The 125,116-nt window shown below is 46.4% G+C and overlaps 5 protein-coding genes across 6 annotated transcripts; 2 read left to right on the forward strand and 3 right to left on the reverse strand.

Annotated features, from left to right (window-relative positions):
* Positions 1–4,978: 4,978 nt before the first annotated feature.
* NPPA (natriuretic peptide A) lies at positions 4,979–6,560 on the forward strand. The gene is made up of 3 exons (XM_031957295.1): positions 4,979–5,173; positions 5,304–5,621; positions 6,281–6,560. Exons 1-3 carry the CDS (start codon positions 5,063–5,065, stop codon positions 6,284–6,286), a joined length of 435 nt encoding a protein of 144 aa, XP_031813155.1. The 5' UTR covers positions 4,979–5,062; the 3' UTR covers positions 6,287–6,560.
* A 1,999-nt stretch (positions 6,561–8,559) lies between these two features.
* Positions 8,560–41,583, reverse strand: CLCN6 (chloride voltage-gated channel 6). 2 transcript variants are annotated; one of them, XM_031962853.1, is made up of 24 exons: positions 41,405–41,583; positions 39,630–39,689; positions 35,685–35,750; positions 35,291–35,356; positions 34,694–34,760; positions 33,572–33,678; positions 32,208–32,334; positions 31,711–31,778; positions 28,381–28,439; positions 27,362–27,494; positions 26,532–26,645; positions 21,251–21,417; positions 20,536–20,662; positions 18,726–18,852; positions 18,314–18,467; positions 18,040–18,199; positions 17,849–17,955; positions 16,274–16,460; positions 15,704–15,861; positions 15,338–15,494; positions 14,207–14,314; positions 13,786–13,911; positions 11,676–11,805; positions 8,560–9,066 (listed from the first exon to the last, which is right to left on the reverse strand). In XM_031962853.1, exons 1-23 carry the CDS (start codon positions 41,489–41,491, stop codon positions 11,725–11,727), a joined length of 2,613 nt encoding a protein of 870 aa, XP_031818713.1. In that variant the 5' UTR covers positions 41,492–41,583; the 3' UTR covers positions 8,560–9,066; positions 11,676–11,724. The 2 variants fall into 2 exon arrangements, with proteins under 2 accessions (XP_031818713.1, XP_031818712.1); XM_031962852.1 differs by having other exon boundaries at positions 8,560–11,805.
* Positions 41,584–41,618: 35 nt separating this feature from the next.
* On the forward strand, positions 41,619–57,166 carry MTHFR (methylenetetrahydrofolate reductase). Its single transcript, XM_031961551.1, has 7 exons — positions 41,619–41,874; positions 46,300–46,536; positions 47,514–47,752; positions 48,573–48,683; positions 50,126–50,414; positions 51,654–51,804; positions 55,184–57,166. Exons 1-7 carry the CDS (start codon positions 41,834–41,836, stop codon positions 55,379–55,381), a joined length of 1,266 nt encoding a protein of 421 aa, XP_031817411.1. The 5' UTR covers positions 41,619–41,833; the 3' UTR covers positions 55,382–57,166.
* Positions 57,167–57,261: 95 nt separating this feature from the next.
* On the reverse strand, positions 57,262–107,709 carry C3H1orf167 (chromosome 3 C1orf167 homolog). The gene is given in 26 exon segments (XM_031961552.1): positions 57,262–57,377; positions 57,969–58,073; positions 58,498–58,633; positions 59,360–59,540; positions 61,703–61,796; positions 63,398–63,671; positions 63,844–63,927; positions 64,208–64,214; positions 66,518–66,949; positions 69,279–69,352; positions 69,354–69,574; positions 70,747–70,860; positions 71,124–71,232; positions 71,743–71,867; positions 72,434–72,641; positions 73,825–73,966; positions 78,824–78,908; positions 78,910–78,935; positions 80,537–80,664; positions 84,164–84,270; positions 85,363–85,561; positions 89,525–89,565; positions 91,094–91,545; positions 91,885–93,423; positions 101,616–101,705; positions 107,520–107,709. Coding segments are annotated over 26 exon segments (5,256 nt in total). The 3' UTR covers positions 57,262–57,284.
* Positions 107,710–107,850: 141 nt separating this feature from the next.
* On the reverse strand, positions 107,851–121,381 carry AGTRAP (angiotensin II receptor associated protein). The gene is made up of 5 exons (XM_031962854.1): positions 121,257–121,381; positions 112,635–112,669; positions 110,953–111,058; positions 109,401–109,599; positions 107,851–108,503 (listed from the first exon to the last, which is right to left on the reverse strand). The coding sequence occupies exons 1-5, from the start codon at positions 121,281–121,283 to the stop codon at positions 108,385–108,387; spliced, it is 486 nt and encodes a 161-aa protein (XP_031818714.1). The 5' UTR covers positions 121,284–121,381; the 3' UTR covers positions 107,851–108,384.
* Between the last annotated feature and the right edge of the window lie 3,735 nt (positions 121,382–125,116).

Here is a 125,116-nt window from a genome sequence, read left to right on the forward strand (position 1 = left end):
TTTAACTTATATCTGGCTGCTTGCTGTCTAGGGGAAGGGGAAGTGGGGAGAGGGAGAAAAAATTGAAATACAAGATTTTGCAAGGGTGAATGTTGGAAACTATCTTTGCATGTAATAGGAAAAATAAAATGCGATTAAAAAAAAGGTATTGTTTTGACCAAGTGTTCACTGAGGGATTTGTAATTTTCATATTAATTAATAATTTTTTAGATTGTTGGAGCTCCCCTGTTTCCCAGGAGATTCTGACATGAGAGCTTCTCCTGTTTTTTCCCTTATGATTTGATTTTTCTTGTGCGGCATGTCAAATATGGAAATATGTTTAGAAAAATTGCACAGATTTAACACGTATCTGGAGAGGGGGATGGAGGGAGAAAAATTTGGAACACAAGATTTTGCAAGGGTGAATGTTGAAAACTATCTTTGAATATATTGGGGAAAATAAAATACTATTTCAAAAAAAAGTATTGTTTTGACCAGATGTTCACTGATTTGTAATTTTCATATTAACTAATAATTATTTAGATTTGTTGGAACTCCCATATTTCCCAGGAGATTTTGACATGAGAGCTTCTGGGGTTTTTTTCCCTTTTGATTTGATTTTTCTTGTGCAGCATGTCAAATATGGAAATATGTTTAGAAGAATTGTACATGTTTAAACTATATGTGGTTGCTTGCTGTCTAGGGGAAGGAGAGGGGGAGAGAGGAAGAAAAATTTGGAACACAAGATTTTGCAAGGATGAATGTTGAAAATTATCTTTGAATATATTTGGAAAAACAAAATATTATTTCAAAGTGTTGTTTTGACCAGGTGTTCACTGAGGGATTCGTAATTTTCATATTAATAAAAAATTATTTAGATTTGTTGGAGCTCCCCTATTTCCCAAGAGATTCTGACACGAGAGCTGGAGCTACAGCTGATGCACTGCAGTAGAAAGTGATCAATCACCTCTCCTGACATTTCTTGTCAATTCTTGTGCTCGTGTTTCCTGAGAGCCTCTGAGATTGCTTCCAGCCCTAAATCTACCATTGCTACAACATTGCCGAGAACATGCCCGAGCTTTTGGTCAAAGATCTCTAAGGAGGTAAAGTTCATCACTTCCTAAGACAGCCCATTCCCCTTTTGTGACAGTTCTGGTTATTCTTCTAACAAGCCAGTTCTCTTCTCTGCAGCTTTCATTCCTGGTTCTTCCCCTGAGACCATATGTTATGAGCCAGATACTGTTCTAAGTATTTTACAAATATTATCTCATTTGATCTTTACAATAAGATAAGTGCCATTTAAGGTGCCATTATTATATAATTGAAGAAGTGACTTGCCCAAGATCTGCCAGCACTGATCTCTAAGGATTATTGTGAAAACTAAAGGAGAGAACATATTTATGTCTATATGTGTATATATGCATATGTATATAATATATAAACTATATTATAAAAATATAACTAAATAAGCTTTAAGCACTATTAACTAAATGTTAGTTCTTTTGGAGAGCATGGGAGAATTTGGTAGGCACTTAAAAGAGGTACAAAGTCCTCTGAAAGAGCCAAGGATCTTTCTGACCTGAGGTCAGGAAAAGAAGAAAGGCTTTAGGGAGGTTGTTTGGAAGGATCTTTGAAAATTCTTCCAGCCCCAGGGAAGAATGAGAGTAACAGCAGAGAAGGAAGTCCAGTAAGCCCAGTGTTGCTAGGGTGTTTTATGGTGTGAGAAGGGGATTGTATATGGATTTTGATTTATCTGTGCTCCTTCCCCCTATGCTGACAATCAACAGCTGGACTGTAAATAAAATGTTTAGTAACAATGCAGGGTTGTCGTGTCTTTATGACTCAGTTTCCCTATCTATAAAATTTGGGATCTATTTCAGTTCTTGATCCAAAAATCCCATGAAAACTCAATGTCTTTCCATATACTAGCTCTGAGAGTGGAAAGAAGGCACGAAAAAGACGCTAGCTAGATTCTTCCTTTTCCTCTGGAACCTTGGACAGTGACATCTGCTTGTACCCAAGATAGCTTGCCAAAGTGTCGGGGGCGGGGGGGTTGGGTAAAGCTTGGAGGGAGGGAAGAGGAGACTGCCCTAGGAATGCCATTTCTGGTATGCCATTTACTAAGATACCACCCACATCAGAGGGTTGTCTCAGAAAGGCAAGGACAGGGCAGGGTGACATGCTTAGAAAGAATTACTTCTCGGAAACACAGCTTCTTGTCAGACTAGCCTCACTAAAAATAACCTGACATGCACTTATGACTTGAGTCATGCAGCATCATCAGGAGAATGTTGCCTTTTGTATACCAAATTCCAACTCAAAATGGTTCACTATCGCATTTTTCATCAATGGGAGTTTAGGTGGCTTGAGTGTTGGACTTAGAATCGGGAAGATCTGAGTTCAAATTCTGCCTCAGGCTTTTATTAACTGTGGGACACTGAGCAAGCCATTTCACTGTTTCTGCTTCAGATTCCTCTTCTGTGAAATGGATAAAATAATAGCACTAAATACTTGGGGTTGTTGTGGATCAAATAACATTTTGCAAACTTTAAAGTATCAAGTAAATACTAATCATTATCTTTCTCTTCCTCCTCATCTCCCAAAGCCCTGAAATCTAAAGATCAAGGAACGTTTCTGATGGTTATACTATAGATTCAATCATTATTAGAAAAACATTTTAAAAAAAACATTAAATTCCACTAAAGGACTTTGGATATTTAGCCCGGAGATGACAATAAAGCTCAGGAAGACATGGCAATTATCTTCTGGTATCTGAGGGATTAGTCTTGCTTCAGAGAGCAGAACCAGAAGGAATGGCTAAGAGTTGCAGTGAGGTAGATTTAGGTTTGATAACAGGAAAATCTTTTTAACAATTAGAGTTGTCTGAATATGGAACAGACTGACTCAGGTCTTCAACTAGAATCTAGAGGATGGCTTTTTAGAGTTCATATAAATGGAGACTTCTTTTATTCAAGTATGGTTAAATTAGCTGGTCTCTGAGGCCCCTTACACATTTCAGATTTTGTGGCTCTGCGATGCAAACAAGCTCAGTGTACCTAACTGAACCTGGTCATTGTGTTCCCTGAGAAACAGAGATAGGGCAGGATGAGTCCAAAGCTCGTTATGACCAGGATTAAGAAAAGTCAAACAATTAAATATTTAGATAATCTATAGAGCATGTAACAATATGCTAGTATGTGTGTACGTAATGACTACATGGTACCTCCTCTCAGGAGACTTTACAGTTTAAAAGGTAGGAAAGTCCACACGAAGGTAGGCAGCCATTCCAAGATTGTATTGAGTGATGGAAAGACCTTGAATGGTTAATTTTGGATCATGGCTCATAGCAATCAAGGAGAGCTTCCTGAAAGAGGGGCGTTATAAAAGGAATTTTGGTTCATCTGTAGGTTAGAATAAATGGTTTCTGAGGTACCTTCCAAATCTGAGATTTTGTGATTTGGGTTGCTGTGTGAAAGGTTCTAGCTTTCCAAATTCCAAGCAACTGCTCCTTTTTTTTTTTTAAGTTTTTTTTTCTATTTTCAAAACATATGCATAGTTTTCAACATTCACCCTTGCAAAACTTTGTGTTCCAATCAAGTGTTTTAACCACATCTCTGGTTAATTATCTTTCTCAATTTGTATTCCACCTTAAATAGACAGTGCTTTGCATACAGGAGGTGATTAATAAGTGCCTACTGAATTAAAGAGGCATTGTGAAATGGTGGACTTGGAGTCAGGAAAACCTGGGTTCAGATTTCACCTCAAACACTCACTAGCTGTGTGACCCTGTTCAAGTCACTTTATCTGTCTGCTTCAGTTTCCTGATGTATAAAATGAACATATTGGACTCACTGGATTCTCTATTTCACTCTAAATCTATAAGATTAGGAAACGCTAGTGTCTAGTACAGTGTCCGACAGTTTTATGTTGATTTTACCTTGTTAGTCTTTGACGAGAAATGGGGGTCCTAAGTTCTGTTGCTTGCCTGCAGCAGCTGAAGTAAGGTAGAGAAGCATCTAGGAGACAATATGTACCACAAAGCCCTCTCCACAATAGCCCACCCCATTGACTCTTTTTTTCTGGCAAGGCTAGAGTTGTGTACAAACTCCAGACTTCTGACTACCACATGGCAGTGGAATGATGATGCTGACCTTCTCTAAGTTAATAATCATCCCCATCAGCACCTTACACGAGGGAAAGGTGATGGAAAAATAAGACTATGGACTGATGAGTGGGAGATAGCAACTTCAGGAACATATTCTCCGGTGTTGATATGTGGGGGCAGAATGCTTGGGATGTTTTTCTCATGGGGTGTATCTCACATTCTATCCTTGGTCCTGATTTCATAGTCTAGGGGAAAAAACAACTCCCAAACCCCCTTCTCTGCTTTACCCAACTGCTTGGAAGTAGGGCCACAGTTGAGAGTCCACCTTCAGGAGGAGGAATCTGCATTGAGTGAGAAAGGGTATAAAACTGCCCCCAAGCAACCATGCTAGTTTGTGTCAGCTGGAACTCTTTCTCTTGATCGAAGGTTGCCTGCAATTTCCTTCTTTCCTGTCCTTATTTGGACCTCACTAGCATCTGAGCAGCAAGCTTGGGGAGAGATGAGTACTGGCTAGCCATCCTGTTTTCCTAAATTGTTTCCACGACGAGGAAGCAAAGAATCCCTAGGCATCTTTGTGAGATAATCAAGGATTTTTTTGGGTTCCTCTCACACCTTCAAAGTGTGAAACCTCTCGAGTCCAATCAACAAGAATGTGACTCTTGCAGCCTAGGGTTCCTGAGGCTGTGACAACCGTTGAAGTGCAGAAGCCACCTCTACAATGGGGTTGTGACAGTCTGCACCGGACTGATAACTTTAAAAGGACATCTTCTGTTGGCTCCTCGCTCCGGTTCTTTATCACTACAAGTGACAGAATGGGGAGGGGTACGTCCCTTGGGCGGTCTCAGGGTGCCAGAGTGGGATATAAAAAGGCAAAGAGGCAGACTGGGAGGCATAAGAGAACAGGGCCAGAAGACCAAGAGCAGAGAGGAGAGAGAAGAGACAGCGTTTGGCTGACTGAGACTGACGACCAATCACAGCATGGGCTCCTTCACTACCATCTCCATCAGCATCCTCCTCCTTTTGACTTTGCAGCTTCAAGGTCGAACCAAAGCCAATCCTGTGTCCAATAATGACCTAGTGGATTTAAAGGTAGGACCAGAGATTTGGCAGGGACAATAGCAACCAGGGGAGGTAATTTGGTACGATGCCGATTTTTTGGTCACTTTCCCTCAATGTAAAGAACTCAAACTCCTTCTCTCTTTGTCCTTTTTATTTGTAGAATTTGTTGGACCGCCTGGAGGACAAGATACCTTTAGAAGATGAGGTCATGCCCTCACAAGGACTTAATGAGCAGAATGAGGAGGCTGGGGAAGCACTTAACCCCGTCTCTTCCTGGAGTGGGGAAGTCAGCCCAGCCCAGCGGGAGGGAGTCTTCAACCGGGGCACTTGGGAGCAATCTGACAGATCTGCCCTCCTGAAGAATAAGCTTCGGGCACTCTTGACTTCCCCTCGTAGTCTGAGGAGATCCTCCAGCTGCTTTGGGGGCCGGATTGACAGAATAGGAGCCCAAAGTGGACTTGGCTGCAACAGTTTTAGGGTAAGGAGCTGTGCGAATGGGATAGGAAGAAGAAAGACATATGGCTATTTTAAAATTCAAGCTGAGATAGAGGGGCTCCCTACTAAGTGAAATTCTCATAGATGCAGGAACTAGGTTCTTTTTCCCTTTGAAATATATGATTTTTGCCTTTGGGACTATCTGTAGCTACAGTATGTTAAGGAAGGTGTAAAATCATCCTTGATTCTCCAAGGAGATAAGTATCACCAGTGATACTAAAGAATCAAAACTTTCATAGGAGCAAATTGTTCTGTAATATGAATGGACGTAAATTTATTTTCTTTTATAGAGCTATGTGACTGAAGGGTCAAATAGAATGGGTTGTTGTCGGTGGTGGTCCTTCGTTTTTTAAAAGGATTAATGACATTGTGATGTTGGGGTTAAAATAGTGGATGAAGGGTGATGTCTTAACTTGCTTGTGAATTGGATTTAAATGAGGTGGAGTTGCCCATAAAATAGATGAGAATTTATTTAATGGCCCTTTATAGTTTCAACTGTCTCAGAAAGCCCAGCCAGGGGATCAAGGACAGTCTTTGTTCTTTGTCCATTTTGTACCTGCCATCAGTTCCAACTTCATGCTACCTTCTCTGAGTCAATCTAGCTGAAATACTGCTAACGAAACATCTGTCTTCTCTTTGTAGTTCTGAAGATAATGTACAAAGAGGAAAACGTGCTGGACCCAGTCAGAGCCACAGAAGCTTCAAATCCTTTGGGACTTTGCTTTATTTTGTCCATTTGTTGTCAGCCAACTGGACTTTGAATGTGCTCCTGGTTCAAACTACAGCTTTCTTTTGCCATTTCACAAATATAATTTTGAATGTAGACAAAATGCTGTAATGGTGGCTTTTGCCTCTATATTAAATCTGAGTTTAAATCCTAAGCAGTTCAAAGATGAATAAACTTCAGCACCATGGACAGAAACAGTCACTGGCTGGTGTGGTTTTTTCTTTCCCCGGGGGAAAGCGTGGGGAATTCAGGTCTATTCCAACTAGTCTTGTTTAGATAGCAAAATCTTCTCTTTCTTAAAATAAGTAAACAATTAAGCCAAAGGGTCTTCCCTCATCATATCTACAAAAGCAAAGAAAAATATGGCCATTTGTTTAGACTGATTAAAAAGCAGTTTTTCTCCTGTTGTGGCTAATGTTGATCTTCGTATGGTTTTCCCCTTTCTGTGTAATTCTTCTTTTTCCATTTTTATTATTTCCCTTTACATAGAAGTGTCATAAGCTCCTAATGAGGCAATGACGGGAGCTAAATAAACATCAGGCATACTTCGTGGACTCTGGGGCTGGTCTAGCTTGGCACTATTTTCAGTTAGTGGGTAGAACTAGAATTGAGGGCAGAATCAAAAACGTGTTTCATTTGGGTGCTCTGATCAAGTGCAAAATGAGAAAGGCTTACTAACTTCTTGGCTGGAGACCAGGGTTGGCTCCCTTGTACTTAAATATGGAAATTTGGAGAGAGAAAAAAGACAAAGAATACTGCAATCATTGGTCTCAGTGCTGGAAGGAAGTGAAAAGGGATAGTGAGCTATCCTACCCACTTCATCAGAGACAGCAGGTGGAAGATGATGAGCACTTAGGACTAAGAGAGCCAGGAGCAGAGGTTGCTGTTAGGAACGCGGCCCTTTCTTTCAACTCATTATTGACCTTGTCTAGGAATAGCTGGAAGCTTGATGATACCCAAAAGGGAAAAGCCCCACCACATCTCTTTGGCACAAAGTAGAAAAAGGTTTGCCCTGTAAGTAAGGGAGGCAGTAAAGGGGACAAAGCCCTTGGATAGCGTTCCAGAGACGGAGGGATTTCCATCCTTGTCGTGGATGATGTGGGCAAGCACATACCTTAGAAGTCACCCGGGTAACTGCTTTCCTGACCTTAGGGAAGGGGCAAAGCGTCCCCTATGAAATGAGGTGGTGAGGCACCACGGTCCCTAATGTCCTTTCCAGCACTCTATTCTCCGACTGTTTCCTAATGTCTCTTGCTGTTCTGATTTTTCATCTTAGGTAACAGACTGTTAGTTCGGAAGGCTGTAACCTTCCTCATGATCGTTTGTCCAGTTTTCCAAAAGCCAATGAGATGGCAGACCAATATGCTCATCTTCAAATGCACAAAGGCACTTTCATCAATGGGTCTGCCAGGACGAATCCTCCTAGGGACTAAAGAAATACAACATGCCCACTCCACTCCTACTTTCCTGTCTATAGGAATACATAGGGGAAATTCCTGAGTCCTTCTTGCAACATTCTTCAGGGATCCTGACACAGAAAGTAATAGATAAGAGGGGCTGACCAAGAGGGACACATGCAAATACATTGCAGGATATTTTCTGTAACTGTGGGACAGTATCTTAGTATTTTTTTCTGACGTTGTTAACATGTCCCACACTTCATTGTCCCCATGGTAAGAAACTGGAAGTGACCAGAAGCTACAAAACATCAGAATGCTGGGGACTAAATGGGTGGCTTTTAAATGAACACAAATTGATCCTCAAATATAATCTACCCTGGAGAGCTCAGGGACAGAAATCATCTGTCTGGCAGAGCATCGAGTCTAGATAATCCCACTTTATTTCACTGATTCTTTTGAGAAGGCAAATATGGGTATCGCCTCCAACAAACTGAGACCTGGGGAAGAGATTAAAAAGGCCAGACTCTCCCACTATCCCAGGGGCCATCACTAGTCATCCTGACCGAGGTCTTGCCATTGGACCCAGGTGACTGGAGAAGAGAGAGGCTGGTGACTTTGCACAGCTCTTGTTCACTTAAATCCAATTCACTTGCAAGTCCAGATATCTTCTTGATATCACTGGTTCTCTCAGAGAACCAAGGATGAAAAACAAACAAACAAAAAAACCCCCTAGATTCATAAGTTTTATGTATTGACTACAAAGAAAAAAAGATAATTAAAAAGCATCACGGGAATTAGAGTGAAGGACACAGACAATTTTATTCTCAGACATGTTATGGTTACAATGAAGATTTCCAAGTGCCAAAAGTTCAAATAAAAATATTTTTGTACAAATTAAAAAAAATACTATATATACACAATGGAATTAGCTTACATTATTTTATAAACAGTGCAAACAGAAAAAAAAATGTTCCCATTGAAATGACTGTTGCAAGGCAATACTAATACTGCACATGAACACTGCACAGGTTCTTAGGAGGGGCCCCAGAAACCCTTTCCTTAGGACCGTCCCATCACTGGGTGCACATCGTTGCTCGGGTCTGCATCAGAACAGCATCAGAGAGCAATATCCGCAAACACAATTTCATCTAGCTATCAGCTCTACACCAGAAACTGTTAGTTAAAATAAACAAGTGATCTGATTACCTAATCAGCTGATGACCTCATCAGCCAGGGAGTGTGGCTTCTTCATTTGTCCTCCTTCCACATTCAGGGAGAGAAAACCTTGGCTGTGGGGAATCCTGGCATCACGTTGTCAGGGAGAAAAGCCAAAAAAAAAAAAAAAAAAAAAAAAATCATCTTACACTGTGGTGCTTAAGGTGCCAGCCCAGGAGGTTGTCTTGAGAATGTAAAACGCTGGTTTCTTCCACAGATGCTTGAGGGTGACTCAAAGCCTGAGATTCACATTCTCTCTTTTGTAGATGGAGAAGCTATTGCCTTCAGGCTTTCCAGAAGGGGGTGATACACAGACAGAGTGAGGAAAAGGAGCATAGGGCCCCAGGGAGCTTGGGGCCCTCACGAAGAACGATCTGGGATGCTCCAGTCTTGGTCAGCTCAGACGCCACTGGGTTTGCCTTGTAGGCCACAGTGACAGCAGAAAAACCTTTCCTGGGGGTGTCATCCCCTAATCTGAGAGGCTGTGCACTGGGGTGGAAAATGCCAGCATTGCTGCCCTGAAGTAGCCTCGGGGCAAGGCCAGATGGATTTGCTGTGCAGATGAGAAGGCAGACCACAAAGGGGAACCTGTTGCTTTCAGTGTGAGAGGTAGACGGGAAGGAAAAACACGAGGGCTTAGATCCCTGTTCAATGGAGAATAATTCTCCTGGTCTGTGCAGTCTTTGTAGTGCAATAGATTTTCAAAACTCTTGGTCAATCGTAATGAGATTTTTTAAAAAGGAAAAAAAGGAAAAAAGGAAATGAAAACTAGCATCTGGACTCTTTCACAAGTTAAAATGTTGGTCACCACAGCAGTTAATCGATTTCACAATCAGACACAGATACCCAATTCAAAGGGATCTGGCATTTTGGTCTTAGAAATTTCCTGGATAATGGGGAATTTTTTCTCCATCCAGAAAAACTAAGTAATTTAGAAACAAGTTACAGTAATTTTGGTCAAAGTGATAAAGAACCTTGGGCAAACTGAATCCAAGTCAGATCCGCAAGATTCACAAGAGCACCTTGCTCTTTAGGGAAATTCACTTTCAGATGTGCTGATTTTAAGAAACGAACTACCAGCCGGGACTGATGCCACTTCCCAAATCGGAGCCGTGTCTGACCATCTGGACATCAGGCCAGGCCTTTGCAGCAGTGATAGAGGGAAACAGGAGCCCAAGCAAGTGCCCAGATCACTTTCAAGGGAGGAGGAAAAAACTAAAAGCGCATAGGATGCCATTCATGATATCTTGGGTCAAAGGGGATGTAAGCATCACGTGGGCGGCCAGCTCAGAGGAGACAGCTGGAAGGAGCAGTGGAAGGACCGGGAGGCCCCATCCACCAACGCCTGACCAGCTGGTGTCCTGCTTGGAGAAGAAGCTGCTCCAGCAGAAGTGGAGTGAGTGACTAACGGCTACCAGAGATGAGGTGAGGCTACCTGCTGTGTGCGGTGCTTTTAATCCAAAGCCTGGAGGAGAAGCTACAGACTGTGCGCTATCAGGGAGGGAGAGAAGTCCAGGGGACTCCTAGCTACCTGTGCTGCTGGCAGAACAACTCGGGGCAACGTGAGGAGCACAAAGCCTTCGTGAGCACATCAGCCCCGGGGTCAAAGGAGGAAGGGGAGGGCCCCTCGCCATAGCTCAGATCTCATCTTTTCCCCTCACTCAGCACAAGCCCAGCAGGGTCAGCAGCTTAAGCCCTCGTCCATCGAGTTTCTGCCATCATGTAAAAATCCTACACAATTTCAGACCCACGGGTGCCCTGCTCTCCTGGACAACTTTGAATGATGTGAAATGCCTTTGGGCTGCTTCCCCCAGAAACTGGATGGAGCTAAAGATGCTTTTGCTTAGTTATCTTCGGAGAAGAAAAGGGGCTGGGAGCATCCTATCTACTCACTTCACATCGGCAGGGCAAGTCTAAGCTGTAAGGGGCCCAAAGGCAACTGGAAACATGGAGAGTGGAGGGGAGCTGGGAGACAGATGCACAGGGAGCAGCTCTGCCCGATGGGGACTCCCTGCGGGGGTGTGCATCTGTGACATCCTCACCGAGACTCCTTTCGTAACGCCAGGACTCCTGTTCTAATTCCTGCCTTTCTGGAACGTCCTAGCAGCACACACAAGGCCAGGGGCCACTGTCAGAGTACTCCCTGGCTCCAAGAAAGCATGAAAGTGGTCTCACAAACGAAAGAGCAGAAGACTAAGCTAAGAATCACACACTAAGAAGGAATCTCCATCAGGTTCTCGCTTCCTCACAGCAGTAATTCGCTTCATTTTACAGTTGGCAGTGCTGCCGAAGCCAAAATCCCCTTTCCTCAACTAAGGCATCAGCTGCAGCAGGAAAGCAGCGATGGAGGAGGAGCGCCCGGGATAAAATGCTGAGCTTCCTCTGTAGTGGGGAGGACAGCGCTCAGGAGGGAGCACTTTAAACCTCTGGTCCCCAGGGAGAGCTGAAGAGCCCGGGGCCAGTGCCAACATCTGATGACAAGGAGGAGAGTGAGAGGGGAAGGAGATAGCAGCCAGGGAAGTCTCTCTGCCAGGCAGCATTTCTGCTGTGAACTAAAACCCCTCACCTCTCTGACCAGTGAAATGACTGACAAGCCCAGCTTTGTGTGTACATGGGTAAAACCAACTGGTGAATCCTCCATGCTGGGAGAGCTGAGGTCCAAGGCAAAATGTAAATGAGTCACCCTGAGGCTCACCCCAGGGGAGGATGGGCTGCCTTGTAACTGGAGTTCGAGTTGGTGGAGGTCAGATGGTCTGATAGTGCTGTCTTAGTCTTCCTTGGAGAAATTCATACGTCAAGTTGTGCCTTGTAATAATCCCAACAATCTGGGTGGGAACAAAAAAAAGCCCAAGAGTTATTTGAGGAATTCACAGATAAGATGGATAAAAATGACAAGAATTCGCTCTGCGGAGTAACCTGGGGAACAGAAAGCTGCTGCTGCTGCTGCTGCTGCTAATAATATTACTACTAATGATAGCCCGAATACTTGTTTTGCATTTCACAGCCTCCAAATAGCATCATCTCATTTGATCCCCAACCCCCTGAGATAACTCATTGCTTGTTTATGATAATGATACCAGTCTGAAGAAATACTCATTTCATGTTGATCAAGACTGCACCTATATCCAAACCATCTGGGGGCTGATGGGGGAGGAGGCAGAAAATTTGGAACTCAAAACAATTTTTAAAAACTGTTTTAATTCATAAATAAATAAATAGTTAAATAATTAAAAACAAAAACAAAACATCACAGGGATAGCTAGGCGGTACAGTGGATACAGCACCAACCCTGCAGTCAGGAGGACCTGAGTTCAAATCTGGCCTCAGGCATGTAAAACTTTTTAGCTGTGTGACTCTGGGCAAGTCACTTAATCACCTCAGCAAAAAACAAACAAACAAACAAACAAAACAAAACAAAAACCCAAAACAAAAACAAACCCATCACAAAAAAAGAATAATTTAATTCAGAAAATACCCAGTTTCTAGAAAAGAAATAAAAAATAAGCCTGTAATCTCTTGGTCACTCCAGTAGATGCTTAATCAGCATTTATTTATTGAGTGAGGAGATTTCCAAGAGCTCAACTGGCAGCTAGGACCGACATGCCTCCATGGGACACCGGCCTCACTCACGCCAGTCTTTATCCCTGCAGTTCTGGGGCCAGCTTGATCTTCCTCTTCCTAGCACCTCACCCATGCAAGACCAGCTGTCAGACAGCCAGCAACAAGGACAGGACGGTGCATCTCTAAGAAACCCGAGAGCATGTAGAGGAAATCCTCCCACTCACATGGACAAGCAGGCAGGGGACAGGCTTGGGACAAGGAGAAGACTAAGTGACAAGCCGAGGCTGAAAGAAGCAGCAATAGAGGCCCAGAGCGGCCCTGGAGAGCCGAGGCTCGGGGAGCGGCTGCTGCTGGTGGGGAGCTGGGGACGCCTGCTGGCCGGCCCGGGAAGGCTGACTGAAGCGCCCCCAGCCCAGACAGACAGAGCTTTGCCCCCATCACTGACCTGGCCCGGCAGTCTTCAGTGGCTCCAGCGCCCACTGCCTGCCAAGGGAGGTTCCCACACCCGGGCCCCGCCCGTGTCGGTGTCCCTCCGCTCACTGCCCAACCACGCTGCCCTCGGGCTCGGGGAGATGCAGTGCTCTCCTATCAGTCCTGGGGCAAAACCAGGGGCCGCCTGCACTCACTGCTCTAAATGCTGTTTCAGTCGGTTTGTATCCCCTGTGTCCAGCAAAAGGCCCCGCCTGGGGTAAAACCTCCAGAAACACATGCTGACCTCTCAATGCACCAGGGCCCTGCTCCTGCCCCGGCCCTGCCTTCTTTGCCTTAGGGATTATGACTCCCAGACCAGACCCTGCAAGAGAGTCAGCAGTGACTTCCGAACAAGCCTGTGTCGGACCATTGGCGATGTCGCTGCTGTCACCCCGAGAGCGGCTCAGGGGGCCCACCATGGCCCGGAGGAAGCCCCCCCAACCACGACCCCTGGGATCTGTCGCTGACTCGGTCCTGCTTGTACACGAGGTAATGAGTGCACATGTGCAAGCTCTGGGCCAGCCCTCAGGTCTCCGTCCAGGGCACAGGCCAGAGGCAGAGCCCACAGCTGACTCACATCCCTCGGTCTCTGCCGACTTCCCCCTCCGCTCTGTCATGCACTCCCAGTGCTCTCATCATGGCCTGCTGTCACAGACCAGGATCGTTTCTGGGGCACGTCCTCCCTCCACAGAGACAGGGCCCGCTGCTTGCTGTGTCTCCCCCACACGGGCACAGGGCCCCGGCGCACGGCTCAGAACCAAGCCCCGACTCACCTCCCCCACCGCGTTCACCACCGGCAGGTGCCGGAGGCCCATCGTCCGGAACAGATTGAAGACTTGTGAGACGTGCGTGTTGGGCGAGACCGTGAATGGAGACGGGTTCATGTAAGGGGTGACGTCCTGAGGAAGAAAGCATAACGATTACCTCGGACGTCAGAGAGAGGCCTGGTAGGAGAGGAGACCAAGGGGGGCAGACCTGGCGCCCCGAGCCCTGAGCCAGAGCCCAACCTCTGTACGTGCGAGTTCTGCCGTCCCTTCACTCCTTAGCCCCCCTCCCCACCAAGGCCTTGGGGTTAAGCTGATGTGCATCGAGGAAGGGGAAGACTCAGATCGCCCCCTCCCCCGCCCACCAGATGCCAATCACACCCATGCATCGAGCGGCACTGCCCGAGTCCTGCAGAGACACCCTTCTTACCACAATCATCCGGGGGTTCAGCAGGGTCAAGTCCAGGTCGTGGATGTCGGGGTAGCGAGGATAGTCCTCGGCCATCTCGGCATAGGAGAGCCGGGGCTGGCTGGCGCTCTGCGATTCAAACAGGACGGGGCCCCGTGAGGCGGTGCCAGGCAGAGGCTGCCCCCAGCAGGCGGGCGTGCCCCCCCCACAGCAGAGGTCCCCTCAGCCGTGGCTGCTCTCCCTTCAGGCCTGCCTTTCCCAGACCCACCATGGAGAACTCCATGGCTCCCTTCTATGAGAACAATCCCCACATGACCTCAAGGCCCGGAGGAAGTAGCAGGGGTCTGTTTCCTCAACTACCCAACAGCAGTGAGAAGGGGGAGGGAGGGGAAAGCGGAGACCCTCCCAGCACTTCTGTTCCCCTCCCACTTCCCCACAACTCCTTCCTCAGACATGCTGCAGCTGCTGCTCATCCTGAGATACAAACTAGGAACCTCATCTGGCACATTAGTATCTGCCCCCACCCTAACTCTGTACCTCCAAGGGCTGAGAATAAAACACTGGGGGGCCCACGAGCCGGAATCCAAATGCCAGGAACTCGGGAGTTAAAGCTCTTGGAGGCCTGGATCTAAATTCATAAAGCTCGCTGCCCAAGGTTTCTGTCAATACTTAATAGCTGGGCTACGTGCAGAAGACCATTCTGGGGGAGGAAAATTAGCAAAGTATAAAAAGTGATTTTTAAAACTTTTAAGAATCACTTAAAAGTGAAGGAGTTACACTGACTGGGCAAAAGAGTCCATGAACAAGAGCAGGTTGATAAACCTACTGGGGGAAAAGCTCTCTACCAGAATTCATGTGATTCTCTTTGAAAAAGCGAATGTAAGGAAATTCCTTTATACTGGACATCCAAGTACAGATACTGTCTTTAAAAAGAAAAAACCCAACAGTGTAAGAACAGAGACCACCAAGAAGACCCAAAGACCACACCTGACACAGAAAGCACTGGCCACCAAGACCACTTCCACAGAAGGAACAATGACAGAACCACAGTCACTGATGACCCATTTCTCCTCTCCCCAGGGAGCACTTGCATCTCCTCTCCTGCCTATTCAGCCACCAGAATCCCAGAGCCCATTATGAAGTAAGACTCACCGACTGACTTTCAGAATAACAGACACCTCGGACCAGCAACGTGACCAGCTGAGATCGAAGAATCAGGCCATGAAAGGTCAAAGGGCGGAAGCGTTCTTCCATGGTCCAGTCTTCACTGGGGGACTGGTCTGGATACAGGTTGGGGTAGGGTGTGTATCTGTTACAAAACCAAATTAGAAACGCTTTAGGTCCACCCTAAGCCTCCACTCATTTCACAGCATCTGTATCTCAATGTCCCCAAAGACAATTTGTTGCTTCATTTACAGAAGTAACAGAGAAGAACCATCAGAAGAATAAGAGAGACGAGCTGTAACACAGGCAGGGAAGGCTATCCTGCTCTCCTGCCTCCCCTCCCGGGAGTCTCACCTCCTCTCCAGCATCTGCTGGAGGAGATCCTCCTTCTCAGCCGGCTCCTCTGTGGCAATGTGCTCGTCACACATGTTACGGAGCTCGCTCGAGGGATAGGACTTCATGGACTGGCTCCTTTTACGCTGCTCACCAGCCCGGGTGAGAATGCTAGATTTCTAGGAAAAAGAGAAGAGGCTTAAGTGGACTAAAATCCAAACGAGTGCAAGGGGAGGCTCACAGACCGTCTCTTTGGGCCAAAGTGCTAGTGCTGCCAACATCCACAGCACTAAACTTTAGATGAGAAACAGCCCTCTGGTATCACAAGACTCTCCTAGCGGGGTTCCTGGTACATAATTAAAAGCTTGGAAAATCAGCCCTGCAGATATAGAGAGCTGCTCATAGTAGGTAGCAGTTTAGGTTAGGAGGAGTAATAAAGATCGGCTTTATTTATTTTCTTATGTGTATATGATTTAAGGGGCAAAGATATTCAGATCCAACTTTGGGGAAGAAATACCAATATAAGCAGTTTGAGGGACATGTAACCCCATTTTTCTTTTCCCTCTCCCAATACAAATCTATTTTCCTTACCTTGAATTTTATGTTGTTACTGATCAACTGGTTTCCTTTCATGAATTCCTTCTCATTGCCGCGATTCTCTGTCACCACAGGGAAGGCATGGTGGACTGTGGTTCGTAGAATGCTGACCAGAGACTGGATGCGAGTGTGTGGGTAGACGTAAGTCAGGTTGGGCTCCATGATGTCACTAGCTCTCAGCCTGGGAGGATGCAAACATCCAACCCCATCAGAGAGGTGGTATTTCCAAAAGGAGACTAAGCCTTAACAGGGCACTGAACTACTTCCCAGAGACATTTTCCTTTTAATATTCAACAGAATCATGTGGTAGATGACAAAGAGCTGTGACTCCCCTTATGTTAAAAATCTCACTGATTTGTCATCTCTCTCAGCTCTACTGTTGGGGAAGTCCTAAAACAAAGTTTATCTAGGCTAGATTACCAATGTGTTACACAGTACAATCAGCTTGCTAGTAATGCAGCATTTTAATGGACGTACAGAGAAATTCTGTAAAATGTATTGGTGCACACCATGTAATCAAAATTAAAAACATGTTGCCCTCCTAGACAAACAGTCCCCAAATAATGTTTCATAAATGGTTTTCCTAAACTTTCCAAAGTATATTGATAGACTTTTTCATGACCAATAACAAATCCAACAAGCTAGTAACTAATTTTTGTAGCTGAAATACTTTTTGTGCTTAGAAACTAGTTTGACTGTATTAAATTTGATTCTTTCTGTCAATAACATCTTGAGGCTAAAATTGTAGTAGTAGGATCTCTCAAAGAAGATGAAGTTTTGTATTTTTCCTTCTTACTACATTATTTTCCTCCAAAAAACACAACAATTCACGGCTCCACCAGCAGTCTAGCAGTATTTTTTAATTCTCCACAGGTTCAGAAATACACAATTTTTATTATTCTTAGCTCTCTGCCAACTTAATGGGCAAAAAAAAAAAATATGATCATTCAAACTTGTCTTAATTTTTTTTCTCTGATTATAAGAAAGTTTGAACAATTTTTCAGGTTGCCGACTTTCCTCTTTTAAGAGCTGCCAATTGATATAATTTGATCACTTATCCACTGAGGAAGGGATATTATAAACTTGTGTCAATTCTTCATTGGTTTTAAATGTTTTTATCTACACATATTTAAGGCAAGATATCTTCCCAATAACTTTCTTTCTCTTTTATTTTAGAAACATTGCTTTTAGTTGGGCATAAATTTCATTACTTTGTTTCTCGTACCTTCTTTTATTTCTACAATTGGTATAGACAAAAATCATTCCATCTTATAATTGATTTTTTTGTTGCGTCCAAAAAAGCCACCATTTTAAACTATGGACAGTCAATTTTGAAAAATCATGGCTGGCAAATTTTTAATGCTGCTGCTAAGCAGGTTGGCTATCAAAATTGTCTTTGAAATTTGACTTTTTTTTTTTTTAAACAACTCATTTTCTTAGTCCACTTTTAGTGTTTTCTAAACCCAGATGTTTTTTCTCATGTTTCCATATGTTACTCTGTCCCAAGCTCTTTGACTTAAGATTTTTTCTACTCAGTAATTTTGGAATAAGATGGAACCATTGCCTCACTTGTCCATTTCCACTTCTGTCTCCCACTCCAGAAGCGGCACCCCTCGCAGTCCCACATGGATGTCATAAATGCCTTTGTTGAATAAGTCCCCGGTCCATTTGGCCACCTGCAACACAAAACAAGGATCTGAGAGAATCCAGACAGAAGGTAAAGTAACCCGTTAACTGGAGAAGGGAGAGGAGGTATTTACCATCAAGGTGATCATAATGGGAAGCCCATAAGTGATCTCGTTGGTGGACTCTATCAGGATGACTGTAAGACTGATGGTCATTCGGACCACACCACCCAAGAAAGCTGCGGCACCAATCAAGGCAAAGGTCCCTGAATAGATGTGGCCCAATCCAATGTAGCTAGTTAGGAATGAGGTCAGACATATGAATCAGGATTGCAAGGTTGCTGGGGTGGGGAGCAGGGGAAGAAATGCATTCGGCACCACATGCATGCACACAATACACACAGAACACCTTTTCAGAATGTTGGCAACTAAGCGTCCAAAGGCAGCTCCACAGAGCAGGGAGGGCACGAAGAGGCCGCTCGGAACCGACATGCCATAGGTCCAACACGAGAGTAAGAAGTAGAGGGTAAAGAACAAAGCCAAGGTGATGGGGCTGAAAGTACCTGTAAGACCAAAGAGCAGCTCAAGTCACACAGGCAAGCACCGAAACAACTCCCTCCATTCATCTCATCTCACCCCCCTCACCCACCCACCCAGAACCTTATTTTGGTGAGTTCCCAAGTCCTGCCTCTGCTCAGAATTCCTAGGGAAGGTCCCCTGGGGAGTAGCCCAGCTTGAGGCTTCCCAGGCAAAAGGCCCAAGCTGGCCCTGGACACAGTGAGGCTGGTGGGGCCAGCAAAGATCCAGCTTTTGAAACTCACCATCTTGGTGAAAAAGCTGCAGGATGGCAGATTCCTGGGGATTGAAGAACAGCGTTGCCATATCATTGTAGGTCTCATTGGGGCAAAAAAATGTTTTGATGCTTGCATTCACGTCTTCTGAGATAACCTGAGGATTGGGAACCAAACAGCTGTTAGATGGCCAGACTCCCGGGCCACACTTTTGGTCTTCTCTCCGGGTGCTGTTTGTAGAGAAAGTCAGGCCTGGAAGCTCTCACCAGAGATGAGGTGGGCAGCAAAATATGAAGTCAGGTACCATAAACAAGCAATTCCAATGGTGAAGCCATCTTCCTTACAGGAAATGCTTATGAAAATGAGAAAAGCAAGCAAGAAAAATAAACCATGCTATTCTCTATACCAAGATGCCCACATGGAGTGCACTGGCTGAAATATGCAGTTGCTTTGGGGAGTTAATTTTTTGGAGGTCCACAATCAGCCCTTGTATTAAGGGCCTGTGCAATTATGAAAGAAGGATAGGACAAAGGAGAGACAAAGGGAACTTTGGGAACTATATGGGAAAACTTAAATATGCAAATGAAACTGGAGCACATTTTGACTCAAAGGAGCTACTTTAGTTCCAGGGGAAAAGATTCTGCCCTATTGCTACTAGAAATACCATGTTTCTTGATTTTCCTGCCTATGCTTCCATCTTTTGTTTATGTCTCCTGAAAACGCCGAATTGATAGGTTCCCATTGCATTCACATCATTTCTTTAAGCAGCTCCCCTTTCCTCCTCATTGGGATAGTTCTCTGCCTTCAAAATTTCATGATTGAGAGCTCTCCTTCTCCCTTCTCTCCTCCCTCCATCTCCCAATCCTCCTTCTCTCTCCCTCAACTTTCCTGGGTTGACTTCCCTTCTACAAAACTTTAGCCAATGGAAACTAGACAAGGAAGTCTTTGAAATCTCTCTCGGGTCATGTTTTCTTTCCCTTGTCCCAAGAATTTCTATTTACTTCCACCCCAACACCCAGTTCCTCCCCAATAATGTTCTAGTGCATTAGTTGCTTTCTGGGGATGGAGATAATCACAAAGCAACACTGAAGGGAATGACAGGTGTCCTGAAGGACCCATGTGACCTTCCAATCAGTTCCAGGGGCTATATGAATAAAGTGGGAAAGACAGAAAAGCAGATTCATGATGATAGACCTAAGACTCTTCATTATTTTCCATTAAGAAGGACATGACCATATGGCTACTGACCAAAGATTTGGTTGTTAAATCAGGTTGAGAGAAGATTAAAAACAAAATGTAAGGGAATCAATCTCCTCAGGACTAAGTCCTAGACTTCATGTGGTATCAAGGACACCAGAAAGATGCAACTGGGCTGAACCATGATGAGATAATTTCATTACAGGAAGGATTGGGAATCAGTCTTTCAGAGGGAGAGGGAAAGTTCCTCTGAGGTACAAACGTTAAAAAAATGTAGAGGGGAACTTTTGAGAAGAGCCAAGAAAATGATAAAAGCTCTGGGACCTTTGACTACAGAGCTGAACAAGCTAAGCTGGGCCTCAAGGGAGACACAGAAGAGAGCTCCTTACTTGGCCATTCCTTGTTTTGGGCTCAAAGGATAAGAATAAAAAGAGGACTTCACTGTTTCGTTCTCTTCACCAGAATAAGAAAGCAGACTAGAATTCCGGTGTGTGTTCTCTAACAAGGGCCGTGCCCGATTGAGGCTTGCTGTAAGGACTCTCTATGGAGGACTGAGGCCCTGTTCTTCGCAAAGGCATGGGACAGGTTTGCAAAATTTGCCCCAAGTATTTATGGGACATTGGGCTCGAGGAACAGAGCGTACCTGCGGCTGGAAGGAGTCGTTACCACTCTGACTTGCAGAGGATATTTGCCGGCACTCTCCCAAAATCATGGAAGCAACAAATACCACAACAGTGGTCATCAGGGATACCAACAGGCTTTCCAAGACTCTATGAATAAAACACAAATCAGATCTCGTTTTTACAAAGAATTCTAAAAAAAACAAACAAAACAAAAAACCCCAAAAAACCCAAGACTTGTCTGTCAGAAAATCCTTCTCTATTAAAACTCCTCCCATTCCACCCTACCCTGTGCCCCTTTAAACAGCATTTACAAAAGCCTCCTCTTAAGGCAATATGTTTCCTGTGTTCTGATGGGGGTGATGGTCAGTGGGCAGCTGCCCATCAGCCACACACCCCAATGTAGTCTGATGCTCAGAACTTAGGGATGAAGGGACAGAGAGAGCCCTTTTGGGCAAGACCCAAAATTCACACTGATCAAGCTTCCAAATAACAAGTCCAGAGCTACAGTTACTGAAAGAACAGAAACTCTGATTTGTAAACTCTCAAAGTTGGGCTTTATTCTGCTGTTGGACATGCCAGGGTGGCTGGCTCTTTGCCTAACACTCCCTAGATTGGATTTTAAATCTGAGGCATCGAGGGCACATTTCCAGGAGCTCCCATCCCTCTCCATTTTTGGCTCCTACAAAGTTAAACAAGACACAATAGACAGGGAGGAGGAGGCAGCGGCGCAGATACCTGACAAGCTTAGGTTTCGGGTGCACGTTTCGCATACGGTACTTTGCAAGCCTCTTGTTCAGACAGTTGAATGTGGCTCCGAGGAGGCCCCCAATGACCCCCATCACGATGAAGAAACCCAAATCCACAGCTGTCCAGAGGTGACATTTTTTATCAGAGTCAGAGCACTGAGAGAAGAAGAGAGAGAGAGAGAAAGGAGGGAGAAAAAACCAGCGTGCAGTGAGCACACAGAAGAGTGGAAGAGAGGAAGATGGCCAAGAACAGATGCAAGCACACACCCTTCCTACGGAGCCACCGAGATGTGAGGAAGTGATGGCCAGGAGCAGCTGCCCAGCCTGCCCTCCGCACAGGAGGCGCTTAGCCACCACCGCTTGGGCCTGCCCCCAGGGCTTGTGCAGATGCTGCCAGACAACAGGACCACAGCTCCTCCTCCTCCCCTGCCTGCCGGACACTTGTCTCCTGCGTCTCCTTCCCCGGGCTGCTCCATTTCTCTGTCACTGCTACTATTCTGCCTGGCGTGGCTGCTCAATGAAGGCTTCTCCCACCTGACACACTCTGCTCCTCACCCCCAAGGGGGTGCCCTTCCCTGCCCCCAAAGAGGTGGCCCTTCCGGTCAAGACAAACTCGAGATGGATAAGGGGTCACCACCTCTTCCAGCAGACTGCCCCCTCTCCTCCCCACTCTGACTTCTCTTCACTCTCTCCCTGGCTTCGGGTATATCCCTGCTGCCTACAAGCATCGCTGTGCCTCCCCCATCCCTGAACATCCTGGCCAGATCCAACAGCCTCAGAGCTATTATTCGTCCTTCTCCCCCATTGTTCTCTCTTTCTCCCCCACCATCATCCCATCCTTCTCCTCCCCCTGGTGTTCCACCTTTTTCTCCTCCCCCATCATTCCTCTTTCTCCTCCCCCATCATCCTGTCATTCTCTTCCCCTATCATTCCCTTTCTTTCTTCTCCCTCATGTGGCTCTCCTCCTTGAGAAGACGTATCTCTTGTTAACTCTCTCCAGTCTGGCTTCTGACCCGAGCATGTAACAGAAACCTCTCTCTCCAAAGTTACCAGAGATCTCTCTCCTCAGACCCCTCTCCCCCCCCATGCCCTTTCTGCAGCCAGTGTCAGGGGTCAAGCTTTCCTCCTTGATGTTCTTTCCTCTCTATCATATCCTAGACTACTTCCCAGTCTCTGTGCTGGCTCTTCCTCAAGTCATGGGAGTCCCTCAGAACTTCGTCTGGGCTGCCTTCCCTTCTCCTCCTATCCTATTTCACTTGGTCTTCTCATCAGTTCCCATGGATTTAATGATCATTTATGTTTATGCTGATGATTCTCCAATCTACTTATTTGGCCCCAACCTCTCTACTGACCTCCAGTCTCTCATCCACCAACTGCCTACTACTACCCATCTTGAAGTGGGTATCCCATATGATCAATATGTCCAAAACTGAACTCATGACCTTTCTCCTGTGACTGTGGAAGGCCCCACCATCTTCCCAGTCACTTAGGCTCATAACCAGGGGTCATCTTTTAACTCCTCACTCTTTCTCATACCCCACATTCAATCTGTTGTCCAATGCTTAAAAAAAAAAACAAAAAACAAAAAACAAAACATTTTTGTCATTTGTACAAGAAAAATCTGACCCAAGAGGAAAAAAATCACAAGAAAGAAAAACAAACAAAAAAAAGGTGACAATACTATGCTTCAATTCACATTCGATCTCCATAGTTCTCTCTCTGTGTACAGATGGCACTTTCCATCCCAAGTCTATTGGAATTGACCTGAATCATCTCATTGTTGAAAAAAAGCCACGTCCATCAGGATTGATGCTCATATAGTCTTGTTGTTGCCAGGTATAATGATCTCTTGGTTCTATCATCTATCATCAGTTCACATAAGTCTCTGCAGGCCTCTCTGAAATCCTCCTGCTGGTCATTTCTTACAGAACAATAATAGTCCATATCATTCATATACCATAATTTATTCAGCCATTCTCCAACTGATGGGCATCCACTCAGTTTCTAGTTTCTGGCCACTACAAAGAAGGCTGCCACAAACATTCTTACACATATAGATCCCTTTCCCTCCTTTAAGATCTCTTTGGGCTATAAGCCCAGTAGTAGCACTGCTGATTAAAAGATACGCACAGTTTGATAGCCCAATGGGCTTAGTTCCAGATTGCTCTCCAAAATGGTTGGATCAGTTCACAACTCCACCAACAATGCAATAGTTTGACTTTATCTTTGTAACATCTTTCCCCTATGGCCCAAACTCGTGTTTGTCATCATTTTGACCAAGGCCTCATCACCTCACACTTGGACTCTTAGCAGTTCGCTGGCTGTTTTGCCAAAAATCCCTCTCCATTCCAATCCATCCAAGTGCAGGTCTGACCATGTCACCTGCCATCCCACCCCTGCCAATCCAATCTGCTGCAATGGCTCCCTGTCCTCCAGGATAAAATAGAAAATCTGGTTTGGTGTCCAAGGCCCATTTCTAATCTGCTGCCTCTCTCCTTCCCCTTCCCTGATTCCTTACGCCCCATCCTCTCTGGGCTATTGGTTTCCTTGCTATTCCTCACTCAAGACTTTCCATCATTAAACTCAGGTCTTCCCCGGCTGTCCCCTGTGTTTGGAAGACACTCCTCAGATTCCCTTCTACAGGAAGTCTTTTCAGATCTTTCATCCTCTCTGTCTCTCCTCTGTTGATTATTTACAATTTATCTTGTATGCAGCTTGTTGTACACAGTTGTTTGCATGTTGAATCCTCTACAGGCTGTGAGCTCCTTGAGGGCAGGGACCATCTTTCTCCTTTCTCTGTATCCCCAGCACTTAGCACAGTTCCTAGTATATAGTAGGTGCCGAATAAATGTTTAATGACTGCCTGCCTGGGGAGATGGAAGGCTTCTTTTTCCCCAATGCCACTTCTCTACCACTACCATGACCCTGACAAACCTTCCTATATGGAAGTTGGTACAATCAAGAATTATCACCCAATCCAGATACTGGTGACCTTTACCTCTGACATCAGAAGTTTTTTTTTTGTTTTTTTGTTTTTTTTTAATGCCCATTGAATCTTGTGTATAACTTCATCTCTCAACTCTTGCCTTCATATCATGGGAGTTCAACATACATGCTGATGTTCCCTCAATGACCCAAGTTTCCCAGTTCCTCAGTCTCCTCAGTCCTCCATTCAACTTTAAACAAGAAAACCTTGATGTTACCATCATCCCCCAGCATCCTACATCCATGTTCTTGAACCTCCCCTTTTTTTCCATCTGATCACAATCTTTTAGGAATCTACCTTTCCCACTGTCTTACAAGTCCTAACTCAGTTCTTACTATTCATGTGTGACTTCTAATCCCTCCAGCCCGCCATTCTTTCTCAGCTACCCTCTGCTCCTTCTCAGTCTCAATCCATTGATGAAACACTCTAGACTCTACTGTCCACCCTTGAATCGCTTACCGCTGTCTTACTGCTGATCGTGCCTTGCCAGTTCCCAAGCCTGGACTCTTCCTCACATCAGCTTTCTTTATACCTAGTCAAAGATGCTGATGAACAGAGCCACGGAAGTCACAAATGCTGGGCTGATTAGTTCCACTATAAACTGCTACTGGTCTCAAATCAGCCCTTACTGTGGCAAGACAATCCATTTATTTCTCCCTAATCGATATCTACCCACTCTCTATTCTAAACTTTCTCTTCTTTGAGCCTCCCACAATCTATTCCCTTCACAATCCTCTAAGCTAAGTACTTGGAAGCTGTATCTCACCAAAGAACTAGGCCATTCGCTAAGAGCTCTCCTTCCTGCCATTTCATATTATTCAGATATTTTCCTTCCTTCTAATCCCTGATGAAGACACATCCTTACTTGCTATAGCCAACCTTTCTATGCCCACCCTCACTCCTCTCCACTCCCCGGCCACCTGGACTAGGTGCCTCCACCTGCTTTTAAAGCCTCTGAGATACAACTTCTGATCTCACTATACAACTAAACCTGCCTCTCCCAACTGCACAGTGATCTCTTGATTGCCAAATGTAAGGGCTTCCCCAGTTCTCCTTGAATCTCTGTCTTTTTCACTGAGACACCCTTTCCTCTCTCTGCTTTCAGGACTCTGCACTCTCCTGGTTCTCCTCCTCCCCTCCTCTCCCCTCCTCCCTCCTCCCTCTCCTCTTCAGTTTCTTCTCCCAAATCTTCATCAATGTCACTCCCAATAACTATGGGTGTTCCCCAAGGGCTCTCTCTTCACATTATCCCACTGGGTGATCTCACTAGCTCCCAAGAGTTCAATTATGATCTCTAGGGAGATGAATCCTAGAATTTTCTATCTGGCTCGAGTCTCTCCCCTAAGCTTCAGACTTACAAGACTAAGGGACAAGTGGATGTCCTGCAGGCATCTCAAACTCAACATTTCCAAAACAAAACTTGTTACCTTTTCCCCTAAACTCTCTGCTCCTCTGAAATACCCCCATTAAAGTCTCAGTCACCCAGGCTCACACTGTGTCATCCTTGATAACTCAGTCTCACTCACCCTACATTTCCGTTTATTTGCTAAACCTTGGTTTTCTGCCCTCACCGAGCCTCTTCTCAGCTCCCCCAGCTCAGGCCCTCATCACCTCTCACCTGCACCCCTACTTCATCTGCTCATCTCCACTTTCTTTCCCCTCCAATCCATTCTCTATTCAGCTCAGCCCCTGCTTAATCAAGTCCCATAGCTCCCAACTAGCTTCAGTATCAACTACAGTCCTCCATTTAGTAAATAAAGCTCTTTGTCAGCTGACTTCTTCCTATCGTGCAGTCTTCTGGCATTCACTCCCTTCCAAACTCTACGGCTCTAGTCACAGGGACCTACTTGTCACTCTTCACCATAACATCGGCCCCTCTCCTCTTGTGTGCCCCCCCCAACGCCCCACAGTCCAGACTGTCCACTTTCCTCACCTCCACACCCAGAATCCCCACCTGTTTTCAGACTCTGCTCAAATCCCAGCTTTCCTAGGTCTTTCCTGGTGGTAAAACTTTCTCCTCAAGTTCTTTACAAGTTGTCATCTCCATTAGAATAGAAACTCTACAAGGGCAGGGCCCATGTCTGCCCTTCTTTGTACAACCCATGTTTAGCATAGAGTAGATACTTAATAAATCATACTGAGTGGCTAGGAAGAAATAAAACTTGTATTCTCGGATCCAAAGGGCAGTTTTTTGATTGTCTTTCTGACTGCTGCTCTTTGGCACATTCATCAAAATTGATTTCAGGGAACAAGTATGATGTACTGTAGTTGGGACGATACTAACCTTAAACTCTCCAAAATTCAGCAACCCAGGGAGTTGGAAAGAACCCCAACTTCCAAACTGGATTCCAGAGCGAAAGAAGTTCAGAGTGAATGTGGCAGACATGGAACAAAAGAGCTAAAGAGGAGAGAAAGAAGAAACAAGAACTGAGAAGTGACGAGCTTGCCTTTCCATTTGACATTCCTCCCATTAGTCAAGTGAGGAAGGAGAAAAAAAATCTGTACTACATGCTTCATAAAGCACAGTCAGGTCACACCTGAGAACCCCAAAATCAGGGGCTAGGAACAGGAGCATGCTAACAGAAAAAAGCCCTGGGTTCTAGCTGGGCAGAAATGAGGGCTCACTGGGTACCCAGTAGGGGGGATTCAGACCCAGGGAGTCCCTGAAGTCCCTTCCAGGCCTGAGTCTGTGGTCCTGGCCAGGAGACAAGCTTAACTGTGATGCAGTAGCCACATTTATGAAGGTCTAGTGCTTTCCCAGCTCACAGGGTTATTGGGAAGACATGAGAAGGGATTTTTGTAAAGGGTTTTGATTTTCCAAGTGGCATTTATTCCTTCCAGGCCAATGCCTGAGGCTGGGTCCCCACGCCCAGGACAGAAGCTTGTCCCTGACCCCCTCTCATTCATCTCCCTTAATCTCCCTGGAGTTCAAGTGGTAAGTGAAAAACAAAAAGTGGTGAATTCAATTCTCGGTAACGACCATATTCCCTCCAGGAGAGGCTTTCTGTTCTAAAGTCAAAACTAGGAGCTCAAGTAAGCGTTCTCTTGGCTGGTGAGGCCTCCAGACTTGAAGTCAGCTCACACACTATCCCACATTTCAAAGCCTCTTCTTACCACTTTCCAAGTGAGCCCCTGGTTCCAGAAGGACGAGCCTTCTTCTAAGCTGAAGAGGGTGCCCCCAATGGGGGCCCCAAAAGCCGCGGCAACCCCTGCTGCTGCACCTGCCGACACAAAATCTCGCTTGTCTCTAAGTTGGAGAGAAAAGGAAAAAATGTGACACCTTGAGATCACTTGGGACACAAAAGCCAACATTACAATACATTTCCTTTTACTAACATCTCACCCTTGAATAGGCAGTTAGGGATTCTGAAATGGGGATTCCCTTGCATGAAATACTGCCTGAAGGTAAGAAGGGCTCCTGGTACACAGGAGACTTTTTACTCATAAAGATGGGCTCTCTAGCACAGCAAAGTCATCCTACAAATTTACATGTTCAAATCATTTCTCATCAACTGACACCTCGAGAGACAGATTAAAGATGTTCTGTAATCAAAAACCCAACCACTTTCTCACCACATCTCCTTCCCCCAAACCTCTGCATCAATCTTCACTAATGCAGATGTCAAAGCCCTGGCTATTTCCAGAGAAAGAGCTGAATGAAGGCTAAGGAGGCAGAGAACAAAGAACACGTCTATGGATCAGCATAAAGAGGGTGTGTGTGTGTGTGTGTGTGTGTGTAACAAAGTAAGAAAGAGAGAGAGAATTATGAATAGCAGAAATATCTATCAAACATGTTGAGCCTGCAACAAGAATTCAATGAAAACATAATTTGGAAATATTTAACAAATAAAACATATCCAAAAAATTGAATAAAACAAAATAAACAGGTAATAAAGAAATTTTTACAAATCACTTATTGACGGTCTGCAGGCATTCTACTGTGCAGTCTTGTAGCCCCTAGTCTCACCCTTTCCCCTGCATCTATAGCATAGCTTAAATTCTGAATCATTTCTGTCTCAACTGCCCTCCATGCTTTTCAGCTTGATATTTTGTCATTCACTTGTCATGTCAGGAAGCATTCTCTTCCTGCCTCCAGAGAGCTATTTAGAAGGTAATTTCCATTCTCTCCATACCTGTCACTTCGAAAATAGGGGAAGTTAAACTGGATTTTCCGCAAAGAGATGCTCTGAAACTGAAAACAGGAGAAAACAAATTCAGCACAGGGAATTTCAGGGCCTGAAAATACACACTGTAGCCAAGTGCCATAGGGATCACCCTCACACTCAATCTCTTTTCCTCTGTACAAGATGTAGTAAAAATAAATTGTGAGTAACCTCCTAAAGCATTTGTTTTAGGAGGCTCAAGAGGCAGCACCTTAACTTCTAGGGCCATCTACCCTGGCTGATCAGGGACCACTCTGCATTCATTTTTGTATTTCTCTTTCCTAGTGGCTCAATTCATAGATTAATTAATGAACAGATTAATTTTCCTTCTAGCAGGGACACGGGAGATTTATAACTAGACCATCAAACAATCAACTCCACTGTGCTGTGGGGAAGAGTTCAAAACAGCTGCCTTAAGATAGAATCAGCTCCTCTTGGGGGATCTTGCTGGCAGAAGACCATATTTTTCATTGTTCATCAAACTGTGATGCTGTCCTCCGATCCCTTTTAGTTCACTAATAGGATGTTTCTGCCTGGTGGTTGCTCTTTCCTGAGTAGCTAAGAGGGCAGTTTAGCAAGGAATGAACTTTAAGAGAAGGAAATTCTCGACTTCCCACTGTCATCGAGGAGTCATCAATATTTGATGACTAGAAATTATGGCTTAAAAGAATTGGAAGTTTTTCAAAATGGGCTAACTTCAAGAGAACCCTCACCTCCCAAGCTCCCTAATCAATAATTCCCATCGGCTATACAATCCTAGCTCCAGCATTGAGTTCTATTAGGTTCCATGAAATGAAGTAAAACTAAAATCACAAACCCACAAGGTGCCTAGAGCACCATTCAAGGGAATGCTGAATTCAAACCCATCTAAGGGGACTCTGAATTTCACATGCTCCATATTCTCAGGTTTTGAAACTTATTAGCAAGACTTCTTAGTCCAAGTTCTGAGAGAGAGAGTAAAACTTGTGATTTTAGTATCTTTCAACCTTCTTTAATGTTTTGGAACAAGAAACCCATCTCACAACCTAAACTGATGCCAGGAAATTCAAATTCTGTGGGAAAGTCTCCACAAATTTTCCAATCCTATCAGAGATGATGAATTTCTCTTCCTTTTGTGAAGTACAAGGTCAATATACATATCTGGAGTCCTTGACATCAGTCCCTCCATTCTCTCTTCTATTCTGTCTCTCACAAACAGAGAGCCCTCATCACCGAGGACAACCCCTCTGTGTCCTCTTCTCGGATCTTCTGGGACTTTGCCCCTTTTATCATCTCTGCTCCTAATCTTCAATCTCTTGCTCCCTTCTAGCTACCTTCCAAGACACCCACATTTACCTCTTACAACCTTGCTGCTCCACAGATACCAATCTCTTCAATGTTACATGGACCTTTATTAGAGCTGTATCTTAGCCCTCGTTCTGGCTGACTTCTCTGCAGCCACTGACACTGCCCCTACCTCTTAAGATACTCTTCCCCCATGAGCTTCTGAGACTTTCTCCTGAGTCTCCTCCCCATCTGGCCACTCTTCAGTCTCCCTTGAAAGAGCATCACCCTGCCTGCTGACCATGAGTGCCCATCATTGATGCCCGCCATCTTTTCTTTCTACAACTTATGTCCAATAATGTCCTCAATTCCACTTACTGGCTTGTCCCTGTGGAGAGAGCTTTCTGATCTAAATATCCAGATCCATCCTATCCTCCATCCCAACGCCTCCTGGGCAGTGCCAGCAACTGTCCTAAGGAAAGCTTCCCTTCTGCAGCCACGACCCCTTCCCCAGAGAGGCTGCCCACGGACTACGTCTGCTTGATTCTTCGCCCCTAACATCCATCAGATGCTCACCCAGTTAATTGCAGGAGCCTCCTAACTGATGGGGCAGGATCCTGCCTCTCTCCCCTCTCTAATCCATTCTTCAAATGCTGCCTATAGAGCAAGGCTGTCCTGTCACTTCTTGTTCAGAACTTATCTCTACAACCAGAACCTGAAGCTGGCTTCAGGAGGCTTCAAGGTATTCACTGTCACACCGAGGTGGAGAGGAGCCAGGCTCAGTCTTCCATTTCTCAACTCCCCACCCATGCAGCATTTTGCCTCTAGCCCCAAGCTAGAACACCTTAGACTTCCTGCCACCTTCCTGGATTAGTTCCTTTGCCACCTTCCTTTCCTGATCCCCTGATTTTTACTGTTATCTCTCTGTCCTTCTCTTTCCCTCATCCTCTTCATCTTCCTCCTCCTTTCTCTCTTTTCTTCTCTCTCCTCTCCCTTCTCCCCCATTCCTCTTCTTCTCTTTTTTTCTTTTTCTTTCCTCTCTCCCCTCCAAGGGCCCCTAGATAATTTTATCTTTACAAGCTGTACCTCCTTAAAAGAATGTAAACTCTTTTCCAGGGCTAGAGATGGTTTTTAGTTTTGTACCTGTCCTGAATAATAATGATAATATTATATCCTAATATCCTTATATATAATAGCCTTAATATCCTAACAAATTATTGTTCAAATGAATTAAGGCTTGATTGATTTCAAAAGACTCCCTCACGAATCTTTACAAAGTGTTAAGTCATTAGAGCTGATTGAGACAATAATTATCTAATTTAACATGGCTCAGCATGATTGATCTGATCTTAGAGGGAGATGTTATGGGCCAGAAGAAACAAGGTACTAAGTAGAACTGATAGACAATAATGCTTATGTTCACACCTTTAGAGAGCTCATATAAGCAAGAAGTATTTAAGTACTCATTGGAATTCACAAGTTTGGGAGATTCACAAAGTTAACTGTGTAACTTTGTGAATTCACACCTCCCTTGAAGCTCTTAGGGTCAGAGAGCACTCTGGGAGGAAACCCATAATCCCAACTCTCTCATATCCCACAATCCCACTCTTAGAAAAGGAACATAAACAGAGCTTCAGGGAGCCAGTGAAAAGAGTTACTTCGGAACATTCCCAGGAGTCGTAGAGGAGCACTCTGGGAGGAAGCCCACAAGCCCTCTCTCAGAGACAAGAGAGATTCATTCCATCTTGGTGCTGGCTGGACGTTGAAGGAAGCAGAGGCAGAAGCAAAGGACAAAGCTGCAAGAACTCTTGGAACCAAGCAGAGAGATAGGCCTCTGAGCTAACTGGGCTATAATGGAGACAATAAAAGATCTGAACTTTTAGCACCTGGCTGCATTTGGGGTGATTATTACTTTTAACTGAAACTAAGGCTGCCTCCAGAAAATCTCCCCAAGAAACTTGCTCCTAGAGAGAACCATTATTATATTTAAAAGAAAAAGAACACCACAAAAGAAATCTTGGGGAAATCATTACTTACTTGAGGGAGTCCAGCACCTACAACTGCACCACTGTGGATCATGGGGCCCTCCTTCCCTACAAAGAGTCCTAAGAACAAGTTTAAAAAGGAAAATTAAGAATCTGAAGAAAGTGGTAGAAGAAGAAACAGTTAGCACTGACCATTCTAAAACTTTATAAAGGGAACTGTGAAATGATTCACAAAAAGTGCTCCTTAAAGTCATGTTGTGAAGCTTTGGAGGAAATCTCCATTATGCTACAAATAGCTGAAGCTGTCCTGAAAGTGAGTGCCACCAAACAGAGGACAGTCAGCTACTTAAAATACTGATGGGACATTCAAGAATTTTCAATACGGTTTATCTACAATAACATCATACCACCAGGATCAATCATATTGAAATTTGTGGATTTGCATCAGTGACACTGTCTTGCCCTAAGCCCAATACAACATACATGTTGAACAATTACCATTGTTCTGATACCTCAAGGACAAAACAAAAACAGTAAGACATTCCTCACCTCCGGCCACGCTGAAGAGCACTCCCAGAACCTTGCATGCCAGGGTCCGGAGGCGGACAATGCCTGGCACTTTCACACCATTCAAGTAGCATTTGATCTCTGGAATCCCAGAACCGGCTGCCACTGGCTGCCAAGACAATGCAAGCAACCATTATGCACTTAAAATCTATTTTCCATTAAGCTGTGGGGTATGAGGATGACATAGCAAAAAGAACAATCACAGCAGAGCACGTTTGTGTAGAAGCTTCAGGTTAGCAAAGCTATAGGATCCGGGAAGCTTGCAAAGGAGAAATGATTTCTAGGTCATTAGGCCACCCCTCCTCCCTCTGCAGGCTCCGCTCCTGCCTCTCTGCCCCTCTTCTCCCGGGCCACAGATGCTTCTCATCCTCAAAGTTCATGCTAGCTCTGAATTTCTGAAAACGCCCTTAGCCCCTGCAGTCCCTTCCCTGATTCCACTTGGAATCTCCATTTTAAGGTTAAAAAAAAAAAAAAACAAATGCGCCCAGACGAGTCAAGTCTTCACTTCTCCTGGGATTCTATCTTGACTCCCCAGATTTCCCCTGCTCCTCTCCTTTGTCTCCTCCCAGTCAGCTTCCTTCCATGTGCTGCCCTTCCCCATCACAAGCTAAGCTCCTGGACTTTCCTTCAGCCAATCAGGGTGATCCTAGCACTTGGCCCAGCACCAGGCACACCGGAAGAACTAAATAACTGCTTTCAGGCTTTTAAACAAAGGCTCACTCACTTCCAAGTGAATTCATCATAACTGCTGGGGAAATGTAGAGGGTGGAACCCTGGAAAAGTGTACTTGAAAAAAGGTGTTAACTCAATAGAATTGATGAGACATTAGTTCTCTAGTTCACATATACTTAGTACTTAGCATGGTGATTTGATGGTTCTCTAGTTCACACATAATCAGTCTGCTGTAATGATGTAATTGTAACAGGGTATGTAAGAACAGGAGACAGGCAGTCAGACAGAAGGCAGACTTGTCAGACTGCTGGAGGAGACTGGGCCAGACGATGACAGACACAGACTGTAAAGGAGACAATGATGACTCTGGACTCTATTTTTGTCCATTCTCGTGGCATCTATCCTGCTGAGACCAAGGCCCTTCCGGAGGACCTCCAGAAAGCTAGCTCGGACATTACAGGAAAATGTCCTCTCGGGACACTTGGGTGTCCTCTCGGGGCCCCTCTCCAAGTTCCTCAGGTGTGCAGTCTTCTCCATTAGGTAGTAAGCATCCTGAGGGCAGACACTGTCTTTCTTATCTGTACCCACTTCTCTCAGGTGTTAAATAAATGTTCACTAAACTAAGATGAGAAATCCCCAAGCTGAAAGCTTCCTTGAGCAAAAAGCCCTCTTACCTCGATCAAGACGAGCAGGCTGGCTAGGAAGACAAAAGTCAAGTTAAAGCCCAGGAGCTCCAGCAGGGAGAGGGCAAGGCATCCCTTCTCACTGCACTCCTCGACCGCTTTTGACCCGTGTTAAGGAAGACATGGCTGCTGCCCTGCTGACACCCTGTGCCTGGCGAGCTCCCCCTCGAGCCCCGCCCTCCACCCAGAGGTGGCTCCTGGTGGCCTGCTGACCCAGGGGGTGTTTCAGGGGTGGATAAGAACACTAAGACTAAGCCAACACCAATCCACACTTTCCCAGGCCACTGCTCATTTACAAAGGTGACTTTGCAATCCAATTGCAACTGACAACAAAGAGGTTTTATTTTTTAAAAGGGGCAGGGAAAGCTCTCTAAGGAGATGAGAACCCAACAAAGAAACAATTCAGAAAGGTCTCACAGCTACCTGATAGAGAGGAAAGATAGAGGAGGGGAATCTCTTATCTGAACAAAGCCCCAAACACAGGTCTTTCAGCCTGAGGTGACAGACTTCCTTAGGAATAAAAGCTGATTAAATGCATCTCAGATCATCCATCACCACAAACTCTATTCTCCTGTGGCTATGTTACAGGAAAGTTCAGTTATTTTTTAAGACACTCGCTTTTCCAATTCCAAGATGAAAAATGCTCTTCCTCTCCAGAAAAAGTACTAATGAACTCAAAGTGTAGGTGGAAGAATATTTATTTCATTTCTTTTATTTTTCATGTGTGTGTGTGTGTGTGTGTGTGTGTGTTGCAAAATGACTTCATATGTATAATTGATGTCATACTGCTTGCCTTTCCAATGGGAGGGACAGGAAGAAGGGAGAGAATTTGGAACTCAAAATTTTTTTTAAATTAATGTTAAAAAATTTTGAAAATGCAACTGGGAAGTATTTAACAACATTAAAAAATATATCTATGAAGAAACTTATTCTTCCTTTCAAAGCTTTAAATGCCCAGATAATCATCAAGCATCACTTTGCTCTTACTGATGTTCCCCTCATCCTGGGAAACCTGCTGAAAGATTAATTTGGGGTACACCTCTAAAAACCAAATGCTAATAAATAGCACCATGAAAGAAAGGTCAATAAAATTAGAAATCACAGAAAGGATACAAGTCTGTACAACATGGAACTTGAGCTGGGTGAAAAGTCGTACAAAGAAGTCCACAAAGAGGCCCACCTGTGAATAACAAGGGAAGCATTCAATCATCTCCTTTCTCTCATGGTTGAGTGGGAAAAGTTCTAGATTTGAAGGGAAAAGTTCTAGACTTGAGTTCAAACTACCTGTTGTTTACTACCTGTGTGATTCTGGGTGAGTCAACTGGTGTCTCTAGGCCTAGGTTATATCATATTAGTATGTGAGACAACCCCCTTCAGGGTTAATGAAGATAAATCATCTGTTACAATGGCAGTTATGCGTGATTCCAGTTTGGATGAGGTCTTAGATGAGTCCCAGCCCCAATAACCAATCACTTTCTCCCTCTCTCAGGGAATTCAATAAAACAAAAGAGCCTGGGAGAGCAGGGCAGATCTCTGAGTTATATAGCACTTCATGCAGATAATCCCATCCATTTCATAAGCACAAGGACAACCAAAAAATCCACAAGTGGGGACAGGCTATCTTGGTCCTACATCAACCCAATTCATTAGCTCACTGATTTGAGGCTAACTTCCCCATCTTAATCTTGTTGCCGTGATTAACTGTCTTACCAGGCCAGTGGAGACTCCGATAGCAAACACCATTATCCATTTCACCACCTCATACCTTCGACCTTTCTGTGTAGAGAAAAAAAATGCCTCATTTTAAAAAAACATAATTATACTGACAAAAAGGTGAGAGACACAAATATCCAAGCCCCAATGACTTTCAGACAAATTTCCAAGTATGGCAAGAAAAGATGTACTGCAGTTGCTTATTAAAAAGCTCTGAACCAGGTAACTACGAATGTGAGGGGATTAGCAACATGAGGACGGGGTATAAGATCTGCAATACCTCAAGATGGGTTTGGGGGAACAGAGCAAAGCAAAGGAGAATACTTACAACAGGAAGAAGAAGTGCCCAAAGGTCTTTAAATCCCTGACAAATCAAGGAATCCCACCCTACCTTATTATCCATACTTTCCAACACTTCCAGGTAGGGGTCATTGATACAACGATCATAGTCCAAACTCTAAAAGAATGATACATAAGAAGAATATTACAACCAGGTCTAAACATGACAGGAAGAGGTCACAGAGCCCAAAAAGGAACTTCTAGGGAATTTGGGGCTAGCATTACACAATTCAGAAGAAAATTTAAACTGGCTTTTAAACACTTTTGCAAAATCTTGAAACTCTCCTCTCTTCTTTGTGGGGATGGAGACATTGAACAATGCAAATAGTGTCATCTTCAGTTAACATTTTGGCTAGTCTTGCTGAATTCTTCTCTCTTTTCCTTTTTACTTTTATTACAAGAGATTACTCACTGGGTAAAAAAGGAGGATGAGATTTATTTGTAAATGAAGGTAACTAAAAGAAAAAAATGTCAACTAAAAAAAAAAAAAAAAAAAAAAAAGAAAGAATTTGTGCTCTCATTTAACCAGAGTTTTCTTCTGTAGTCAGATTTTAGGGGGGAAAGTAAATAGGAAGATGATAGCCAAGTCAGTCAACCAGTAAGTGATTATATGTGTACAAGGCAGCAAAGGGGCTGGAGGCCCATCTGGCCTCAGACTCCTACTAGCTGGGCAGGTCATGGAACCTCTGTTCCTTTGTTTGCATTAAACCACTAGAGAAGCAAATGGCAAACCACTCCAGCATCTTTGCCAAGAAAACTCCCTGGTAGCACCGGAGCGCTTCAGTCTGTGGGGTTAGAAAGGGTCAGTCTTGACTGAAGAGGGAATGACAACAACCATGTGTCAGGCACTGTGCTAGCAAGTGTCGGGAAACAGAGAAAAGACAAATTCTAATCCCAGGTCACCTCCTACTTGGGGGAGAAAACACACAAATTATTATACACTAAGTACTAAATAAATACCTGGCAAATGCCTAGGGAAGGCATAATGGAGACTGGGAGGCTGGAAAGGCTTCAGGGGAAAGTGGCAAACTCAGATCAAGAATTTGTTTTGTAAAATAAACAAAAATAAAATAAGGAGGGCACTTTGTCGGAGGAGGCCTGATCCAATCCAATTTCCAACACTCTCTATAGATGAGAAACAAGGCTGAGAATAGTAGCTCTGAGGTCCTAAGAGATCCTAAGCCAGAAAAAGGGACCACACATTTTAGAAATGTTTTCAATAAAACAATAAAAAATTCTGCTTGATCCTTAACAGAATTTTAAAAAAAACAAAAAAACCTTCAGGTAACTGAATAAAACTGAATTCAATAGAAAGCTAGAAACTAAAAAGTGACAGAAAACAATGACAGATACTAAAAATACACAAATGGACACATACAGCCCATATAAATTAAAGTTAAGGGCAATGTCCATGCTAGGAGTGGGACGATGCACACTCCAGCACTCTGGCAAGAAGGAGGCCGAGGTGAGCCTGCATCTCCTGAGCTGCACAAATCTGCTGCAGAGGATGGTAGGAGCCAAAAGGAGAGCTGTGTCCCTTTGGTGTGTCCCACTCAAGTTTTCCAACTTGAATGCAAACTTTAATAATGAAAAAAATTTAGGCAACATGCTAACAAATCAAATGGGCCAGAGTGGAAAGGTGACCACTCTGACACTGTGAGGGTCACGCTGAAGAATCGGAGGATGGCCTCCCCAGGCCATCTTGGGCAAGTTACATGCCCTCTGGGTGACCCAGGGTTACAAGTGTACCTGTAAATGTGGGGGTCAGTGACCAAGAAAGCAGAGAGCCTGATGCAGGGTGCGGGGGGGGAAGCCATAGAAGCTCTTCTTTAAAAACCAGTTCTGAGAGCTATCACCTAGTAAAAATCAGTGTGACTGGAGTAGACTGTGGAAATGATACAGAAACCACTGTGGGCCAGTCAGTCTCAGCTGTCCCTTCCCCAACCATCACCACCCCACAGTGACTGCCCCAAGCCTCTTCCCTCCCCTCCCAGGGTGGCCCAGCCCCCTAACTCCAGGTACCCCCAAGGCTTGGTTCTGCTCTTCTTCTCTACGAGGGCACCCCGGGGCTGCTGCAGAACAACCCTGACGTTTCTAAGCCCGGTAAGAGCAGGCAGGGCCTGGGCTGTCATTTTAACTATCACCTCCATGCAGCCTCGGTCTCAAGTTCTATCCCACGTCAGTACTATCTCAAACCAGATTCTGGTTGTTGCTTTTTGGTCGTTTTTCAGTCATGTCCAACTTGCTGTGACCCTTTTGGGGTTGTTGTTTTTTTGGCGGAGATGCAGCAGTGGTTGGCCGCTTCCCTCTCCAGCTCATTTTACAGATGAGGAAATTGAGGCAAACAAGTGAAATGACTCGCTCAGGGCCACCCAACTGGGAAGTATCTGAGGCCGGATTTGAACTCAGGCCTGATGTCAGGCCTGTCACTCTGCACACCCGGTTATTCCTGGATGTCTGGGGAGGCTGTTGAGAACAGCACATCCCAAACAAACCATTACCTTCCTCTGCTTCCCCCAAAGCGGCCCTGTCTCTACTGAAGGCATCACCACCCTCTCAGCCAAGACCTCACTGTCAGCCTACCAGTAAGCTGCTTGCCCAATCCTGACATTTCTTTTCCAGATTTCCTCTCTGATGTCTCCTACATTTAACTCTCAGGCCCCATCACTTTGCAGACAATTATTACAATAGCTTCCTACTTGGTCTCCCAGCCTCATCTCTGCTCATTCCAATCGAGTTTCCACTCAGCTACCAAAGTGATTCCCCAAAGCATCACCCAGGGATTCCGCTAAGGTCCAGTGACTTAAAAAACAAACAGGCAAATGGCAGCTCCTGTTCTCAAGGAGTCTACAATCTAATGGGAGGACACACATCTATAAAGCACTCTACATACAGGATGTACAGGCAGTAATGAACACTAGACTTAAGAGTGGCCAAGGAAGCCTCCGTCGGAGCACAAAGCCGACCAAATCCCCCTTCCTACACCTCTTATCCCCACCTCCCTAGGACCTTCTGCATCCAAATCCTCTGGTCTGTTCACAACAAGCCCCTTCGGACCCCTCCTGCCTTTTCATACTTTACTCCCCTGCGCCCTGCAGTCACACAGGTCTGCTCCCCGTGCACAAACACCTCCCATCTCTGGGCCTTCTCCGGCCCAACTTGGACTCTGGAATCCTTGGCTTCCTTTGATTTTCCACAAGTATTGCCTTCTCCAGGGAGTTTTCTAGCATCTCCTCCCAGGTGATTTCCCAGCTCCTTGGGACTTATATGTTCCAATAGACATATGCTGTCTCTGCCCTTAAAATGCAAGCTTCTGGGGAGGGCAGGTCCCTAGGGAAGTGCCTGGCACATGGTAATTGCTTATACAATGGCTAGCTGAAGGACTTTATAAATCAATATTTTGAGGCTCTCTTGTTTGGCTGACACTGTTACTCCCTTGACAGAAGCAAGTTAGAACTCTTCTACACTTCAGAAATTTTCACAGTTGCTATGTAAAAAAAAAATAATCATCCTGACGTTTCCCTGGTACAGAAACCCACATTTAGCTGGACAATCCTCGGTAACAGAAACAGTTCCTGGTGCTGTTTGAAGCTGTTTAGCTTAGCAGGACTTGGGAGAGCTTCTGCCCCACTGGCACAGCCTTCATATTGACATAAAGCAAGCTATATTCAGGACATATAGGAAAGAATGAACAGAGGCCACCCAGAGTCCTCTCCACCCCCTGACAATAACAATAACCAGCACAACTCACAATGATACAGCACTTTAGCATCTACCAATTCTTTCCTTCACAGCAACCCCGGACAACAATTCCTATCAAAATATATTTCCCAATTCACAGCTTAACAAATTAAAAGTAAGAGAAGTGATTTTTTTCAAGGTCCTGTAACTAGCGACAAGAGTCTGAATCCAAGTCTCACTGACTCTAAAATATTTCTAGCACAATTTACTGGGTGTTTGTGGGTGTTACTCACCAATGACCATTTTAGAGCCTCACCTCATAGTCCTTTCGGGGAAGGATTTCATCATCTTCCTCCTGTGTTTCTCCAAGGATAGTCTACAAAAACAAACCCAGAAGAAGAAGAAAGTTTTAAGCAAAATGAAAGTGGAAACTGCCGCTTCTTTGGAGATGGCCTTATCTCTAAAATATCTAGGCCATTACCTGGTGAAATAACCTGTTCAAGAATGAAAACTGACAAAACGCCATTCATGAAAGATTAAGATCTGTCCAGGAGGAGGAGGACGCCATCCCTGACCCCCTCCTCATCAGATCCTTCACTCCAACTCCACTCAATGTTTGCCTCCATGATCCCCCCATCCCCTGTGCTTAAATACTTTCTTTGTTTCTAATTACTTTGTACTTATACATTTGTGTGAGTGCTCCATTTCCCCTGGCTCCACGAATTTATATACTTTTTGCCCTTATTTCAATTAAAATGAATTATGAACGCAGAGACCCAAAATTCCCAGAAAGTCATGTTATGCACAGAAAAACCAAGGGTCACCCTGTTCTGAGTAATGGATAAAACACCGCTGGGTTCCTAGCTGTCAATGAGACTTACACTGACTCAACGTGGCGTGAGAAGGAACTCACGTTCCCGGGAACAGAGGGGCAACAACAATAACCAGCACAACTCTCGGGTTATGGCACTTCAACATTCGCCACTTCTTCCCCTCCCAAGAAGTGGAGGTAGCTTAAATTTTAACCTCCACTCCTTTGCTTTGCAATAAAAATGCAACGTTGTAAATATCTGTTAAGGGCAAAGCCCTGTCTAGACCACGAAGGGAAACAAAGTAACAGTTTAATGATACCCGGGCTGTCCCACCCAGGACAGCTCACAGCCTCCCGCGGGCTGGGGGGGCTGAGTGGGGACAGAGCTCGGTTTGGAGGCGGGGAAGCCCCATTTTGGCCATGGAACCTCGTTTTGGGGAAGCCCCACGGTCCTTTCCAGGACCGAGTCCCGGGGTAGGAAGGTCAGGATAGGTGGAAAAGGGAGTGTTTGAGCTGAATTCAACAGGTGAAAAAGCAAAAAGGGATCCCAGAGCCCTGCGCGGAGGCTAGAGCGGCTAGGGCTGCGGAGAGGGCGGTTACACCTGGGAGTCCGGCACAAGCCCGACAAGCCGCCCTTGCGACTATGGTTTCTACGACGGGAAGCCGGCGTTCGGGAGGGGCCGCGCTTGCCTCTGCAGGGCGGAGAGCTCGCGGCCCAGGAGGCAGGGGGGAGTTCCCGCGTCTCCAGGCGGCCCCCCGGGGGGATCCGTGCGTGCCGAGGGCAGCTGGGCCGGCAGGGGCCTCAGAGCGCCCGCACAAGGGCTCCCTGGGGGCAGGGGCTGGAGCCTTCCCTCCCCGCGAGGTCCGGGCGTGACACGCGGAACAGGGAGGCGCGGGGAGGAACAATCGCGAGCCCGGGGGACCGCGCCGGGTGCCGCAGAGGGGAGACTGAGGCCCGGGGGGAGGCAGCAACTCGTCCAAGGTCAACCAGTCGGGCCGCACGCGGGCCTCGCGCTGTCCGGTTCACCACGGCTTGGGAGGGGAGAGAAGGAGAAGGCGGGAGGTGGGAGATTCCGCCCGGGGCACAGGCCCGGGGAAGGGGGAAAGGATGGGGAGGGGCTGCCCCGTCCTAGGCTACGCCCCCTCCCGCCGCCTCTCCCTAGCAACCGCCGGGCCCTTAGCGACGCCCCAGGCCCGGCCCCATCCCCTCCCCTCCCCTCCCGGCCCGGCCCGGCCCGGCCCGGCCCGGCCCGGCCCGGCCCCGCCGCTCGGCCCCGTACCAGCTCTTCCGGGGTGCGGCTCTCGCGCTCTCCGCAGCAGCAGCACCAGCGGCAGCAGCAGCACAGGAGCCCCCTGCACCCCGCCATCTTCGGCCGCCGCCTCCGCTCCTGCCCCCTCCAGACACCCAGAGTCCCTTCCCCCAGCCCCGCTCGAGGAGCTCCCGAGCGAGCGAGAGCCTCACGTGACTGGACCGGCCCTAGTCACGTGGCCTCGGCCTGGAAGCGGGAGGGGCCGCCGGCCCGCGTCACGTGACGGGGGACCCGCCACGCTTACGGCGCCGCCATGTTATCGGCGAAAGGGCGGGGCTTGAGCCGAAGTGGGAGGAGAAAGGGAAAACAGGGCGGTGCTCCTGGGGGAGGGGGCGGGCTCCTTCTTCCTCCCCGCCCCGACCTGCGGGCTCTTTAGCCTCCCTCCCACCTCCCACGGTCATGGCTACAGTGGCGGCGCGAGACTGCGGACTGCGAGAGAGGTGAGGCCCGTCCGGCAGGGAGGAGGCAGCGGGGCAGGGGGATGGGGAGGATGCCCTACCCGGCCCCGTCCTCGCCGGATCCCACTCCACCCCCACTCGGGGCTTGCCCCCCACGATCCCCTCCAGCCTCTCCCCGTGCCCGTCTCCCCGCGATCCCTAACCTCGCCCCTGTACCTTTCTCCCCACGATCCCCCCTCATCCCCATACTTTTCTCCCCACGATCCTCTCCAGCCTCTCCCCGTGCCCGTCTCCCCGCGATCCCTAAGCTCGCCCCCGTGCCCGTCTCCCCGCGATCCCTAACCTCGCCCCTGTGCTTGTCTCCCTCCGATCCCCTCCAGCTGCTCCCTAGTGTTTATCTTCCCACGATCCTCCCTCTCCCCCATTTTTCCCCGATCCCCCCAGTATCTCGTTTGGTCTCCGGATTCCTAACCCCGCCCCTTCGTCTCCCTCGATCCTCCAGTGTCCCTAGGATCTTCCCGATCCTCCTTCCCCACTTTCCCCCGATCCCCCAGTCCCCGTCCCTCTCCCCGGATCCCAAGTGCCCGTGCCCGTCTCCCCGGATCCCTAACCTGCCCCTGGCTTTTTCCGATCCTCCGTGTCCCTGGATCTTCCCCGATCCTTTCCCCTCCCCAGATCCCCCGCCCTATCCTCGTCCCTCTTGATTTTGCCCCTGTCTTTCCCTCGTCCCTCCCAGTGTCCCTAGGTTTTCCCAGTCCTCCCTTCCCCCAATTTTTCCCCAGATCCCCCCAGTTTTCGGGGTCTCCCCCGATTCTTAACTCCCCCTGTGTTTCTCCTGATCCCCTTCAGTCTCCCTAGGGTTTGTCTTCCCACGATCCTCCCTCATCCCCATACTTTTCTCCCCAAAACTTCTCAGCCTCATCCTCCAGTTCCCTGTGGCCCCCGGATCCCTTTGCCCTTTTTTTTCCCTCCGTTCCCCAGGCCCTAGGGTTTTGGTTTTCCCTATCCTCCTCATCCCCATATTTTTCCCTCCGTCCCCCAGCCTCTCCCTGGCCTCACCTCCCTGTCTTTCCCCAGGTTGTTTCGGGATCCTCCCCCACCCGGCTTGTCTCCCCATGGTCCCCCAGCGTAGCCTCTGGGGCTTGGCCCCTCTACCGGGCACCCCACTCCTTCCTACCCTTGCCTGTCCTCCCCCTTGGTGTCCCCCCCGATCCCCCCCCCCCTTTTTCCAGAGCCAGCCCCCCCGCCACCCCCCCCAGGCTGCTCCTCCCCCCCACCCCCCAGTGCGTCTGGGGGGCCATCTCTCTCCTTCCATCGGCTCCCCCCACGGTGCCCCTGCCCATACAGACCCTTCACAGGGACCTGGGGGTTCTGACTGGCCCTCCTGCTCCCGCACTCTTGGGCTCCCGGAGCCGCTCCTGGGCTGCCCCTCCTTCCCAGCCCCCTCTCCTCGTGCTAGTGTTTTCTGCTAACTGCCTGATCGATTTATCTACTGACAAAAGACTGTGGCTTAGACTGTGCTCCCAGAGAACAGAGACTCTTTTGGCCCTTTTTTATCCTCTGCACTTAGTGCTGTGCGTAGGGCCTCCTTGGCTCTTAATAAATACTTGTTGACTGATTTGGGAAAAGGATGAGCATTGGTGTGATACACACTAGGTGCCAAGCTCCATGCCGAGTATCCTGAGCCTGATCTCTTCTGATCCCCCTCCCACAACCTTGAGACCGGGCTGTTCTTGCTGAGGTGAGCAGATTTCAGTGACTTGCCTAGGGTCACGACAGCTGTCTGAGTGTTGAGGCTAGATCTGAATTCAGCTCTCTCTGCCCGGTACCCAGTGGCTCTGTCTGAACCGTGCAGCTAGGTTTTCTGTGTTATCCATTATCAACTGCCCTGAAAAGCCTGGAACACGGCCCACTCCACCGGGGTTTGTGAGAGCCCCGCTCTGCCTTGTCCCAGTGCCCCCGTGTTCCTCCTCTCAGTCCCAAGCAAGGCAGCTGGCATTGGCTTCTCATTTTTGTGGAGCCGGAGAGCGTGGGGATGTGTACATTTACCCCCACGTGACCGTGCTCTCACCCTTATCTTCGCATTGCTCTTGGCACCCAAAAGTTATTAAAACCTGCTGGGTTTGTGGTCTCATAAGCCAGGTTCCTCTCCTGGCACCTGGCAGTGGGCTTTAGCTCTCTGCTGTAAGTCCCCAGCTACCTGGCTCATCCCGCATGAGGAGAGGTGCCCATAGAAATTCAAATTACACACGTGGGGGTGTGTGCTAGAGCCAGCTCATCACCTCAGAGCCAATTGTTAAAGGGAAATACTACCAATTAGGGCTTGAATTACTGCTTTATTGACTTCTAGATTCAAGAAAGTGATGAAGAAAATGCTGAAATGTAAAAGTATGTTGTGGATGCATTTTTTAAAAGAGCTGGTTGTTAAACATTTACCAGCACAACCCTGTACATAGTGCTATTTTGGGACATGGCTTTGGTACCATTCATGATGCAACTTTGCACATTTCCCAAGGGAATACTTGCACATAAGCCTTTATGCAAAGCTGGGTGAGCCGAGGTAATGTCTAGTTGGGAGGGAGGGAAGCTCTTTCTACTTTGTATCATCGTTTATTGAGAGGTACCAAATATGGGAGTTAAGTCAACAAGCATTTATTTATTAAGTACCTACTATGTGCCAGGTGTTAGACTTACAAGGAGAGGCAAATCTGATTCCAGAGAAGTTTTTTTTTTCCCCCATTTGGAAAAGCTGATTATGAGTCTGTGGGGAGATAATTCAAAGGGTTCAGTCAGTGTTAGATGAAAGCTGACTCCTGGAAAGCCCTGTTTGCAATAGTGCACATTTGTAAAACATGATAAGGATTGGTGCTTTCCTAACAACAGTCTTGTAAGGTTGGATTGAAGGATGGGAGCAGAGGCAGGTGCAAAACTCAGCACTTCCCTAAGCACTCCCTGAGACTCCTTCCCACTGTGAAAACAGCAACTAGTTAGGTGATCCCCTCCTGGGGTGATCACCCCATCTCTGCTTCGAATTTTTCCCTCAGCTCTCAGTCAGTCTGACTGAGAGCCTTAGCTTTCCACACCCATCTTCAGCTATGAGTTCTTAGGGCCTGCACCCTGTCCATGTTGCCTTTTTCAGGTGTGTAAGTCTAGTATCTCCAATTAAATTGACCACAGGGATCTTATTTGTGGTTGCTGTGATGCTTCAGGAGGGCTTTATACATAGTTGATATTCAACCCCTGTAAATAAGTCACAGATTCTTGAGTCTGGAAAGTTTTCTGGCTTATCTATTCTCAATGCCCTCCCCATTATTCCCAACAAATTCTGGCTTAGTTTTCTGAGAAACTCACTCCCTGTTCTACTTCTACTGCTCGAATTAGGAAGGTTTTCCTCAGGTCTGGCTGAAATCTGTCTGCAGTCCCTGACTTGTGGCCACACTTAGGCAAAAATCCTGGATCTCAGGCGCAGTGTGCCAACATTTACTGAGCACTGGTTAAATCAACAAATCAGCAGGCGGCTATTAGTCCGTTACTGTGGGCCAGGTACTGTGGCTTGCGCTCGGGTACCGGGACAGTCCCAAAGTGCCCTAAACCAAGACTCTGGTGGCTCCACGAAGGCCTGTGGCTGGGCGCCTTGTCTCCGATTCTATCCCCCCTCCCCACCCCCCATCATTCCAAGAAATGGCAAATGTTTCTTGGAAACGAGAAGGGCCAACCCGGCTGCTTCCTCCTCCACGGATGGAGCGGCTGCCCCCGGCCTTAAGGAGCCTTCTCTCGGGCTCGGCAGCCCGCGGGGCCCCACCACATGCCTTTCCCCCGGAGGTTTCTCCTCTTCCTCGCCCCTCCCCCTCCTCTCCTGGCTTCAGCCCCGCCCCTCCCCTCCTGCCCCCTCCCCCTCGGGCTTGGCTCTAGCTTGGAGCTCTTCCTTTGTCACTGCTCCGCCCCGGCCGGCCCAGCTCAGCTGGAAGGACTGTCTCCCCGCTCCTTGCCCATCGCTGTCCCGGCTGAGCTGCCATACATGTCACATCCCAGAGCCAGGGTCCCGCCGCACGGGCACGGCTGTTGGTCCCCGGGAAGGGGGTCCCGGCGGACCGGCAGCGTGCGCCTCTCCGTTCCCCCTTCCATCAGGTAGCTGGACTGTGCAGCCTGAGCCTCGGTCCGCGGGCTTTCGCGGACTGCGGAGTAATGGTCTGGGGGGTAGTTTTTTTCCGGGGGGTGTCTGAGGGGAGGATAAGAAAGGGCGCGCGGGTGATGGAGCCGGGGGAGCAGCACCGAGCGGGGGGCACGGAGACAGGGTCGGACACGGCTCCAGCTTCGGAGGACAGTGTCAGCGCCTCCCTCCCATCCCCTGTCTCCTGAAGGGAAAATTCAGTGCCCTCCTTGGCTGACCTCGCTTCCTCTCGGGTGTCAGGGGTCCTTCCCGGCCCTCGGTGACCTCCACGTGCTCCGTCTCCTTCCCGTCTCCAGCTGCAGGAATCCGGCCATGGTGAGCGAAGGCAGGGCGAGCGGCTTCTCGGAGGGCAGCAGCAGCGGCAGCGAAGGCTCCCTAGACGGCTCCCGCTGTCCCACCCCCGTGCTGGACGCTGAGCGACACGAGCGCCTGCGGGAGAAGATGCACCGGAGGATGGAATCGGGCGACAAGTGGTTCTCCCTGGAGTTCTTCCCTCCGCGGACTGCGCAGGGAGCCGTCAACCTCATCTCTAGGTGAGCTGAGGCCTTAGGGGCTGCACTGGCCCGGCCTCTTCTAGTCTGCCCCGTAGCCATGAGGGAGGAAGGCAGGTGAGCTGAGGCGTATCCTCCCTGTTTGCAAGCTAAGAGCTTTCGTTGACTTGCTCCGGCCACAATCTCAGGAGGAACTTGGAATTTTCATTGAGCTAATTCGTGACTTGGAAGATGTTTTCAATGAACTAGAAAATCACATTGACTTCTGTATCTATCATAAATGATGTCTGTCAAATCTTGAAATTTCTACTCTTTAAAAAAACGTTAGGGGCAGCTAGGTGGCGCAGTGATAGAGCACCAGCCCTGAGGAGGACCTGATGAGGATTCAAATTTAACCTCAGACACCTAACACTTCCTAGCTGTGTGACCCTGGGCAAGTCACTTAACCCCAATTGCCTCAGGGAAAACAAAAACAAAACTTTATAAATTGTACTTCTGTGTGCCATATACATTTTGCCTTTCTAACAGATAATATTCCAAGTTATTAAAGTTTAAAGGCACAAAGAATTCATTAAGATTTATAAAAAGTTTTCCTTGTTATTTAGCTCAGGAACTTTGGGGTGCCAGTTCAGTGGTATCTTTAGATCTAGGCAATCCGGGCTTGGGAGGGGCAATGGATTGGGTAAGGGGAGTAGCATATTGTGATTGCAGCACTGCTTCTGTGCACAAGGGGACTTCTAATTCATTCTGGCTGAGCTGGATGAATTCTCTTTTTCCCTCCCTGGGATGGTCTCTGGGATCTCATTCCTGCTCTAGGGAGTCCCCTCCCTTTGCCCTAAGCTAGTATGGAATCTATGTGAGAACTCAAAAGGTCTGTGCAAATACAAGGTGACAGCGGTATCATCATCCTTGCTATTACCATCCCAAATCCCGTGTAGACAGTGCCTGTGGGAAAATGATGGGTCGATGCATGAAGGGCTACTTCCAGGGACCTTCTCCCCCAAAAAATACCCCCACAGGTTTGACCGCATGGGGGCAGGTGGCCCCCTCTTTGTGGACGTAACCTGGCACCCGGCAGGGGATCCTGGCTCAGACAAGGAGACTTCATCCATGATTATCGCCAACACAGCTGTAGACTACTGTGGCCTGGAGACGGTCCTGCACATGACCTGCTGTCACCAGACCCAGGAAGAGATTACCGGCCACCTGCACAAGGCCAAGAGGCTGGGCCTAAAGAATATCTTGGCATTGCGAGGAGGTAAGAAGCCAGCTCCATCTGCCCTGGCTCTCTGGGACACGAGTGGAACTAGAGTTCTCAGCCCAAGTCTTCCTCTTCTCCCCGTCAGGGTTATTTATCATACCCTGAAAGTCCAGAGCATCTGAGGCCCGTACAGAGCATGCTCAGGTGCTGTCCCTGCTAGTAGCATTGCCAGGGCAGTACTGACGGTGAGGTATACGAGGCATGTATAGACATAGAGCAGGGGTCAATGTTCAGAGCATCGGGACAGACCAGGAGGTACCTGGTATTCCTTCGTCCTAGCAACTACCCACCTCAATGCCCAATTCCCCACTGATCCTGATTCTTCACCATCAGGAGGTGAATTCTGGTACTTTGACCCAAATAAGAGAATAGCAAGTGTGCCCTGGGTGCTTTTTCTTTGAGAAAGAACTCAAGTCTTTATGCTTTCTCTACCACCCTGGAGTAGAAGGTCCTGTTCCAAATTTGCTAGAGTGTGAGAACTTGTAAGTTGGGTTACACATCAGGGAAAGGATTTATTTTTGAAAAAAGACAGCTTGTAGTTAAAAAAAAAAAAAAGGCAAAAAGCATAGGATTTGGGTCAAGCTTGAGTCTTGGCTGTCTTCCTACTGCCTGGGTGACTGTGCCCAAGAACCAAGAGAGTTGGAGCTGATGACAGGTGGAAGGTCAGGGGAGGGTTAGGAAGAAAAGGCCCAGGTTCTTTAGAACTGAATCAGTGCTGAGGGCATGGGGTCTGGTCACCTAAGAAGTCAGAAGGCTGCTAGAACAGAATGCCTTTAGCTGAAGCTCAGTGGTAACAGCTTCTCTACCAACCTTGCAGATCCCATTGGTGATGAGTGGGAGGAAGAAGAAAATGGCTTCAGCCATGCCGTGGACCTGGTGAAACACATCCGCAGTGAGTTTGGTGACTACTTTGACATCTGTGTAGCAGGTGAGTCCATGGCCCCTAGGACAGATGGGGGAGACAGGGGGAACTTACTGAGCAGAGCCCTGACCTGGCTCTGACATGGAGGGCCTGGGAACGGGCATGGGGGCAAGTTGTGGTGCTGTCATTCTGCTATCTCTTCTTCCCCAGGGGTGTTTTTATTTCCTCCTCTTTCACACTCACTGTCCCTGGAACTTCCTGGTCCATCCTCTGCGGCCATGAGCTCCCGGAAGCTTTTGGCTTTCAATCAAACCTTCTGCTACTTCCAGACTCTTCCCATTTGAAGGGCCCATCTCTGAACCATATGCAGTCTGAGGTGCACAGCTTATAATGTCAGTCATTTCCCATCATTGTTATCCTGCCTCGGTATCACTGAGGCTCCTCAGGTGATCAGAAAGCTGTGCAGAAAAGTTCTGTCTCCTGATGGGCCAGGTTTGCTAGCATCTTGGATGAGTAAGGAAGCTTAGAGGCCATTCAGTCCAGCCTACTCTAGTAGCCTCTCTCCCCGCCTTATGATCAGACCATCGGCCCCTCCACTGGAACATTTGCCAGCCCTGATGGGCACTGCGGCTTTGGAGGCAACCCTCCATTTTGAGGCAGCTCAGTTGTACTTGGAAGTTCTTGTGTTGACCTGAAATAGAAAGAAAGGGATGGATGGGAGAAAGTAGAATGGATAGAATTCTTGAACTGGAGATGGAAGGAATCCCCAAAGCACGGAGTCTAATCCCTCCTTTATAGTTGAGGAAGCTAAAGGTCAGAGGGGCTAAGTGACTTTTCCATGTTTAGTATCTGCATGAGGCAGGATTGTATTCTCCGGCTCTATATCCCATCGCCTCTCTGAAGTTAGGGAGGAAACATCAAGGATGGGAGCCTCAGTGACTTAGAAGGGGGGTAGTGAAGTCTGGAGAAAAGCTGGTTTTAGGGGGGATCGAATTCAGGTTGAATTTGAGATCCCTTGGTCCCACCTCCCTAGAGCTCTTCAGATACAGGTTGAGGGGTCGTAGCTGAGACTGCTGTCAGACATGGTGAGACCAGATGGCTCTGAGCTCCCTGCCCATGCTGGGATGCTAGATTCTAGGGCAGGAGGCTAAAATCTGCCTTTTGGAAAAACAAAGTAAGTCCCAGCATCTAGCACTGCCCCTGGTACGTAGAACACATCCAGTAAAAGTGCATCATATTTGCATGTACCTAATAAAGAAATCAGAAAACATCAAAATGACAAACCTTTAAACACTAGGAAAAACTAAACTTATTTCCTTCAAATAGTTTTCTCACAAATTCTTCTCTGTTACCTTCTTCAATCCCCTCATGGTGATCTGGAAATGATCCTTTGTGTGGGAAACTCTAGCCTGGATTCTAGGTGGGACTAAGTGATTTCTGAGGACTGATGATGCTGTGGCTCCCCTGATTGGGGGAGAGCACCTCCTCATTAGCTTCCCCACTGGTAGGTTACCCCAAGGGTCACCCAGAAGCGGCAAGCTTTGAGGAGGACCTTCAGCACCTGAAGGAGAAGGTGTCTGCGGGAGCCGACTTCATCATCACGCAGCTCTTCTTCCAGGCGGACACCTTTTTAAATTTCACCAAAGCCTGTGCAGCCATAGGCATCACGTGCCCCATCCTCCCAGGAATCTTCCCCATCCAGGTGAGTGCCCACAGGGCCTTCGGTGCCAGCCGGACACACAGGGCTGGGGGGGCTTTGTTCCTTTATTGCTGTTGTGAGAGGCAGTCGGGGTTAGGGTGACATGCCCAGGGTCACATAGCTAGTGAGTATTGGTGTCTGAGGCTGGATTTGAACTCAGGTCCTGTCTCCAGGGCCCCACCTGGCTGCCCAAGACAAGGACTCTTTGATGGCCAAAACATTTGCTTTGTCCCATACCTTGGCCCCTTCATCTACAGGCAGAGGGATGGCTCAGTGGGGAGAGCGCTGGGCCTGGGGACTGGAAGCTGGCCTCTGACACTGACTAGCTGTGGGACCCCGGCCATGTGCCTCTGCTTCCTCAGGCCTTGTTGGCCTGCTTCCCAGGACTTGTTGTAAGAATCAGATGAATCATGTTTAGGGAAAAACAGCAGCAGCAACAAAGAAGAACCTAGTGCCTGGCACACAGAAGGTGCTTAATAAATGCTCATTTCCTTCCTTCTTTCCTTCCTTCCTCCTCCCTTCCTTCCTCCCTTCCTTTCCTCCTTCCTCCCTCCCTCCCTTCCTCCCTCCCTTTCCTCTTTCCTCCCTACCTTCCTCCCTCCTTCCCTCCCTCCCTCCCTCCCTGCCCTGCCTCCCTCCCTCCCTCCCTCCCTCCTCCCCTTTCCTCCCTTCCTTTCCTTCCTTCCTTCCTTCCTTTCCTTCCTTCCTTCCCTCCCTCACCTTCCCCTCCTCCTTTACCTCCCCTCCTTCCTTCCCTTCCCCTTCCTTCCCTCCTTCCCTCCTTCCTTTTCCTTCACTTCCTTCCTTCCTTCCCTTCCTTCTTCCTTCCCTTCCTTCTTCCCTCTTCCTTCCTTCCCCTCCTTCCCTTCCTTCCCTCCTTCCCTCCTTCCCCTCCTTCCCCACTCCCTTCCCCTCATATCATATAGAACAAGAAAGCCCAACCTACAGAAAACTGAAACCCCATAAACAACAAAAGTACCCCTACCAACACATGAAAGATACCTCTATTTCCTAAACAACAACTTTAAAATGTAACTCTACATGCAAAGAAACCTCCACCGTCATTATAAATACAGCACAAATATTATCAACCATACTGCAACCAAATAAAACAAACTAATATCCCAACTGAATCTCCCAACTCTAAAATACTGCAAAACACAGAACACACTTCTTAACCAACAGCCAAAATACGCCAAAACACAAAAACAATTGCCATACACCAAACTTCTCCCAACTCCCTCAAAATAAAACAAAAGTAAAACTGCAGAAAACATTCACAACCCCTACTCCCACTCCCTAACTGGCCAAACTCTCTCTCACTTTAAATACACGAGAATCAAAAACATGTCAAACCCACTCAAGAACAACGATACACGCCATCACCACTCCCAGCATAATCACTTGTCGCCATATACCACCGAAAACTACTGGCAATGCTCCAATCCCAACACTCACTACTACCCTCAACTTGGGAAATTGCTTACCGTAAGTACTGGGCTGAAACATGGAAACGAAATCCGTGAAAAGGAACAAAAGTAAGAACAAGGAACAAAAGAAAGCAAGAAAGATAAAAGTAAAACACTCACTGCATTCATTACTCTCCTAAACTGAAATGGCAAAAAATAAACCACCAAAACAACCTAAACAATTAAACTAAATCTTATACCTTAATGGCGCACATCACATAGAAACTGCAAGGCACTAACAACCCCAACCCCTGTTAATCTCTCACTCCCTTCCAAGCATCCCTCTACACCATGACATCACACCACCACCCCAAACACTCCGTCCCGAGATAACCCCATCTTAAACACCAAACCCAAAACCATCTACAACATGCAAAACCTAGAACCATTCCCAACACTAATGCATTAAGCTCAGAAAAAACACTAAGTCTTACACCCCACCCAAACCTTTCAAAATTCAAGAAAAAAAACACAAGTATTTCTCACTTTAAAAATTCCCTGAAACAAAAACTAAGTGAAAACACCCTCTGACAAGAAATTACCCCAAACACACTACCAACTCCAAGTATTCCAAAATAACACTCCATACTCAAAACACACCACCACTTTGAAACACTACACTGAAAAACACCACACAAAAAATATAAAAGCAACCAATAACATCTTCATATTCACCCACCCTACCTGTCTGAAACCAGCAAAACAAAAGCCGTAAAAACCACCCACTCCCCACACCCCTGCCACCATCAACTCCAAGCATCAAAACTCTTTCACAACACTACTCTCTGCATCCAACACACTCTCCCACAAGCAAAATAATCCAAAACACCGCAGAAAAACTGCAAAACACTCCCTACTGGCTACTCACCCCAGAAAAACCCCTAAAACAGCATACCCCTCCCCCCTAACTTAAACCCCTACTGCTTACTATAACCACTATACTAATACCACATCTCTACTCCAGAAACTCCCAATCTACAAACACTCCCTTACAAACACAGCCACATAACACTTTAAGGTAACCTCTCCCTGTAGCAAATGCCTTTCGCTTATGCCCAAAACCAAAACACTTTAGAAAAAACAATCCCAATTTTAGACATAGCAAAACTTTAACTTTACCTAGAACATCTAATTTTAAAACTTCAAGCCAGAAAACTATAATAAAACTCAAAATCCCCAAAGAATAAAAGTAAACCCGCAAGAAAAACCCCACAGAATACGTAGAACCTAAACTGCAAAACACAAGAAAAAGAATAATCAAACAAGCCAAACCAAAAGAAGGAAAGAAAGAAAGGAAAATCTAAAACAAACCAAATACGAAAACCATCCAATATCCACTGTCTACAGCAAAACCAATACTAAACACTTAAAAAAAAACCACTAGATCCCCAACAACAAAAAATGCTAACAACCTAGAAAATTTCAAGTAAAATGAAAAAACAAGACCAGAAAAATAGTAAAACTTCCTAGAGAATAGAACACAAAAGCACTACCAAAAGCAAAAGGCAAATATACTAAAACATGCAGAAAAAGTGAAAACACACAAACACTAAAAGTAAGTAAAATCCCAAAATACAAACTTAGTACCACTTCCATCCCTACCCTAAGCACCCCATCACCTACCCAACTACCGTAACCTACCTTAGAAACAGCAGCCCTCTAACACCAAAACAACCTAATGAAAAAGAAAACACAGAAAAGTAAAACCAGAAAACATCCCTCACATAACTCAACAACATCACCCAGAAAACATCCACAACCCCACCATGGCTTTAAAACCCCCCAGCAGCAACTCATCTCTTCAAGCCCAAAAACCCTGGCCAACTCCAAACTCCAATACTAAACACTACAACAGAAAACATAACATTTCCCTAAACTTTCTTCCCTCCCCTTAATCCCTTGCTCCAGAAACAAAACAATGCTTAGAAAAATACACACAAAATAACACTGAATACCAAATCCAAATTCCCCTAACTAATATTTACTCGCCCACATAACCACTTGGTCCACACACAAACCTCAATTTCCCTCCCCTCTGCTTATAGTAAAACATCTTCCTATCACCTATAACTCACATTCTTGCCGAGAACAAGTACTCACAATATTGAAGATACGGTGAAACCCCACCTCCCCAAACATATTGAGAATAAAAAAACAGAGAACTTAAAAGTAAACTAAAAGTAACTATCACAAAACCTCACTAAAATTGTCTGCTCTGTCCCCTAAGCACTAATCGCTTTCCTCCCTTATTCCCAAACTCTTCAATCCCATTTTCTTCCCTAGTACCCCTCCCCAACTAAAACCATCCACGTACTCCCAACCCTCAGCTCCCCCCTTCACTTGCTTCTCCCTGCAGTAGCAACTTCCATACCTCTGGTAATTTCAAGTATTTGGCCCCAAACACCAAAATTTCCAAAACCATGTAACCCCAACCTCCTCCCCACCCTATCTAAAATTCTCCACCTCCAATGGCAATACGCCCTTCTTACTCCAAATGCCAATACAACTCCAATCCAATACCACATTGCTCCAACATCCAAAATACCGTGCTTGCCCTACCCATACCCACAAACGAAAAATCCCCTCATTTCTCCCCCAATCCCTACCACATCCTTTTTACTTCTTCCCACGAAAGCCCAGAAACATCACCGCCCCAACCTCAACAATACAACCTAAAGCATCTTCCCTGGCAGAAATCATCAACCACAATGTTGAATCCTACTCGCTTCATAAAACCCTCAGTAATCCCCACCCCACACCCATCTCACCGTTTTAACTCTTTTGCACTCACAATCGCTGGCCGCCCTCTGCAAAACTGGCAGACCGGACATCCGAGGTGAGGAGCTCTGACTCCGCTTGGGGAGAGGGTGACCTGAGAAGCTGGGAAAACTTGTCTGCAGTCACTTTAAACTGACCTACCTTCCCAGCCAGTCCGGTTCCTGTTTTTTTTTTTTTTTTTGGTTTTTTTTTTTTTTGTTTTGTTTTGTTTTGTTTTGTTTTGTTTTTAAACAATGGCTTTTTATTTTCCCAAATACATGCAAGGCAAAGATAGTTTTCAACACCCATCCACCCTTGCAAAATCTTGTGTTCCAAATGTTTCTCCCTCCCTCCCCGGCTCCCCCTATCCCAGACATCATGTTAAACGTGCAATTCTTCTAGCCATATTTCCACATTTATCGCCACGTTCCTTGGGCTGCCAGGGCCTCCCTTTCTGCTCAAGTGGCATTTTGAGAAGGGGAGTTTACTCCTTAGCTGAGGCTCTCTGGGCTCTCAGCCATCTTGCCAAGTGGGGGATGGGAGGGAAGGGGCAATGAAGAAGAGGAGGGATGTCGGGCTCCGGCCCTGCCCCTTGTCCAGCCCCAGCCCGGCTCCCACTGACCTTGCCTCTGTGTGTCTAGGATGAGGCCTTTGCCCTGTGGATTGAGCAATGGGGGAAACTGTATGAAGAGGAATCCCCCTCGCGGATGATCATCCAGTATATCCACGACAACTATCACCTGGTCAACCTAGTGGATAACGAGTTCCCCTTGGACAACTGTTTGTGGCAGGTCCTAGAAGACACCTTTGAGCTCCTCAGCCGGCCTGACCCTCAGTGAGAGACGGGGAAGCTCAGGGAATCGTCCCCATTGCCCTCCTCAGCCTGACTCCTGAGCTCCCCAGGCTCCTCTCCCCCCACTCCCCTCCTTCGAGGATTCTCCAGTGTTCTCTTCTCCATCCCATCCCATCACCCTCGCCCTGGCTCCCATCACTCCCCCAGGGGGGGCAGCTGACTGGTCACCCCTCTGTGCTTGGATTTGCCCTGAGTCTGTTCCGCACTATCAAGGCCTGTGGGATTTCCCCCACACTCTACGTATACTATTTCCCCCTTTTGTTGGGGAGTGACTCCGTCCTGCAACATCCCTGCTCCAGGCCGTGGAGAGCCAGTGGCTCAGTTCTCCTGGGGAGGGGAAGTGAGCCTGAACACAGGGCTGGAGTGCTGGCCTTCCAAAGAACTGGCCACAAGCAGGGTCAGTCCCAGACGTGCCTGGAAATGCCCCGCCTCCTCCCAGGGATGCTGGGCTTTGCCTCGGTTTCCCCATCTGTGAAAGCAGAGCTCAGCAGGAACTCTTCTGCCTCCCATGGAGCAATGCTTCCCTTCCCCTGGAGCCTTGTTCGAGGCTGCCATATTTACTGGCATTTTTACTTTCTGGACTGGCCGGAAACTCCCAAGGTGGACTCTCCCTCTCGCCTTCTGGATTCCAGGACTGGCTCTCTGCACTACACTAACCTCATAAGCTGCTTTGTTTCCAGACTCCCCTTCTGAAACAAAACGCCTTATGGGGTTTCAAGCTACTCCAAAGCATTTATAGGGGCCCTTTTTCCTCTTCAGGGGTCTTAGAAGGTAGAGGAGGAGAAGAGCTATGACCCTGGAGGGCAAAGGGGTCAGTGCTAGACCAAAAGGAGCCGGTCACGTGGCTGGGAAGCTTTGGGGCCCCTCATTTCCTTCCCTGCTGGGCCCGCCAGCATTCTCTCAGGGGGCCTTTTGACCGACCCTGGCTGATATCTGCTGCTTTTTTTATACCTCTTTATCTACTATGCTCAGGTCTGACCCGCTCCTTCCTCTCCTCGTTTGTCTCGTGTGTGAATGAATATCAGCAACTAGCACTTTCCATGACACTTGGGTCAATCGTGCAATCTGGCAGCTACAGGGTTAAGGGCCTCTCTCCATCCTCCCCACTCCCATTCCACCCCCTCCCCTTCTAGAGCTGAGATCAGCTGTCTTAGAGCCTGTGCTAGGTCAGCAGAAAGAAACCCTAGCTAGGGAGGAAAGGGGGGTGGACAGAAGGAAACTTGCAGCAAAGCAGAACCTGGGAAGGGTGACCCCCCAGTTCCAGCCAGCACCGACCCTGGAGGTGGGAGCTCCCCAGATCACAGCGGGGGGACTTTGGTGGTCGTTTTAGACCAATGGCCTACACAGGATCCCCTTAGAGCATCCCAAGTTCTGCTTACAAGCCCAGGCCACTTGGAAGCCTCTGTCTCGGCTGCAGTCGCCCAGCCTTTGGGGCGAGTTTAAATCTGCCTGGAGCCAGCTCTTCTCTCCTCTCCCCCCCTCTGAGGCGCATTCCTTCTCTCCATAAAAGCATTTGAAGGTAGTTATGTTCTGGATCCCCAAGTTTTGGGTTTTTTCTATCACATGGCAAGTTTCTGGTCCCCTCCGGTTAAAGGTCACACCTATAAACTGAAATATATTGCTCCAAATCTGGCCCAGAGTAGGCTGGGCCCTCCAATGCAGGGCACAGATTCAACCTAGAAGAAGACTGGGAAAGGAATAGTACTTTATTGTCTGTCAAAGGCAGGGTTTCTGCCCCGAGGCTATTTTTCATTAAAACTTTATCAGATGAGTTTGCTGGACTTTCTTTGTCGGCCCTGGTGGGTAGAATGGGATGGGGGCAGGGCTGGACTTCTTCCCCTGACAGAGACGGCTGAGCAGGTCCTGCCCCCCACTCCTACGGGCTGTGACTAATGGGATACGACGCTGGCCCCTGATCCCTGGCCCGTGCTCCCTTTCCCGGGCACCCGGGCTGCCCAGCGCTGGTACCATCTTCCAAAGGCCTGAAACCAAGGGCAGAAGGGTAATGGGGAATGAAATCCTATCTTTAGATAGTTCTGTCCCTGGCTCCCTGCCCAGCCTCAGGGTCAGACTGTCCATGCTAAGAGGAGGCAACAGCTGTCCTTGAGTTCTAGCCCTTCCCCCTTAGGAAATCTAAATAAAATGCCCCTCCACCCTTGAGAAGGCAGCGGGCCAAGGCAGAATGCATTAACCCAGAATATCTGGGGAAACATGGAGGAAAACTGCTCAGGATGGCATGGGCCCGGGAAGGGGGGCGCCGGCTCCCACTAGCCAGACAGCTGGAATGGGGATGGGGAGAAGGGCTGGGAGGACCTGCAGAACTTTTCTGGACAAGGGCAATCTTGGGTGACGTCTGAGGAGAGAAGTTGGGGCTTGAAATTCAAAAGTTTCTTCTGAACTCCTTTAACAAACGCAACAGAAGCGAACGTCCCTCTGGGACGCGTTGGGATGGGGCAAAGGGCAGCAGGTCTGCAGGGGAACAGTCCCGGGAGAGGAGAAGCTAGGGTCCCACCGCAGGCCTAGAAGCACCTGCGTCCTTGGTCCGAGGGTCATCACCTGGTTGTCATGGGTACCTGAGAGAGGACTCTGTGGTCTTCTCGCAAACACAGAGCCGCCTGAAGCTGCAGCCACCGCCTGCGCCACATCCTCCAGCCCCATTCCAGCCGCCGCTGCCTAACCTGTACGAGGGCAACATGAGGTCAGGAGGAAGGCTCACCTGGGGGAGTCACCTGGGCGAATCCTGATCTAGCAGTTCTAGGGAGCACGGGCAGGGATGAGAGGAGTCCCAGCAGGTGCAAAAGGCCTGTGGCATCCCAACAGAACCTATTTGGTACCTTTAAAGACTAGAAGTAGAAAGGGGAATACGTTTTTGCCCGCCTGCACGTGGATTATCCATTTCAAATTGGGGAGGGAAGAGGGAAAGAATTTGGCACTCATAATTTTAAAATAAATATAAATATTGTTTTTACATGCAATTGGGGGAAATAAAATTAAAAACACACAAAAAACTGGAATTGGAGCTGGCCGGCCTAAAATAAATGATGCTGGGTCCCTTCTGATTTATGATGCTATAATTCAATGATCCTTTCCACCAAGGCTCACCAATGTCCGAGCCAGCTGCTCTGATCCCTGAGCTCCTATCCAGCATTGCCAGACTTCCGCCAGCCTCCTCCTCCTTTGCTGGCCATGGAACCTTTGAAGCAATACCTTGTGTCTCCACCTCTGGAGGTACTTTCTCCTGGCAAGAAAGTCTCTTGTCAAGGCCCCATGCCTACGTCCAAATGTTGGCTTCCATGAATTGTTTTTTATTTTGAAGAAAGGCCTCCTGGAGAGGAGTATCTCCACTAAGGAAATTCAAAATAAAAACAAAAGGCAGCAAGAAACCTTTCCAAAATAAAAAAACAAACTTAAAACAAGGGGTTGATGTCTAAGATTTCCTTTAGTTTTAAATTGATCAGTTTGTGGACAGGGTTCTACTCTTGGTCTTGCCATATCCTCCATTTTAATAAGCAAGTTGCCTTGTCTAAGGCTCTAATTTCCCCAGGATAGTGAAGGACCTTGAGTTTATGCCATAGGAAGAAGTGTTAGAAGATTTGGGGATGTTTAGCATTGAGAGGAACGGGAAAAAGCTAGGAACACTTTCCTGACAATGAGATCTACCCAAAAAGGAAAGTTAATTCTAGAGCCAGTAGAGGCCATCCAGTCCAGCTTCCTCATGCTACAGATGAAAAAAATTGAGCCTGGCCCAGAGTCTCACAGGTTAAGAACCAAAGGTAGAATTTGAACCCAGCTTCTCGGAACACAGAACCCGTCTGCTTTCCACTGTTTCATAAGGAGTGAGCTCTCCCTCATTGTTTGGCCTTTAAATAAAGACTTAGGGAATGGCTTTGTTGTAAAGAGGATCCTTGATTGAACTAGATGGTTTCCAAGTAAAATTCTGGGGTTCTAGGGGACATGCTCTTACTCTAGCCATGTTTCCTCCAGCACCACTGCTCTCGGGCGTCCTCTGCTCCTGGGGATCCGGACCGACCGGGCGCTGCCTGCTGGTTCTCTAGGAGCCTTCCCCAGCTTCTCCTGGCTGGTCCGTCTACAGTGGAGAGGCAAACACGGGAAAGAAGGCAGCAGAAAGTTCTGCTTTGGGCCACCTGGGAAGAGAAGGTAAGCAGGGGAAGGAATCAGGGGCAGAGCGCCAGTGACCAACTCCTACTTTGGCTCCAACTACAGAACAAAGATTGCCACCGACTTTCAGCAAATAGGGTTTATTTAATTGAACAACAGAGATAACAGAAATCATGGTAAGACTGGATGAAGAAACTGAGGGACATTTTGCCCAGTGAGGAGCAGACCCGAGGTGCTCGGTAATTTCCTCAATTATTTGAATTATCCCTTTTCTGCTGGTCCCCAGAGGGTGGGACTATGAACTGTGGTTGAAGTTTGCAAAAAAATAAGAAGAAGAAGAAGAAAGCAACCAAAGCAATTAAAACTTGAAATATTCTGGGATAGAACCAAGACCTTTGGGATTGGAGTGAGAGAATATGGGTTTAAATCCTGGATCTTCCATTTTGAGCAAGCTACTTCCCTGTCCTGGGCCTCAGTTTCCTCATCTGTAACATGGAGGGACTGGACCAGATGACCTCCAAGGACCCTTTTGGCTCTAAGTCTATGAACCTGGGGAGATAACTTGGCTACTGCAGGGTTTCTTCTTGTCCTGGGCCAGGAAGGCCCTTGTCCAGTAGTTGCTGGCCTGAGAGAAATCAGAAAGGGAAGGGGAAACCTTATCTGAGGGGACCTTGAGCACAGGCCAGGGAGCGGATCACTGGACATAGCTGGGCAGGGATGTCACAGAGAAGGCCTCTGAGGTCCTGTCCACCTCTGGGGGTCTACACAAACCTCTCTGGATAATTCATAAAGTGGGGAAGGTCTTCCTGGCTGCTTAGAGGCAGCTGGTACAGTGAAGAGTGCTGGGTCTGGAGTCAGAAGAACCTGAGTTCAGATCCAGTTTTAGCTGCTAGTTGTGTGACCATGGAAATGACATTTAACCACTGCTTCCTTCGGTTTCCCTACCTGTAAAATGGGACAATAGCTCTTTTTCCCAATACTCCTCATTGTAAGGAGGATCATATGAGATGATAATTGTAACATGCTCAGCACAGTGCCTGGTATGTTACCAAAAAGACATCACTATGTTAGAATTGAGTTCCAGTATGTCCAACTGTGGCTGATCAGACCCAAATGAGCTTGGAACGCTCTGCCACAGGTCGGACACAAGTAGTCCCTATGAACATCTGGGGAGCTTCTCTAACTTTGCACATCTCTCATTTCTTCTAAGCTAACTCCATTCTGTTTTATACACACAGCCCCTTCTCTGCTGAGGGTACGTCGTGCTGGACAGTCCTGTGCCAGTATCTCCCATGACATATAATCAATTCTTTTTTTTCCCCCCTGAGGAAATTGGGGTTAAGTGACTTGCCCAGGGTCACACAGCTAGGAAGTGTGAAGTGTCTGAGTCCAGATTTGAACTTAGATCCTCTTGACTTTGGGGCTGGTGCTCCTATCTACTGCACCACCCAGCTGCCTCAATCAATTCTAAAGTTCTTAAGTGAGACTATGAGAGTATCCTTGTATACTTTAGCTGACCACCTCATAGTACTTGCTGTCCATAGAATAATCATTTTGGCAAGCATACATTTGACATTCAAACAATAGGACCAATAGGAGTTGTGGGCTCTGCAGAGTTGGAGTACTTGGTCACTTAATTTGAGAAAGGGTCTCCATGTCTGATACCTTCTCCTGCTAGGACTCAAGTTATGTCAGAATTGGGTTGCCCAGAAGTTAATCAGTGAAGTCCATCAGTTTCACACTGGCTGGCTTGTCCTGAGTCTGGACGATGGACCTGGGAAACCTGGGCAGTGTTCCAGCGCCATGCCAGGAAACTGAACCACTTTCTGGTCTGTAGTAAATGCTACATAAACTTTAGCTATTATTAGCTAAATCACATAGTGATTCTATGTCATTGGTCAGCTGTCTGCCTCAGTTTCCATAGCTGTAAGATAGCTATTATTACTCTGTGTCATTTTCTGCCTCGGTTTCCATAACTGAAAGAGAGCTATTATTATTGATTCTGTGTCATTTGTCTGCTGTCTGCCTCGGTTTCCACAACTGTAAAATAAAGATAACTGCCCACCTTCCAGAGCTATTGTGAAGATCACTTAGCACAGTGCCTGGTATATAGCAGCTACTTAATAAATGCTTCTTCCTTTCCTCTTCCAGAGAGAATCAAAACCTAAGCCAGAGCAGCCCTCCTTACCCAGAATTGCTAACATCTTCCTCTGTCCAATGTGGCTGTGGGATTTCCTCTTGTCTGGAGCCAAGGCTGTGGCCCTCGTCCAGTAGTTGCCGGCCTGAGAGAAAGCAGAGAGGGAGGGGAAACCTTAACTGAGGGAACCTCTGAGCCCAGGCCAGGGAGCAGCATCAACTGGACTTATGCCAGCCTGACCAGACTGAACTCACCGAGGAGCAAGGGAGTGACAGAGTCAGGTGTAGGACCTCAGACGTTTATTGAACATCTGCTCTAGGACTCAGTTTCCCCATCTGTTAAATGAGGGAATTCCTTGCTCTTGGGGGTCAGAGCAAACCAGTTCGGGTGTTTCCCTCTTGCCCCCAATAGCAGGGCCCCAAAGTTTACATAGTGGGGATGGTTCAAGTTCCATAATCCAGACCTGTGTCTCTCTGGGACACTAAGGGAAGCCTGGCAGGGAGCCAGCGGATGATCTGAGGCAATCTCCTTTCATCTCCTCTCTAGCCAGAGTGTGAGGTTTCTAAATCCCAGGGGCTTCCATTTTTTCTCTCTGGGGGGTGGGGTGGAACCTGCTAGTGTGCTTTGCTAGTGTCAGGGTATAAGAGGAAATGGCCTGGAGCCAGGAAGGAGAAACCCTGATTCTAGACCTTAATTCTAACTGAAATAATGTTTAAATATTTTAATTTTTAATTTTTAAAACTGAATAAGTATTTTAAAATATTTATTGACTTAATATTAACGGAGGATAATAAAGTGCTTAGCATAGTGCCTGGCACATAGTAGGTGCTACATAAATGCTGGCTAACCGTGGTGACTTCAAGTCATTGAATAGGATTCAATATGGTGGTGCAGTAAAAAGAGATCTAGATTTGGCGTTAAGATCACCTGGATTCAAATCCCTGCCTCTGCCATTTCCTACCTGTGTGACCTTCCATCTCAAAATCTAGGATCTCATAATCCCCTAGAGCCTCAGTTTCCCTACCTGTAAAATGGACACAGTAAAACCCAAAGCTTTCTCTCTCCTTATTTGTAGAGAAGGGAAACTATGGGTATGGAACACTGATTATACCTGCAAGGCTCTGTCAATGTGTTGCTTAGTTTGGCAGAGTTATTATTCCTCATTTTTTAAAAATCTTACTTAAAAGGAGAGTTCTCTGGTTTGAAGGGTGGGGGAGAGTCAGAAATTAAGATGATGTAAAGGCAAGCTATTTTAATAAAAACAAAAAAAAGTAACAAAAAAGCTGCTTTGTAAACAGAACAAATACAGATGAAATGGAGCAAAACCCACTGGTGATATCCAATTTTTCCAGCCGCTCATGTGTAAATTTTCCAAATTAATCATGTCACCTTTTCAAATGTCTGGCTTTCTTTTAACCCTTTTGAATAGAAACCTTTCTAAAGATATTTCACGTTACTAAACCTTCCACACATTTCAGAGTTGGAGAGGAACTCAGGTATGATCTAGTCTAGTTTTTCATTTGACAGATGAGGAAACCGAGTCACAAGGAGGGTTATATGTGTATCTAAGATTATGTAAAAAGTGGCCAAGGTGGGATTAAAACTCAGATCTTTTGCTTCCCAATCTAGCACCTTTCCCACTTTGTCAATCTTCTGTGGTGTCAAAGGTTAAGGCATACAGGTCAATGGAACTATAATTCAGCTAGCCATACCCCTACAATCCAAGATGTTCCTTCCCAGCCTCACCTGCTGGCGTTGAGTGTCGGGATCTGCACCCAGGACGTGGTTTCCTCTGAAGGCCAGTCTCTGGGGGTGCAGGACACTGGGTCTGGTGCCCACAAAGGTGCCCTCCTTGTCCTTGGTCAGCTGATGCCTCGGCATCCCTGTGGGCAGTGCTGCATCCTGGTGGGCCCAGGGAGAGCTCAGGAGACCCTGCTGCCTGGAGCGGGGGATCTGATTCCCAGCTGTCCTCCAGTCCTGTCCCTGAGGGTCGGTCAACTCAACTGGGTCAGTGAGGATCCTGGGAAAGAGGGTACCCCGAGAAGGAATCATTCCCCTTTCTGTCTGTATCCCCTCCAAAGCAGGACCTAAGATGGTAGTGGAAGGCTGTCCACTAGTCCTTGAGGGTCCACTGGCAGCCCTGCCCCGTCCCTGGGTGGCAGTGAGGAACAAAGGCTGCCCTCAGCTCCTACCTCCTCTGGATGGCTCAAAGGGTCCATAACCTGACCCAGAAGTTTAGAGTGGTCAATACTAAATGACGCCAGGCTTGGAAATGGCTAGAAAACAAGGGCAAGAATTTGTCTGAAAAAGAGCTGGAGTTTTCAGTGAACTACAAGCTCAGGACAACTCAATAGTCAGTCTGACATGGCTGTCCATAGACAATAATCATAAGCCACCGGGCTTGATGGCCAGGGAGGTGAGTAAAGGGAGTAGACCAGTGGGCATGAGGTCACAGCCAACACACGGATGGTCCAGAGTAGGTCCTTGTGCCACTGTGGGGCCTGATGATGATAAATCCTGTTCTCCAGGTGGAGGAAACTGGGGCGTATTGATCACATTTCCCCTTTTCTTTTACCTTCACAACTCTATGGGAGGCTCCTGCCCCAGGCTTCTTTAAGTTCCCTCTCCCACCTCCCGCGGCCTGATTTCCAGCACAAGTTAGAAAGGTGTGTGTTCTGCCCTGCCAAGACTATGGGGGAAGCGCTTCAGACACCGAATGGCAGAATGTGGGAGCTGGAAGGAGCCTGGGAGCCCACCCGGACCGGGACAGCAGTCCCAGCAAACAGTCATCCAACCCCAAAGCTTGATGACCTCTCGAGAAGGGGAACTCCCAACCTTCCCATTTTGTCCCATTTGGGGACAGTTTTGACAGTTAGAAAGTTGCTCCTTGTATTGAGCTAAAAACCTCAGCAACTTCCACCAAACTTTAAAAAAAATTAATGTCAAAATAAAGAAAATATTTTAAAAAATACAAATAACACAGTAAAATACCCATTCTACAACTGACTCCAGTCCCACAGATGTGGGCTGGGTACCAATATCTCCCTGGAGCTTCAGTCCCACAACACTAACCTAGGGGACCTAAGGGACATTTCCAGCTGAGTTTCCCATTGGCATCTCAAACTCGAATATAAAACAGAATCATTATCTTTCCCTCAAAGCCAGCAAATATTTACTAAGCACCTCCCTATTGTATGTCCTTGCTTAATATGTCTACTTCTGTTCAGGGTCCCACCATCCTCCTAGTGACTCCAGGTCTCAGCCTTGGAGTAACTCCCCCTTCCCATTCAGAGCATAACCAATCAGTCGCCAAGTCAGGTCAGTTCCCATCTCACATCCATCGTTTTCTATTCACTCAACTACAACCACCAGGAAGCTCCAGGGCTAGTAGCTTCAAGGACCTCTAGGATTAAATACAAAGCCTTCAGTCAATTAAAGCCCCTCATGATCCGGCTCCAGCCTATCTTTCCTGCTTTATTCCCAAATATCTTCCCTTCAGGGTAGTAAGATGGTGCAGCGGTTAGAACAGGAAGTAGTTCAAATTCTGTTGGTGATCCTGGGCAGATGATTTCATGTCTTGGAATGCCTCAGTTTCCTCAACTGTAAAAAGGATACTAATAGCACGTACATCACGAGGATTGAGTGAGATAATTGTAAAGCACTTAGCACAGACCTGGCACATGGTAGGCACTTATTAAATGCTTGTTTCCTTCTTTTCCTTAGCCCATTTTATGATGCATTACTTACTTTCCTCTTGTTTCCCTTAAAGCTCCACTCAAGGTTTGCTTTTCACAGGATATCTTTCCTGATCCACCCAGTGTCCAGTAAACCTCCAATTTCCTCATTTTTTCTTATCTCTTAATTGCAGTTAACTGCATTTAGACTCTTGTTTCTATCTTTCTATCCCCAATGCTTAGTAAATTTAAAAAAAAAAACCTAGACCTGTGATCTTTGACCCAGATACTGGCCTCTTGGCCGATCCCCATACAAGGCACTCCATCTCCAGACTCCAGACATTCTCCCCTTAATCCCCCATGCTTGGAAGTCTCTCTCTTTATCCCCACCTTCAGCTTCCCAGGCTTCCCTCAGGTCCCAGGACCTTTAACTCTAGTGCCTTCCCTCTGATTTAGTTCCATCCAGTGAATCCTGACTGTAGATTGTACAGAGCTGTTTGCAGGGGACTTCCTCCATTAGACTGGAATCTCTTTGAGGGTAAGAAATGTCTTTTGTCTTTCTTTCTATTCCCAGAATTTAGGGTAGTATCTGTCATAAAACTGGTGCTTAATAAATGCTGACTGACTATAGGGAGCTCCCAGGGAGGCAGATCCTCACCTGCTGTGGTCATTGGTCCCACAGTTGGTGATGGCTGTATCAGCAAGAAGGCAATGGGCTTACCCAGGATCTCACAGCCAGGAGTTGTCAGAGGAGGGACTCAGGACCTGATTCTCCATTTTAAGACCTGCTTTCTCTTCACTGTGCCATGTGGGTATGCAACAGGTATCTAATAAGTGGATGTTGATTGAATGACCAGGGCAGAAACCTAGACACCATGCTAATCTTACTGTGGCCTAAGATTCCATTCGCTTTTGGTAGGCTACAGAACAAAAACATCCCCCAATAAGCTTTGCAAAGGGCTTTACATGTACTCACTCATTTGATCCTGCTGTTATTATCCCCATTTTACAGATCAGGAAAACTGAGTCTGAGAGAAATTCATTAACCTGTCCAGGCTAATAAGTAGGTGAGGCAGGATTTGAATTCAGGGATTTAGGTCCATCCACTGGATTGAGCCGCCTCTTAAGTCACATACATGAAACTTTTTTGTTTAAGCCAAACGTATCGCTGCCCAGGATACCCAAACCTAGCGGCAGGAGATGGCCCTTGTCTGCCTGGACGCCTGGAGAGGCCATCCCCCAGATGCCGTCCTCTGTAGGATGTGGGTCTTATGTTGAACCCACTGGGGACCCAGCTCCTGTAGGGACTGCTGACCCGGAGGAAAGAATCCTCCATGTGGGAGGGCAGGAATCCTGCCCAGGACTCCCTCCAGGAATAAGCGAGACCTGGATTTCCTGGAATGGGAGACCCCGGGGTCATGGTATCTTGTTCCCGGGGTCCAGTGACCCTCACTTGAAGGCAGGAGCCGAAGGAATTCTGAGAGGGGGGCTGGCTTCAAAGTGGGGGAAGCTTTGCTCTTCTGTTTGTCTGAGGATCTCCCAAGTCCCATTCCACCCCTACCCATCACCCACTTTTTTGCAGACTCCTTGGAGAAGTCAAAGCTCTCCTCACGGGGCCCAAGGGCTCAGAGCTCAGAGCTGCCACCATTTCTTCTTTCTTAAAAATGAAGATTCAGGCCTAGAGACTTACCCATGGTCACGCAGGGAAAAAACTGCAAAATCGGCATTTCAAACAGGTCTTGGCGCGGATTCCACTCTACTTTCTACAGTATCTTAAAGCCTTCCATTCCCACCTACCACTACACACTCCTCATCTCTTTCTGCTATTCTTTATCATCCCTTTATCTCAGTCTGTCCCCAAGCCTCCTTCTCCACCCTTCTCTGACAGGCCCCACGGGGCTCACACGTATCTATTCTTTTCCTCCAAACCCTCCAGTGTTTCTGTTTTAGTGTTGTCATCATTATTTTGCTATATTCACCTTCTTGTATATTAAACTACTATATACTACATCATATTACTATATATTATAGCATATTGCTGTACACTAAATCATAATGCTATATACTACAGTATATTACTATATACATCATGCTACTATATACTATATCATCTTACTATATACTAGTCTATTACTATATATATTATTATATATATCATGCTACTATATAGCCCCTTATGTTACTATATACTATAGTATGTTACATATACTACATCATATTACTATATGCTATAGTGTATTACTATATGTTACCTTGTATTACTATATGCTACTTCATGTTACTATATAGTATAGTACTGCATACTACCTTATATTACCATAGACTACATCATATTACTATATGCTACAGTGTATATGTCACCTTGTATTGCTATATGTTATCTTGTATTACTCTATGCTACTTCAAGTTACTATATAGTATAGTATATTACTGTATACTACCTTATATTAATATAGACTACATCATATTACTATATGTTACCTTGTATTACTATATGTTATCTTGTATTACCATATGCTACTTCATGTTACTATACAGTATAGTATAGTATATTACTGCATACTACCTTATATTACTATAGACTACATCATATATATTATATCATATATATATTATATCATGTTACTATATCCTATACTATATTACTATAGACTATATCATATTACTATATATCTCAAATTACTATATACTACTTCATATTACTATATCCTATATTACTATAAATTACAGCTGATTAAATTACAGCTGATAAATTATTACTGATCCAGTATATTACTATAGACTGCATGATTTTACTATATTCTATATCATATCACTATATATATCATGTTATTATACACTCCCTCATATTACTATATACTATAATATATTACTATATACATCATACTACTATATACTACAGTATATTCTAATATACTATATCATAATACTATATATACATCATGTTACTACATAATATATCATTTAAAGTACAATATATTATTATATATCATATTATATCATTATAGTATACTATTTGTTATATCATTTTACTATAAACTATAGTCTATTTCTATATACTACCTCATATTATTATATACTCATTGTATTACTACACACTATATCAGAGCTTCTTAAACTTTTTTCATTCACAACCCTTGGGTGATAAACCAAGAGATTTTTATGCAACCCTGGCTATAGAGGTATATAAAATAGATATATAAATCAAACATTTACTTATAATAAACCATAAAGAAGTTTATTTAAAACAATTCTTTGTTATACATATGTTACCATTTATTAAAGATGAAAGCTAATTTGCATATTAATGAAATGGATGTGCTTGTTTATTTTTATGTAAAAAATTAAATCTTGGCAGACTATTGGATAATTTTTGGCAGAAAATTTAATAATTTAATATTTGATAATTTCACGACCCCCTACATTTAGGTATGTGTCCCCATATGAAATTACGGCCCACAACTTAAAAAGCTTTGTACTATATTACTCTATGTTATAATATTATATGTCATATTACTATATATTTTGTTACTATATACTATATTCTTTAAGTGCATGATGGGGGATTCTGCCTATCTCATCTTTCTTTTAGAATTCCTAAGGACAGGGATTACGTCTCCCATCTTGGAACCAGAATTCCCTAGAAACAAGAGCTCTCAGACTAGCTCCCTGAGGAGAGGAATCTTGTTTTCCCCCTCAGACTGGGGAGCACCTTGATCCCGGGATTGTATTTCTGCTGAGAGGGGCCCCCCAAAGAGTAGACTGTTTCTCTCCTCAAAGTGGAGGTTCTCTGAGCTTATAAAGTGTGTCCCCCATCTCCCAGACTCCCCTACCAATTCTCTCTCTTGTCCGAATGGTCACTCCTCATGAACCTCCCTCCAGGGCCAGTCTTGGGCTCTGTAGACTGAAGGGCTCTTGGACACTGGACAGCTGCACAGACCTCCTCAGGGTACCTAAGCCCAGGCTCACTCTGGTGGGAGGTTTGGCCGGTACCCACACTTACTGCTGGCAGACCAGCTCCCACCAGGGCTGCTGCCTGTAGGTTCCAGCTGCTGATCGCAGCCCAGGGCAAGGCAGCAGCAAGCTGCCCCCCAGCAAGGCAACAATGTGGCCCCAAGTCCTGACCGAAGCCAGTAGCAAGGCCCTGAGCTGCAGCAAGCCAGCGAGCTGGGCAGGCCTTGGGGACAACTGAATCGTCAGCAGTGACTTCCAGGGACCTCAGCCCACAGCCTCTAAGGGGCTGGACAACAGATCAGAAGGAGATTACTAAAGGAGACACTGGGCTGACACTGGATGTGGGACAACAGGGACCTGGGTCACAGAACCGGAGGAGGAGCACTAGCACACTAGAGCAAGACCGTAGGCCAGAAAAACAGGGACCATATCTCTTTAGCTCATACCACCGTGGAAGACCTGAAAACTTAGAGGTCCCAGAATTAGCTCTGGACACAGCAACATGCAAAGCTGAAGCTTAGGACAGGGCCCTCTCCATCCTGAGAGCAGGATCCACTGTAGCATGAAGTGAAAAGTCAAGAAATAGACTGAAAAAATGAGCAAAAAAACATAAAAAGAGCCTGGTCATAGAAAGTTTAGCCATGGTGCAGGGAAATCCAAACACAAACTCAGAAGGCAACAGCAGCAAAATGGGTGCATTTGAAGCCTCACAGAAAAATGTAAATTGATGTCAAGTAGAGAAAGACAAGAGAGAGGAAACAGGAAGACCAAGAAAGACAGAAAGATAAGGAGAGAGAAAAAGAGAAAGGGAGAGAAAAAGACAAAGAGGAAATGTGTGGGGGCAGCGAGGTGGTGCAGTGGATAGAGCACCAGCCCTGAAGTCAGAAGGACCTGGGTTCAAATTTGATCTCAGAAACTTAACACTTCTTGACTGTGTGACCCCGGGCAAGTCACTTATAACCCCAAATGCCTCAGCCAAAATAAATAAATAAAAAATAAAGACAAACAAAAAAACAAAAAAAGAGAAAATGTGTGCGTGTACATTTGCAACTAGCTAAAGTTACCTTCTCTTTGCTAGCAATGTGGGCTGTTGGAAAGAGCCCAGGGTTTGGAATCAGAAGCCCTAAATTCAATCTTGCCCCCACAATTTAGTGGCAGTGATGAGTCACTGTATGTGCTTGGGAAGCCTTTTGGAGGAGAAGGCCTCTGACTTCTCTAAGTTCGGATGGCTATGGACAAGGGAGAGGAGCAGAGATGGGACCTTCTCTGTCCTAAAATGTCCAGGAAGGTTGAGATGAAGTAGACAGCAGCTCAGGGAGACATGGGGGACAGGGAAGGTGGTTTGAAGAACTGGGTTTTTGTCCGTGGTCCTCTCCAAAGCGGCTGTTTTCCAGCTGGTGGTTTAAGCATGGGAGGGGGTGTCCTATAGCTGGGCACAGAGATTCAAAGGGATCAGAATCCCCCCTACCAGATCTGGAGTGTGACCTGCCAATGCGGCTTGGGTTCTGGGGCTTCTTGAGCCCCCTGCTGCCACCTTATCTCTTGCTGGGGGGCATCCAAGTGGCTGGGGTCTCTGGGAACCTAAGACACAGAAAGAGTACTTAGTTCCCTGGAGCCCTCTCCTGACAGTTCCCCATCCCCATCTGCACCTCTGTCTCCCACATGAAGAAAGCTAAATTAAGGAAATTGTGCTGAGTGGTACCCCCGGAACTACTCGGTGCTGAGGGATGGAGGGAGAATATCCAGGTGTCTGTCCCCGGGTCAGCCAGGGGCCTTCGTGCCCTTTCACAGCCTTTTCCCTCTGGTAGCTCCAGGACTCCTGGCACTGCCTAGGACCTCCCTACCTGAACAGCTTTTCCCAGGGGGCCCGTTTCTTCTCCTGGAGGAAGGCGGGCCAACAGCTGTCTCCTGGGTCCAGGATCCTGCTGGTTACAGAGCTGGGGCCACATTTGCCTAGGAAAGAGTAAGGCAGCAAAGCTACCCAGCCACTGGCTGCCCAGGGGCAAGGATGGGGGACCGCCCTGACAGCGAGCAAAAGAGTGAAGAGCCCCCTTCCTTGGGGATGATGGAAACCCATTCTGGGAGGTAGCCAGGGTTTGTTTTTAAATTGAATTCCTGCCACCATTTTTCAGAGGAAGGAAGGCTTTGCCCATGGGCAGCCCACCTGAGCAGGGGGTGGGGGTGGGGTCCCTCGGCTACTCCCTGATCCGTCTCTCAATGGTCACCCAGAGGACCAGGCAAAGGAGGGGCTCACAGGAGCTTGAGTGGGGGGTAGGAGGCAGGTAGAGAACAAAATTACCTCCACCCTTCGCACCTGCAAACTGAGAGGTACCAGCACCCTAAGGCCAAGTCATGACATGATTAAAGCACTTATTAAGCACCTACTGAATGCCGGGCACTGTGCTAAGGGCTGGGGATGAGACCAGGACAAAAATTGGCTCAGATGTCGGTCTCAGCGCTCACTCAAGAGGGAAGGAGATCCTCCAGGAGTCCGGGGCCTCCAAAGAAAGTGACCTCAAGCGCAGGGGCAGCACCTCATCCCCTGCTGGGCTCAGGAAGGAGCTGCTGCAATCAGTCGGGCTGTGGACCTGAGGACAGAGGCTGAGGGTCAGAGAACCTCCTGTGTAATAAGAATTATGATCAGGATTTGGATCCTACTACATCCCCAAATTGACCGCTGGCTCAGGGGTTTGGAGGGGCACCAGAAGCAGCAAATAATCCCCTGCCTGCCCTCCCAAGAGGCACCAAAGTCTACTCAGAACTCTTTGTGCCCTAGTAATAGTAATCATTTATGCTTCCATAGCAAAGGAAGGCAGGGAAAGGCCTTGACATGATCTTGTTTGGTCTGAACAACAACCTCTACAGGTTGCCTTTCGATTGCACGGACGGTCAATGGTTAAGGGTCATGTCCAAGGTCACAGAGCTAGTGAGTTTCTAAGGTAGGATTTGAACTCAGCTCCGTCCATGACACCAACATGTACCCTTCCCCTTGTGGGATGCTGGGGGGCCAGTCCCTCCCCCCTCACCATACTCTTCTCCCAGCAGCTGAGCTCTATTTGAAGAGTTCCATCCTGGTTCTTCCCCCAGCCCAGAGGGCCCTCATTCTGGTCACCCCCAGGCCCAATCCAGCACACACTCATCCCCCAAGCCTTACCCCCTCTGATGAGCTTCTGGGGGCACTTGGAGCACTGCCGGAGCATCCTGAGGAGGGGGGCTGCTCCTCCGAGTCCTGAGAGCCAGCAAAGGGCTCCAGGGGGCAGTCAGTGGAGCTGGCAGGGCATGACCCTGCTGCCTGGGCCTTCCACCGCCACTGCTGCAGGGCGTTCTGAAGAATCCGCAGCCTCCTTTTCTGGGAGAAAGAGCTGGAGAGACAAGATTTTTGCTGGTAAACGGATCAACTTCATCCATTCCATCCATCCCCAGAACATTTCCTGAGATAAAAGGCAAGAAATAAGCATTTATTAAGCACCTATTATATGCCAGGCATTGTGCTAAGTGCTTTTCAACTATAATTTCATATATATATCCTTTATAATTATAATATATAATAATATTTATTATTATATAATATATTTTATATTATATATTGAGTGTAATATATAAAATAATAATAAATAATATAATGTACACAATAATATGCTACATATATAATATAATAAATAATAAAAATTCTATATAACATATATTTAGTTGCTCTGCAACTAAATGTGTGAGGCTGAATTTGAACTCGGGTCTTCTGGCTTCAGAATCATTGTTCTTTCCACTCTCCACTCCAGGCAGTTAGGCAATGCTATAGTGCACAGAGTGCTGGAGCTAGTTGGGAAACCTCGAAAACAAACCGTCTCTCAGATACTTTCTGTCTGCCTCAGTTTCATTATCTGTAAAATAAGGAGATTAATAGTACTTTCCTCCAGAGTAATTGTAAGGATCAATTAAGATAATATTTATAAAGCCTTTCGCAGAACAGTGCCTGGTACATAGTAGGTGTTTTACACATGTGTAGCTAATATCCCCGTGTTTTTTGTGAGCCTTTCTTTGTCTCCCCAGTGCTGTGGGCCTGAGGACAGAGGCTGAGGGTGAGAGAACCTCTATGTAGTAAGAATTACAAACAGGATTTGGATCCTACTACATCTCCAGATTGACCGTTGGCTCGGGGGTTTGCAGGGGCACCAGAAGCAGCAATTAATCCCCTCTCCATCCTCCCAAGTGGGCACCAAAGTCCACTCAGAACTCTCTGTGCCCTAGTAATAATAATTTACACTTCCACAGCACAGGAAGGCAGGGAAAGGCCTTGACATGATCTCATTAGGTCTGAACAACAACCTCTACAGGTTGCCTTTCAATTGCAGACAGTCGGTGATTAGGGATGCCTGCACATAGTTGGTGCTTAATAAATGCTTGTTAGCTGGCTGACTGAATGCCTAACCTCCCCCCCCAGGATCTCCTTGGGTCCCATTCTCAGACTGCCTGTGTGTCTTGGCTGGTGGAGTTGTGAGCGGGTTCTGAGACCGGGGGCTGGGCAGGGCCACTTCCGGGGAGACATACTCTGCCTGCCGGTGCTGGGCCAGCCTCCGGGACCACAGCAGGACCACCCGGTGCAGCTTCAGTTTCTGGCAGGCCTCTTCGGCCCTGGCCCCGGACGACGGGCAGGGGGTTTGGGACAGTTTTCTGACCCAGGGCCCAGACACTGGAAATAAGGAAGTGCCAGGAGGGAGAGAAGGAGCTGGAGGCTTTACCCCGACCAGGGAAGCCGACCCTCCCGGGGGGGGGAGAACAGGGTGGGGTTTCAGCCCGGTTGGCTGTGCTAAAATTGCCAGCTAGGCCAGGAACCAACTGGGTTTCAAGGAGGCCCCCAAGCAGTACCCCAGTCCCCCCCTGGCCTGCCCTCTTGGGGCTGCCCCCCCCAAAGCCCGCTGGCAAGGAACGAACTCTCCTTCCCCAGGGCCACCGCCAACCATTTTCCCTCCAGGTAAACCAAGGCCTCAACGCAGTGCCCAGGAGGCAATGGTGTCCATGGCCCTCCAGCCTCGGGCCCGGGAAGGGCTTGGACCAGCCACCCCTCCCAAGGGGCTCAAGGCAAACTGGCCCAGAGAGGGGGTTTGGGGAAAGCAAAAGGCTTAAGAGAATTTCTCCCTCATTTGGGTGGGAAGGGGTCTCCCTGAACCAGCCGCCGCCTGGAGCAGGAGGCTCGGCAAATCTAACCTGGGGTTTACCCACCCAGCAGGCATCCTTTCCCATTAATCCTCCCTAGCCCATCGGTTTGGAACCCTCCCTTGCCACTGGTCCTCCTCTCCCTGGCATTTCCCCTCCTTTGGGGCACCTCCCTTTCCCCTAAAAACCCCGCCAGGGTTTGACTTCCTGGCCCGGGCCCAATTCCCTTGCCTGTGGGTTGACCTCTTCCCTTTTTAATGCAACTGCAAAAAACCAAGGGCTGTTAGCATCCAGGGCCTTTTCCCATTTGGTCCTCAATGATAGGTCCTAGGCAGCTTCCTTTGGTTGAAGAGGTTTCCCCCTGGGCCCTGAGGTGGTGTGCGGTTGGGGTTTACTTGGGGCCCTTTTGGGGTTTTGCCCAGGCCTGGCCCGGAGCTTCCTTTTCCCAGTCGGTGGGCCTGGGTTCTGGAGCTGGGTTGGTGGGTTTTGTGTTTGGTTTTGGGGAGGTGGGGGGGTTGGGGGGGGGGGGGGGGGGAGGAGGGGGGGGCCCCCCGGGGGAGGGTCAGGGTGTGTGGGGGTGAGGGGCCCGGCGGGGGGGTTGGGAATGGGGGGGAAGGCCCTGTTGTTTAAGGGGATTTTTTGTTTTTCTTTGGTGAGGGAGTCAAGATTTGGGGTGAGGATTTGGGGTTTTTGGGGAAAGGGAGAAAGAGGGAAATGGTGAACAAAGGTGGAATGATTGTGTAGAGGGGAAAGTTTAAGGAAAGCTGCCAAATCAAATTTCCTTCCTTACCTTTTAGGTTTTAAATGTATTTTTCCTTGAAGTGGTGTAGGTGTGTAGTGAAGGAGATTTTCTTTTGGATGGGGAACTGGAGGAGTGTGATATAGTAGGAAAAGCCCAAATGAGATGGTGTTAGAAGTGTAGTTTGGAATTTTGCCATTAAAACTATGGACATGAGGGTAATGCTGATTTCCTGTGCTTTTCCTTTTAGAATGATAGATGGGATTGTTTTTGGAGGTTTACCATGTTTTGGAGTTTGGGGTTTTCGGTAGGATAACAAGACAGGAATAGAAACTTATTAGTGATTTCAATGGGACAATGGAGTGTTTTCATTCAATTTTTGATTGTTTTGTTGGATCATTCCTTTAGACTTGGAGTTTTGATTTTTTCGTTTTCTTTCAGATGTTCTTTTTCTTTTTGTTGTGTTTTTTAGGACAATTCTTAAGGTGTTGGTTTCTTGCTATTTTTCTTTTTTTGTTTTTCATTTTTCCCATGTTTAGTTTTTATAGATGATTACATTTATTTTATTGTTTGTTTATTTCATTCCATTCATTGTTTTTTATTGTTAATTTTATGTATTTATGGTATTGTTATTGTTTATTTTTTATTATTTTTCATTTGGTTTCAGGTTTTGTTTTGCTGATGTTTGTTTAGTTGTTTGCTGATATGGTGGGGTTTTTGAATTTTTGTTTAATATTGTTATGGCTTTTTTTTTTGCTTTTTGGTGTTGAGTACTACATTGGATAAGGTTTGTTAGTTTATTGAATATTACTTTGTTCAAAATAAGTTTTTGATTGAGCTGTTTTCCTTGTTTTGTTCCTTTCTTCATAGTGGTTTGTTCTTTCTTTTCTTGGCTGTTTTTGGAAAAGATAAAAGCATAATTGTTTGTTTTTAATTGCTAATCAAATTTATTATTTCAAATTGAAAATTGTTTTTCTTTCTTTTTAAATTTGTGTTTTATGAATTTTCCTTTTTGTGGTATTGTATGTTTTCTTCTTTCTTAAATAATTGTTTAATTTTTTCATGGATTTTGCTATTCTTTTGGTTTTTTGGTATTTCACGTATCTTGAGGTTTTGTAGGGAGTGGATTTGGATCGGGGATCATTTTGTGTAAATATAATTTTGGTGTATGGCTTTTTAAAGTTTCGACAGTTGTGTTTGTATCGGTGGTTTTTTCCTTTTCTAGGTTTGTCTTGTTTGGGTTATGGCATGATATTACTTATGGTTTTATTGGTTGCCTTGGATGAAGATTTTCATTTCCTTTTTTTTTTCCAAAATTAGGTTTTAAGTTTTCTGATCCATTTAATACTAAATACCACTACAGGTTTTATAAATTTTTGGATTATTTTAGGCAGTAATTTTTGTATTTACTTAAACTGAATCCTTTGCTACTTGCAAGATTGTGAGCCTTTCTGTTTTTGTATTCCTAATTAGAGGGATTTCAAATTTTGTGAATGAATGAATAAAGACTAGTGACATAGTCAACTTTTATTCTTTTTAAAACATTTTACATGGCACTTTGAGGTCGAAAAAGGTTTTTCAAACTTCTAAGGTAATAGTCACAGAGTCACAACTCACGGAAACTGGATGAAGAAGGAGCCAATATCTGCCAGAATTCTCTGCCCATAACAAATTGGGTTCCAGGTTTCTGGAACAAACAGGAAGTTTTTCTAACTATTTCAGGTTTCCATTCTCATTCCTACCAATATCTTGAATAACAGAAAAGGGTTCCAACTTTTACTAAAAGTTTTAAGGCCCTGGAAAGAACTATTCGATCTCCCTTTTGACTTCAGGGCTAAACCCAGGTCCCTTCCTCAGTCCTTCTATCCGCGCCAAAGTTTTCACCATCCTATTATCCTCTTAAAATGAGGTGCCTGGAACTTAATCAGGGACTCAGATCTTGAGGTGTAATCTTAAAAATGTAGTCCTAAAGTAGGTAAGTGAAGAACACTGGAAATTTGGAGAAAAGACCGGGAAACCATTTTGGGTCTGTTACCCTTGAGATTTGGCAATTAGTTTTACCCAAAAGAGGGAATGCCCTAAGGTCCTTTTTTGGCTATAATTTGATGCTCCAGCCTGACTGGGCTATATTTAAAACTTGAAGCAGCCTGTTCGTAGTCTTCTATCTAGTCTTCAGTATCTCAACTTGCCTAATCATATAATACTCACAAGTGAATATTTATGAAAACACCAGTATTTTAAGCCATCAGTAAGGAACAGGGAGAAAAATTCTGGAAAGTTTTTAAAAAAAAAAACAGCCTCCTGGGAAAAAAATCTAAAAATCTAGGTACTTGGGGCCTCACCCTTACACCTCTTTGGGCCAGGGAATTTTAAACTTAATCAAGAAACCTGCTCGGATGGGGTGGGTTTTAACCAGGGAGCCCAATTTATAAAATCTCAAACCGGGAAAGAACTAAAACAAACAAACAAAAACCCTTTGATTAAGATCCCACCCACAATAAAGCCACATGCACTGTGTGTGCTAAAGTTTTATGGAGGCTATTATCCTCCAGAAGGAGGAACTAGAACGCAAGATTGCTATTATTATGAACCATCACTGTTTTTGTCGGCCAGAAGGGTCAGAGAGAATTCTCACCTGCTGTGTTTTCCATCTTTCTGAAAACAGGAATTGAAAACACAGAAACTTAGCCATGGAATGAATGCCTCCCATCTCTGCCCCTGTCTGAGTCCCTAGGATCTCTTTTCCAACTTCCCAAATTTCAGTAAGTACTAGTGAGATCTCATTTAAGGATCTGTCATTCATCAGTGAGGATATTTCTTTAAAGGAAGATTCAATCATTCATTCATTCAAAAGCACCTGTTCTTGTTGCTGGGGATGGAAAGACCAATTTCCATCCCACAGCCTTCAAAAAACAAACAGACCAGTCCGCACTCTCAAGGAGCTTACATTCTACTGGGGGAATCCAACAGATATACAGCTTATATACATAAGCAAATACAAAGAGAAGTAAAATACAAAATATAGGAAGCAAATTCAAAATAATTTCAGGCAGGTTGGGTAGAGAGCACCAAAAATCCTGGGAACCAGGACAGGCCTCCTGTAACAGGTGCCACCTGAATTGAACCCTTTATTTTTTATTTCTTCTTCTTTTTTATTGCTTTCTTTTTTCTGCTTATATATGTACATTAATTTTTAATACACATTTCTTTATGAATCATGTTGGGAGAGGAAAATCAAAACAAAAGGGAAAAACCATGAAAAAAAAATAAGAAAAAGAAAAAAAGTATGTTGATTTACATTCAGTCTCCAGAACTGAACTCTTAGAAAGGCAGGGATTCTAAGAAGTGGAGGGGGTGTGCAGAAAAGCATCCCGAAGCTTGGGGAAATTACTTGTGCAAAGACACTGAGGTGGGAGATGGAATACTGTATGCAGAAAGTGACAAATAGTCAGAGGGAAACTATTCTAACTGTCCATGCAAACGGCAGCAACAGTAATATCTGCTTACTTAATATCTGCTAACTCAACTGAAAGGTTAAAATTCAACCCCCAAATTCTCCTAAGTAGCTATTCCATCCCCATAATCCGTGTAACGTTCCTTTGCCTGATACCATTAAAGGGGAGTCTGCTTATCACATTTCCACAAAGACTCAACGGCAATATTTCAAATTAAGAACAGATATGGGACCTGTCCCAGCAGAGAGAAAGAACACTAATTGACCACCCAGAAGACCACCTGTTTTCTCTTCCAGCTTTTAAATTCATTCCTAAGATCACAAACTATCTGAGTCACATTGGGCAACAGAAAATCTTAAACCTTCTGCATCATTGCTATTCCAAAAGTGATCACTGCTATTTAAAATAATAATAATAATAGCTTTTTATTTTTCAAAATACATGCAAAGACAGTTTTCAACATTCACCCTTGCAAAAGTTTGTGTTCTAAATTTTTCTTCTGTTCCTCCCTACCTTCTGCCTCCTCTAGACAGCAAGTAATTCAACAGGTTAAACATGTCACTGCTAATTTAATCTAGTTAATCTAATCTATCAGATACATCTTTTTAAAAAAAATCCAGATTGTTCCTGGTGTGCAGATTTCCTCCACTAAGATAACTCAACGATAATTTTTCCTTTTAATTTTATTTATTTTAGGTGAGGCAATCCGAGTTAAGTGACTTGCCCAGGATCACACAACTAGTGGTAAATATCTGAGGATGGTTTTTAACTCAGATATTCTGGCTTCAGGACCCATATTCTATCCACTGTGCCATCTAGCTTCCCCTGCCAGAGAGTTTAGGACAAGAAACAGACTATGGACACCACAGACCTCCAACTGGAAAGGACAAACACAGAAGGGCCAGCATTTATCTCTTCTTACAGATGAGAAGACTGAGGCTTTGTGCAGTGAGTGACCTACTTTTCCTCAGCTAGGAAGTATCAGAAGCAGGGTTTGAATCCAGATCTCCTGAATCCAAACTCAGGGTTCTATTCACCACACCATGGAAAAAATTGAGGTGAACTGTCTTGGCCAAGGTTTAGACCCGGAGTGAATCTGGGGTCTAGTTTTTTGGTCAGATTCTCTTCCCAATAAATGTTTTTCACTGGGACCTGTGTGGGGTCCTGCTGTATAGGACAGTCATTTATACTAGCTTAAATTTATAAATGGCAGCATCTGAAAATATCATCCTAGACTGCTATGAAATAGCCCAATTTCTGTAAAACTATACCCGGAGGTCCAAGAGTTCTCGGCTCACATGGACCATAATCCACCCTGAGGGCCTGACTTCCCAAACCAGAAACTACAGGGATTCACTCGTTCTAATTTTTTTTATTTGTTTTTCTTTTCTTTTTTAATTTTTTTCACTCATTCTAATTTGTTGATGGGTACCACTGCCCATGCAAAGCAGAATAATTTAGGGCCAACAAAGTTTTGGAACTGCCACACAATGGGGAAACAGTGCTCTTGTTCATGGAGGTGTCCCATCTGGTGTCAGGCTGTCGAAACCACCTTTATGGAGACTTTGACACCCTCCCTTAAACTCTTGCTCTTAGGGGCTGTCACGGTGCAGTGGTTCTCAAAGTTTTGCTCTCCAAACCTTTTTATACCATTAAATTATTGAGGATCTTTCAAAGAGTTTTGGTTTATATGGGTTATATTTATCCATATTTACAGTATTAGAAATTAAAATATCTTAGTATTATGGAAATAATTTTGACTTTGTGAACCCCCTGAAAAAGTCTTGGGGACCCTTATGGAGGGAAGTCTGGGCCCTGATTTGCAAAAAGGCTAAAGGTATAGCTTCGCTGACCCCAGCTTCTGTGGTCCCCTCCTTTCCCTGAATATCCTCCTTTCCTAACATCCACTCACCAGCCAGCCACTGGAGGTCTGGAGTGGCCGGAGCCCTGGGGTCCTGGCTGCCTGTTTTCCACCTGGGATGGAGCTGATTCTTTGGTGCTCCCTCATTTCCACAAACCATCCCTAGAGTGACAAAGGATCTGCCCAAAGAGAAACATGTCATCAGTTGCTTGGGTACGTGGAAGTTCCTGCCCCACCTTTCCCCCCGGAGGTCCCATTCTTAAGCATTTGAAAGGCTGCCAACAAAATGTTCAGACCAACTATCTCAAGCCAACTTGCTAACAATCCCAGGAAACAGAATCATGGGATCATGGATTTAGAGCTGATAGGGACCTCAGGAACCATTTAGTCCAAACCTCTCACTTTATGGGTAAGGAAACTGAGGCTCAAATATTCTGACTCCAAATCCAAAATTCTTTCCACTGGCTCATCTGAGCCCTGGATTTCTCATCCATCCCGGATCCTCTTCCTCTGATTGGCTGGATCCTCGTAGAAATTCCTTTTTAAAGGATCCAGCCAAACCAGTTCATTCTTCCTTCAGGACCTACTTCTAACATTCTCCACCAGATCTCTCTGTTGGATGCATCCCATTCTCCCTTCTCTCTCTCCCTATCCCCAGCTCCCTTTTATGTATTATTTCCCCCGTTAGAATGTAAGGTCCTCGAGGACACCGGCTTTCTTTCTGCTTGTATTTGTAAATTTTGATTACTGAAACCCAAGCTATCTCAGGGTTTATGGGATAGATTTCTTTCTTTAAGACATGCCTTAAACCCAAATCACGCTGGCTCTCGTTGATTGACCAACAATAGGTTCCAGACCAAGCCCCACTTGGTCATTGTTTGGACTCAGTGTCTCAGAGTGAGTATAAATAGCAATTGTTTCTGCTCTGGCCAGAAATCCTAAAGATCTTTCTCCCAGATTGATTTTTTTTTGTTATATAAAAAGGCTTTTCTTTGTCTCATTTCTTACTCAGCATCACTGAATGAGTGCAACCTCAAAAAAACTTAAAAAGGCATGCAAAGCCATCTCCAGTCCTCCTGATCTATATCTGTCCCAGATGGCTCTGGAGGGGAAAGAGAGGCTGATGATTTTGCACAGCCCTCCCTGGCTTAAATCCAGTTCACTTGCAAATCATAATGTCACGGTCCTCTTCTAGAACAAAGAACAAACAACATTTCTAATCCCAGCACAATGCTTGAAATATAGAAAGAGCTTAATAAATGTCAAGTTAAATGACTGCCGCCTATCAGGTAATACAAATATTTTAATTCCCATTGTGCAATGAGGAAACTGAGGTTGAGAAAGCTCAAGAGATGACACAAAGCTGGGAGGAGCAGGACACATTGAAGGATGAGCTCATGAAACCATCATGACAGAGAAGAACACTAGACCAAATCTAATAAGATGAAACTGACCTCGTGTTCTGGTTCAGTGGGATAGAAAAGTGTTTTGTTTTTTTTTTCTGAAAGGCTCTCAGGGTTTAGTGGAAGGCAAAGTTCCACTAAAGAGTTAGATATGTCAGATTAAAATGTTAGGGGGATCCCAGCTAAAAGGCATCCAGGAAAAAGGAGGTGATGGTCCCCCATCCTAGTTCGATCCCATCTGAAATACTCAGTTTAGTTCTGTGGGGAAAGGATATTGATTAGCAGAGAATGTCCAGAGAAAGATGACCAGGAGGGTGAAGGGTCTCAATTAAGCAACAAGCATTTATTAAGTGCCTATTGTGTGCCAGCCAAAAAAAAGAAGTGAGACAGTCCCTGCCCTCAGCCCTGTGAGTTTATATATTGAGGGACACATCATGTGCCTATGAAAGGGTACACAAAATCTATACAAGCTGGGAAACTTGAGAAAGGCTAATGTAGGAGGGGCACCAGGGCTGGGCGTTGAAGCTGTGTGAAAGAAGGATAGGATGCAGGGAAACCAGCTAGGAAGCTACTGCAATAGAAGTTTAAGAGGAACTGAAGGCTTGAACCTGGATAGAGGCTGTATAAATGGAGAGCAGACAGATGGGAAAGATAGGCCCTGCTTTCAAAGAACTCCCATCCTAGTTGAAAGAGACAACATAAACAAAGAAAGCATAGAGCAAAGGTCTGAACACCCAAAGGGAGAAACATTGAGGCAGATGGCAAGGCCCTGGGATCTGCAGGTTACTTCTGCAGGCTAGAAAATAATATTGGGCATTATATTACAGAGAAAATTGTTTTATAGGTATGAGTTAGAGTAGTAAATGAATGTGATATGGGTGATATTTTCACCAGATGATGGCAGGTACCGAAAGTCGAGGTTCGGTCATGTGAAGAATTCCCAATGGCCATTCTCTCTGGCAAAAGATAGATTTATTTAGGGGAAGAGACAAAATGAAGGGATGGTAAATATGAAATAAAGTCGGGAGAGCATATGAAAGATAAGTTCCTCAGTGGAACTCACAAATAGCCAGTAGAAAGCTTCCAGAGTAAATATAGCAATAATCAATCCTAAGGTCCCCTGAGTGCTATAGTTCTAACAATGTGTAGGTCAGTAATAAAAAAGTTTCTGAGATAATAATGAAGTGCACAGCAAACCACTCCTCAATTCTACATCTAAGCCATAAAATCAGCATATCAGTGACATGAAGTGCCTGATCTCTCTTTCCTATAAATTTGTCTCCTTATTCCTGGTCCTTTGCTAAATCCTTTTGGAACTTAGCCTGTTTCAATTAGTGTTGCAATTACAATAAACTTTGCCCCATGACTTGGAAATGGGTTCAAGCCTGAAAATTCTTTTGAGACATTTTGGACACGGGTCTGTGATCCCAACCTCTCGGGGTCTCCTTTTGAACCTCAACAAGGGGAGATACTAGATGGCATGGGGGAGGGTCAAGGAGAACAGCGGCAATAGGAGGCAGAGTGCCCCATGAACTGCCCCAAAGGAAGGCAGCAGTCATAGGATGGCTTTTAAGTAGATTTTGTAGGGAAAATTTAACCTCAGGGAAATGATTGGGATTTCTGACGGGACATGGCAAGGTGAGACTGCTCAAGATCTCTACAGAGGGCAGGTTTCAGGAGTTTGAGAGTCCTCAGACTTGAAGGATGTCCCTTAAGAGTGAGACCGTGGAGCTAAATTGATCTCTGTCAAAGTCTTCTCTAGCCTCCCTCAGGGGGTTATTTTTATCAATTTCTCTGCTAATCACCCCTAATATAGAAGACCTCATCCAGTCCATCAAACTAGACAATCTCTAAACTCTCTCTCCAATTTAAATGTTATGATCCTATGAAAAGAAGACTTTGCCCTTAATTCATCTTAATTCTCTCCCCTTCCCCCCCCCCCCATTTCCCTCCCTATGTCCCTGCTTTGACCTCTGAGTTCCTTTCAACTCAAAAATTCTGGGATTCTGTGGTTTGTCCACCGTTGCCCAGTTGGCTCTTGGAGGAGCCTGGGATGGGGACCAAGTATATCCCCATCCACTATGCAGCGTAAGAGCTGTCCCGAGTCACCCACATTCCCCCATGTAGTCTGGGAGTCCGAAGGGCTCTTCAGACCGTGGAAGCAGGATGGTTGGCTCAATTTGTCTTTCCCTGCTGTAGGGCCAGCTGGAGCCAGGATGGAACAAACGTGTCTTCCTAAGAAGCCCCAGGAGCATCAGAAGTCTATTTTTCTTACCTTTCCCGTGGGCTTTCCAAGAAGAGGAGAAAGTCTTTCTCAGGAGTAGCTGTCCTGCACTGAGTCAGCAGCTTCCTTTTTCTCCTGTTCATATACAGGTCTTTCCACTAGATCAGAAAAAACAGGAGGAGGGAGACCTGGCTGCAGCCTGAGTCTCTGCCCAGCCAAAGGTGGGGTCCGGGACTGAGACCACGGGACTCAGGCTTGGAAAAAGAGGCCAGGTCTGGAGGGATCAGGGCAGATATTTAGGGAGGGAAAAGGGGCAGGAGGGTGAGGAAGGCAGAGTCCTCATCTCACAGGATCATAACATTTTAATTTGAAAGGGAAATTAGAGATCATCCAGTCTGACACCCCACTCCCCATCTGTTGTTTTATAAGGCAGAAAACTGAGGAGTGGAGAAGTGATGAGACATAAACAAGGGAAGTAAACACAGGCAATAAATAGTAGTCCAGATTTGAATCCAGATCCTGGGACTCTAGATACTCCATGTTAATTCTTTTCTCCTCTACCTGCCATTGAAAGATTCCTTTCTTTTTGTTATTACTCCATCTAATCTCCACGTTCCTTTATATACCTGGTACAACAATCTATCTTCGTCTTAGCTCTACATTATTTTTCATATTTTTAATTTTGTTAAATATTTCCCAATTTTGTTTAAATGTTTTTCAACATTTATTTTCCAAAACATTCAAATGCTCTCCCTTAATCCCCCATCCTCACCCCTTGCTAAGGCAAAGAAGATGATATTAGAGCTATATTCTTAAAACTAATGTACTCAGTGAGGAAGTCACTTCTCTAGATCTAAGCGTTTCCTTTATGCTCAGTAGAATCATTCAATCAACTAAAAGGAACGTAATAAGTTTCAGGAACTGCTAAGCTACAAAGACAAAGAAATGAGAGTATTTGATCTTGGAAGTAAAAGAGAACTTCTGGGGTTTATTGAGAAGAGGAGCAATATCAGTAGAGAGACTTTTATTATAGATTATCCTTTTTTGCTTAAGTAATTGACAGGTATTTATTCAATAAATAATTCAAATGGGGAAACATAGAGAATGGGAGTAATAGATCAAGGTGATCACGGCAGTTGTTTGGAGGATGGATTAGGATCCACATAGATGTGTGGCCCATTAGGGACCCATTAGGGCAGGTCCACCTTGGGCAGGGGACGGCCTCCTTTCCCTCCCTGTGGGTCCCATACCTTTCGGAAGCTCCCGGCCAGCACAGTCCGCCTCCGCTTCCTCTTCATGAACTCCATCTGGGCTTCCCGGAGCCATAAGGCCCAGCGCATGGCGCGGAGGCCCTTCCGCAGCAGATGTCTCCTCCTCAGCGCCCTGGCCGCAGCCCGCTGTCTCAGCAGGTGGCAGTGCCAGGCTTTGAAGCAGCAGCTGAGCAGGGCCCTGCAAGGACAGGTCAGACTGGCTGCTGTCCAGCCTCTCCCCCGGCCTCCAGAGTTCTCCATGCTTTTCTGCCACATTGTTATTATTCTTGTATGTCCTTCATTCTCAAAGACTGACATCAGGGAGGTGATGCTATAACATGTGAGTAAGATTTAAGCGAGGGAAGGCTGTGCAAGGTCACCTGCCTTATTTTCTCTTCCAGAACCATCTGGGCCCAGGGATCAGGGTCACTGGAGATGGCCCTGGAACCAGTGGGAGACCTTGGCAGTCTTAAGTTAAGGTCTTCAGTTTTGACTAAAGTAACACCCATTCAGTGATTAAGGCTAGGTAAGAAATGAGAGAGAATGATCTCTTATACCCAGTTTTTTTTTTTTTTAATTAAAGCTTTTCATTTTCAAAACAAAAGCATGGAAAATTTTCTCCCTCCCTTCCCCCCTTTTCCTTCCTCTAGTAATCCAATATATGTTAAACATGTGCAATTCTCCTATACATATTTCCACAATTATGTTGCCCAAGAAAAATCAGATCAAAAAAGGAAAAAAATGGGAAAGAAAAACTAAAATACAGGCAAACAATAACAGAGTGAAAACACTATTTGTGATCCATGCTCAGTTCCCACAGTCCTTTCTTTGTTATTCCTAGTTTTTAAAGTGTTAATCTGTCAGGTTTCTGGTCATTCTCAGCCTGAAGGAAGAAGCCCCCAGCCTCCTCCAAAGGAGAGTAGGAAAGACACGGAGTGAATTTCCCAGGAATAGTTTGCAGGGATGGACAAATACTGCACCAGGGATTAGTGTAATCTTAAAGATGCCTTCCCTGGCTGCTTTCCCTCCTTGCCTCTCTCCCAGGAGATGACTCCAACCTGGAGTCGTTCCTCCTCACAAGTGATACCCTAGCCCACATCTATGCTCACTCCCTGAGTGACTCCCCACCTGTCTGGACTCTACCTCCCTTCTACCCTCCCAATTCCAACCCCTTTATGTGTGACCTTCCCCTATTAGAAGGTAAAATCCTTGAAGGAAAGGACTATCTTCCTTGTTTACATTGTATTCTCAGAGCTTAATGCAGTGCCTGACACAAAAAGTAAGTCCTGAAAAAAGTAATGCTCTCCATGTATGAATTATAACAAACTGTCTTCCCAGGAAGAAGGGACAGGGGGGGAAAGGAGAGATTTAGAGCTCAAAATATAAAGAAAAAAAATTGTTTTTTACATATAAGGAGGAATAATATTAAATTTTAAAAATGCTCTCAAACATAACCTATTTCAATTTTTTTGTCTTTTTAATATGGAAGTAGGGAAGAGAGGAGACAATTGGGAGCTAAATTTGAAAAGAAGAATGTTAAAATTGTTTTTACATGTAATTGGGAGAAAAATAAAATATTAAATTAAAAAATGTTCTTCAAGTATAACCTACATCAAATTGTTTGTCTTTTTGATACAGGAGTGGAGGAAGGGAGGATATAATTGGGAGCCAAATTTGAAAAGAAGAATATTAAAATTGTTGTTATATATAATTGAGGGAAAATAAAATTTTAAATTTTAAAAAATGCTCTTCTGTATAATCTATATTAAATTACTTGTCTTGAGGGAAGGGAGAGAAGGAAAGAGTTAAAGCTCAAAATTTGAAAAAAAATTAAAATTGTTTTTATAAATAATTAGGGGGAAAATAAAATATTAAATTTTTAAAAATAATTTCCATTAGGAGGAAGGAATTTATGACCAAAGAAGAACTAGAGATCATTATTGATCACAAAATAGAAATTTTAATTATATTAAGTTAAAAAGCTTTTGTACAAATAAAGCTAATGTGGACAAGATTAGAAGGGAAGCAATAAACTGGGAAAACATTTTTTACAGCTAAAGATTCTGATAAAGGCCTCATCTCCAAAATATAGAGAGAATTGACTCTAATTTATAAGAAATCAAGCCATTCTCCAATTGATAAAGGGTCAAAGGATATGAACAATTTTCAAATGAAGAAACTGAAACTATTTCTACTCATATGATAAGGTGCTCCAAGTCATTATTGATCAGAGAAATGCAAATTAAGAAAACTCTGAGATACCACTACACACCGGTCAGACTGGCTAAAATGACAGCAAAAAATTATCAAACTGTGCATATCCTTTGATCCATCAGTGTTACTACTGGGTTTATATCCCAAAGAGATCTTAAAGGAGGGAAAGGGAACTGTATGTGCAAGAATGTTTGTAGCAGCCCTCTTTGTAGTGACAAGAAACTGGAAATTGAATGTATGCCCATTAATTGGAGAATGGCTGAATACATTATGGTATGTGAATATTATGGAATATTATTGTTCTGTAAAAAATAACCAGCAGGATGATTTCAGAGTGGCCTGAAGAGACTTACACAAACTGATGCTGAGTGATCCTGGCAGAACCAGGAGATCATTATATACTTCAACAACAAAACTATATGAGGATCATTTCTGATGGAAGTGGCTATCTTTGGCAATGAGAGGATCCAAATCAATTCCATTTGATCAGTGATGAACAGAACCAGCTACACCCAGAGAAAGAACACTGGGAAATGAGTGTGGGCCCATAGCATTTGCACTCTTTCTGTTACTGTTTGCTTACGTTTTTGTTTTTTTCTTCTCAGGCTATTTTTATCTTATTTCTAAATCCAATCTTTCCTGTACAACAAGATAACTGTATAAATATGTATCCATATATTATATTTAACATATATTTTAACATATTTAACATGTATGGGACTACTTGCCATCCAAGGGAGTGGGTGGAGGAAGAAGGGAATAAGTTGGAACAGAAGGTTTTGCAAGGGTCAGTGTTGAAAAATTACCCATGCATATGCTTTGTATACAAAAAGCTACAATAAAAAATAATAAAAAACAAAACAAAAAATGTTCTCCATTTATAGCTTATATTGAATTGTTTTTCATTTTAGTAAGGAAGGGAAAAAGGAGGAGAGAATTTGGAGCTCAAAATTTGAAGAAAAAATGTTAGAATTGTTTTTACATATGTTGGGGAAAATAAAATATTTTTTGAAAAATGTTCTCCATGTATAATCGATATCAAATTGTCTTCTTAATGAGGGCGAGAGGGGAGGAGAGATTTTGGAGCTCAATATTTTTAAAAAGTGTTAAGATTGTTTTTACATGTAATTGGGGGGGAAATAAAATATTAAATTTAAAAAAATGATGCTCTCCACCTTTTGCATTTTTGACTTCTGACCTCATCACTTAATCAAAAGTGCCCTCTCTACAGTTAGCAGTGATCCCTTAATTGTCACATCTGGTAGAAAGCCTTTTCTTGGGCCTCCTATTTCTTGGCCTCCCTGTTGAAGCTCTTTCACTGTCTTCTCACTGGGTTTTCATACAGCCAATCTCTCCTGACTCTCTTCCTACCTCTGGCTCTTTGGCTAGTTTATCATCCTTATCATACCCCTTCACTGTGGGTATCTCCAAGGTAAGGCCCTGAGCCATTTTTCTCCATATCTTCTCTCTGAGTAACCTTGTCAGTTCCCGTGAATTTAACTACCAGCCCTGTAGCAATATATAATTGGGATATTTCCAGAAGTTCCAGTTTGAGAGCTAGTAGTTCCAGGCTTTCCCGGAGGCATCAACAAATGCCTACTGCACATTTAAACTCCTGAGATTTTGCAAAATCAAAATGTCCCAGATGGAACTCATCATCTTTCCCCTAAAACTTCTAGCTTCCCACCCCCATGCTTTTGCACAGGCTGTTCTTCATGCCTGGAATGCCTTCCCTTCTTACCTCCACCTTCACAGGCCTTTGTGACCCATCTTCTGAACAACCCTTTCCTTATCCCTTCAGCTGCCTTCATTCACTCTCCTAAACTATTTTATGTCCTTGTTTCACCCATTTAAGGTCTTTGTGAGGAGCCAGGTGCTCAGGGAACAGGAATGAGGAGGAAAGGTCTACCTTACCACAGAGCCTTGAAGGGCCCCCCAAGAGCCTCACCTTGATTCCCTGGTCTCCGAGAGTAAAGATATGGATGACTTCTGGAAAAGAGAAGAGGACAGGATAATCAGTCTTCAAATAATTAATAGGCCATCATATGGAAGAGAGGTTGGGTGTATTTAACTGAGAGTGGAATGGGGAACAGATGGGGAGAAGCTGCAGATTCAGGCTTCATGGGATGCGCAACTTCCTAATAACAAGAGCAAGCTACTCAGGAAGAAGTCAATTGTCCATCACGGGAGGTCTTCAAGGAGAAGCTGGATAACCATTGATTCAACTACTGATTAAACTCATGTAACGTTCCTTATGGATTTAAGAGCCCCGACTAAGATCGAGGATTCTGTGAGTCTCCTAGGAAGAACGTAAGGGAAAGTGATGTGTAAAAAAGGTGGAGAGGGAAGGAGCCTGGTGTCAAGCAGGCAGGTGAATTTATTTTTGATCTTAGACTGCAAAAGCCACCTCCAGCTGTCCTGATCCATATCTGGTCACTGGATCCAGAAGGGTCTGGAGGGAAAAGGGAGGCAGGTCCTTTTCCAGAACAAAAGCAAATAACTACAGCTCATCTATATACATATGAGGGTGTGGTCCTGGGATACCCAGCTGTGGATATGCGCTCACAAACTGTCTTCTGTCCTCCCTCTCCCTCCTCCCTAATAATCTTGTCTTCAGTTGCTGTCTTGGGAAAGTCCATTGGTCAAGTTATTTATCTGACATGGGTCTCAGTTTCCACATCTGTACTCTAACAGACTGCTAAGGTATGGTCTTCCCCATCAGCCCCTTCACTCCAATATTTGTGGGGAAATGGGGTGACTTTACTCTTGGGGAATGATGGGAAATCATAACCCCCATCCCATAGGAGGCAGAGCAACGCAATGAAGGCAAACTTTGAAGCCCAGGGGCCTGGATTCAGGTCTTGATGTTGCCATTTACTACCCATGGTCATGAGAAAGCTGTTTAAGAGGATCCTCTGGGCCAGTTTTCCCATCTCTTAAATGGGGATAGGGACAGTTAGCTGGCTCAGAGGATGGCCCTGGAGTCAGAAGGACCTGCCTCAGAAATTTCCTACTAGGTGTGTGACCTCTAAGAAAAAGGAAAAAAAAAAATAAACCAGAAAGCTGTAAAATGTGGCTAATAGTTGAACTGCTTTCTTGGGCTACTTTTGAGAGTATCAGCAGTAGCTTACTACTTGAGGCTTGCCAAGGCCAGGTTTCAGGGCCAGTGCGCCACCCATTGCACCACCCGCCGACTCTGATAGAACCGGGCCTTCCATCTCAAGCTCAATTCATCTACCTGGAATTTAACATTTCCTCTCCCCTCGGCTCCTCCTCTCTCTAGCTTTCTTCCCTGTCCAGTCCTTGGGATGACTTCTCCTGATTTCAGCTCCAAGGAGGTCCTTGGTCCATCCTTCCTAGTAACTCCCTTTTGTCATTTGAGCCACTTTCTGAGCCTTCCCAGGGGGTCAATCCTTGTTCCTCCCACCCCAGAGGGGAAAGGCCGCTAGGAAACATGGGGTCCCAGGGGTGGCAGAGCCGGGGTCCGGAAGCTACCGTCTCCCATGTGCCCTCTGACCTTCTCTAGCCCCAGCTTTTGCTGTGGGCCCCCGACTGCCAGGTGTTGCTCCCTCCTGTCCCGGCTTCTTGCCCTATGGCTCTCAGCAAGGCCCCGTTCCATCCAGGGACCTTCCCGTTCCCTGGGCCAAAGAGCCTTTTCCATCTGCTGCTGGGCTGGATGCGCCCCAATAGAAGGGGAGGCTGAAAGACAGGTCCTCGGGCCCAGTCTGCCTTCCCCCCCAGGGGGGCAGGGACCAGGAATGGCACTCTGCAGGAGGCTTGGCCCGGAACTACCCTCAGGGCCTGAGAAGGCTCCTTCTCTTGGACTTTTCCAGTGGGCAGGAGCAGTCCCTTCCGCCTGGCCCGGGAGAGGGGTATTTGTGCCCTGGGGACACCAGCGATGCCAGATTTGCCACAAATGTCCCTCCAGCTGAGTGTCTGTCAGTCGCTGTCCCCTGTCTACTCGGGAGCCTGAAACACAAGCCAATGGTCCTGACGTGAGCAGGAAGGATCTCAGAGGTGGGGACTGCCCCCCCTCCTGAGGGAGAGCTTGTCCCAGGAGGCTTGGGGCCATGCTCACATGCAGATCAGGGGGCTGTATCAGGCTGAAGGAGGCAAGCTGGGTGGGCAGCCCTGCAGACAGCCATCCTACCCCAGGGGAGAAGCTAGGGGTAGCCCTGCTGTGCCCATTACCAGAAAAGGGGGGACTGGAATCACCAGCCCTGTGTGGGGAAAGCCACAGGCCCTGGCGGACTGCTGCACCCCCAGGGAACATGGCAGGGCCAGGCTGGGAGAGGCTTCTGGAGTCACCTTGGTAAGAGAGAGGGAGGAGGGTAGGAGACTCCGACGTCGGGCTGGGGGAGGCCTCTGGAGCCTTAGTCCTGCTGGAGTATCCTGGTGCCAGTTTGGGGGATGCCTCTGGAGTTAAGGTCTTGTCAGAAAAAATATGGGGACTGGGGTACCCCATTGTCAGATTCTGGAGAACCTCTGGACTTGCAGCGCTGTGGGAGAGAGTGAGGGGGCTGGGGTGCCCTGGTGTTAAGTAAGGGGCAGTCTCTGGAGACACAGCCCTGCAGGGGCAGGTAAGGGGGTTGGGGTGCCCGGATGTTAGGTAAGGGCTAGCCTCTGGAGACACAGCCCTGCAAGGATGGCTAAGGGGGCTGGGATACCCTCGTGCCAGGTGAGGGATGGTTTCTGGAGGCACAGCCCTGCAGGGATTGGGGTGCCCAGGTGGCAGGTGAGGGGTAGCCTCTGGAGGCTCAGTCCCACCAGGGTGGGTAAGGGGGCTGTGGTGCCCAGGTGTTAGGTAAGGAGTAGCCTCTGGAGGCACAGCCCTGCAGGGACTGGGGTGCCCAGGTGCCAGGCGAGGGGTAGCTTCTGGAGGCACAGTCCCACAAGCATGGGTTAGGGGGCTGGGGTGCCCTAGAGTCGAGGTTAGTGAGGCCCCTGGAGAAATGGCCCAGCTGGAGCAGGGCCAGGGTCTGGAGTGCTCCTGGGGGGCTCTGAGGAGGAGCTCCTCTGATGGCCATCGGAGGCTCCTCATGGACAAGCGCAGGTGGGCCGAGTCTGGGAAAAACTCAGCTCTGGGCTCCAAGACCGGAGGCTGAGATGATTGCCGGCACTGGCCTGAGAGGGTCAGGTCCTCCAAGGGGAGGGTTTGCTCGGTGGAGTTTGGGGCCCAGTAACCCAGGTAACTTGTGCTGGGCTGGACAAGACAACCCTGATGGCCAGATGGAGGGGAAGGGCTCCGCTTGGACCCCCAGGCTTTTGTGGCTTTTGGTGAGATGTGTACGGTGCTCCCAGGGCCGGGGAAGGAAGATGATGGTCGGTCCCTCAGCAACGGGAGCCTGTGGGTCTGGCTGTCTGACCCGGAGGGCCAGGGGACGCCTCCAGAATGTCCGGACCACAAGAGCTCCCACGAGCAGCCCCCCAGGCTCCAGGCCGGCTCCTTTAGGTGGGGGCTCCTGGCTCCCCCTCTCCTCTCTGGGTCTGCTCTGCTCAGCTCCACGTTGCTTTGCTGGGAGGAAAGCCCTGTCCACTTCCCAGATGCCCTGGGCCTCCGGGCTTGGAGCCACAGGTTGCTCTGCTGCTCAAAGCAAGAGTTACTCACCAGGCCGGCGGCCCTGGGCAGGGACTGGCCCACAGGAGCCAGGTTGGTCTGAACCCCAGAGGAGAGGTACCTCGCCTCCTGGCTGCTGGCTACAGGCCCTTCCAGCTGCAGGCCTTGGCCTGGAGGAGCGGCTGGACTCTGCCTCTGAGTTTTGATGGGAGAGCGAGACCCCGCCATGGTAGCTCGCCCGCTGCCCACAGAGAGGCCGATGTTCACGTTCTTCGGAACCAGCTGTCGGTCTGTGGGAAAGCCACATGGGCCAGAAGTTAGGGCGATCAATCCAGTGTCAAACACGGTTTTGTGGGTAAGTTGTGTCCGACTCTCTGGGACCCCATTTAGGGGTTTTGGGGGCAGGGAATGGTTTGCCACTTCCTTTTCCAGCTCATTTTACAGATAAGAAAACTGAGGTAAATAAAACTTGTCGGGTGTCATCCAGCCAGGAAGTGCTTGAGGCTAAATCTAAACTCAGATTTTTCTGACTCCAAGCCTGGTTGTCTATCCAGGGGTTGGTTTTAATGTCACCAAAATCCCCTTTAGTTCTAAATCTATGACCTCTGGTGCAATGGGAAGAATAAAGGTTGAAGTCAGAACTGGAGTTTTTACGCTACATTTGTCCTGATTACAAAGAGTGACTTTGGGCTACCTTAGTAGCCTTAGTAGGTCTCATTTTCCTCAGTTGTCAAATGAGGGAAATGGACTAGATCGAAGTTTCTTAAGCTGTGGGATCAATTCATACAAGTCTTTCTGAAATCATCTTGCTGATCTTTTTTTTTTAAAAAAAAATTTAAATCTTTTTTTATTAAAGGTTTTATTTTCAAAACATATGCATGAATAATTTTTCAGCATTGACTCATTTTTCCCTTTTCTCCCACTCCCCTAGATAGCAAGTAATCCAATATATGTTAAACATGTTAAATTGAATGTTAAATCCAATATATGTATATATATTTCCACAAATATCATGCTGCACAAGAAAAATCAGATCAGATAGGGAAAAAAATGAGAAAGAAAACAAAATGCAAGAAAACCAACAAAAAGAGTGAGAATGTTATATTGTGATCTACCCTCAGTTCCCACAGACCTCTCTGGGTGCAAATGGCTCTCTCCATCACAAGACCATTGAAACTGGCCTAAATCATTGACTTGTTGAGAAAAGCCACGTGCATCAGAATTGATCATTGTATAATCTTGTTGCTCTATGCAATGATCTCCTGATTCTGCTCATTTCACTTAGCATCAGGCCATGTAAGTCTCTCCAGGCCTCTCTAAAATCATCCTCCTGATCGTTTCTTGTAGAACAATAATATTCCATAACATTCATATGCTATAACTTATTCAGTCATTCCCCAACTGATGACAGCCACTCAATCTGAAAAATGTTTTTGTGCTAAAAGATGCAAAAATATTCCTATAACTTTTCAAATACTAGCTTTTAGTTTATGAAATTGTGGCCCTAAATGGTGTCACATAACTGACTGTGGGGCTCGTGATAAATTTGGCAGCAGTAAAAAATTTCTGAAAGTGCAATGACCAAAAATTAATCCAAAATCAAACGTATTGTGAATCCAAGGTGGTCCTGGCAGCCCTTGCCCAAGCTGCATCAGGAAATATTGGGCAGCCTTGGTTCCGACACACAACATGCACACTTTGCACTGTGCATGCACGAACGCTGCCAGAAACACCTTGGCTAAGATTTGAATCTATTATATGTTATGAATTGCTTTGCTTTTATTGTATGTAGAAATTGTTCTATTTTTAACAGAAACATGATAGTTTAATTATGGAAAATAAAGACTTGTACTTTTTTCTACCATCATTTCTCAGCATGTAAGTATCAAATTAGTATATCTTTGGATTGTATTATGTTAGAATGTCTGATTTTTTAAAATTACTGTTATCTCCTTCTTTTACGGAAACATTAAGTATTTAATTGCAGCAAGTCAAGACAAAAGCCCTTAAATAATATTTCTCCACTATTATTGCTGTATGTGAATATTAATTTTTTAAATTTAAGCACAAGCAGATGGAATTTCATAAATTAAAGCTAATGTTTATTTGAGAAATTAGTAGGAATATTTATGCATCTTTTAAGACAAAAATATTTTTCCCTTATGGGTAAATGGCTAAATTTTGACAGAAGATTTAAAAATACTGATGACAATAAGGCAGAAGCTTCACTACCAGATTGTAGTACACCTAAACTGACTAGAAAAATAAAATGACGACATCATTTCTAATAATGATGATGGTGTGGAAAAATCTCTTTGCTTAACTTGTAATGAAGTTTTGGCTGTGAAGAGCATGAAAACAGCCAGATTAAAATGACATCTTAATATCAAGAATGCGAGCATATTGCAATAAATCCAAGGAACATATTGAACGATTCTTAAAATTTTTAAATAAAGAAAAACAAAGTTTTGAGAAATGTGTTGCTGTCAATGAAAGATATTTACTTACATTTTATGAAACTTATTTAATTGCAAAAATTAAAAAACCTTACATGATACAAGCTCTTTTGTTAACTGCTGCAATTAAAATGTTAAAAATAGTTCATGGAAAAAAGTATGGGGATAAAATTCATAAAAATCCTTTATCAAATAGTAATGTTTCCAAAAGAATTTCTGAAATTAGTAATGGAGCTTATTACCAGGCTTAAAGTCCAAACTTTGCAATTCAGTTAGATAAAACAACTGATATTTCTAACATGGCACAGTTGAAGCTATATTTATGAAAGAAGCATAGATGAGGAAATATGGTTTTGTTGCCCTTTGAAAGGGTCACATCCATCAGAATTGATCATCATATAATCCAATAGTGAGATGAAGCCAGTTCCAGTGATCTTGTGATTAAGAGAGCCATCTATACCCAGAGAGAGAACTGTGGAAACTGAATATGGATCATAATGTAACATTTTCACCCTTTTTGTTAATGTTCACTTGCATTTTGTTTTTTTATTCATTTTCTTTCCTTTTTGATCTGATTTTTCTTGTGCAGGAAGAGAGTTGCATAAACATGTTTACAGATATTGGACTTAACATATATTTTAACATGTATAATATATATTGGATTGCTTGTCATTTAGAGGAGGGGATGGGGGGGAAGGAGGGGAAAATTTGGAACACATGATTTAATTCTTTTTATAAAAGTAAACAAGCACATCCATCTCATTAGAATGAAAATTTACTTTCCTATTTAATAAATGGTAAAATGGTATACCAAAAACTGTTTTAAAATAAATTTCCTTATGATTTATTATCAGTAAAACTTTGACTTGTATACTATATATTATATATACTATATACTTATATACTATATATTTTTTATATCTATATACCTGGGGATGAGCAAAAATTTCTCAGGCAAAAAGGGTTCACTAGTGGAAAACATTTAAGAAGGCCTGGACTAGATGACCTTGGTGGTTCCTTCCAGCTTTGATTTATAATCCTATCCCAGCACTCCCCTATGTCTACAGGCACTTCCTATTAAAATCTAACTTCCTAAAAGACCAGGACTGGTTTGCTTTTATATCTATATCTCAAGGATATAGGGCATGTAGGGCCTCTCACATAGTGAGTCCTCAAAAGGAAGTACCTTTCCCTTTCATTTAGAGGGGATTAACAATAAGGTGAGGAGGATGGGAAAGGCCCTGGAATCAGGAAGTTATTCTTTGAAAGAAGTCAGAGATTCTCTTAGATAAGGTTAATAGAAAAGGCATTTATTCCACATGAGAGACCATTTTGAGGGGAACATCTTGATATCTTTTGTTTATAAAAATTAAATATTTTCTATACATAATGGAATGCTGCTACATGAAGCTTGGAGGCTTGCCGGAATATCATTGGGGTATTAAAATATTACACATAAAGAAGACAAAGAAGTGAAGGAAAAACATAAAAAGTGATGCAGACATAAGAGGTTGGAACCAGAATAATATTTACTGTCTAACTCAGGCTGAGAGCTTGAGTGATGCTGTTTTTACTCTTCATTTTACAAAGGGGGAAACTGAGGCTGAAAGAGCTTAAGTGATGCTATCATTACCCTCCATTTTACAAAGGGGGAAACTGAGGCTGAGAGAACTTAAGTGATGCTGTTATTACCCTCTGTTTTACAAAGGAGGGCTTAAGTAATGCAATTATTAGCCTACATTTTACAAAGAGGGAAACTGAGGCTGAGAGAGTATAAGTTATTTGCTCGGGAGTCACACATGCAGTAGATCTGAGGCAGGATTTGAATTCAGTTCTTCCTGACTCTCTGTCCAGCCCTGGTATCTATCTGCCAAAGAAGAGGAGATGATAAAGGTGGAAAGCACAGGACCACTTGCAGCAATGAGAGAGTGAGGGGTGGGGAGGTTCGAGCAGATGCCTGCAAGGGAGCCCCCAGACCATACAATCAGAGAAAGCAGAGCCCATTAGTCTTTAAAGACTCTCAGAGGAATCAGTCAACAACCCTTGCTAAGTGCTTACTGTATGGAGAGGACCTAGAGCCCTGTAACAAAATCAGGAGATATTGGGGTGGGGGGGTCAGCTGACAAGAGCCCAAGCCAGGGGCGGTCTCAGAGCCCGGCTCATCGAGAAAAAGCTCTAAGCCAAGCCAGGGCACAGGCTAGTATGTGCTAACTGTCTGAAGTCACGTTTGAACATAGGAACTCCTGACTTCAGAACCAGTGCTCTATCCACTGCACCATCTAGTTGCCCCTGGCCAAAGGATTCTCGAAGAAGATGGGGGCCTCATTTTAGCCATAGGCTCAGGTCTAAATAAGTCCTGCCCACAGTACAAATTAGAGCTTCCCCAAACCCTCAATTCTCAATGCCCAACCTAGACTCAGCTGAAATGAGCAAACCAAACAAAGTGACAGATATTATTATCTCTAAGTTTTTTATTTCCAAAATATATGCATACATAGTTTTCAGCATTCACTCTTGCAAAACCTTGGGTTCTAATTTTTTTCTCCCTCCCTTCCCCCATTCCCTCCCAAGTAATCCAATACGTTAAACGAGTGTGGTTCTTCTATACATATTTCCACACTTATCACGCTAATGCCAGATATTATGATAAAAGACTATAGATAAGGAAAAGGCCAAAAATAATCCCCAAAGAGTAAACTAAGAACCTGTCCAAGGAGAACTTCAAGAGAAAAAAAAATAACCAAAATGGTGTATAAGATGAAAAGTATTTAAACATAAAGAAAGGGGTAGAAGGAATGACTCTTTTATACCCAGTACTTTTACCTAAACAGGACAAAGAAATTCTGAACACACACATGTACAAAAAATCATTGTATAGAAAAACATTAAAATAAAAAAGGAAATAGAAGAGAATGAAGAGAAAAGGGGGAAAGGATTTTAAGAGAAAGGGCAAGATAGATAAAGTAAATAGTCATAAGTACAAACTCTAGTATGAAGTGGATGTGAAGGAGAGATTAAAAAGAAAGGCAGAAAAAATCAAAAGCAGGAATCGAGAGAGAGACAAGGAACAACAGTGGAAGCAAGACACTTCATTTATAGGTCAGAAATTTCTAAGTCCCTTTTACCAATTTTTTTTTTCTTACTTATAAATGGAGTAAGAAGAAAATAAAGAAGAATACAAGAGGCTATATGGAGGAATATATGCAATTAACAATCATAACTGCTTTCCAACAGGATGAACTTTTTATGCATAAAAAGGAAAAGGATAGCAAAAATGAATTGCAAAACAGAATCCAAAAATATTCTGTTTATGAGAAACATACTTGCAACATAAATATTTACCCAGAATTAAAATAAGAGGCTGGAGAAAAAAATTAATATGCTTCAGCTAAACTCAAGACAGGAATAGCAATCATGATTTCAAATAAGGTTAAGTAATGAAGAATAACCCTTAAAAATTCAAAATTAGACATAATTTTTGGATTTGGCCAATATAGAAATTTATTCTGCCTGACTTTTAATATTTTTATTATATTTTATTTATTTATTCTTATTTTATCTACATAAACTATATTTTTATTTATTTTAAATTTATGCTTTTGTATTTATCTTTTTTGTTAAGGGGTCAAAAATAAATGCTCCTAAAAGTAAAGTTAACATATAAATACAAAATATATTAAAATATTTAGAATATAATAAAATTATACAAAATATTTATAAAATATTTAAAAAGCTAATTTTTAAAATTGGAAATTAAAAATTAATAAAGCAGTTAGGCAGTAGACAGAGAACTGGCTTCAAAAGTCAGGAAAATATGGGTTAAGTCTTTCTCTACTGGACAGGGTATCTCACTTCTCACTTCCTAGACAGCTTTCTAAGATTAGAAGAAGCAGAGAAAATGGAGGTTTGCATGGATAAAGGGAAGTTCTCATCAGCAGCTCCCTTCATGAAAGAAACACAGGTGTGTTAGAAAAACAAAAACCAATCCAACTTAAGAATACCAATAAATGGTTTGGAATTCATGAAGAGATCAATGTGACGTGTCAGAATATGGATTTCAGTCCTGTTACTGAGACTTGTAGGACTTCTGTAGGACAGCTCTGAAGGTCTTTGTTCCCTCCTAGGAAAGAATCTGGTCTAGATATAATCAAAGATATAATCAAAAATCCCAACTCTGGATCCCATGACCTGGAGCTTTCTTTGATTATTTGAAGATTTTTGTTGACAGCTACTCATTTCTAATTTTATTTATTTATTTGTAATGGTATTTTATTTTTCCAAATACATGTAAAGAAGTTTTCAACATTCACCCTTGCAAAATCTTGTGTTCCAAATTTTTATCCCTCTCCTCTTCCCTCCCCTCTCCCTTCCCCAAGATAGCAAGCAATCTGATATAGGTTAAATGTGTGTAATTCTTCTAAACATATTTCCACATTCGTCATGCTGAGCAAAAAAAAAAAAGAGTTCTAATTTTAAAAACTGTATGAAAAAGCCCTAGATAGTCCAGTCACACAGTCAACCCTGACTTGCCCTCCTATCCCCAGGAAAGGGCAAGTAATCAATTAATCAATCAATCAATATTTATTAAGTACCTACTATGTGCCAGGCATTGTGATAAGCCCTGGAATCATAGATTAATCCACTTTTCTAAGTGTAGTTTCCTCTGCTCCCCTTCCCTTCCTTCTTCCCCCTCCCCACTTCATTTATTCTTTTCTTAAAGGCTCACAAAACAATCTGGTGAGTGAGCAGAATGGGGCAGGGCCCCACTGACTGAAGACATAAGGACCTTAAGACATCACTTACTCCCAACCCCTAGGAGAAGGCTGTAGACAATGTGCCTAAAGTCACAGAGATGATAAAAGGCAAAGGCAAGATTGGAAGCCAGATCTCCAGATTCCTGGCTCAAGCTCTAAAAGGTGAGAGGACTCAGTATCCAGCCCAGTCTTCAAAATGATCCTGCCCTCTCTGTGATCTCCGGGTCAAAGACTAGATGAGTATACCTGGAGTGGACCTGACTTCCAATTTTATGAGCTACAGAATACAGGTACAGAGGCATAAATGAAAAAGTTTATTAAGTTCACAGATGGTACAAAACAGGGGCAATTAGCTAACACAGTAACAGTCAGCATCCTCAAAGATCTCAGAGAAAGGCTAGAATATAGGACTGAACCTAGTAAGATCCATTTTTGGGTTTTTTTATTTTTTTGGTTAAACATATGCAATTCTTATAAATATATTTCCATATTCATCATTCTGTGAAAATAAAATCAGGATCAAAAGGGAAAAAAACATGAGGGGGGGGGGAATAAGCAAACATCAAAAAAGGCGAAAATACTAAGCTTTGGTCCACATTTAGTCTCCATAGTTCTCTCTCTGGATGTGGATGATACTTTCCTTCACAGTTCTATTGGAATTGCCTTGAATCACCTCATTGAAAAGGGCCAAATCCAGTAAGATCCATTTTAATAGGGACATGTGTAAAGTAATCTCTTTTGGCTTGAAAATTCAACTTCACAAATATAAAATGAAGGGAGGAGTCAATATCTGGAAGAGTTTTGAGGATTGATATGGCAGCTCAAAAAATTAATGAGGTCTTAAGGGTTGTTATTTGGGAACAGAATTTAGAGAGCATAAAGTGATTGTCCCTGATCACAGCATATTTGAAATACTGCACTCAGTTATGGGATCCCCATTCTAAGAAGCCCAGGGATAGCCTACGGCTGTCCAGAAAAGAACCACTAAGATGAAGAGGTCTGTTAGGCTCAATTAAGGGAATGGGAGTTGAGACAGCAGTTCATTTTCAGCCAGAAGAGGGTTCTCAGGGACCAGAATTTACCCTCTGCTCCCGGTAGCTTTGCCCCAGCAGTTGAGAATGATCCACCTGAGGCCTTAAGAGGCTTAGGTCTGAGATGAATAGAAGCTGGTTAGCAAAAAGCTGAAGCTATTCCTGCTTACAACCCGAGCTTCCTTCTGGACAATGAGGAGCACAAGGGAGGGCAGCAGATGTAAACCCAGGAAACTCATACCTGATTTCAGGGGGCCTCCTGGCCAGGGTGGAATATTCTCCTTCCGATTGGCCTCCATGGGGTCTAGGTTGGAAATGTCCCCAGAAGGTCCTTAGTCTAGGACAGGTGCCTCTGTCAGAGTGGTCTTTCCAGGTAGCAGTGATGGCCAGCAGATCATAAACTGTTCAGATCTCATAAGGAGAAGGCTGGGAGATCTGAGGGTCAAAAGTGGAACAGGATCAAAACTTCCCCTTATTCGTTCCCTCTCTGATCCCTTTACCTGAGACCTTACTCTCTCATTCTAAGACAGCACTTGATCATCCTAAGTCTAACTGGATGGGGTACTTAGTGAGCTGAGGAGCCAGCTTCTTTTCCCAACCCACCCAACTCACTTTCCTCATCTTTAAGATGGCGGAGTTAGATGGATACCTCTGAGGTCCTTTCCTGTTGTAAATCCTAAGAGTTACATGCCAGACTCAGATTCTTTCCTTCCCCAGCCCCTCTGACAATCCTTCCTCTGACTCTCTAAAGCACCTTCCTGGACCAATTGCTTCATGAAATTAAGTGATGGATCATCACTCAATAAGATCAATAATTTGGTCAATAAGACCAAAAGACCCCCAGCCAGTTGCTCCCTACAAAGGGCTTATGTTCTATCAGGGTGGACTCTTAGTGACCTAAGTTGAAATCCTGCCTCAGACCCTTTCTAGTTGTATGACCCTGAAAAAGTAATTTAATTATTATTTGCCTCCATTTCTTCATCTATAAAATGGAGATAATAATAGTATCTTGCTCCCAGGATTGTTGTGAAGATCAAATAAGAAAATATTTGTAATGTGCATTTATACATTTTAAAGTGTCATGTAAATGTTTATTATTTTTTAAATCTTAGATATAATGATAAATAATAATATATTATATTGATATAATAAATAAGTAATAATAAAAATGGATACAAGGTAATCTTGGTAAGGGGGCAATGTGAGCTGGGGAGATCAGGAAAGGAAATAGTGCTTGAGAAGATCTTAAACAAGACAAGGAAGGGAACAAGGATTTATTAAGCACCTACTATGTCCTGAGTAATGTGCTAAGTGCTTTAAAAACATTCTCTCGTTTGGTCCTCACAACCCTGGGAGGTAGGTCTTATATTAGTCTTCATTTTACAGCAGGAAATCGAGTCAGACAGAGATTAAGTGGCTTGCCCAGCTAGTCTGGGTCCAAAGTTCAGCCCCAAAGGGCTAGTCTCTGTCTCCAGATTCAAGGCACGCATTGTAGAAGTGGGATACGGCCGACTCAAAACCATGGGCCAGAGGTGGAGTACCATTTAAAAAACATCAAGGCGGCTGTTTTGGATTGGACCGTGGAAACAAGAAAAATTGGGACCAGGTTATGAACGGATTTAAATGTTCAACATAGGAATATACACTTTATCCTGGGGGAATAGGAATAGGAAGTCACTGGAGTTTTAATAAGGGAAGTGATGGGATCAGACCTTTGGGAACTGTACAGAGGATAGGCTGGGATAGGGGAGGGAGGGAGACCAAGACTCCTGAAATAGTCCAGGTGCTGAGAGTGAAGGTCTGATCCAGTGAGGTGACTGTGTGAGTAGAAGCTGATGTTCTGAAGACAGAACTCAATCAACAAGCTTTTTTTTCAGCCCAATCAGTGTAGTAGGTATTTTCCTAGGCACCGAGGATACAAAAGTAACCTAAAAATGGTAAACTTAGCAACGGAATGGTTATGTTGGGAAAGGAAGGTGGAGAAGGCAAGAATGAAGCCATGGTTACCAACTAGGAGATGAAGGAGCTGGTAAAGTGCACAGGAAGTTTGGAAGTTGGGCCAGGGGAAGAGAGAGAAGGAATTTGGTTGTGTATCACGGAACTTGGGGCCTCTATGAGTCATCTAGCCTGAAATGTCCAATTGGCAGGGGCTGATGCGGGACTGATGCTCACCAGAGAGATTGGAGTTGGATCTATACATTTGGGAGCCATCCACACAAAGATGAGAGTTAAATTTGTGGGCCTTGGTCTTCTCACCACTTAGAAAGTGTAAAGGGAAAAGAGGAGACCAGGGCAGAGGCTCAGGGGATATTCACAATTAGAGGGAGTCATGTGGATGATGAAGCAACAATGGAGACTGAGATGGAGCAGTCAGACACATAGGAACAAGACTGAAAGAAAAGGCAGAAGAGCAAAAATCTATAATAGACAGTGAGTCATCAGTATCCAAGGCTGAAGCCAGGTCCAGAAGGATAGGGACTGAGAAAAGGCTATTGGATTTGGCAATTAAGAAACCAGAGATAACTTTGCAGAGGGCAGTTTCATTTGAATGATGACGGATGATGCCAGACTTCAAGATAAAAAGTAATTGAGAAGAGGGCAGCTAGGTGGCGCAGTAGATAGAGCATCAGCCCTGAAGTCAGGGGAACCTGAGTTTAAATTTGGTTTGACACTTAATAGTGCCTAGCTGTATGACCCCGGGCAAGTCACTTAATCCCAATTGCCTCAGAACAAAAAAAAAAAGTAATTGAGAAGCAGAATTGGAAGCAATAAGTTATATCCTTTCCCCCCCCCCCCTTTCATTAGGGAGTTTGGATGAGAAGAGGAGGAAATAATGATGAGGTTTAACAAAGGATTTAAAAAAAAATTTTTTTTAATGATGGGAGATGACAAAGAATTGGAAATTGAGAGGATGCCCATATCAATTGCAGAATGGCTGAGCAAGCTAAGTGGGATGGAACATTACTGTGCCAGAAGAAATGGAAAGACATGAACTGATGCTGAGTGAAACAAGTAGAATCAGGAGAACACTGCATACAGTAACAGCAACGTCATGGGATGATCAACTAGGACTGACTCAGCTCTTCTCAGTAATACAATGATCCAAAACAATTCTGAAAGACTCATGATGGAAAACACCATCCATATCCAGAAAAAGAACTGAATGCAAATTGGAGTACCCTCTTTTTACTTTTCCCTGTGGTTTTTTCCTTGTTTTGTTCTGTTTTTTTTTTTCTTTCACATGACTAATATGAATATGTTTGATATGTTTGCATATGTATAACCTATATCAAGTTGCTTGCTGCTGTGATGGGGAGAGGGAGAGAGAAAAATTTGAAACTCAAACGTAAAAATGGATGTTGAAAACGATCTTTATATGTACTGGAAAAATAGTATTTACATGATAAAAAAAAATTAAGTGATGGAAAAGACACAGGTGTGTGGACAAGAGGAACCAAGGGATAAGGAGAGACTGAATATTATTGAGGAGAAATTGTGATCCTTGTGAGTAATTGGCTGGATGGGATCAATGGCTCAGGTAAAGAGGTTGCCTTTACTAAGGAAGCTGACTCACTGCCCAGGCAGGAGGAAGAAGGAGAAAATGGGGAATGAAGTCAAGGTTTGTGAGATGGAGAGGAGGGAAGGGGATGAAAAAGAGGAAAAGCCGGCCCTGGGCTGGTGCACCTGTCTGCCCCTGTATGAGAATGGTTGTCTGTGGTGGCCTGTCCCTCTCCCCCCAGAGGGAGCATCTTCCCGGCCAAACTTGGGGTGTCTTTCTAACTGTAGTCCTCCTATCACTGATCTCTTTCTATCGTTCTTTCTGCCCCACTCGCTGCTTCTGCACTGTCAGACCTTCCCACACGCTTTCCCCCCAGCACCCAATTCATGTGTGTCCGCTCCCTGGCTGTCCTTCCCGTACCTGAGTCCTCCCTGAGTTCCCGGGACTCTCATCTCTCCTCCCCTCGACTGCCTCCTCCCTGCCTCTCCGCCTCCAGGATCTGCTCTCCCCCTCCCCGCCCCCACACTTTCTTCTGCAGCCCTTTGCGCCCCTGACATTATCCGTCCTGAGGATGCTTATTTTTGTGCTTCGCTTCCTCGCTGCCCCCCGCCGAGCCCCTCAGCCTTCCCCACTCCTCCAGGTCTATCTGCTCCCCCAGGGCGCACCCCGTCTGTCGAGCCGCTCTCTCCACTCCTCCCAGATGCCCCAGCTCACCGGGACCCTCGGAGGCCCGGCTTCTTCGCGTGTCAGAGTAACGACTGCCGTCGCTAGTTCAAGTTCGCGCCCCGCGGCCCCGGGTGGGAGGGGGCGGGGCGCCGGCCGCCTGGGCCGGGGCACGCCAGGACAGGGAGGCTCCGGCTCCGTCCACTGCAGGAGCTGGCCCCGGGCAGAGATTGGGGGCGCCGGTTGGACAAATCTCGGCAGAGGGAGCCCCGCTAAATCCCTTCCCGAGCTGGAGCCGAGTGCACTTTCCCAGGGCCAATGCGTCCCGCAAACCCAGTCCCGGGCGCCTGCCCACGCCCGACTGTGAAGGGTCACGCGTCTTTTATAGGTAGCGCCGAGCCCGCCGCAATCCCAGTCTCCACCGGGCGCTGGATGTGGCCCTCAGCTCTAGTGCCCAGTCCGAGGGCAGAGAGGGGCCGGAGGGGAGCCTCTGCTCGGCTGCTTTGGTCTCCTTCCAATCTGGACGACTCGGCCCCGTAGGTGTTTGCCCGGTAAGTCTCTGTCCCCGAGAGCTAGGACGGGTCCAGACCCAGGTGCCCCTGGGATCCTGACGGTCATTTCCCTTTTCTAGGCCTCAGTTTGCTCATTTGTAAAGTGGAGGGTTTGGATAGCGTGGATCTGTGAGACTATATTTCAGACTTCAGAGACCATGTGGGAGAGTCTCCTTTTATATAAGAACTAGAAGCCAGAGGATGGGAGTCTGGCCTCCTGGCAAGTTAGGTCTCCACACTAACTGTGCCGCCTCATGGAACCCTCCAGCTGCCCCATCCCCACGCCTGACATCTGGTCACTCCCCAGCAGGCCAGAAATCAGCCATTGTGGAGCCCTGGACTCATTCCCATCTGAGCTTCCTGCATTAATATATATTGGGCTTCTTCACTTTCTGGTCACAGAATGTTTCTAAAAGTGCTAAATTTCATTTGGGAGAGAAGTTTTTCCCATCCAAATTTGCCTGTCCTTACATAGGGGCTTGTAAGCCCTTAGCTCAGATATCCCCTACACTAAGTGAGTTCATGAATCATAGAGAAGACCTTGGTTATCTGCTTCATTCTATGGTTGAGGGAACGGAGATTCACAGGTTAAGTGACCTACACAAGATCACTTACAGCAAGGAACAGAATCGGGATTGGTGTTCTTTGACTCCACTGTACCACACAGTGGTTGGGTAAACACCTGGATCCCATGATTGGGGATCCTGGCTCCACTTAAGCTTCTAGATTTATGATAATGATTCTCTCCACCTCTAAATTCTCCTCGATTCTCTACTTCCACCAACTTTCAGTGGCTGGCTCTCCAGTTTGTTAATTGTAGGGATTCTAGGCTCACCACAATCTAGCTCCCTTTCAATTCCCCCATTCAAATATTTTCTACCTAGGCCACACAGCAGTGCCTCTGCCCACGCCCACAAAGTCCAGCCTGGGCACCCCACCCTTCTGCTGGGCTAGTGATGCTGTCCTTTCCCCTATCTCCCAGCATTCTGCCTGGATCTTTCCCTGTATCATCTTTCCCCTTATTAGACGGCAGGACCCTTGGCCCAGAGAGCTATCTTTGTCCAGCAGCTCACACGCTGCTCTGCCTGTAGTACTATTTAATAAATTCATTTGAGTAAAAAACTTTGCTCCCCTCCCCTTCAGTTGAACAGCTGGCGGCAGCTGCCCTGGGGGCCACTTAGAAGCCTCTGTGGGTACCCAGGGGTTCCAACAGTTGCCCTCAAGCTCCCCCCATCCTCCTGCTCCTTAGCTGCCTCCCTGGGTGAGTGACTAGAATTTCTCAGGCTCTAATGAACTGCTGCCATGGGTAAGAATAAGGCTGAAGGCCATTTGTGGTCTGGGAAGGCTTGAAAAAGTTGAGGGAACCCAGCCCCATTCCATTCTTCCTGTCCTCCCTTTGGAGAAGCGAAGGTGACCATGAATGGATGCTGGCGATCCAGGCTGCTCTCGAACAGAAGGGTGAGCCAAAGGCCTGAGCCATAGCTGGTGGTCTGGCACGTCAGCCCAAGTAGCCCGTGCCCGAGGGGGACCCTTCCCACTGAGGCCGTGGGGCTACCTGGCTCAGGCAGGGCTGAGGGCCAGCCTGATGAAGGCTTCCCCTGCTGAGGTACAACCTCCCTCATGGCTGCAAGAAAAACACCTGGAAGTCTCTCCTCTGGGAATGGGCCCATCCTCCCAGCACCAAAGCAGGCCTGGTGCCGGGCTGGAGCCAGGGGAGTGTGCCGGGGCCTGGGAATGGCTGTACAACACAGAAAGCCCAGGGAGCATCTTCCACAAACTTTAATGCCAACTCGGCAGTTAGGTAATAAAGGCAATGGCAGTGTTTCAGAGGCTCTGTCCAAGCGCTGCCCCTGGGAACCATGGACAGGTCAGAGGAAGCAGCAGAGGGAGTGGCCCTTCCCTCACCATTGCCCCGTGCCCGGCCCCTGGAAACGCTCCCTACCCGCCTGGGGCATGGGGAGGACAGTTACCCTCACCGGTCACAACTGACCCTGACACAGCCAGGCACTGGGTAGTGTGGCCCAGAGGTGGGGACAGACAGACTCAACCTAGCAAAAGTGCATCATTGTGGCAGGGGGTCTCTCACGGGAGTACAGTGCAGAGAGACTGGAGTGTGGGTCACAATCGGAGTGGAGAGAACATCGGTCAAGAGCTCACTTCCCCTGAGAGGCAGAGATGGAGGGACCCCACCTGGTGCAAGAGGCTTGTAAACTCTGAGGGAAGCGCGAGGGGCTTAGAAAGTCTTCGGTGTTGGGAATGAACACCCAGCACAGAGAAGGAGGCAATGGGAGGGGCTCTCAGTATGGCCGAGCGGCCGGCTTGCTCTCCAGGTCTGCGTAGGGGTGTGCCAAGGCCGGGTCCTCCTGCGTGTCAATGGTCTGGTATGCGCTGCGCTCCTGTGATGGGCCAAAGGAGCCTGCAAAGGAAGGCTCCGGTAAGCGGGGCACTCTCCCCACAAGTCCTGCCAGCATCCTGTCCGCTCAGGGGGGAAACCGTGGCAGCGACTCCCACGCCAAGCCCAAGCTGCGGCCTCAGGGAGCCCGGTCGGCTTACTCCCATTAATGGTGGGTCCTGCGTGGGGGGGCCGCCTGGCAGCCCTGGCGTCTGGGGGAACATCCATTTCAAGGGAAATGAGGCAAGGCTGGGAGAGGTGAGGGGAAGGGGAGAAGCGACGTGCCGGGCACTGGCTACGGGCTTTAGGGCAGTGTGAGCCCTGGGGTGACTGCACAGCCTGGCTGCCCCTTCAGAGGGGATGTAAGGGACGGAAAGCGGCTGCACCAGCGAGGTTTCCTGCCCCGGGAAAGGCCAGCAGGAGACAGTGCAGGGGAGAGGTTGGGCAGTCCCTGCGGGGTTGGGGAGGATCATGGCACAGAGCTTGGCCTGAGCAGGCCACTGAAGCCTCACAGTGAGGCTGAGAGGCGGCCTCCACCTCCACCTGAACACCCATAGACCCCGGGGCTGGCCGTTGGTGCCAAAGGGAAGGCTGAGGCCTGCTGGCTTTTCCTGCCGGGCCAGGGAGAAGGGGCAAGCAGGGAAACTTGTTTTCTTCATTCTTTCAAGGGGGACCCCGCAGGGCTGTGGGGGAGGAGGAAGCCAACCTAGACAGCAGCCCCCAGTCACCAGAGCAAAACAAACGGGAGCCCCTCCCCCGCCTTCTCTCCCCTCCCCAGCTCCAACCCAAGGCAGAGGGCAGGGCTGTTGCCCACCCCTGGGAGCAGCAGGGAAGCCAGAGGAGGGAGGCAGGGCTGCGGAGGAATGGGAGACAGGGCCAGAGGAGCCAAAGAAGGGGCCTGGCCCAGCCCAGCCACCTCACCTATGTTGAGGATGAACTCGCCCCCTCGCTCTCGGTACATGTGGTAGACAAAGAGGCAGGAGAGGGGCTTCAGAAGGAGGCTGAAGATGGCCATGCCGGTGCTGAAGCGCTGCGTGTCGCTCAGGGAGTCTCCGTGCGGGTAGGAGATGCTGATGTAGATGATGTCCAGGAGGATGGTGATGGCCAGCCCCACCAGAAACTGCAAAACACCAGCATGGGCAGTGCCCAAAGGGCAGCGCTGAGGCGCAGGCCTCCCGGGGCCGGGAGAGCCAACCTCACAGCAACAAAGCAGGCCGGGCACTCCTGGGCACTCGGGCAACTCTCTGAGACCAAGTGTTGCAGAGCAGGCGCCAGCCCAGGCTGGGAGAGCGAGAACTCGCCCGAGAACTCTCCCACCAGAACCCCACGTCTGGTCCCCACGGCTACCTCCACTCACCCAGCCTTCTCTGCCCACCTACCCGCTCTGCCCACTCTCCCCGTCCCTGCTACAGCGCTCCCCTCCACCCACTCCCCTTTTCCAATTCAACAACACAATTTCAGTTATTTGTATTCCAACAAGGCTCCTTTCCTCTTCTCTATCATTGGAGCCCCTTCTCTTACCCAGGAGTGCACATCTCCCAAGGCCCAGCTCAGAACCCAGTCTTTCCCACCAAACCAGTTCCAACTATCCCCTCTGACCTCCTCCCTTCCTTCCATCCCATCACTCCACACTGATCAAGCCCCTTGGAGGGGCTTCCCTCATTCTAATTGCTTCAGGCATTTATTTTCTTTTTTTTTTCCTGAGACAATTAGGGTTAAGTGACTTGCCCAGGGTCACACAGCCAGGGAATGGTAAGTGTCTGAGACCACCTTTGAACTCGGGTCCTCCTGACTTCAGGGCTGGTGCTCTCCACTGCGCCCCCTAGCTGCCCTAGGCATTTATGTCTTGTCACATCAAATAAATATGGAGCTCCTTCGGGGTTTCCCCTCCCCCAGCGTCTCCACTAGTACAGAGCTGGGCACAGAATCAGTCTCCAAAATATCTGTAGGATGGATGTTATTTACTGACCACCCACAAAGGGCATCAGTGTGGGGACAGAACATTCACGTGTCTCTGGGCTTTCCTTTGTCAAGAAAAGGTCACTAATTTGAGGAAAGCAAGGAAATCTCTAAGTACTAAGGGCAGAGCTGGATTAGGATGGGTTAAGCAGGGGCGAGCCCCATTAAGCCCGAACTTGGAAGGGGCCACCTGCCCAGGCCAGAGAAATGGAAACAAGGGGCTTTCGTCCAGAGCTCCTTCCCATGGAGGCCAACTGATGGTGAAGGCAGCGCTCAAGGCCCACGGGCTCTGCAAAGGGCTTTCAAACTGGAAGTCTGGCTACGAGAGAGAGAAGGAAGGAGAGGGAAAGTGGGGACATTGAAGTCAACTGATACAACTGTTTAGATGGAGGAGAAAGAAGCTGAGCAGGGCCTGCAAGGATAGCCAGAATTAAGCTGTCAGCCCACAGGCATCTTGTCCAGGTCTCCCTGGATGGGGAGGGGAGTCCCACCTTTCCCCAAACCCTAAACTCACCATAATTATGGCATCCAGGGAATCCCGCTGGGCAATGGCCCACACCCCTAGGGCCAGGACGGTGAAATTAGCCCAGGCATAGGAGTTTGAGAATATCAAACAGCCCCTGGCAAAAGGAGGCACAGTCAATCCCACCCAATTCGTTCCAAGGATAGGCCCCTTCTTACCCCCTCATTACTTTTCAGCTCTTTCCCCCTATTATTTTTTTAAAAATACAAGTGAAGTCTTTTCTTTTTATACCAATCATTTTCTTTCTTTTTTTTTACTGAAGCTTTTTATTTTCAAAACATATGCAAGGATAATTTTTCACCATTAACCCTTGCAAAACCTTGTGTTCCAGTTCCCCTCCATCCCCCCCCCCCCTCCCCTAGATGGCAAGCAATCCAACATAGGATCAACAATATCAAACGTTTTTTAAAATCAAACTAAACCAAACTTTCCCTCCCACCCACCTAGACTGAATCCTCCCTGGTAATATACAATCATCTACTCCATGACTATATAAAATATGTGGGCCTAGTAGTCTCCCACATTCTCCCCTGAGGAGGTAAGTCTATTTAATTATCACTTCTGCAAGCTCTCCTCTGGTTTTTCAAGTTACTCTGAGCTTGGGATAATAATTATAATGTATTCAGCATGGTGCCTGGCACACAGTAGGCACTTAATAAATGCTTGGGTTTTTTCCTTCCTTTTAGTGAACTTTATTATATTATATTATAGACATTGGGTGTATAGTCCCTTTGGTTCGCTAATTTCAGCCTGTATCTGTTGAGCATCCACCTCTGAGGGTTGTTGTGAGGATCGACTGAGATCCTATCTCTGAAACATTTGGCACAATGCCTGGCAAAGAGTGGGCTAAATATTGCTTACTATTATCTGAGAACATTTTGTTTTTCCTTGGTAGTCCACCTACAGCTAGCTTATCTTTAAAAAAAAAAAAAACAACTTAAGTTATTGCTTTGTTAACGTGGGTGCTTCCTTTGAATTCTCAGTTTGCTGGAATAATTGTGTACATTTGTTTGTAATAATTTTCTTTCTCTTCTCCTTTTTCATTTCTGGAGCAATCAGGTTTAAGTGACTTGCCCAGGGTCACACACCTAGGAAGTGTTAAGTGCCTGAGGCCAAATTTGAACTCGGGTCCTTCTGACTTCAGGGTTGGCACTCTATCCATGGTCCCAAATTCAAAAATTTGAACTCGGATCCTTCTGACTCCAAGGTCAGTGCCATCTAGCTGTCCCTTGCTTTGAATAATTCTCTTCTTTTCCTTCTCTGTTGTGAATTCACCTTGTTCATTTTTTTTTTTTTTTTTTATCTTGGCCATTTGAATTTCCTCTTTCTTTTGCTTGGATTAAGTCAACTAATGGCTAATCGCTCAACTGGCAGTTTTCAGATTTCTCCATCAGTTCTTAGTTTTACTATTCCCATGGTCTATTATCCAATTTCTCTATGTCACCTCTAGTTTTTGATATGCTTTTTTATTTTGGGTTATTTTGTTTTGTTTTCCTAGCCTTTTTGATTGCATCTCTGATCCTGGATGCTCTTTTTCCAAGTATTCAGAGAGATTTCCTCTGAGAGCTGCCTTAGCTTCCTTCCCCAAGTCCTGTAACGTTCCCGCTTATGATGTCTGCTCCCACAGACAGCCACCCCGACTCCTCCTCAAAAGAAATTGCCAGATGACTCACCATGTTGTCAGCAGCCAGTGCACCAGAACAATGGCCTGGGAGAGGAAAGAGGCAGAAGGGGGAAGAAGACAAAGAAATAAACAGGTCAGTGAGTCTGAAAATCTAAGCAAAAGAAAACCGGAGAGACGAGATCCTGAGGAGGAAGGGGGACGCAGGCTGGGGGAAAAGGAAGGGCCCAGGAGGCAGTCTGGGGCAGGCTCGTCTCAAGCCCCTCTCCTTCCCCTTTCTTTATGGCATTAAGTCCCATGACACGTGGCCAATTCTTGCGACAGTTCTAACCCTGTGACAGCTTATTTGGAGCCCACTGGGGCCTCTGGGGTGCATGGTTGATTTTAGAATTAGAAGGCAGTCTGAGTGACCACAGCTTGGGTCAACCCAATTTTAACAGAAAGTTTGTTTTTGTTTTTACTTCATGAAGATGCAGCTGAATTGGGAAGCTATAGTTTGGGGTTTGATTCCCCTGCCAAAATATAAGTCCCCTAAAAGGCTTTCCACAAACCCCCAGAATGCCAGGAGTGGAAGGTGGGCCGAATACTGGGGTAGGTTCTGGGATGGTGGAGCTCTGTACCCACAAGGCCACAGGGATAAGAGAAGTCCAGCCAGGGGCAGACCCTGCTGTCAGGGACCCGAACATCAGCCCCAGCTCCAATCGGCAAAACCAGGACCTGCAGAAACCCATTCTCCCTCTAACCATGACTCAGTTGTCAACAGGGATGACTTTGCAAACCTTTGTCTAGAAATCTGCAGTGAGCAGTCAGAGAATTTAAATGGAGGAGTGACCCTCCCCACCCTTTTACTAATGAGGAAGTGGAGGCTGGGGGGGGGGGGGCTGGCCCAAGGTCACCCAGTGAGAGGGGCCGGGGAGGACTCAGCAGCCAAGCCTCCTGGCCCCTGCCCAGGATCAGATGGAGCATTCCTGCCTCCTCTGCCCAAGCCCAGAAACCAAAGCTTTACCCCGGCTTCCCAGCACTTCCCTAACTCCTGAGTTCACGCCAGGAGGAACAAGGACTGACTTAAATCTCTCTCCTTAATCTAAGTATCTGAGGGGCTTCCCCTACTCCGAGCCTCTCAGGCAGACTATGAACAACTATTTAAATGAGACTGACGCTTACAAAATAAGTCGGGAAGACCCGAGTTCCAATGTGACCTCAGGCACTTCCTAGCCCCGTAACCCCGGACAAGTCGCTTCACCCCGTTTGCCTCAGTTCCTCATCTGAAGAAGGAAATGGTGAAGCTCTCCGTGATCTCTACCGAGAAAACCCCACACGGGGTCATGAAGAGTTGGACCCAACCGGAATGACTCAACGACAAAAGAAAGTTGTATTTTCCTTGAAGCTGAGCATCCTGGCCCTGCCGCTCGCTCCAGGACCTCAGGCCAGTCCCTCCCGTCTCAAGTCCCAGAAGCTGGACTGAAGGGCTTCTTGGGTGGCTCCTTCCAGTTCTAATGTAACAGTTCTAAGGCCACCTCTGGTCTCAAGACCCCGTTGCCTGTGATGGGGAGCTGGCACCTGGTAGATATTTCCAGATAGGCCCGGTCCACCGAAGTTTGCCTTGGAAGCAGGCCAGCCCAGGAGCCCCTTTTACACGCTCTGTCCTGGCCCACTGGGTTGGGCCAACGGAACAGAAAGCTGCGAACCTCTCACCAGCAGAGGAGAAGTGACAGGTTTCCACAGGTCCAGCTTCCAGTTTGGGAGAGCCAGGCCCTCTGCTGGGGCTGAGCTGAAGATCCCTGAATGGCTCCTTCAAGGAGATAAGCCCTTTCCCCTTTCAGAAGTCTTCAGAGGAGGATGGAGGAAAATTTATTAGCAACATAAATTTGAGAACCAAGGAGATACAGAGTTTTTCTACACAGAAACAATGTTTTTCTTGGCTATAGATATAAGCATGTATGCATGTACATATACAAATCCACGGACATTACATAAAGAGCTGGGTCTGTACGTCTATTTCTATACGCACACATATGACGCATGCATTTGCCAGCTAGGAGTGGGAGCGGAGCCCAGGGAACGCCAGTGGAGGGGAAGGGCAAGATGAAGAGTGAGTTTTCAATAACAAATAGTTTCCTTGAGTTTCTTTTTTCATTTTTGTTGTTTTATTTTTTCCCCTTGACAGTTTTCAGACTTTCCCAAGAGCTTCTTCACCCACAACACTCCTGGGAGGCAGCTCGCTAGGTTGGCCAGGTAAGATTGTCTCCATTTTAGAGAAAAGAACAGCACAGTGAAGGGAAGCAGGAGACGGGCACCTGGTGCTGTGACTTGCTGCACCTCCAAGCACCCTAAGCTGGTCTGACGGCAGCTGGGCTGAGGGTGCTTGTCCAACCACGACAGGGCATGGGCTTTCAGGTGACTGGAGCAGCCCAGGGATGGGCTGGGGGACCCAGGTCAGAAATGGGGGGCACGGAGGCAAAGAGAAGGAGATGAACTAGGAGAGAAGTATCATCAAAGTGGAAGTGGGGGGCAGCCAGAAGGCACAGGGGATAAAGCCCCAGCCCACTTTGGGCACTAGAGACATGATCCTGCTCAACCCCAACTGTCTCCCAGCTAAAAACAAACAAACAAAACTGAGAGGGTCAAAAAGGCTGAGGAACGAGAGGGTTGTCAGCTCCAGCAATCCAGAGACCGTAGGCGCACAGATGCAGAGCAGGAAGGAAGGGCCATCAGAGGTTACTGACTCTAATCCCTTCATTTTACAGATGAGGAAACTGAGGACCCGAGAGTACTCAACTTACCCACAGTAAGCTTAAAGGCCCCTGGGAGCACCATAGTGCCCAGAGCGCTGGGTCCCAGGTCAGGGAGGCCCAGGTCTGAGACCAGAGACATCTGGCCTCAAATCCTCACGAACTTTAGGACACAGGGCTGGAATCCGTTAACTTCTATTTGCCTCAGTTTATCCACATGTACAACGGGGGTAACAGCAGCACCACCTCGTGGGGTTTTTGTGAGCACCACTGGAGATAATATTTGTGAAGCACTCGTCAGGACACACAGCAGGTGCTCCAGTTCTTCTCAAAGCTGACATGTGAAGCCAGGGCTTTCCTCCTACACAGGCCTCTTCCCCACTGGTGAGCTCGGAGGGGGAGCAGCTTCCACAGGCAGGGAGGCTTGCGGGCATCCTGCCGGGGCCAAGAGTTGGGGGCAGGCGGCAAAGACCCTGTCTGTGAAAACAACGGGAGACCCAGGCCCGAGCTCCAAGGGGTGGCAGCCTTCGGAAAGAGAGAGGGAACACTCAAGGAGCTGCCCCCAGAGGAGCTGGGCGGTGATGAGAGCCAGGGCCAGGGACGAAGGAGAGTGGGGTCCCGCTGAAGGCACTGAGGGGGGCCAGAGGAGAAGCCTGAGGCACCAGGAGAGACGGAGGCGGGGGGCCTGTGGCCGGGACAGGAATTTCAGATGTTCAGAGAACACCTGGCGGTCACCTGAGTGTGAGTGTGTGGAGGATGTGTGTTCATGTAGGTGTGTGTGTAGGGTTGTGTGTGTGCATGTATGTGAGGGCACACGTGCAGTGTGTAAATGTCTGTGTGCACATGTGTGTAGGGCATGTGCGTGTGTGTCTGTAGAATGTGTGCATGTGTGTACATGTATGTTGCTCTGTATGCAGAGGGTGTGTGCATGTAATTCATGTGTGTAGGGATGTGTGTGCGCGCGTGTGTGTTTGTGTATGTAGGGGGGACTGAAGATGCTGGGAGGCCCCAGTTTTGGAGGGAGAGGTCCCCATGTTCTCCTTGAAGTCAGGTACGGGCAGAGACTGGGATGACGAGAAAGGAGCGAGGGAGTCAAGAAACCCATTCCTTGAGAACAGAGCCCTTTCGGGGCCCTGTCTCCTCCGTCGGGACGGGGTGAAGCCCCGATGGGAGAAGGTGCTGGGGGGCAGTGAGGGCGGCCTGGAGAAATGCTGAGTGGGCCGGTGTTCCCCCCAGGGGGCAAGCCAAGCCCTGGACCCATGCGAGGGGGAAGGGGGTAAAAGTGCAGACTTTCTGAATGACTAACAGACCGTAGAACAGGGTTTGAGGGGCACAAGGGAAGGGGAGGCCAAGGCTCCGGCTTGAGACACCGGGCCTCAGGGCCTAGCTCTGGGTCCCGGACAGATTCCTTCAACAGTCCTCATCTGTAAGAGAAGAACAGACTGCCCACTTCTCAGTCATGGCAGACCTCAAAGAACAACATTTGCAAAGATCATCCTGCTGACTCTTAGCCTCTTTCCTAATGGGCCCCCCCAGAAGCCAGGCCTCCTCCCAAAGTCAATAAGGGAAGCCCCAAGAGGCCCCAACTCTTGACTCAGAAGGTCTCTTCCCATGTAGGGGATTCATGGCCCCTCGGCATCCCACAGGAATGCCAGGAAACACTGGCCAGACACAATACTGAGCCCTCAGCTCAGACTAGCCTACGGAGCGGGGAGCTCGGCCAAACGGTGGTTTTCCCGGCCTCGGCCTCGGCTGCCCTGGGAGAAAGCCCCCGGCCAAGCTTCCTCTACTCCTCTAAGGGCCAAAGGAGATGCTATTTGGAGGCCCCGGCAACCTTAAGGGCCACAAAGGAAGAGAGGCCCAACGGGGTCAGGTTCTCCTGGGTCACAGGCCATCGTGAGGTCTTGGGAACACGGCTGAGTTGTATCACTCATGTCTGACTCAATGTGATCCCACTGGGATTTTCTCAGCAGATTTACTAGAGGGGTTTGCCATTTTTTTCTCTAGCTCATTTTACAGATGAGGAAACTGAGGCACACAGGACAAAGTGACTTGTCCAAGGTCACTCAGCTTGTCAGCCTCTGAGGTTGGATCTGAACACAGGAAGGCGAGTCTCCTGAATCCAGGCCCAGCACTCTGTGCTGCTACCCCTGAGGCGGTTGAGGGATGCCAGAGTGCACAGAGGGCTGGGCCTGGAGTCGGTAAGACCCCGTTCATATGCCACCTCAGACCCTTTACTATCTCTGTGATGCTGGGCAAGCACTTCAGCTCTGGCTGTCTCAGCTCCCTCATCCATAAAATGGTATAACAGCACCTGCTTCCCAGAGTTGTTGTGAAGATGGGATGAGATATTTACAAAGCACTGAAACAGTGCCAGCACACAGTAGGTGCTTAATAACTACTTGTTCCCTTTTCCTCCCAGCTCTTTTGGCTTGGAAATCTGTTCACAGATGCAGTTAACCTCCAGCGCAGCCCCCCACCCTGGTCACGCATAGTACTGAAGGGTTCTCCATGTTTTTCCCAGGAAAAATGGCGGCATTTCTTTTTGTCGGTGAGCTTGTGGGAGGAGAAGGGGTTGCTTTACATCTTATTTCAATCTTGTAAAGAACAAACAAGCCAGCCCCCACGATAGACGTCCTGCTTTGTCTGAGCCCATGCCAACGGGAAAACGGCTTCTAGAAGACCACCCTGTGTACCCAAGGGCCTATGGGTCGTGCAGAGCTTAAATCGTGGCTCTCCACCTGAAGCTACTAATCCAGATTGCCGTCTGACTAAGGTCACTGAAACCTTCACTACGACCCTAAAGACAAAAATAATTTTATTTTTCTCAAGGCAAGATCATCAGTTACCAGTTTCAGTCTCCTTGCCTGCCTCCTAGAACTGACTCAGGGTCAGGGTCAGCACACGTCCCCATGTATTTGTCTGATGAGGGCAGGGACTAGGCCTTCCTCAGGCCTGCAAGCCGTTCTCCCTTTGGGGGGGACTAGAACTGGCACCGGAAAGAGCAGGTATCAGTGATGGTGGCCACAACCCTCAAAGATCTGATCTCTGGGCACTACAGTCTCCTTCTGCTTCCTGTCTTCTGAAACCAGCTCCCACCCTAAGCTGCTTCAGGGGGCCCCGGCAGTCTAGGAAGCTGCCTTTCCCTCCCTCCCAAATGGCCCAACGTGGCCCAGCCCTGCAGATTACAACCTTGTGCAGACCACCTGTGTTCACAGGACACTGTGGTCTGGAGAGTGCAGAAGATGGCGTCCTAGACCCTGAGTCCTGGAGACTCACACTCAACCGCGACCCTGATTCTTCCCAGCTGTGGCTCTGGGCAAGTCTCCTGTTTATCTCAGTTTCCTCATCTGCAAGATGGGGAAAATAATGGCCCCTACTTCCCAAAGTGGCTGCGAGGATCCAATGAGAGAAATTTGTTAAGTACTTTGTAGCACAGAGCCTGGCACATACCAAGTACTATATACATGTCAGCTATTACTGTTGATGTTATATATTTTTTCTTTTAAAAAGTTTTTTATTTGTTGGTGGGTTGGTCCATTTATTTATTTATTTTAATAGTACTTTATTTTTCCAAATACCTGCAAAGACAGCCTTATTGATATTATATTTTTGTCATTCTTGGGTAAAAATACTTATCACTCGAGCCAGGAAACACCTTAAACTCCAATACTGGAACAAATGGGTTCTTGACCCAACTGGGCCAGAGGGCCGCCTTCCTGATGAATAGCCCAAATCTCTGCCTGTTTCTAAGAGCAAATCAGCAAGGCCTCGGGGTTGGCCCTAGCCCAGAGGAGGGCGCCACGAGTAAAGAGACTCTCCCAAAAGCAGCATTTTTGGGCACAGTCACAAGTAGAATTTTTAACATGGAAACAGATCTTTGTTAGTCATTTAACTTTCATAACCTGGTCTGCGTAAACAGTGGGGACAATAAGTAACCAGAGCAGTAAACAGTGGGGACAATAAGTAACCAGAGCAGTAATTCGACACTGAAAGTAAAGGCTCCAGGAAATGGAGAGCGTCCTTCCTGGCCAGAGAGGCAAGAGAGGGAGGCAGAGGGTCTCTGCTGGGCTGGGCCATTCACTGCAATCCTGTGGTTAGGGTTCCCTCCCCCACCTTCCTCTTCTCCAGAAAGTCCCCGTGGGAGGTGCGTCAAGGAGCCCAGGACAAGTGCCCCGGCCTGTGGTGACGGAGCCCTCTGCCCTTCTCTTTCCAAAAAAGTCCATCCAGCCTCCAAGTCTCAGTTCCTTCTTCCCTCCATCTGTTTCCTTCCCTCATTTCCAAATCAAGTCAAGAAATCAACACGTATAAACACCAGAATTCTCCCCCTCTGTACCCTTTCTCCCCTAACTGCTTTCCTTCTGCTCCCCAGTTTTCTTTTTGTCTCCTCACCTCCCGGCCACCCAAGTGGCTCGCCTACCATTCTTCCTTATTCCACAGGACAGCCCTGACTTCAGTTATGGCGACTCCATCTCCTTCCAACCGAGCCCTTCCCTCCTCTCCCTATACACCCCACACCTGCCCTTACTCCTCCACTCCTCATCTCCCTTAGGACTCCACTGAAGTCCGTCAGCAAGCATTTCGTGAGGGCCTTCTCTGTGCCGGGCACTGGAGGTTCAAAGCAAAGCAGAAAGAGCCTCTGACCCAACGAGCTCATATCAGGGAAGCAAATCTCTGTACTAAAGAGCTAAAACACGGGGATGATGGACAGAGGGAAGGGGCTATACTGAAACCAATGGGCTGGCTGGGGCAGCTGAAGTCAGGAGGACCCGAGTTCAAATCCACCCTCAGACATTTATTTAATATCAGGAAACCAGCTTAGTTAGCCTGCTTTCATCTCCCCGTGCTTTATTACTCTCCCTCACATCTCTGGTCCCCAGTTGTAACAACTCTAAATCTATGATACATTGCTTTAGCTAGATTACCTTCTTTGAGACTCACAAAGAAATCTTGGGAGGAGGGGCTACAGATATTAAAAGATCCATTTTGCAGATGGCATGATTAAGGCTCAGGGAAGCTAACTGATTTGTCCATGATGCCAAGGCTAGTGTTGGAAGCAGGACTGGAACCCAAATCTTTCTCATTCTAAGTCCAGCACTCTTTACCTCAATAAATACATGTATGTGTGTATAACATATATGTACATGTATATGTGTGTGAACATGTATGTGCATATTTACATAGATATAAAGGATAGACACACACGGAGTTATAATACACATAGAAAAGACGGTTCACGAATCTGCTCTCCTTATGAAAAGATGGATGTAAATCCCACTTCGGAGACCACGAATGTTAGTGGAAGATGATTCCTGCAACAGTCTGCAAGAGGTTACAGATGCCCTAAAATTGATCCGCTTATGTAGTTTTTTAAAAACGAAGAACAAATGAATGCCCAAGCGGCTCAATTTTTAAGCAATAGCCCGAGTTTCCCGCTGCCCCCTCCTCATCTGCTTCAGTAAGTCCGGCAAACCTTCTGCTAGCTGCAGGAAACAGGGCCGTATAACGGGGAGGGGTCCCCTGGAGCCCAGGCTGGATGGCGGAGCCCACTCGGGGTTCGGGCTCCAGACTCCGGGAAGACGTTCGGGGCGGATTTTCTAAGAACGCGTATCTTCCAGCCGCCTCTCCTGCGCCCGCCGTCACCCCTACGCCGCGCCTCCCCGCTCCGCCTCCCCCCGGCCCTCCTCGCCGTCCCGCTGCTCCCTAAATCCCCCGCCCGCTCTCTCCTCTCCGGTTTAGCTAAGATCGGAGAGCACTGGACTAGGGGTCGGTTCCCTGCCTCAGTTTCCTCGGCCGCGCCCAAAGGCCCCACGGCCCCTTCCGTCTCTCAGGGACCGCTCGGCTCCGGCCTCCTCTCCCAGGCGCTCCCTCCCTCGGTGACCCCCTCCCCCCCCCCCGGCGGCCTCGGTTTGTCCCTCTCGGGGCTCCGTCCCCGGCCTTACCTTGAGGTTTACGGCGGGCAGCTCCATCCCAGGCCGCGTCGGGAGCAAGGCCGGGCTCCGGCGAGGGAGAAGCAAGCGGCGGCGGAGGTGGCTGCGGGGGCTCTGGAGCTACCCGGAGAGAGTTGGGAAACAAACTTTCTCGGCCCCGCCCCGGGCGTCCCCCTCCCCCCAGCTCCGGCTCCCGCCGCCGGGCCACCTGACCCGGAGACTCAGCACGTGACGGCGAGTCCAGGCTGGTTGCTAGGAGACGGCGTCGGCTTGTCCCGCAGGGCTCCCTCTTCCCCCTCCTTCCCAGCTATCCCGCGCGAGCCCCGCTCTACTCCCACCCCGGATCCAGACTCAGCGTTGGGCGGAGACTTCACTAGAGAGGGCGGGATCTCGGAGCCATCGGGCCCCGCCCCCTTCGGAGCCCCGGCCTCTCTCTCCGCCCGCGGGGCCACAAAGGTGGTCCCTCCCCCCTGCTGCGCTGTGAGGCTCCGGAGGGGAGGGGGAAAGGGTTCGGGCGGAGCGCTGCGGGGGCGGGGGAGGCTGGGGGAGCCGCGCCCCTCACCCCCCTTCTAGGGGCTGTCCGCCCCCCCTTCCCCTCCGCGGGAGTGGGAGCTCCGGGAGGGCAGGCTCCGACTTTCCTGTGCTCCTCTGCGGCTGAGCGCGGGCGTGGTCCTTTGAGAAGCTGCATAAAGCGTTCACCTCTGCCTGTGTCTGTGTCTGTGTCTGTGTCTGTGTCTGTGTCTGTGTCTGTCACTGTATCTCTTTTTCTCTGTGGCTCTGTCTGCCTCTCTATTTCTGTGTCTCTCCCTCTCTCGGGGTCTGTCATTGTCTCTGTCACTCTGTATCACCCTCTCTGTCACTTTGTGTCGGTCAGTCTCTGACACTGTCTCTCCCTCTCTCGGTGTCTGTCATTGTCTCTGCCACTCTGTATCACCCTCTCTGTCACTTTGTGTCGGTCAATCTCTGCCACTGTTTCTCCCTCTCTCGGGGTCTGTCATTGTCTCTGTCACTCTGTATCACCCTCTCTGTCACTTTGTGTCGGTCAGTCTCTGCCACTGTCTCTCCCTCTCTCGGGGTCTGTCATTGTCTCTGTCACTCTGTATCACCCTCTCTGTCACTTTGTGTCGGTCAGTCTCTGCCACTGTTTCTCCCTCTCTGTCTCTGTATGCCTCTCTGTTCCTGTCTAAAGGCAGTCTTTGTCACTTTCTGACTTTCCCTTTCTGTTCTCTGTCTCTGTGTCTGCTTCTCCCTTCCTCTCCCTCTCCCTTTCTTTCTCCCTCTCTCTGTCTCTGTCTCTCTCTGTCTCTCTCATTCTCTCCCCCTCTCTCTCTGTCTCTCGCTCCTGCTAATATCTAACTAAGACAAGTTATCTTTTACTCAAATCCCTCCCAAATCTCTTTCCACTAAATTTGCCCAGAATTTCTAGGCAGGCTCCTAAGTAAAAGAGGAAGGACATTCTCTACCCCCCATTACTGCCACCTCGCTTCCCTTAGGTTCTCCAAGACAAAAAGGACACAAGTTTCCAGTAACCTTTTTGTAAACACTTTGTAAATGTTCATGTATAGGATGGAAGGCTGATATAAAAAGAAATGAGATCTAAGTGGTCCACAAGTTGATTGCATCCTCTGGTAAGCCACAGTCACCATCCAGGGGAGCAATCCTTGTGGAGAAGCAGACCAACATACCCGCGCCCCTCCGTAAATACTGTCAAACAAGTGTCACGGACATAGTGGTGGGCTCCAGAGCACCAGCCGATCCCTGAATCAGGGGAATGACCCTTGTGGAGGTGAGATTGTCAAGTACATAAGGAAGGCTTCGATCCACAAACCACAGCTACTCAGAATTGAGAGTTCTCTCTCCACTTTCAAATGGTATTAACAAAACTGGCATTTAAGAAGATGCTGCTGGACCATGGTGTCTTTCTAATTTGCTGCTGAAACCTTCTGTATGTGATGCTGCTCCTTCCCCTCCTCCCATGAGAATGTCAGTTCCTTGAGAATGAGGACCGTCTTGCTTTTCTCTTTGAATCTTCTGGGCTTACTTAGCACGGTGCTTTGCACAAAATAAGCACTTAAGCTACTTTTTCATTCATTCATTTATCATTCAGAGCAATAGGAAAGCTGATGCAATAGAATACATTAAGAAAGGCAGAATGTCTAGAACCATTTAGTCCTCAGGAGTTTTGTATTCAGTGAGGAGACCATATTTTAGGAAGATTATTGTTGAACTGCAAAGCTATTCCAAGGCGAGGGACCAGCATCCTGAAGGGCCAAATTCATCCCATGTGAGGCTCTGTTGTAGAAACTCTGTTGGTTTTTTTTAATGTTGAGAAGATGTTCTGGAAATGAATCATTTTTAAGAATCTTAGGGGCAAACCAATAATGAGAGCTTGGTACTATTTGACTCAAATGTGCAAGGCTGGGAGAAATGGATGAATGTCAGAGAAACAGATTTTAGCCTATGTTAAAAAATTTCTGCAAGGTAGCAAAGTGGATAAGAATGCCGCACATAGAGTCAGGAAGACTTCTATCCCTGGGTTCAAAGTTGCCCTCAGAGACTTATTCATTGTGTGATCCTGGGCTTTACCTTCTGCCTCAGTTTCCTCACTGGTAAAACAAGCTGGAGAAGTAAATAACAAACCACTCCAGTAACTTTCCCAAGAAAACCCCTAATGGAGTAATAAAGTTGGACATGACTGAAAAATGACTTAAAAAGAAAAAAAGAAAAAGTTCCTAATTTATTATACAGAAGTGGGACAGGCTACATTTAAAGGTAATGAGTTCCTTCTCATTGGAGGTCTTCAAGCTGAATGACTATTTGTGAAGGATCTTGGATTCTTGTTCAAGTCTTGTTCAACTCTGAGGTCCCTTAGGCAGCTTTGACCATATTATGACATCTGTCCTGAGGGCTGTTTTTCTTTCAACTCTAGCTAACATTCTGTGGGACTAAGTGTGGCTCAGTAAACCTCTTGGAACTTCCTATACCATGAAGAAGATACTACTTACTAGCTAAGGCTCGCTTAGCAAAGTGAACTGAGTCATATTGATACTGGCAGGATTTCTCATCTCATAGGACATGATTCTTAATTCTTAGCCAGTGTTAATGGACCCTCTTGGGGGTGTGGATAAATTTCAGGGGGTCTCTGAGGCTGGGTGGAAGAAAATTACATCTCAAAATTTTCACTCTTCTTGAACTGAAATTTGGCATTTCAGTTATTAATTATTTTTTCCTGAGAAGGGGTCCATGGGTTTCATCAGGTTACAATGCTTCCATGACACAAAATATTAAGAAACCTACTTCTGGGAGAATTGTGATCATACTGGGGAACTAAAACCCAGCCTCCTTATTGTGCTTGAATCCTTTAAAGAGAGTTCCTAGTAAATCATGTCAAATATAAACTATAGGAAAGGCAAACTGCAACAGCTTTTCCAAAGAGAAGACAAGAGGGCACAACTTTTCTTGATGGAAGGATACAAGAACAGGAAGTTTGCCAACCTGGATCATCTTCTGTCTCCTGCAACTGTACTATGGGAGTGTTTTTATGAAAAAGCTCTGTACTATGGGAGTGTTTTTATGAAAAAGCTTTGCAGCTGCCTTTTCCCACCCACTTTTGAGGGAAAGTCAAGATGATTTTCACCATGAGATGAATGCTATCAGCTACACTTGGGGGACACCAGAGCATTCCCCCAATATTCAAAGAGGACTCCTGAACTTTGTGCATACTTCCAAGAAGGGAGAATGGCCTGACTCCTTGAAATCTATCTTAGAATTATGGGTATTTAACCAATCTCCTTAGCCAAGAATATTATTCAATCTTAGTTGGAACAAAAATATTAAAAAGACTTAAAGTTCTCCAAGACAAAAAGGACACA

This window comes from Sarcophilus harrisii, chromosome 3, assembly GCF_902635505.1.
Source record: "Sarcophilus harrisii chromosome 3, mSarHar1.11, whole genome shotgun sequence".
Lineage (NCBI taxonomy): Eukaryota > Metazoa > Chordata > Mammalia > Dasyuromorphia > Dasyuridae > Sarcophilus > Sarcophilus harrisii.

Bases quoted from the DNA above. Each gene is read 5' to 3' on its own strand.
- NPPA (XM_031957295.1), top strand. From the start codon at position 5,063: ATGGGCTCCTTCACTACCATCTCCATCAGCATCCTCCTCCTTTTGACT. The intron at 5,174-5,303 runs GTAGGACCAGAG...TTTTATTTGTAG, and splicing joins ATGACCTAGTGGATTTAAAG to AATTTGTTGGACCGCCTGGA.
- CLCN6 (XM_031962853.1), bottom strand. From the start codon at position 41,491: ATGGCGGGGTGCAGGGGGCTCCTGTGCTGCTGCTGCCGCTGGTGCTGC. The intron at 16,461-17,848 runs GTGAGGCAATGG...GCATCCTCCCAG, and splicing joins ACAGAAGTGGAAATGGACAA to GCTGAGAGCTAGTGACATCA. The intron at 15,862-16,273 runs GTAAGGAAAATA...TCTTTTTCCTAG, and splicing joins GTAACAACATAAAATTCAAG to AAATCTAGCATTCTCACCCG.
- MTHFR (XM_031961551.1), top strand. From the start codon at position 41,834: ATGGCTACAGTGGCGGCGCGAGACTGCGGACTGCGAGAGAG. The intron at 46,537-47,513 runs GTGAGCTGAGGC...ATACCCCCACAG, and splicing joins GCCGTCAACCTCATCTCTAG to GTTTGACCGCATGGGGGCAG. The intron at 51,805-55,183 runs GTAAGTACTGGG...CTGTGTGTCTAG, and splicing joins AACTTGGGAAATTGCTTACC to GATGAGGCCTTTGCCCTGTG.
- AGTRAP (XM_031962854.1), bottom strand. From the start codon at position 121,283: ATGGAGCTGCCCGCCGTAAACCTCAAG. The intron at 111,059-112,634 runs GTGAGTCATCTG...TCCTTTTGCCAG, and splicing joins CACTGGCTGCTGACAACATG to GGGCTGTTTGATATTCTCAA. The intron at 109,600-110,952 runs GTGAGTTTAGGG...GGTGTTTTGCAG, and splicing joins CCCTGGATGCCATAATTATG to TTTCTGGTGGGGCTGGCCAT.